Genomic DNA, 144,179 nt, shown 5'->3' on the forward strand with positions numbered 1-144,179 from the left:
GTCATCAGGAGTTGTATGGAGGAGAGAAACAGTGCCTAAAGATGATCAAAAAGAGATTATCCTTATAAAATCAGTCAAGTTGTACACGATCTATTGAAATTGCAGCATGATTCAATAGAAAACGGGGGAAATCTATTGTGTGCATGCTTCATATCTCTGCATAGAAAGAAAGGATGGATTGAAGGCGTTTCTAACACTTGCCATTGTTCAGACTAAAGTATGTCTCTGTGCCTCCTGGGGGTGGGTGGGTGTGTGTGTTTGGGAGAGATTTTTGCAGGGCATGATGCTGATTAAAGTAGACAGAGAGTTCTAGAGCATTCCACATAGATGAGTGTCACAGGCTATCAAAATAGCACCTGAAATTGTTTGGCTTGTCTCAAATGGTCAGGGTTGTCATGGTTACAAACATCAGGGCTTTGTTCCCTCCTCATGCTGAGAGTTCATAAGGACATTTCCCTGTGAATATATACATTGAGTCATGCTGCATGATCAGATTAAAACACCAGCTAATCTGACTCTTTACAACCCTGTTATCCATTCCATTAACAGTTTTTTTAAATTTTATATTCCAGCTAAACATTCCTCACTTCCTCAGTTCGATTCTTTCTAAGAATCTCTACCTATGCTTATTCTGTGAAATTCGATTGTTGTTCATGAAAACCTTTGCTTTGTCCTTAACTAAAAGAATGATTTTTTTTTTTATTTTATTTATTTATTTTTTTAAATGCACCTTTGGAAGCGCATAACTGTTTTAAGATCTTTCTGTTTGCTGCCACTTCTGGTCATAAGAGAAGACCAGTATCAGAAAATATAAGAAAATGGGGTCATTTGGTGTACACCCGATATAACTAAAAATTTAACAGAGGATGTAATGCAATAAAACAGTACTGCGGAGGGCAGAAAATTGGGACAGGGAAATGAAGCTGTGAAATAGGCAGTGCATTGAAAGGAGGAGAAAGAGAAAGCCAGATGTGGTGACTGTCCAGGGGTTTGTTGTGGTCTTGTAGTCTGCTAAAGTCATTGTTACATTCCGTATTCATAGGGTGCTGTCTGGGGTTGTGGTGGCAATTGTGTTTAGTCAGGCTAAAAAAATAAATAAAAAAACAGACAAGGCCACATACTGAAGTAAATGCAGAATGCTTTATATTTGTGCACTTAACTTCTGTCTGGACAGCTATGACGAAGCACATAAACACCCTGAAATGTAGTGATTCTCCCAGTCCCACACAGTGGTCACATATAAATGTGCTCTAATTTTTTCCAGTGCCAGCAAGTGTGAAAGTTGTTTGAGTTCAACACTTATGAAAGTTTTTTTTTTTTCTTCCTCCCACATATAAGCATCCTATAAGCATCCTATAAGCAATGAAGCATCCTATAAGCAATGCTTCAAATGAACCTGGTGCTTCATTTACAAAATAGACTTAGACATGGCTTGAGTTTATATCTGATTTCGAGAATTCAAATTTTTTAATTTCCTCAACAGATTCACACTATTTCTTTTCCCTGTGAAAGTCATGCAGTCGTCACAGTGAACCTGTCTCCATGGTAACAATACAATGTGTGGTTTTGCCTCAAACTAAAAAGAATATACAGAAGATACAGTGTATTCACTGTCTGTGAGCAGTGACACCGGTTGATATTTTGAGTTCTATGTGGGATTCATGTCTCAGTCCTGGTTAGTGTAGAGGCACTCTGAAATAAGAATATGTGGAGTCATCAAGTTATTTACTCTTAAATAGTGATTATTTGCATTTAAAATGTCCAGAAGCACTGAATTTTTGTAGCATCTTGAAAACAAAGCATCAATGAATTCCCTAATTTAGTTATAGAGAGTGATGTATAATCTGGTGCTAAAACACTCAGATGGTTCACTTGTAACCTGAACTACAGAGTATTATTTGTTGTGATTTAGGCTGGTAAACACTGACAGCTGTTTTTTTGTCGAGAAAGATGTCGCTGGTGAAGGGGATGCAGGTGAAACAGTAGAAATTCCAGCTGAATGATAGATTCTGTACATGAGTAGCTACTTCTCAAAGTGTGTAATTAGCTATAAAAGCACTTTCAGTTTAGTAGATTTTAGTTTCATCCCACGCTCATTTCTCTCTAGTGCCAAAAATCGAAAAAGTGTTTATGCTTAATAGTAGCATAATCACATAAACCAAGTAGAACATCAGCTGCATAGATGTAGAATGTAATGAGGAATGTCCTATTTTTGTGGCATACCAAAGGTTATTGTGAGCTTCCCTGTTCCGAACCTTGCATTATGATCAAGGGTGATTTGGTATTTTAAAAAAAAAAAAAAGACAAATAAAGGAGAAGGGAAATTTACTAGAACTTTGATTTTATTCATCAGGACCACTTAAATGAGAATGTGTTTATGTGGTCAGGTTTACAGAATACATTTCTTAATGTTGCATACAATTTGATATATTGTTGATTGTGTGAGACTTGCTTTGTGTGCTGTTCTGGAGTATGCTTGTAGAGAAAAAGCACACGATTTTGAACAACTGTATGAATGTGTTGATTAACTGCAGTATTTACATTTTATTTATCTCTATAGGGAAGGTGATAAATAAAAAGTGAATAAAAGGGGAAAAAAAATCATGTGCATGGCAAGATGTTAATTTGTGCCTGAAATGGATCAGCTTGTTTCTATGGCAACATTTCTCATTGGAAAGCAAATGGCAGGTAAAGTATAAGGAATACCCAAGAAGACCTTCCCTTGTTTTACAGTTTCCAGAACCATACTAACATGGTGTTGTTTCATCCCGTGACTTGCACTGACAGCACCTCCTTATCTGCTGTACACCAACAAGCTCAAATACGCTCCAGAAAAAAAGAACTATTCGCATAGCTGTCAGTGCAGAGATTGTGCAGCCTGTAATGTTCAAACAAAAAGACAAGATCAGAATCCCTGAAGTAAGATTAACAGCGCACAGTTTTTGTACATGTGCATCTACTAGTTACGAGCATAATTTTATGAAGCATTATATAAAAATGATAAAGATTTCACTGTTATGATAACAGTACAAATCTGATTTGGTTTGAGTCATATCCAAAGAGTATTGAAACATGGTAAACCCAATATCTCCTGAGGACGTACTTGTTTGTTTACATGGCAGGCAGGAATCAGCTTGACTAGACAAATTAACTGCACATTAAATGTTATTAATATAATGTAAGATAGTTACTTAACTAATTAATGAACAACTGCCATTCTTTTTTTTGGAGCAACATTTATTTTCTCCAAGTGAGCTGATTACAAAGAAAACTAAAAATAATGACACAAATACTAATGTTATATGGGACAAGTAAAAAACAAACAAAAAAACTCAATGCACTGTTAAAGTAAATGTAATTCCACAGCTGTCAGTTTATCCTTTTTGCTAAGATTCTGTTGTTCATTCAGCGAATGGCTTGTTAAATATTTTAGTTCTTAGGCTCCTAGTCTTTCTCTGCATGATTAAGAGACTAGGAGATCAAATTCCTGTTTCACTTACATGACCTGGTTCTTTTCTATCCTTCTGAGAAGAAGCTACAGCAGACCTACATGCCTGAACCTGCAGGAAACGTTAATAAACATTAATATACAATAAAATATAATTATTACTTCAGTAAACAGAACAAATTTGTGTTAAGACTTTAAAGACCGTGAAAAACAGCTATAAACATTTCTTATGTGATGTGACATAATTCTATGTATACACTATATGACAACAAGTATATGGACACCTGATGCAGGTCTTCTCCAAACTACTGCCACAAAGTGTGAAGCACATAATTGCATAGAATATCTTTGTGTGCTGTAACATTGCAAGTGCTCCAACATGAAAACTTGGTGAGCTCCATGAAGGTTTGCCCTGGTTGCTGTGGAAGAACTTTACTATCCAGCACAGAGCTGAACACCTTGGGATAAACTTTAACAATAACATTTGCACCCCAGACACCAAACATCAATATCTAAACTCATGAATGTGTTTGTGGCTGAAGGAACAAAAATTCCCACAGTCACACTCCAAAATCTAGTGGATAAAAATTCTAGAAGAGTGAAAAATATTGTAACGTATATTCAACAAGTACATGTGGGTATGATTGCTCTGATGCCCACATTCCTTTGGCAGTGTTTTTTTTTTTATATACACAAGATAATATAGTAAAACATAAAAGACTTTTAGAATGATTTAAAGAATTAGAATAGATAGTTTCAGAAAAAAAATCTGGGGTTATGTTTTTGAGAGAAAGAAATGCAGAGCCTTCTCTGCCAAAAAGATTTTCATTGTCACTGCAAATGGGACAAATGTACGCCAGTGTTCTGATATTCATGTAAGGTAAAGCATGTAGTACCTTTAATACATTAGCCAGTCAAATACCTTGGAGGCAGTCAAATAGAAATTGTAATTTTAGCTAAAAAATACTCACACACAACTTATATGCTTATCAAATACCACGATACAAAAATGTACTACTAACGCCGAACTAGTAAAATTTGACTCCTAATTAAGACATTCTCTAGGCTCCAGGTTCCATGCAATGCAAAAACACCACAGCACTTTAACAAAGCAAAAAAAACCTAATCAGAGCCAACCAATGCATAGCAAACTAAAACAGAAAAAACATCACCATCCTCTTGAAAATATATTCAATATGTGCAGTGAATACTTGGCCTGCAAATTAATATGGGACATTAATAAGGTTCAGAACATGTACAACAAATCTGTATCTTGAAGCTAGCTATTAGTAGGATTAGGTGTCATTAGTTGGATTTAGCTAAAGTATTCTTATGTTCCTTTGAGTTAATTTATCAACAGCAAACAAAACCTACGGTGCAAATGAGGCAGAGGTTTCGTTTTTATTTTGGGTACTTTCACTTTCACAAAAATTTCACTAATGCAAATGTCTTTCCATGCCATGCAATGCCAATAAAATGCCTTTATTTGTTACCAGACCTTTTGTGTCTAAAGGTAATTGTCGGTTATAAGGTTAACACAATGCAGCGATTTGGTCTTTGTACGTGTGTATTAAAGTTGAAACAAGACTTCAACTCCATGCAACAAGTACAGACTTAAAATGTGCATGTGCACACACACACCTCTGTAATACTGCAGCTGTGTTAGACTAAAACGCTCTCCTAGTGTGAAAACACATCCAACTGGCTAAATCACACGTACATTGTCACTTCCCTTGGGTAGGAGCCAAAACATCACAGTTATCTTGAGGCAACCACTGAAGAGAGACCGAGTAGATAGGCAGAGAGAGAGAGAGAGAGAGAGAGGGGGGGGGGGGGGGGGGGGGGTGTTCAGTATGTACAATATCATAGCCTGGACATTTTTATAAATGCAAGGATTATGGAAGAGTGCTATTAACATTTTGCCAGAAGTGCATGGTTGAATCTTAGGAAACATATATGGAAAAGGTTCCTGGGTGAAAAGGTTCTATGTTTGGAAAAACATGGTGTTTCATAAAAAACACGAGTGAAGCATGGTTGTGGTAGCATCTTCTTGTCAAACAGGATGAGCCTAAAATAATTCCAGACATTTGGACTGGAGTGAAACTTTTTAACAGAACAATGACCCTAAGGATATTACTTAAAAATATGTTTAACCCCAGGCTTTAGTCTGAGCTCAATCTGAGAGAGTGAGTGAAAGTGTAAATTTTAATGAAGTGCATCGCAAAAAAAGAAGGTATTTGTTCTGGTCAGTAGATGGCACCAAAGCACTAGCCTTTACTTCGGTTTTCAGGTAAAATATAAATACATTAATTTTATTTACCAACTAGGAGTGACTTGTCAGGTCAGGACAATCCAAATGCGAACAAGATATAGATTGTTAAGTAAGAATAATGTAGCACAAAATATGCGTCATTTAAATACAAAAGAACATACCGATGCAACTGTTTGAGGAGTTTGGGTGTGGTACATGTGCACGGTGTGATTCAGCAGTGATACTGAGCTGAAATGATGTCTTTGTTGAAGTCTATAGTACTTTGACAGAGTACAATTATTTAGTAAAATCGATAATCATACATGACTGGTTTATTTTATTTATCATAAACCTTTATACTGGTAAATGTATTCTTCAAAAAGAGCAGTATATTTATTGTTTGTATAAGTTTTAAGGACTGTGGTGACAGCTGAGCTAGCAGCAGAGCAGAACAGAGCTGGGTGCTACTCTTGTTCTCCACAATAATCTCCAGAGTTTAGAGAGTTTTAGCCCCTGTTAGATCACAACAGCTGTTTCACCTCCTGTCTGTTTGCAGCTAGTTGCCCTTAAATATGAGACAGATGGGCATATGGTCAACTGCAAGCATTAGTTTTTAGGCAACAAAATGATTACTTACACAAAGAGATATAATACTTAATATAACACTTTATTGTGTATATATATATATATATATATATATATATATATATATATATATATATATATATATATATATATATATATATATATCCAAAAGCTAGCTAGAAATTATTTACATTGGAACCAGCTCTCACCTAAACTTCATCCATGGATTTTAATAAAAGTATGTGCATTATAAGCAGATTAAAACAAATATATATATATAAAAGTGTTGAGTAATACATTCATACTGCGATGCATCTTAAGACAATGGCAGTGGTAAAGCTTTACATTAATAAACAGAAGGTTGTCCCTTTGAGAGCTTTGTTTGGATTGTATTTATGCCTCATTTGATAGTCACATGACTAGAGATCTATATATAAATAATGTAATAAGGCCTCATATCAGTAATATTCTAAGCTCAAAAACAAAAGGATATACAATGCAGATATATAGGTGTAAAATAGTCTGTGTCCTCAGTGAATATGTAACATAGAACAATTTGGATGTCGAATTATCTAGTATTATATTATCTTGTAATGTTGTTGTAGTTCAATCCAGGTTACACTCATAGTCATCGGGGAATAGAAAACATTTAGAATTCCAAAAGTGTAGGCTGGATACATGTAGTATGCCTGGCTGAAGGTCACCTGTCATTACAAGCCCTGATTTAACCTTTCCCTCATATGGCTACATATGATCTTGCTCCAAACCCTACTCTGCTAGCTGCTCAGCTAGCCTGCACTAATACAATGAGCTATTCTTTTTTCTGTCACATGACCCCAAGGATCTTGAAAGAATTCTCTTCATATGATCATTTCTACTATAATATCTTAATAAGTCCAGAGAGTATAAACTCACTGCCTAAGTCTCTGTCTTAGAAATTTCCCAAATGCCTGAGATCTGTATTTTGGGTGTAACAATAATTCCAGAAGGAGGAATGTCGGTTATGGCAAGCTGGGCCTCAATTTTAGCCAGCTAATTACATCATTCAGAGCAGACAGCTGCAAAAGCCATCTCCTGCTCCCTGCTTTCTGAGAGAATAATATAAAGACCACATATTAAGACCAGTACATTGTCAATGGAACAGCTGTCTGTCAGCAGCAATTTTTGGAAATAAATACATGATATATTTGATCATAAAATAAAATTATAAAAATGATTAAAACAATTTTTGGAAGCTGTGCAGCTGTAGAACTTTGTTCCATTGTGATGCTTAGTCATTTCAGTGAACTCCTAAATTCATTGTCTAAGCCCTCGTGCAATGAATTATTGGCATTTTAAATTGTAATTTAGGGAACATACAAACCAATTAAGTCATAAACAAATGAATAAAAAAAAACCCAGAACAAATCATTCAAGAAGATTCAAGATTCTTCACTAACAAGTCACATTGTTTGCATGTATATTCAATCCAGCTCTTTGTGTGAATTCTTATGACAAGACAATAGCTGCAAAACAAAAATGCATCTAAAACACCACTTACCAATTGTGAGAAAGTTTAACATTAATGGCAGTAAACACATTCATTCATTCAATAATTCATTTTCTCCCGCTTATCCGTAATTCGGGTCGCGGGGGCAGCAGTCTAAGCAGGCCCCCGCCTTCGACTGCTGCCCAATCCTCACAGCACCGTCCCTTACGGTCCCTCCTGCAGGTGGTGAGCCCACGGGAAGGGCAGTAAACACATGATATCTGAAATGACAGAAGAAAAAAACAACCTGCAAACATTTAACTTATTCAAGAGAAACTGAAATGACCTGTTTTTGCAACCCATAGAAGAAATAGGGTAAAATATGAAGTGAACAGTATTCAAGGTGATTTTTGTGGCCATTACATACAAGCATTGTACAGATTGGTTATATGCTTCTCTCACAAAATGTTTGTTTCTTTCTAGCTTTTTTTTTCCCCCAGACTAGTCTTTCTTGAACCAGAAACACTGCTCAATGTATGTGTGAAAATTACAATCTTCTATGAAAAAGCAGTTGTTTCAGCAATAAATGCATGTGTGCATGCATGGTTTATATCTACTGAGCTGCTCAGAGAATTCCACTACGAATGCTGAGTGGTATGTACGACACACCACTTCAAACTAGCAAACAATAAACCAGATAAAAATAAGTCAATGCTGGTACTCTGCGCACACAAAACTGTATTCTTAATGCAGTAACCAGGGACAAGTCAAGCCGAGGCATTGCATAACAATGGCACTATTATTAAAATGAAGAAGCTCACCAAGTGTAAAATACTGAAGGAGAAAGAGATTTAGAGCATTGTTATATTGCTAGCTTCAATCCATCAATGTCAACTCATAGTATATTCTATTATAATGCATCTTTAACAAATCAAATTAAGTCATTAGTTTTGTATGGTCATTTTTTGCCATAAAAAATTCAGTCACTATATTAGCAATACGATCTAACCGACAATCTGAATGAATTCTGCACCATGCCCTCGATCTCAGTTAAATTGCACATACTCTTGATTGGTGCTATTTGCCAGGTGCCAGAGAGTGAAGGTCAGAGCCCAATACAAACGTAACTGAGCTTATCTACTCCAAACAGCCGCGTGACCCCTGACAGTAGGACTGTAGCTTACATACACGTTTACATACACGTTTCACCAAGTGTTAGTTCTGGCATTGTACAGGAAGCTGATCTGGATTTACGCTTGGATTCTATCTGGAATGTTTTCATTATGTTACACTGCTACTTTAAATGTTTTTGTTAAACTAAATTCAATAAGCAGATATGCACATATGTGCAAATATTCACTCTGGGGCATTTGCTCATACAAGGTCATAAACGTTATAATTTACGTATAAAGGGGGAAGCAGGAAAAGTTCCCTCTCTGTGCACATACTCATATAAAGGAGATTAGTCACAAGGGTTCACTGTGGACGTGCTGATCTTATCATCTCACTGTAAGTCACAAACGTTTGACTACGTCCTCAATTCCAGACATTTCGAACAACGTCGTGTTGTGCTGGAAGACATAGTTAATGTTAAGATAAGCTATCTTCTAGGACAACACAACTTAACACAGGACACAATTTACGTATAAAACACATGATTCTCTGAGTAATGATTCATAAGGACATGAAAAGTAGTCAGACATTTTTCATACTCATAGCCCTTCCTGTACTGTGTTACACAATATTCTAACAAATAATTTGATCACTTAATCATCAAGATTTTAGATGTAAACAAATTACAGTAGCTAATATTTATACATGTTGAGATATGCGATTGCTGTTGATATATGCGCTTTGCAATGCAAAGGCATTTTAGTGTCCACTGATAGCAAGTTGTCTGGAAGTTGCGTAGCTTTCCATATCTAGAGTGAATGTCACATTTGCAGGGCAGAAAACAAAAGGCCCTTCCTCCTCTATCAGTTGTTTTATCCCTTCATCTTGTCATCCACTACGCCCTTCCTTCATCAGCTGAGCCTGACCACCTACTCATATGCATAAACACATTCATTATTCGCTCTATTAATAATTTCTTCCTCATTTTCTGTGCTCCAAAAGCCTCAGAGGTTTTGAACACTGTAGGAGTTGTTGTACCTGTATGACAAGAAACCCTGGATAGTGGTATATCATATCTAGATACAATTAAAGCTAAAATTCTGATTGAATCATATGTTATTTTAATCTCAAAAATCTTTGGAGTGTAACAAAAAAATAAATAAAGAACTGACTTTGTGATTTCAATACTTTCGGAGGGACTGTAGCAAGTTAGTTGAGGTTGTGTTTGACTTTCAGTAAAAATCATTGAAGGCTGGTCAGATTCATATTCTGATTTAGCAAATGTGCAAAACCGGAGATTTCCACAGAGACATTACAAAGAAACTGGAGCAGAGTTGAAACAAGGGTGTGTCAAAGTGAATGAAATGCTTTTGGAATGTCCAACAAATTTGTATTTTTTATTTTAAATACACACAGGATTGTTTATTAAAGAAACATTCCCATATGTTAAACTTATATATATATATGTACTTACACACCTTTCTGATTTCCTTTTTTTTTTTTGCATGTTTTTCACACTTAAAGGTTTCAGATCATCAAACTAATTTACATTTTAGTAAAAGATAACACAAATAAACAACATGCAGTTTTTAAATAAAGGTTTTTTTGTATTTAGGAAAAATAAAAACCAAAAGTACATGGCCCTGTGTGAAAAAGTTTTTAAAACTGTGGTTTATCCCACCTGAGTTGAATTTCTCTGGCCACACCCAGGCCTGATTGCTGCCACACCTGTTCTCAATTAAAAAATCTCTTAAATAGGACCTGCCTGACAAAGTAAAGTAGACCAGAAGATCCTCAAAAGCTAGACATTATGCCGAGATTCAAAGAAATTCAGAAAATAAAGAAAGTAATTGAGCTCTATCAGTCTGGAAAAGGTTATAAAGCCATTTCTAAAGCTTTGGGGCTCCAGTGAACCACAGTGAGAGCCATTATTCACAAATGGCAAAAACATGGAACAGTGGAGAACCTTCCCAGGAGTGGCCAACCGACCAAAATTACCCCAAAATCATACCAACAGTAAAATATGGTGGTGGTAGTGTGATGGTCTGGGGCTGTTTTGCTGCTTCAGGACCTGGAAGACTTACTGTGATAAATGGAACCATGAATTTAGCTGTTTACCGAAAAATCCTAAAGGAGAATATCCGGCCATCTGTTTTTGGGCTCAAGCTGAAGTGAACTTGGGTTCTGCAGCAGGACATTGATCCAAAACACAACAGCAAGTCCACCTCTAAATGGCTGAAGAAAAACAAAATGAAGACTTTGGAGTGGCCTAGTCAAAGTCCTTACCTGAATCCTATTGAGATGCTGTGGCATGACTTTAACAAGTCGGTTCATGTTTTAAACCATCCAATGTGGCTGAATTACAACAATTCTGCATAGATGAGTGAACCAAAAATCCTCCACAGCGCTGTTACAGACTCATTGCCAGTTTTCGCAAACGCTTGATTGCAGTTGTTGCTGCTAAGGGCGGCCCAACCAGTTATTAGTTTTAAGGGGCAAACACTTTTTTACACAGAGCCATGTAGTTTTGGATTTTGTTTTCCCTCAATAATAAAAACCTTCATTTAAAAACTGCATGTTGTGTTCACTTGTGTTATCTTTTACTAATATTTAAATTAGTTGAATGATCTGAAACATTAAAGTGTGACAACTTTTTCACACCACTGTGTGTGTGTGTGTGTATATATGTTGTAGTTTTGTTCTAGTTAAACAAACGTCCAAATAATACAGTCAGTTCTTTTTCCGTTTCACATGTAGAATTCATCTTTTGGAAGTAGTGTGTAATTGTGGTGACATGAGTTTCCAGCCTGTTCTCAGACTACAGACAAGCAATGTCTTAGCATCAAGTGATTGTGTTTGAATGGGAAAATCCCGAGATTTCTTTGGCAAACATAATAGATCCTCAATCTCCAGTGCTAGGAAACATTTTCAAACAGTAACAGCACACACTGTAGCAACAGTGCAGTGTATTCCTGTCGGTTCACTAGCATGAAGAAGTGAAAACCACACAGGAAATCCAAAGACTTAACATGTATGGTGCTGAGCACATTACCAAAAACATTAAATAGGAACTGAACTACAGTCAAAAAGAGTCAAATAACTAAACCCTAGTCTTCTCGCTACTATTAGCCCTGTGTCCTGTGACTAAACGTTTTTGAGTAATACATGCTAACTCTGAATTGTTCCTCCTTTTACTCCCATCAACAAGAATGCACAATACAATACTGTACAATTATTACTAAACAAGACAGGAGGCAACCTGCACATGATTCGTGCTCATAACATTGGAAATCTTGGCTACATGTTTATCTTAGCAGCAACCAAAGCTTAATTTGCAAAAACAAATGGAAGTTGCATACTACATTTCAAAATGCATACTACAGCAATATTTTTAAATCTATACAAAGCTACTAGTACTAGCAGGACAACAACAAATGAAACCTGATAGATATCACTAAGTCCATTAGACAAGAAATCTTTAACGGTGCAATCAGTTCAGGGGGTTAGATGTACTTTATATGTACTTGCTTGGTCAACATTTTTGTATCCAAAGAGATTGCAATCCAAGCAAAAGTACGGTGGCAGTCGTAAGATCTCATAATATTAAATAATTTTACAAATTATACTTATTTACCAATCAAAATCACCACCACCATGTGCTTACCTAAAGTTAACAATTATTATTTTATACATTTACATTTAGCAGACGCCCTTGTCCAGAGCAAAGTACAAAAGTGCTTTGAGTCTCTAGAAATGAATAAATCTACACTGGTACGCTAAATTACAACTTAGGATAAATCAGACTACAACTCTGTTGAATGCCTTTTGCTTCCTCATCAGGATTAAGAGGAGTAAAGAGAGAGTAAAGAGCAGTGTGTGTATGCACCAAATAGTACACATTTAGATAATGGCTATCAGTAAGCACTTAACAGTTGATGGTAAACATCTTTCTTTATATTGATGGTAAAAGAAGAATCTTTTTGTGCAGCATTCAAAGTAGCCACATCAGCAGTGCACTGATTGTTCCATTAGCAAAGCAGTCATTTGTGTTCAGATATAAATAATCTAAACCCCTTTTTCCTAATTGTTAACATACACATTCAGTCATGATGTGATGATAAAGCAGTATGAGTGTATGTGAAAGGAAAAGAGAAAGAGTATTAAGGAGCTTTGGATCTAACAGGAAGCTGCTTAAGATGTATGGATTTACAGGAAGTGAATGTGCTATTCTAGTGCTGTATAGATCGCATTTGGTGCAGAGTGAAGATCAGACAGGCATAGATAGGCCACCTCTCAGCTCTATTCTCATCCCTGTCTTTCTGTTCCCTCCTTTAACCAGAGAACAGCAGGCTTAAAATAACACATGCCAATCCCACTGTTACATCAGCAGCTCACCATACCCTTATTTACCCACCCTGTCACACATGCCATATATAGGCAACGGTCTTTTTCCCCCTCATGCAACCTATGAAAAGCACTGCATAATTTCCAAACTTCTTTAAATATATAATGCAAAATGAGTTAGTACTCCTCATACAGAGCATGAATCATACTGGAAAACAGAACAGTTTCAACCTGTATATAGGTAAAATTCAATGAAAATCAGTGGCAGAGGAAATAACATTTAGAAAACTGAAGATAAAAAAATATATATAGCTGAAATCATAATGTATGCATAAGCATAATTGAATACAGTCTGATCTCAGTATGCATCTGTCAACACATCTGTGTTCAATACGAGCGCAGAGTGGGAGCACTACCTTTTATGGTATCCGACCTCGCTGACAATTTATAAATCCTCCAAATCGCATAGGCAACTGGGCTTGGGGGAAAGGTAAGGGGAACACCACTTCCAGTTTATAAAAAGATATAACAGCTCCAATACTGTGGTAAATGTGCAACATTTACTAGAATGTAAATATCCCTTACCCGTGAGAACTTAATCAACCAGAAATTTAGTTTCAATAAACAGATTGTGAGTGATTACTCTAAATTCTCAATTCTAGGTATTTTGTTATTGCTTAAAAACAAATCATAAGTATTGCATTTTTATATAGTCAGATAAGCAGCATATTTGAAAAACGATGTACATAATAGAAGCCTCTGCAGCATGCCCAGTCATGCACAGTAGAAAAAGAAAAAGCAAAATCAATACAAGAGTGGGAAGAATATAATTCCTCTCATTTAAAATTTATTGTAACAAAAAAAAACAAAAAACAATATTCAAATGCACAGTCATACTTTGAACGAAATTAAAGATGGTTATTATACAAAGGGCAGTAAACCTTAATAAACAAGTTATTAGTCCATCTTTTAACTTAACACAACCTATGTTCACATTAACTATGAGAGACTGTAATAAAGGAAATAATAGGAGCACAGAGCTAAAGTCTCGTTCGTGCTTCAAGCAGTTAACCTTACCCCTGTAATTTACCTCCTTTAGAGGAGACTGAAGGAAAAAATATTATAAAATAGATCATTTTATTAGTCTCATTGTAGCATGAAAGACTATTATAACTTGAATATTTAGAAGCTGCTTAGTAAAAGCAGCTATCTAGCAGGTATATTCTATACCCGTGGTTTGGTAGCAAAGGTGAGGTAACCCGTGTGTCCAGCCATCTCTCTAGGCGGTGTGGTAGTCTTGCAGGTCACTGAAGAATAGCTAGGATTTGCTGTAGGTGGAACTTCCACTGGAGCAGGATCAGATGTTAGCTTGGTAACTGTTCCGCCCTCCTCTGGGCCAAAGTCTGGTAAGGTAAGAGTGACAGAGCGGACATCGTGTACCCTTTGCAGAACCTCCAGAGTACAGATCTCCTCAAAGCCATGATCCAGCAGAGACTCACATGTCCTCTGGACCTGCTCGATACATGGTGAGAATGAGCACAAACGTCCCCCTGCACAGAAAGAAAAGACAAATGGAGTCTGCATTATAATCTCAAAGAAATCTTTGAGACCCAAAAACACCACATCTACATCTAATCTATACCAGACTTTGTATTTAAATTAATATCTGAACACACTCACTGATGCTACTCAATATCGCATTGACCAGTTATCCAGTTGCAAAGGCAATGCCTCTGATGAGATAAACTTCATATATCTTAAAAAAAAAAAAAAAAAAAAAAAATATATATATATATATATATATATATATATATATATATATATATATATATAAAGATAAAAATCTTAAGCATAAATTATCCCTTTAACTGTAACATTTTTACATGCCTTCTATTAAAAAAACCTTCTTGACTTGTAAGTTATCTCTTCCAAAATGAGTTGCACTCTCATTACACTGTCTCAGCTAGAGACAATTCTAAACAGACCCCAAAAGGTGTGTCTCCAAGGCTATGTGCAGATGAGACATTTGCAAAACCATATGAACAACAAAGGAAAAGGATTATATTTAGACAGAACAAAATAAAAACACATCATGCAAAAAATTCCACATCACTACCAGTCATCAAACATTTTAAGATGCCAAAACTGCTCTTCAAACCATGTGTGAAATGCAAATAAAAAAACATGGAGCAAAAGAAAAAAAACAATAATTTCCCATCTCTTCTATTTAGACCAATTGGGTAAATGTGTATATATGTGTGCGCATGTGTGTATTTTATATATTATATTCTCTCTCTCTCTCTCATATATATATATATATATATATATATATATATATGGGCACTTTTTCAGTGCAATAAGGCATTATGTCCTTAGTAGCCTGGACACAGAAACTCATCCAAAGGGAATGTGTGTGTGTACATGTGGCGAATATTCTACATGTTACTCAACCGATTGTGTGGCAGGGAGAGCTTTAGTTTGCTGAAAGACTTTATGGATAAAGTCAAAAACTAAATAGTTTGGATTTGAAAAATAAAGTAATAAAGAAACTAAACAGAGAGAGATGCACAGAAAGAGAATCCAAGTCTGCCCGAAATGTTCCACAGACAAATAAGGCCATTTGCTGCAAACCAAGGCATAAACACACACTCGTGGTTTCTTGGCAACAGCAGCCTCAGAGAGAGGAAAGTCATGGCAGCGTGGGAGTCCTCCATGCTCTCCAAGCACTAAATACAAGTAGGCCATGAGCCAAACGATGACAGGAATTATACAGAAAGAGAAGGATGTAGAGAGAAAATCACAGTAAGATTTTAAACAGCAGGGGTCTGATATCCAGTACCTCCTTACATGCATCTTTTTTGTAAATGTGACCTGAGGCCACACAAAACTCAGTCAACCACTTTGCATATGATAACCTGCACCATGCACACTGCTCAGCATTACTCAATAAGAAGAATTCATAGCAGAGTGATATTAGAAGGTCTCTGAACATATACTGTAGCTCTCTCTGTAAGGAATCTCATTCACACAGCCTAGCCTCTCTGTAGTCTTGAAACCGCTCCCTTTATGGACAAAAGCTCGCCAGTGTGCGTTTGTGAATGTGTACAAGAGTGTGAGTGGATGAGAACAACAGAGAGATTTAAAGATAGAGACAGATTATTTTGACATAACTGCATGCAAGCATTTAAACAAAGACTAACACAACAAACATAAAACAAATTTATATGTTTTAGTCCCTAAACAATGAGAACCAGTGATCTTAATAACCCAAAGGAAATTTGCAGAACTTTGTGGTTAAATGAATAAACTTTTGATGTAATAACTTTTAAATGTATGAAAGGGTCTTTCAATAAATGAAATTTCATTTACTATAATGCAGACATAAGCCATTCTGCTTGGCAAAATAAAAGAACATTATGTTTGAAGACAATGTTAAGCTGAAATGTATACCCTTATTCACTTAGTTCAAAAGTACAATGAAGCCTCGAATAATAAAATGCAGTATAACGCAGATGAGCTACTGACTAGTCCAGGCTTGTTTGCTGAACATAAAGTCATTCATCTGAAGGAACACGCCTGCATGCTTCAGCTGTTTGGCCAAAGTCACCAACATACAACACAGAGTACAGTAATAAAATTTAACTGTGCATAACACAAAACATTGCCTATACAAACAGTATTTTTAACAATCAAGAAAGACAGGCAAAAAAAACAAGATAAAAACATTAGCAGGAGTGCATTGCTAGACGGGAGAGACGTGATGTTTTCTCAGATGGTTTCTTCCTATGTATTCCGCTGTATTGCCATAACAGTGATGAGCACATAAAATTTGGAAACTCATACAAAGTTAGAACATAAAGATACACAAAAGCTTAACCAGATACAACATAAATAATAGCATTAGACTTGTTCCTGTCTGAACTGTGTAGCCAGATATAGTTGTTTTGTTGTATGCATGTGAGCTTTAGTCTAAACTCAGAAACAAGTGTTATTCCAACATGGATGAATTTCCATACAGTTATGAATAAATGATTCACCGACAAATGACTGTTACCAGACAGTACTTCCTCAGCAGGAGGACAAAAATAGCAATGCATTTAGACACATAAGAACACTTAAAACCCTTAACAGAAGCATGTAGCATGGGGCAGGAAAACCAGAGAATCATACATCTGGTTTATTGGACACAGACACCATTTTCTCCAATTAAACAGTGGAAATTGTCAATTACTTCTTCGGACAATATCAGTGACCTTTTTTATATTTGTGATCTTTTGTGTGGGCATAATCCTAGCTTTTACCTGCATGCCTTTCAAAAACAATGGTACACAGCAACTAATACTCACCCCTGCGTTTGAATGCTTTCTTGGCATGTATAATGGCCTCCCACGGTGATGGGATGTCCAGAAATACTGCATCGGCTACACCCACAACTCCAAAGCCATCTTTACACACATCCTGGTTTCGGACAGTCACTAGATGGCCCACCTTGTGATCTGTGAACTCTTGTGCAGCCTTTTCTGCCCGCTGGGCATGAAATTCAACCGTGTGCAGGTGGCCATTGGGTGCGATGGTGCGAAGAATGGCATGGGACAGTGAGCCACTCCCAGTACCTGTCTCACATTTACATGCAAAAAAAGAAAAGAAAAAGAAAAAACATTTAGACATGTACATACACTTACCGGTGTCAAACAGAAGACATTAAGGCCAGTAAGGCAAGACAAGAGATTTTCCAATACATTATGTTAAGCACAGGCAGTGAAATAAAACTGAAGAGGCCAGTGTATGCCATGTGCATTTCTGATCTCAATTAGACAAGGCTCTTCAAATACCAGGCTTTTTGCTGGATTTTTTTCATATTGTCCTATGCTTAAAAACATGCACTCATTGTAAAAAACAAACAAACAAACGAATTCTGAATTTACATATAAATTTGGTCAGTTCACCTAACAAAGATCATGAAGTAAACCAGAAGAAAATACAGATATGTAAACCATGCTCCACAAAGGCATCATCTGACCATCTAATACAACAAGAAGGCAGTTAACTTTCACAATTTGTCCAAAAGTATGTCGGCAGCTGATCACATCCATATGTGAACCTTCCTTAAATTGTTGCCACAATGTTGTAACCACACAACTCACTAAAATGTATTTATGTTCTGTAGCACAATTCTCTTCACTAATGGTCATCTACCATGTGAGCTCCATGAAGACATGGTTTGCCACGTTTGGACTGGAAGAACTTCAGTGCTGCACAAATCCCACTAAACACATTGGGATAAATTGGAATGATGATCAGGCCTCTTTGCCCAACATCACTGACCTCACTATTACTCTTGAGGCTGAATGAGTAAAAATCACCACAGCCACACATCTACATTTTGTGAAAAGCCTTTCCAGAATACCACAGGTTATTGTAACAGCAAACAATGTTTTAGCCATATAGTGCAAATTAAGAGAATATAGCAGATAAGAATAAAGTTACAAACACATGCAAGTTTACACCTACATATTTACACACAAGCACAGATAGACAGAGGCACTGTACATGCCAACTCCTTCTGTCCACAGGGTTCCATCACCATAGCTTTTGTTTTCCAACAACAATGCAGTCAATGTCTGGTTCACAGGGTGGTATTTAAATGTAAGAGGAGAGCTGAATTCACAATCATGGTAAGAAGAGGAGAAGGGCAAAGGGATCAGAGTGATCAAGAAGGAAAATTTGATCAAATTATTAGATACTTATGTTTAGCAGAAGGGTTTGTACTGTAAGAACGGACTAAACATCAAAGCAGAATAGAAGCACATTATGCAATATATTGATGCTAGTAGTAAACACAATCACAGAACCCATTCAAAGAGCACGAGAGACTCTGCGCTGCCCTTCATTTCAGCATTATTTAAGAATCATTCAGAACGAGAATACCACAAAGTTGAACAATCCAGCTAGTGAGGTGGCTGCAGAGTACTGCATGTGCTCTGGAGCCATTAAATAGATCCATTCAGACTACAAGTTGCTCCCACTTAGTGAATAAGCAAACAGATGGAAAGAAAAACACCACGCAAGCACAAAAAGAAGTCAGAGAAGGAAAAACAGAACATAAACATAAAAAGAGATGCAAAATGTTATGGAAAAATACTAGGAAGAATAATCATTTCCAGACAAAATAAATAAAAAAAAAAAGTTATAAAATGCTTTTGCTTATAACCAGAGTAAATGTTGCAGTCTGCAGTTGCGTCATAGAGCTTTTTTCAAATAAACTACAAAAGGAACTAAAGAAGGAGTGCCTAAAGAAAGGTGTCACTATGACGTAAATCCTTGTATTATACCAGGGCCATAAAAAATATAAGGGGTGTGGACTGGTTCTGTACGTTGACAAACTTTTTAGTAGAAATAATAGGTTTTAAAGGGAAGGGTGGGATGTGCAAGCAGACATGCCACATCAACATTAAACTGGTTAGAAACTGACAGATTTGATGCTTTTAATGTGGAGGCACATTAGCTTTCTAAATGCATAAACTTTTGTTTATAAAAGTAAAATTTACAGAAAGTCATCAACACTGCTTAGCAATAACAAAAACAATGATGCATGTAAAATAAGCTCTACACATACATTTTAATAAACACCAAATCAAAGTCTAAGCCGTCATTTCATGGAACCTTTATGGTTATATAACATCTGTCAATCAATGCACACTGAAACACTGAGTCACAAGGTGACCTTCTTTCTTCTTAAAGCACACATTCCTAAATCTGCATAACCCTTGATAAGTAGTGCAAGGTTACTCAATTCAATCACAAAGTCACTTTCAGTAAAGTTAGTTTAATTTATCACACATAAGGCAACTATTTGAACATGCACCAAACTCACTGTACCTAAAATGACTGTGCAGACATTTTGACTCACACTTGAATTTTTTAAATGCATGCTCAAGACATAAACTTGCATTACAATTCTCATACATCTAAAAACTAAAGAAAACTGCAAAACAAAAAATAGCAAGTTGTGAAAAAAATGCAAAACATATACTACCTAGTAAGCCTACACCAGAATGAACAGCGATTTAACAAGCTTAACATTACTCGCATGGTAGAATTTAGTACTGTAAAAACAGTGACATTGTATTAGACATTGACATTAGATTTATTTTTCCTTGCCATATAAACATTCACTAAATGGGCTTTTAGCCCAATAAGTCGAATGAACAGAAATAACTTTTGGGGATTTGAGGGACAAAAAATCTAAATAAAAGCATGTGTTTAATAAAGGATTACATTTGCATACACTTTAATTTGTAATTCTTATAAAAATAAATAATAACTTGAGTTCAGCCTCAGCTGTCTCACCTGATTCACACACAACAGAGCCGGGTTTGAGGTCCAGCATCAGGGTGATGTTGGCGATGTCTGTTGTGTAAAGGATCTGGGTTCTGTGGGGCAAATTCACAGTCCATAGCTCTGGAGTGGGATGCAGTACATACACCCATCCACCCTTACTGCATGTTACTTTAGAGCCAAACCTTCGACCGATTAAATCAGTGGAATGGCGAATGGCTCCATAGCGGGTCTGTGTTTGAGCACCAGACTCCACTTTGATGGGCATCATAGAATCATGTCCAAGAAAGATGATGACCACATCTCCTTCTTGAATAAGGTCCGAGTACTCCACAAAACTCATGGGAAAGTTGTTATTAGCTGCAATATAGTAGAAAAAGGTTGTGGTTGTTGGAGAGTTCTGGACATAACAATAACCATAATCATCCACAAGGCTAGACAAAAGTTAATCTGTTTATTTATAGACCAAGAGTAATCACTTAAAAATATTTTTGTCCATGAATATGTTGAAATTATTCGTAATAGTCTATTCTCCTTATATCATAGCATTCCTCTGAATATATTGGAGTTTCTATTCAATCAGATCTAAGCCGTCATATCACGTGTTACCAAAATCAAAGCTATCTGTCTGCTGTCAGCCTTCAGAATCAGCACCTGTGGGCTCTTGCAACATATAATTCATGCTGCTTGAAGCTGTTGCTTAAAGCGATCAAATTGTAATGTCGACAATTTTCACATCCTTTGATTGGATGTTCAGAGAGCGCATTAGCCTCAGCTAGCAAAACGCATCTGCAGCAAACTGCACAAGCTCAACTATATTCATGTGGCTAACAACTAATATTTTGTGGTATTTTTCTCAGAATTCAAATGTTGAACCTTGAATAAATCCATGATAAAACTAGGCATGGTATTTATTCTTCAACCCGACTAACTTTACAGAAAGCTAAACATCGTTCACTCTGACTCACATACGGTACCAGGTTTATGATCCTGAGAGCTCTGCATCAATGCATTCTCCAGTATTTTAAATCGGATGAAGGTTTTTTTTTTTATAATTGGCTATAAATTAATTAATTGTAAGTACATGTACATATTTATGAATTAATTGATGCTACCTGGCTACAATGTAAAGCCAATTGATCAACAGTTACATGGTTTTTACATTTTAGACTATCTGTATTGTAATTTTAAATCTGCTAGACATGGGGACACATTACATACAATATTTCCAAAAGTATTCGCTCGTCTGCCTTCAAATCCAAATGAACTTGAGTAACATCCGATTCTTAATCCATGGGGTTTAATATGATGTTGGCCCACCCTTTGCAGCTATAACAGCTTCAACACTTCTGGGAAGGCTTTCCACAAGGTTTAGGAGTGTGTTAATGTAATGTCATTCTTCCAGAAGCACATTTGTGAGTTCAGACACTGATGTTGGACGAGAAGGCCTGGATCGCAGTCTCTGCTCTAATTCATCCCAAAGGTGTTCTATCGGGTTTGAGGTCAGGACTCTGTGCAGCCCAGTCAAGTTCTTCTACACCAAACTAACTTATTCATGTCTTTATAGACCTTGCTTTGTGCACTGGCGCACAGTCATGTTGGAACAGGTACGAGTCCTCAAACTGTTCTCACAAAATGTCTTGGTAAACTGACGCATTAACAGTTTCTTTCACTGAAACTACATGGGCCGAACCCAACTCCCGAAAAACAACCCCACATCATAATCCCCTCCTCCACCAAACTTTACACTTGGCACAATGCAGTCAGACAAGTACGGTTTTCCTGGCAACCGCCAAAACCAGACTAGTCTATCGGATTTTCAGACAGTGAAAAATAAATCTTCACTCCAGAGAACACGTCTCCACTGTTCTAGAGTCAGGTGGCTGCGTGCTTTACACTTCTGCATTCAATGCTTTGCATTGCATTTGGTGATGTAAGGCTTGGATGCAGCTGTTGGATGCAGCTGACCATAGAAACCATTCCCACTCTCTGTTCTTTAGCTAATCTGAAGGCCACACAAAGTTTGGAGGTCTGTAGCTATTGACTCTGCAGAAAGTTGGTGACCTCTGTGCACTATGTCTCAGCATCCGCTGACCCGCTCTGTGATTTTCCGTGCTCTAACACTTCGTGGCCGAGTTGCTGTTGTTCCCAATCGCTTACACTTTGTTATTATACCACTAACAGTTGACTGTGGAATATTTAGTAGAGAAAAAATTTCACAACTGGACTTGTAGCACAGGTGGCATCCCATCACCGTACCATGCTGGAATTCACTCGAGCTCCTGAGAACACATTCTTTCACAAATATTTGTAGAAGCGGTTTACATGCGCAGGTGCTTGATTTTATACACCTGTTGCCATTGAAGTGATTGGAACACCTGAATTCAATGATTTGGATGGATGAGTAAATACGCTTGTCAATATAGTGTGTATAGTGCAGAAAACGGGCGAGGGTAAATAAGGTACAGCTGACCAGCTAACCAGAATACCTAGAACTAATGAAATGGTTTAACATTAATAAATCTCACATTTTACATAAATAAAATCTCGGCTAAAAAAGTAAGCTAACTAACGTGCGTTATACTAACACCCAATTGGACAAAACAGAAACGATGGCTTGACTAAGAGAACGCTGCAGAGCTGATAGATGTATTACTGGAAGCTCTGGTCTGGTCTGTGTAACTTGGAGACACAGTTACTTCATGCCAGCTGCAGTCATGTGTAAAACATACATAAATATGCACATTTTCTTTTTCCACAGCATGTAGCCTCAGCTAACTAGAGCATCATTTACTGCCTTCTGTATCTTCGCTAGCCACGTTAGCGAACAGTAGTATCAGATTTACATTAGTAAAGACAAGATTTACATAACAATTACAACTTTTATAAAACAGGTAAACAAGAATCCTGTCAAAAACACTTACCGTTATTGAAAAGGTTAAGGTTTATGTTGTGTGTCAGCAAACTCGGTCTACACACGTGTTGGTGAAGCAACACTGTATTACTAATATCGTGTCGCACACAGATGACGTAATGAGAGCTGACGGGTTTTGTGACCTTCTTCTGTTAAGCACTATATAGTTGCAAATAAAGCAGTTTCTGATGATTGAAGTTTAAATCACAATGCCGACTACTATCTGTATTAATAGAATACAATACATATTTAAATACACCGTACAGTCATAAAGACGTAAAGGTTTATTGCTGCCGCTAAACACTAAAAGCTGCGTCCTCAGGCTCACATTTTTCTAGTCCAATGAATGGATTACAAATATTAACCAATAGGAGCCGCTCTTGCACACTATATAATAAACGCGCAATCGCGAACTTCAGCTGGAGTAGAGCCGTGCAGCACACAGTACAGACGGGGGAAACGAGAGAGAGAGATTTGTGCTCAAATACGTTCTCTTTCAGTAGTTATCCACAGGTAAGCTTATGTATTTTATTGTATTTTCGTTATTTATTTATTTTTATAACAGAAACGGGTAACCCTATCTTGCAAGTCCACATGATAATTCTGAGATCAGACTGAGTGCACCAAGCTCTTTACTCTTTCCATTGCAACATGAAGGTCTTGGTTTTTGCTGGACACTGTTGTATTCTTTGAGAAGAGATTTTCCATGCGCGACTGAGACTCGGATGTGTAGTTACAATGCCTTGTTTGGTTTGTTTCTTTTTATGCGGAAATACTCAATTTTTTCCCCCCCACCCTCGTTCTCCCACCCTAAGCTTTACATTGAACTTGTTTTAACACTACACACATTCATTAATAATCGTGCAGGTATTCATTAATTTTTTTTGCGTGCCTGTAGCTCCTACAGGGTTCATGTTGCCTTTGCTTGGTAAGAGGCACTTGCTCTGTGTTCATTTCTCACCGTATCTCACTGCTTTCATTGGATTTCTTTTTTTTTTTTGGATTGTGGGCAAAATTGAGTTAACAAATCACTATATTCTCGTATTTTGCATTTAATATTTACAGCGGCAAGTGGTCGGCTATTATGTTTGAACAATTGTATTTTTCCGTTTGTGTGGAAACGCTAACTAGTTTTTATATGGGCTCCGCTCTTCTGCGCATTTAGGGACCTTCTGTCATGCCTTTTGGAAATACACACAACCAGCTGAAGATGAAGTACTCTTGTGAAGCAGAGTATCCCGACCTGACCAAGCACAACAACCACATGGCCAAAGTGCTCACTTCTGCTCTGTATGAGCGCCTGCGCAGCAAAAGCACACCGAGTGGCTTCACGCTGGATGATGTGATTCAGACTGGAGTCGATAACCCAGGTAAAGCTGCTTAAAAGTCTTTAACCCGAACACAAAGCCGAAACCATCTGCTCCAAAGCATCACAACGCACTAAACGAAAGCTCAAAACTCTCCATAAGAGCCCAGGATGACCTCCAGCTCTTCATGGTTAGATTGGGTGCGTTGTGATGGGGGAAGTTCCTGATTATGGAAACCAGTTTCCTGCGTTGTCAAATCTAAACCGGTGTTACAGTAACCTGATTATCCTGGTGGCATTAGGGACACTGCAGAGTTTTAGAACTTGATCCAGGATTATACAAACTAGCTTTAGGTGGTAAATACAAATCGATGCTGTTGTATAATTTGTAGAACAGAATAACAGTATAAATCCATCATATACTATAAAACACCTTGCTAAATTAAAGTGAGGAAAGGCCTTTTTTTTGCTTTCCAAAATCATTAGTATTGCTAAAGTCAATAAATAGGAGTCTGTTTTGTGTAGCAATAAAACAATGGCCACTCCTGCCATTGAGGAATTCTCTGCTGAAGATGAGTACCCAGACCTCAGCCAGCACAACAACCATATGTCTAAAGTTCCTACTTTGGAAATGTACAAGAAGCTTCGTGGGCGTTCCACTTCCAGCGGTTTCACCATAGATAAAGTCATTCAGACTGGTGTAGATAATCCTGGTAAAAGAACACTCAGACTAGAATAAATATTCTGTTCTTGCAATAAGATTTGAATCAAGTTCAGGACTGAAAAAACTCTAGTCAAGTCTTTTGCAGTGAAAGCTTAAATTAGATCAAAAAAAAGATTTAGTCGCAAATGTATTGCATGTTAACCCTTGTGTACTCTTGTTTCTTTATTGACACTTGTTTATTTGCATGTAAAGCTGACTTGCCATGTGTGCATTCTAGGTCACCCCTTCATTATGACTGTGGGCTGTGTGGCGGGAGATGAAGAGACCTACGAGGTGTTTAAGGAGCTGCTAGACCCCATCATTCAGGACCGTCATGGTGGATACAAACCCACTGATAAACACAAAACTGATCTGAACCCAGCCAACCTCAAGGTACTTCTATGACTTGTAATGTGCCAGCTACTGCAGTGTGTGCACGCTAGTGATGGCTCGATCATTTGAACAAGTATTTAATGTTTTAGGAAGAACATGAATTCTCTGTGATCTGTTCATTTTCTTTGGAATGTGCATGAGCAAAGCATTCCAAAATCTCCTTAGGTTATGTACAGGAAACAGATTTTGTAGTTCATTGCACAAGTCCTTCACTTAAAAACAACAAAAATTGACTCCCATAGATGCACCACAATGCAAAAGCATTTTGTGTATATAATTTGCAACAATGTCAAGATTCATAATACAACCATTATGGGAGTTATGTGAGAAGAACTAATGGGATGGACCAGAAGATACGAGATGAGCCGCTCATTGTTTTTTTTGTTTTTTTGTCCATAGCTGCATTGCCATTATAGGAACTGTAGTCAAAGTGTGTATGTAGCTTATCGAAAATTAAACATTTATTTCAAATTAAAGGAACAAAATGATCCAATTGATTTTGATGAATGAGATTCAAAGAACCAAGTCACTAAAATGATCTGCTGCTCCCATCACTAGTGCCCTCTTTATTTAAAGACTTTACCTTTTGATTTATGCTTCTATTCACTTAACTATTTTTTTTATTTTTTATTTATTTATTTTTAATTTTTTTTAAAAAGGGTGGGGATGATCTGGATCCCAACTATGTGCTGAGTTCTCGTGTGCGAACAGGCAGGAGCATCCGTGGCTTTTGCCTGCCACCACACTGCAGTCGTGGTGAGAGAAGAGCAGTCGAAAAACTCTCAGTGGAAGGTAAAGTTTTACTGCACAGTATAGCTCCATCTAGTGGAGGTCTTGAGTAATTAGTTTTTGATCTAGTTTCAGTTTGAATAACTATAAAACTAATTTGTATGGTGCGAACTTGCTTGTACATTAGGGTATGGGGGTGTAAAGATGATTAGATAACCTTTTTAAGCAGTCATCACAAATTGGTAAGAATTTTAGGGTTAGAAATAGTGAAATAGTGGAATTAATCAAAGTGCATTTTAGAGTTTTACTTCACTCATTCTATTGATAATGGCTATCTGAAGTTGCCACTTAAAGAATTAGTATATATGAAACACTTTCATGGGCAAGACACAATTTAAGTGGGAAATCTAATTCATCTGGGTCTGTTCAAACATCTTATTTTCAAAACTGCCACAACAAGCAATATCTAATCTGATTTATTACTACCACAGAGGTTACTAATTGCATTTGCTTTATTTATTTGAACTTGTGATTGCAGAGGTCTTTGGTTGAATTATTTATTTTGCAATTCTTCTAATTTCATATGATTTGGCTCTATTCTTTTTGTAGCTTTAGGTGCCCTGGGTGGAGATCTGAAAGGGAAATATTATGCGCTAAAAAATATGACTGAAGAAGAACAGCAGCAGCTGATTGATGACCACTTCCTGTTTGACAAGCCTGTTTCACCCCTGCTGTTGGCCTCTGGAATGGCTCGTGATTGGCCAGATGCCAGGGGTATATGGTAAGTGCATTTAGGCTGAGTTGCTATCACATCTGAAGGTAGTATTGTCAAAACAAACACACAAAGCATGTTTTTATAAACATATCTGCCTCCACTTTATATATAAACTGAAGAATATGACCATGTGTGGTAGCAGTTTAAAAGTTTCTTGGGAAAAAAAAGAGAACCTAAATTGTTAACTTGTGCATCTGTTAGTCATAAGCTTGAGTATGTACAGTTTAGACTAGTGAGTTAATTCTTTGCATAATCAGTGTGCCACAAAATGCTATTTGCATGTAATACAACTTTTATTTATTATTCCATTTACTGATCACGTTTAATGTTTTTCAGGCACAATGACAACAAGACATTCCTTGTGTGGGTGAATGAGGAGGATCACTTGCGTGTCATCTCCATGCAGAAAGGTGGCAACATGAAGGAAGTGTTTAACCGTTTCTGCACAGGCCTCACCAAAGTAATCAATTCAAGAGTGAAATTCCATACAGTTAAAGTAGTTAAGGAGTAATTGAGTCTAGTAAACGTTCCTGTAAATAACTGCTGCTTACTGACTTGTACCCTTTCAGATTGAGGAGCTGTTCAAAAACAAGGGCCATTCATTCATGTGGAATGAGCATTTGGGCTACGTCCTCACCTGCCCATCCAACCTGGGTACAGGGCTGCGTGCAGGTGTGCACGTCAAACTTCCCCATCTGAGTAAGCACAAAAAGTTTGAGGAGGCACTGAAGAGGTTACGCCTGCAGAAGCGTGGAACAGGTAAGAAAATGTGACAGAATGTCTGAAGCACCCAGTGGTGCCCTCTGTAGGCTATTGTAGTGAACAGGAGGCTGATGGCTCTGGCACTAAGACAAATGTGTTCAACATGACAGGTGGTGTGGACACTGCTGCAGTGGGGGGTGTGTTTGACATCTCTAATGCTGACCGGCTGGGCTTCTCTGAGGTGGAACTTGTTCAGATGGTGGTAGATGGTGTCAAGCTGTTGATCGAGATGGAGAAGAAACTGGAGAAGGGTCAATCTATTGATGACCTCATACCTGCTCAAAAGTAAATCTAGCAACTGGCTTCTACCTCACTCATCCAAGATGGTCCTTTTCATCCCCCAACCACAGCCCACTCCTGAGATGAAGTAAAAATGTATTTTATTTAAGACTCCTGTAATATGGTGATGAGAATTAAACATTCTACCAGTTCACATGTCTTATCTTCTCTTAAATATGAATAGCTGTGAAAGCCTCAAATAATGCACCTACTGTGTTCTCTGGAATTGTTTTAAAATCAAACACAATTCTATATTTTAACTTGAATACTGATTTTAGGCTCCCCTTAACACAACCAAAACATTGTTCTGCCCTTTTCAATACAGTGTAAAAATAAATATTCTAAATAACTTTTTTAAATTTGGTTAGTTCACTTAAACATCAAACATCATGGAGTAAACCAGAAGAAAAGCCAGATATGTAAAGCATGCTCCACAAAGGCAACATTTGACCATCTAATACGACAAGGAGCCAGTCAACCTTTCACAATTTGTCAAAGTATGTGGGCAGCTCCTCACATCCATATGTGAACCTTCTTTAAATTGTTGCCACAACGTTGTAACCACACAATAGCAAACAATGTTTTAGCCATATAGTGCAAATGAAAAGAATATAGCAGACTAGAATAAAGTTACAATCACATGTTCCATCACCATAGCTTTTGTTGCAATGCAGTCAAGGTTTGGTTCCCCAGGTGGTATTTAAATGTAGAGCTGAATTCACAATCATGGTAAGAGGAGAAGGGCAAAGGGCTCTGAGTGATCAAGAAGGAAAATTTGATAAAATTTAGATACTTATTTTTAGCAGAAGGGTTTGTACTGTAAGAACTGATTAAACATCAAAGCAGAATAGAAGCACATTATTATCCAATATATTGAGGCTAGTAGTGAACACAATCACAACCCATTCAAAGCATGCGAGAGACTCTTCTCTGCCCTCTCTTTCAGCATTACTCAAGAATCATTCAGAACGAGAATACCACAAAGTTGAACAATCCAGCTAGTGAGGTGGTTGCAGAGTACTTAGAGGGTATGTGCGTGCTCTGGAGCCATTAATTAGATCCATTCAGACTACAAGTTGCTCCAGCAAACAGTTGGAAAGAAAAACACCACACAAACACAAAGAAGTAAGAGAAAGAAAAACAATGTTATGGAAAAATACTTGGGTAAAAAAAAATTTTCTGGACATTTTTTTTTTACATTATTTTGCTTATAACCAGAGTGAATGTTGCTGTCTGCATTTGCATCATAAAGGCCTTTGTAGATAAGTTACTTAAGGAACTAAAAATAAATTTTATATAATCTGTGTACAAACAGCCTGAGCGCTTATAGTATCTGTGTGTGGAGATATTTCTATAATTTAATTTTAATATAAAGAACATGCACACAGTAGTTTTTAATTCTGCTAATATTTTATTTATTTGAATATTGTTTTAATTGTATTTTTACACTTTTTTCCCCTCTTTTTTTTCTATTTTATTTTCCAGATATTTTATTGTAATATGTATTGTTCATGATTTTGGATTGATGTGTAATTTGTCTAATTGTTATGTAAGCCTTTTCGGACATACAATTTATTATCCCACACATGGTGCACTGACAACAACCTGCTGCTTAACACCAAGAAGACAAATGAGCCCATCGTAGACTTTAGGTAGGAGAAAGGTGGCGCACACACACATCCATCCATAACAATGGAGTAGTAGTAGACCATGTCACCAGCTTCAAATTTCCTTGGGACCCACATCTCTAAAAACCTCTCCTGGCATCCCTGTGAACTTCTAATGTTGCACCACAGAAAGCATCCTGACAAGCTGTATTACAGTCTTGTATGGAAACTGCTCTGTGCCAGATTGGAAACGCTGCAGAAGGTGCCCAAACACATTGTGGGAACTTCACTCCCAAAGACTGTTTGTTAACATTAACAGAAAACACTGTAAGGAAAGCTTATATCATAAAGGACTTCTCTCACTCTGCCTATAGACTCGAGTACCCTCTGGAACTAGACAAGCAGGTTCAGAAACTGCTTTTTCCCAGCTGAATTTGGCACCCCGGTAGAACCATCAACCTGAAAACCTCATTATCATGTGACCCCAACCAGGACCCACAGAACTGAAGATCATACCCAAGCCAGCATGTCCATGTGGGTCCCACATAGGTTTTATCTGGGTTATATGGGCATCTCATGGGCATGGGGTCAGAGTGGGCACTTTGATGGGCTGAATGTGGGCCCCAGCTTAGTCAGGGTTGTGGGCCCCAGTTAGGTTGACCATTTTGTTAATTCAAGGGTCCTGTATGGGCCACATTTGGGCTATATTTAGTTATATTTGTCAAAAGAAATTCAGATTCTATCATTCAGTTGATGATGAATTCAATTATTGTTTTTTGCGTGTTTTATAAAACAAATAGATTAACAGAAATTATATATATTAACAATAACATAGTATGACCTTTAGTTAAAACAAAAAAACAGAGTCTCCCATTGGCTCCTGTGTCTCCCGCCTTCTCATTCTGAAGAAACGGTCATCACTCACTACACTGGAGCACCTGACCTGACCTGGATAACCTGACATCTCTATCACAGTAACAAATTAGGTTTTGTTTTAAATTATTCACACTTTACTGTTGCTTTTATTTATTGTATACTTCTGAAAGATTTCTGGTAACTTTAATTACCACAAATCAAGGTAAGTGTGGAGAGTGAACTGGTTTACCTCAGAGATAAACACCTGTGGAAAACTGAACATTCTTAACGATTTGCAGATAACTAGGAAATTGTCCACTACAATGTGGAAATAACAACTTTTCAAACTATTTTCACCCGTGTTTTCTCCATATAGTGTCCTCATGATAACAGGAGGGTGAAACAGTAAAAGCACTGTGGACCACTCTTACTCTTTCACTACCATGTGTATATACAATACACAGAGAAAAGCTCTGAGGAGATACTTGTCAATACTTAACATTATTTTAATGTGATTTAGGTGAAATAGGTAGAGGTGATAATAAAAAGTCCATATTTATATAATTTCTGAACATGAATAAAAAATATTATACATTATAATTACGTTAAAGATAATAAACGTAATTTTGCTCCGTTCAGAAAGTCAGTCAGACTCCTCATTAAGTCGAGTCGAACACTTGCTGCGTTAAGGCTTTATGAAGACAAAACATCGTTATAAGTAAGTAGCTTAAACTAATGTTACAGCGGTCAGTTCATATTCACGGTCCAAAGTGAACCAGTACGAATTTAATAATCGATCTGTGTTAAATTTCCCCACTAATTATTCTAAACATTAATCACAACAAAGCCTGAAATTCACCATATTGATGGATTTCACTTTTTCATAGTATTGTGTAATTTTAACATCATTTACTCAGATCAGTTAACAGTTTGGGCAAATGGGGGATTAGAAGGTGCTTATTATTGTGACTTTCTTATGCTCATGTAACTTGCATGCTTTATACATACAAATAATGGGTTATGCCCTGTTTGATGTGGTAGCATGCTCTACTTTATATTAATTTTTTTGCTTTACAGGTAGCCTGAAGCAGAACCCATTGCTGAAAACTGTCAGTAAGAAAGAGCTGGAGACAGCGCTCTGAAATGGTTTACAAATGCACAGAGAACTGGAAGTGTAAGTCATATAACTTATAGCTAGGGCTGCACAATTAATAATATTTTATCCCAATCATTGTTTTTGCCTCTGTTCAATTAAGGGAATACTTCACCTTGAAATAAAAAAAAATCTTATAAATTACTGATCCTCAAGGCATCCTATACAGTGGCTGAGAGAGCTCAACATGCTGCCACTTAAGAAAACACATGCAAATAGAAAAAAACAACAGCAAATTAAAAAAACACGTTATCAGTTTGACAACACATGTGCTGCAAACCCCCACAATGCAACCAAGTACAGAAACACACTGCAAATCTTTACAACACAACCAAATAGCACAGATCACACAATAAATGTTTCAAGGGGACCACAACGAGTGACAAACCCAGGACTGCTTATTGTTCAATGTCTATTCGTCAGTGGTGTTGTCGATGACCTGAAAGGTGAGTTGTTTGTTTATTTTATCATTGTTTTTTTATGATTCCTTGGCCTTTTGCATATTATTATCCTAAATTATCTGATGAAATACACAATTAACTGTAAAACGTTATTATTATGCAAAGCCAAGAAATCATGATCAGGATGTTAAAATAAACAAAAAACTCCCCTTTCAGATCATCAAGAACACCACTGATGAATAGACACTGAACAAGCAGTCCCGGGGTCGTCACTTGTTGGGGTCCCCATGAAACATTTATTTTGTGGTCTGTGCTATTTGCAGTGCAAATTAATTGGTTATTTGCAGGACGTTTCTGTATTTAGTTGCGTTGTGAGGATTTGCAGCACATGTTGTTTAACTGATGATGTTTTCTTAATTTGCTGGTGTTTTATCTATTTGCATATGTTTTCTTCAGTTGCAGTGCGTTGAACTTTCTGGGCCACCGTGATCCTAGGTGTGACATCTTTCAGCTGATCAGAATCATTGTTCTAATCCCTAGCTTTTGGCAATGGCCAAATATTTGTTTAAGAGTCAAGTTCAGACACAAGGTTGATATTTTAATTGTTACAGTTCATAAGTTTTGGATTCCTGGTCCCCTGGCATGAGTTATTACTGTGCGAGGCAGAGGTGGGAACAAATCACTGATGAGATTCTAGGATATTTCTTAATTATATTAATGCATGTTTTTTAGATGCTGCTGTGAATGGTAGTATTTTAAAATGTACTAAATTCCCTTTTCTGTCTTCTATTTATTTACTGTTTTGTAGGTGTGCAGCTGAGGAATCTGCATAGACCCACCAGTGAACTATTTTACTCAGTAAATCTGTTATTTCTGTTTCTTGTTTACTTGAATTAATTTGAATTAAATGTGATTTACACATTCTGAGATGAAGTCAATTATTTTTCATAGTTCAAATACTCAACCATTTAAACAAAGAGCAGCACATAAAATCAACTAATATTAGTTCTTTGTTTGGTCAGGCACAGTTTTACATTGTAACTGAGGTTTGAAATGGTTTGTCAGTGGATTTTCCATAGTAACACATTAAGTTCACCCACAGAAATCAATGATAAAATTAATAAATGGGACCCAAATCTCACCCACTGTGGTCCCACAACAACCCCATAAAGGGGCCATTTGTGGGTTGACCCATGATTGAGTCATGTGGGCCCCATAAGGGTCCTTTTTGTAGCCCACTTTGGCCCCATTCTTAACACCTATTTGGGACCCAAATGAGCCCATATAAAGAGCACCTATAAGGGTCCCACTAGAGCCCACCATGGACCCATCAGTGGCCCCTCTGGGCTAACATACATGGGGCCCATGTGGAGCAGATGGACAAATTTTGCTGGGTCCCATTTGGGTTGCCCATGTAGGACCCAAGTGACAGCCCATCAAAAACCCACATGGGGCCCACATGAAAATGTTGGCTGGGACACTGCATAACAGTGGTGGGAGCAGTCAAAATAGATGTAAAGACGCTTCATAAAGGCGTTTCCGTTATAAAAAGACAAAAAACAAAATGACACACATTTTTTTTTTACAAATCTCAGTGCATTTTCAATCTTGTTCCACATTCAACGGATTTTGCCTTCACTTTTCTCAAAATCTCCAGAGTAAAATTAATTTAAAATTAATAGAGTAATAGACAGGGACACTGTAAATAAGAATAATTTAAAAGATTGAGCAAACCTATAAAGAAAAATGTTTTATGAGTGTTTGAATGTGGAACATGATTGAAAATGCAGTGAGGTTTGGAGTAAGTTTGCCTTCAATTTTCTCAAAAACTCCACAGTAAAATGAGTTGAAATTTGAAATAAGAATATAATAGACAGGGAGACTCTAAATAAGAAATATTTGAAAGATTGAGCAAACCTAAAAAAAAAAAAAGATTTATGAGTGTTTGAATATGGTGATTCAAATGCTCTGATTTTGATGTATTTTGACTGCTCCTACCACCCATACCGTAAGTGTACGATTAGACGCGCAAAACAAAGAAAAGTGCGGCTGCTTAACCGTGTATTTTCAAGATGCCGACTGTTTTAACCGCATTGATACCACTGTACTCGTTGTATACACGCACCTTTCTGTGTACTGTTTATTTATGTTCATATTATTCATTTATTCATTTATACTATTCATTCATCTGCCACTATTTATATCTACATCCCCTGGCAAAAAGTATGGAATCAGCCCTCTCAGAAGATGTTCATTCAAATGTTTAATTGTGTAGAAAAAAAACAAGCACATATATGCCACAAAACAATTTTCACTCAACAATCCAAACTTCTGGCTGTATAAAACACTTTGGCATATATGTGCTTGTTTTGTTGTATATCATAGCCTTACCAACCTGTACATATGTAAATATTTTACACTGCTACAAATGCACTTCTGGTTAAATGCTAACTATATTTCATTGCCTTGTACCGTTACTTGTGCAACGACAATAAAGTTGAATCAAGTCTATATAGACCATTACAACGATATTGAGAAACTGTATTTATTCTTGCGATTTTAAATACCAAAATTAAAACTGCTACTCTGTTGTTTGGTGGTTACATGCTCTCAGACCAGGAACTCACTTGCTGTCGGAAAAATAACGTGGTTAGATTTCCGAAAAACACAACATGACGCTTAGATTGCAGCAGTGAAGTGAGCAGCTCGAGGATATCTACTTTTATCTAAAACCAACAACACGTGATGAATTACAATTTTATATCAATTAGAAAAAATACGACACGTTAACTAGAATTTAATTACAGGCACCTTCTTGTTTATTCGTGACCAGATGGAGCAATTAAACACTCACACTTCCATCTCATCTCATCTCATCTCATCTCATCTCATCTCATCTCATCTCATCTCATCTCATCCTCTCGCCATCATAGACTGTTATTTTCCTCGTTTCCAAATCACTGTTCTTAAGGTATGATCTCCAGATCTTATTTAAAGTTGTAGTACATCATTTATAACCTTAAATTTCACTTCGCTTCCAAAATGTGATTTATTATTAGAATAGACATACATACATAGTATAGTCTTACCGCCTAATGCAACGCGCACTAATAACCCCCCAGGTTACCATAGCAACGGCCCGAATAGAGGACGCTTTAAGCAGCGTGTGACGCTCCAACCCGATAAACGTCGTCCACGTTGTATGAAAAACTCATTCCAGCGTTTCTACTAAGGAAGGAACTTGTTGGAATTCACACTCCGTAAATTCTTTATCGCTACTCTCGAATAGACACTCGATCTTAACCGGATCATAATACACTTCTGGATACAGTACTTCAGGTACACGATTAATGTTCAGAGTGAAAAGTTGGTGCCCTCAATGTCTGATTTAAGGGGTCCAGTAATTACACATTAACCTTTATCAGATCTTTATAATAATATAATAATCACTTTAATGATCGTTATTAATAACGTGTAATTACTGGACCCTTAAAGCATTGCTGATGGCGCTGTTTTTAGATTTTTATATTTACAAATCTTAAAAACAGCGCCATCAGAAATGCTTTAGGTCCTAACGAGGTTCCTAAACTTAGGTCTAAACATGCACAGAATCATCGCAACGCATTTGTTATTGTTTACTTTATTGTAATAGTCAATCATTTTATATATATATATATATATATATATATATATATATATATATATATATATATATATATATATATATATATATATATATTTATTTATTTATTTATTTATTTATTTATTTTTATTATTATTATTTTTTTCTTCATTATTGAATCTCCACAGGTTCACTCTCTGTAAAAGACTTACTGCTAAACCGACTCCTTCGAGTGAAGACTTAAACAACACTGAAAATGGGCAACGTGTAAGTATATACAATATACAAAACACTATACAAAAACTGTCATTGTATTGTAAAAATTGGCCTTGGTCACTGTAGCGGTGATTTAGCAACGAGCGAGCGAGTTAGCAACTAATGTTTCTTTGCTTTCTTCTCAGAAGAATTCACATGTTGAACTGTAATTTTTATTCTGCAAAGTAAATATAGATAACAGTCCAAATGACCCACATGATTAAACTATGCATTGTTTTCCGTGAAGTTATATTTTTTCCAACCTGACTAACTTCACAGAAAGTGTATCTCGATCACTCTGACTCACATACTGTACCAGATTCACAGTTCTGAAAGCTCTGCGTCAATGCTTTCTCCAGTATATTTTAAAGATTTTGTGCATTCATGACTATAAAGCAGGGCTGCAACTAACAATTATTTTTATAATCAATTATTCAGATTATAAATTACCCAGCATGAGTAAATTTGTATAAATAAATATTCTTATATTCTTATATTCTTATAAATTTGTATAAATAAATATTCTAATTTATTTAATTTTGTATAGAAATGAAATGATATATGCATAAATTAAATATACAAACATTGAAAACAAGCATTTGAATGTAGTAAAGCCGCAGTAAATCATGTTTGAAAACAAATAACTTTTTTACTGTTGTAGCAGACAAATGCAGCAAAATAACATCGGTGTACAAATGCATAAGCATTCGCTCCAAACCACAACAGTGATTAAAAAGGTGATCATTTACTGCTGCTGTTATTTGCTGCTTTTAGATTTAGTGTTTAGATTTAGCTGCTGTTATCTTGCCCTCACGCTAACACATAACTTTAGTAGCCCAACATATCGATAACAGCATTCGTTGACAACAAATTTCATTAATGATTATTATCATCAAATTTATCGGTTAGTTGTTGCAGCCCTCGTTTTAAGTAACTTTAATATTTACAAATTAATTGTTGCTCTTTGGCTTCGTTAATGACTTTGAGTGTCCATTAGAGATGCGTGAATCCGAATTCATCCAGATTAAATAACTCAAGATTCAAGAATACATCTCTACATTTACTCGGATCACTCGAGTCCTTGATTATCTTGCTATTAACACCAACATATATAGATAGAAGTTGTAAACGACACTGTTTAGTTGTTCTTAGTTGTTGTTAGCAAGTAATTGTAGCATGAAACTGACTGAGTTTTTAGGAAACTTCTTGCATAGTCAGAAACACAAGTGACCATGTTTCGTGGGCTCTATACGTGTCCCAAACCATGGGATTTAGCGATTTATCTGAGGGCCTTGAGTAAAATTCATGAGCCCACGAATTCGGTGAATTGTAATGATTCAGTGAATTGTAATGATTCGGTGAGTTCCCTCTAGTGAAATTCCATGGCAAAGGCAGGCAGAATCCCACTGGGGCAAGTGACTTAAGGATCCGTTCACTGAGTGATTTAAAAGGTAAACGGATTTGGATTTTCCATCTCTAGTGTACATGGGCAGGAAACCAAACACCTCACACATTATATACCTTCTGGGTTTTTATTTCGCATTTATTTTTATATTTCTTCTTGAAACGTTTATGTTTAAGACTTAATCTCTGATGTTCATTTAGCCCACTGTTTCTCGCTGCTTTTGTGGGATTTCTTTTTTAGTCTATGTAGCCAAACTGAACAAATTTTTGAAAAATAAACAATAGGCTATATTCTATTAATGTGCATTTAATTCAACAAAACCAAGTTCTTTTTGGACAATTGTATTTTTCGGTTTGTGTGGAAACACAAATGGGCTCCGCTCTTTGACCTTGCCTTTTCTCATTGCTCTCCAAAAGCATTAAAGTATTGTTCATGTAAAAGAAAATGTTCACAAATCACAGATCTATGTTAATGTTTTGTGTTTGTGTAGCAATCAACAAATGGCCACTCCTGCCATTGAGGAATTCTCTGCTGAAGATGAGTACCCAGACCTCAGCCAGCACAACAACCATATGTCTAAAGTTCTTACTTTGGAAATGTACAAGAAGCTTCGTGGGCGTTCCACTTCCAGCGGTTTCACCATAGATAAAGTCATTCAGACTGGTGTAGATAATCCTGGTAAAAGAACACTCAGACTAGAATAAATATGCTGATCTTGCAATAAAATAAAAAACAGAGTTCAGGACTGAAAAAACAAGTCTTTTGCAGTGAAAGCTTAAATTAGTTCAAGAAAAAAAATTTTTTGTCCCAAATAATGTATTGCATGTTAACCCTTGTGTACTCTAGTTTCTTTATTGACACTTGTCTATTTGCATGTAAAGCTGACTTGCCATGTCTGCATTCTAGGTCACCCCTTCATTATGACTGTGGGCTGTGTGGCGGGAGATGAGGAGACCTACGAGGTGTTTAAGGAGCTGCTAGACCCCATCATTCAGGACCGTCATGGTGGATACAAACCCACTGATAAACACAAAACTGATCTGAACCCAGCCAACCTCAAGGTACTGTTATGACTTGTAATGTGCCAGCTACTGCAAGGTTTACAATAGTTCATGAACGATTTGTTCATTTTGAACAAGTCTTAATGTGACTCAGAAGAACATGCATGAGCAAAGCATTAAAAAATCTCCATTTATTATGTACAGGAAACAGAATGAAGTAGTTAATTTTATGAGTCCTATGGTCCGACTCGTTCTTTCTTTTATCATTTGACTCCTATAGATGCTACACAATGCAATAGATCAGATTTTTTTTTTGTTTGAATCTTGACATTATTGTTACAATAATTATGGTAGTCACATGACAAAAGAACTAACCACATAGAGAAGAAGATATGGGGGATGAGCTACTCATTCTGTTATCATAATTTGTATAGTTAAAGTTCTTGTATGTAGACATGTTGGGGGATCTGCTTATTGAACATTTTAAATTTTAATTTATTTCTGATCAAAGGAACAAAATGATCTAATTGACTCAAAAAAGATTTGTTTATTTTGATGAAAGAGATTCAAAGAATTACTTCACGATCCGATCCTCCCATCAATAGTGCTCTCTTGATTTAAAGACTTTACCTTTTGATTTATGCTTCTATTCACTTGTTAACAATTTTTACTAAAGGGTGGGGATGATCTGGATCCCAACTATGTGCTGAGTTCTCGTGTGCGAACAGGCAGGAGCATCCGTGGCTTTTGCCTGCCACCACACTGCAGTCGTGGTGAGAGAAGAGCAGTCGAAAAACTCTCAGTGGAAGGTAAAGTTTCTCGGTTATTTAAATATTGTTTATTTAAAACCAATTCGTATCTGTTGCGCACTTGCTTGTACATTAGGGGATGGGGGGTGCAAGATAAGATTTTTTTTCTCAGCCTGTGATTGCAGAGGGCTTTTGGTTGAATTTTCTATTTATTGTGATTTTATTCCATGTTTTGTAATTTTATGTGTAGGGTTAATTTATCAGGTGGTGATAATTGCTAGAACTAAATTTATCTGATTTGGATCAAAACGTTTTGCTTATACTAAAGAACTGAATTGTTTTTTCTTCTTCATTGGTTTTGTAGCTTTAGGTGCCCTGGGTGGAGATCTAAAAGGGAAATATTATGCTCTGAATAATATGACCGAAGAAGAACAGCAGCAGCTGATTTATGACCACTTCCTGTTTGACAAGCCTGTTTCACCCCTGCTGTTGGCCTCTGGAATGGCTCGTGATTGGCCAGATGCCAGGGGTATATGGTAAGTGCATTTAGGCTGAGTTGCTATCACATCTGAAGGTAGTATTGTCAAAACAAACACACAAAGCATGTTTTATAAACTTTTCAGACCGCACTTTATATATAATTCTATATTTATATACCAAGCATGTACAGTTTAGACTAGTGTGTTTATTCTTTGCGTAATAAGTGGGCCACAAAATGCTATTTGCATGTAATCCAACTTTAATTCTTTTTTAATTCCTTTAATCATTAAGGTGATGGGAAGCAGATACTAATAAATGGTTACAATAAGTATTTGAAAATTGTCACTAGGTGATTGATAATATTGATATTTTTTAGCTAGTGGTAATACCAGTTCTAGTTAATATTTCTGGATATTAATGGTTCAATAAAAAATACTCGGGTATCACTTTAGAAACTTAAATGTCACTACCATGAATGTGAACTGTTCAGAGAACTTGGTATTCACACTACATTAATGACAAAAATGAAGCCAGTCTCTTTTGATGACTAGAAATTTCTATGAAAGTTGGTTTGTAGATCTTGGGGCCAGGTGATTCCATTTACTGATCATGCTTAATGTTTTTCAGGCACAATGACAACAAGACATTCCTTGTGTGGGTGAATGAGGAGGATCATTTGCGTGTCATCTCCATGCAGAAAGGTGGCAACATGAAGGAAGTGTTTAACCGTTTCTGCACAGGCCTCACCAAAGTAATCAATTCAAGAATCAAGAATGAAATTCCATACAGTTAAAGTAGTTAAGGAGTAATTAAGTCTAGTAAACTGTCCTGTAAATAACTACTGCTTACTGACTTGTACCTTTTCAGATTGAGGAGCTGTTCAAAAACAAGGGCCATTCATTCATGTGGAATAAGCATTTGGGCTACGTCCTCACCTGCCCATCCAACCTGGGTACAGGGCTGCGTGCAGGTGTGCACGTCAAACTCCCCCATCTGAGTAAGCAGAAAGGGTTTGGGAAGGTGCTGAAGAGGTTACGCCTGCAGAAGCGTGGAACAGGTAAGAAAATGTGACAGAATGTCTGAAGCACCCAGTGCTGCCCCCTGTAGGCTATTGTAGTGAACAGGAGGCTGATGGCTCTGGCACTAAGACAAATGTGTTCAACATGACAGGTGGTGTGGACACTGCTGCAGTGGGGGGTGTGTTTGACATCTCTAATGCTGACCGGCTGGGCTTCTCTGAGGTGGAACTTGTTCAGATGGTGGTAGATGGAGTCAAGCTGTTGATCGAGATGGAGAAAAAACTGGAGAAGGGTCAATCCATTGATGAACTCATGCCTGTTCAGAAGTAAATCCAGCAATAGTCTTCTACCTCACTCATCCAAGATGGTCTTTTTTATCTCCCTACCACATCCCACTCCTGAGATTAAGTAAAAAAAAATTATTTTATTTAAGACTCCTGTAATATGGTGATAAAAATTAAACATTCTACCAGTTCACATTTGTCTGCTGTCTTGTCTTAAATATTAATAGCTGTTTATGCCTCAAATAAATGCACTTACTGTGTTCTTTGGATTTGTGTTTAAAATTAAACACAAAGTTATAATCTAATTTCATTATTACGTGAATGCTGATTCAAGGCTCCCTTAACACAAACAAAACCTTGTTTTCTGCCCTTTCAATACAGTGTAAAAACAAAAAAAAAACAAAAAAAAAAAACAATGACTATAATTTTAGTCAGTTCACATAACAAAGAGGTGGAAGTAAACCAGAAGAAAATACAGACATATCCCTCACCTAAACCCCCTGAATAATTTGGGATAAATTGGAATGATGATCAGGCTTCTTTGTAGAACATCAGTTCTTGACCTCACTATTACTTTCGAGGCTGAATGAGCAAAAATCACCACAGCAACACATCTACATTTTGTAAAAAGCCTTCCCAGAATACTACAGGTTATCGTAACAGCAAACAACGTTTAGCCATATAGTGCAAATTAAGAGAATATAGCAGATTAGAATAAAATTACAAACACATGCAAGTTTACACCTACATATTTAAACACGCACAGATAGACAGAGGCACTAAATAGAATAGAATAGAATAGAATAGAATAGAATAGAATAGAATAGAATAGCCATTATTTCTCACATATACATTACAGGACAGTGAAACACTTTTCTTCACATATCTCAACTTGTTTAGAAGTGAATACTGCGCCCCTAAAGTACATAGGGTTCAGGGCCTTGCTCAAGGGCCCACCTGTACAGGCCAACTGACCGAGGGCACCTTGGAGCACAAAAAGGCAGTGGCCATACCTGGAGTAAATTCCAGGAAGGAAGGGGCCACAGAAAGGGCCTAAAGATCTCCTACTCTTTTAAAAAAGCAAATAGCCAACAATAATGCTGTCTTGATAGAGAAATGCCTCCAAGATGCCTGTCAGAGGCTCGAAGGGGGCCTCAGAGGAAGCCCAAAAAACGATGGCCAGGCACACTAGGTCGCACCGGGGGCCTTAGCCTTCGGGTGCCGCAAAGAAAATGCATCGCAAGAGGGTCTCTGCCCAGATACTGCTCTGCTAAGGGCGTGTGATATGCCGAAAATAGTGGGTGCATAGACTTTAAGGGTGGACTGAGCCAACCCTTTCATGAACTGTCATTGGAGAAAATCCAGCACTGAGCTAACTGGGCAGTGGACAGGATTCAGCTGGGGGTGATTGCACCATGAGCAGAACAAACACCAATCTGTGGGGAATGGCTCTGGAGTGGAGAAGGGTCTCTACCACCTCGGTGGAGAGGCCAGAACCTTGGAGCTGTGCCCCCTCAGGGGCCATGGCCACCTTAGAGCAAACTCCATCCTGGCAAACTCCAGAACTCCTGGAAGCAGCTCGACAGGGGTGGCTGGAGGAGTAAGGGAGAACCAGAGGGAACAGTGCGATGTCTCTTGAGATGTGAACAGGCGTGCTGAATCTCTCACAAATCTGCTCCACCACGAGAGGGTCATTCGCCATTTCCCGGGTCTCAACGCCTGCCTCAACAGGGTGTCTTCTTTTTTGTTCAACCGACCCGTGATGTGAGCTGCTCTCACTGAGAGGAGCTTCCCCTGGGCCCACAGGAGGATCTGGTGCGCCAGCCTGTACAGGGAGTGTGAGCGCAGACCTCTTTGATGGTTGATGTAAGAAACCACCGAGGTGCTGTCCGTACGAATCAGCACCTGGTGATCTCTGAGGTCGGGGAGAAAATGCTTCAACATTAGAAGCACGGCCAGCATCTCTAGGCAATCAATGTGCTAAGGTAGATGGGGCCCTTCCCATAGACCTATGGCGGAGCGACCACTCATGGCCGCTCCTTACCCCATGAGGAATGCATCCATCAATAGCATTACGAGACGACTGGGAACTTCCAACAAGGGGCACTGAGACAGGAACTCTCCAAACATCTCTCCAAACATCTAAGGCACATAAGCTGGCTATGTCCTGAAGCACATTCAGTGGCAGGGTTAACGGACCAGGTCCCTAAGGGGGCCGGGGCAGGGCAGGCACCAGATACTGCAGTGCCCCTTCACAGCAGGATTCCCAGAATGTCCTATGTCAGGACTTAATGCAGTTAATGCAGCAGTTCAGCCTGATACACCTTACATGACCGCCATGGTGTGCAGGGATGCAGTGGCTTGACCTGCCGAGGCGTAAGCCTTACCCACGAACGATGACGTATTATGCAGGGTTTATGTGGTTAATATCTGGGTCTTGAGAGAGGAGGCAATCGGGAGAGGGATAGCTCGCAAGCGTCTCTTCAACGCGTGGCATCGCTCCATACCTGTGTACTTTCCACCCCATGATGTGTAAATACAACGTCAAAGGGGCTGAAGGGGCTTTGCCCATGACCATGACACCTCAGTGTGCAGGTCTGGAAAAAATGGGAGACCCCAACATGGAGGTTGCGACCCGATGTCAGAGATCGCTCGTCCAACTTACTGGCAAAGGCGCAGGGCACAACCCCCAAAAATGCTTACTGGCTTATTATCATTATTATTATCATTATAATTTTTTATTTTATTATCATTAATTTTATTTTTATTTTTTTTACCACGAGGAGTGAGAGCACCCCCCTCGAGGAGCGATCATACAGAAATCGGAGCAGAATGTGTGCGGCACAATAAGCATGGCGCAATATGATCATAGTTCATATGAGAATCTGTGCCAAAAGTGCGCAGAATGCGCGCAGTCAGATCCCTCGGAAACCTACCTAGCTCCGCCCCAACTCCATAGCTCCTCAAGCTCAGAGGAGGAGAGGCAAAGCTAATGCTTTCATCGCAGGGGGAAGAAACCACCGAGAAGCGTGCTTCCAAGCCTGTGAGCGAGTGCTGGACCAAGCAGGTAAGGTTAGAGAAAGGGACAAGCCCGTTTTGAAACCCTCTGCGAAGTCTTATTTGCGAGCCCTGGCAACTGCCGCACCGCTTCGTCTCAGCGAGAGAGGGGCAGAACCGCAAGGACCGCAATCTCTCTCCTCGGCGAGTGCCGCTCGGGAGTGGAGCAATGGCATTGATATGCAGCCGGCTCGCTCGAAACCCGACTTAGCATGCTCCACTCCCAGGAAAAAAAAAAAAAAAAAAAAAAAAAAAAAAAAAAAAAAATATATATATATATATATATATATATATATATATATATATATATATATATATATATATATATATATATATTTTTTTTTTTTTTTCTTTTCTGACGAACAATTGACAGGCAATTCAACACACACACAGAGCGCTTCGTAAACAAACAGAAGCTGGCACTTGCCTCACTCCATGTGCATTTTATGCTTCCTGGTCATGACATCAACCCGCCAGTGACGACCAGCGTCAATTTTTTTTTTTAACTGATTACACACATTATTTCAGAGCATGAACACTCAGGCACGTTCCCAAAGCGTTTTGACGTGGCTAGAGTTCCTGAAAGGGAACCGTTGGCTTTGGAAGAGCTTTCAGTGAATAATAGATATATTTTTATGTGAAACATACTGTTTGTATGTCAAAAAAAACTGTGATATAGTTAAGTCAAGTCAAGAAGCTTTTATTGTCATTTCAACCATATATAGCTGATGCAGTATACAGTGAAATGAAACAACATCCCTCCAGGACCCAGGTGCTACATAAAACAACATAAAACAACAGTCACAGAAACAGAAAAACACAGGGCCAAGAACTAGTAGGAAAATCCTTGCCACATAAAGTGCATGTGTGCAACCTGGTGCAAACAGTGCAAGACAACACAAGACAGTGCAAGACAACACAAGACATTGCAAGACAACACAGGACAGTGCAAGACAACACAGGACAGTGCAAGACAATACATAATACACAAAACACAAAATAGCTCTGCCAGTAAACCTGACGTAACAAAATAAGGTGAACAGTAGCAGAAAAATGTAAACAGAATATTGGGCAAAAGAACAAACAGCAGCAATCCCGGAATATGTGCAAAAACGGCATGTATACATTTTGCGGTAATGATAAGTGTAAGTGGTACTGAGTCATGATTGTGCAAAGTGTATGATGTGTGAAGTCCGGTTTGTACAGATCAGTCACACAAAGTGAATATTAGTGTGTGTTGAGTCCGGTTTGTACTGATCAGTCACACAGTTGTGTGTATGTGTGCGCGTGTGTGTGTCTGGATGTGTCGGCCCGAATGCTTCGGAACTGCTTCCCTGATGGTAGGAGAGTAAAAAGTGACGGGTGTGTGTGGTCGTCCACAATGCTGTTTGCTTTGCGGATGCAGCGTGTTGTGTAAATGTCAATGATAGAGGGGAGAGAGACTCCGATGATCTTTTCAGGTGTCCTCACTATCATCTGTAGGGTCTTGTGATCCGAGACGGTGCAGTTCCCAAACCAGGCAGTGATGCAGCTGCTCAGGATGCTCTCAATGGTCCCTCTTTAGAACCTGGTCAGGATGGGGGGGCTTTCCACAGCCTTCTCAGGAAGTAGAGACGTTGCTGGGCTTTTTTGGTGATGGAGCTGGTGTTAAGTGACCAGGTAAGGTTATCCGCCAGGTGAACACCAAGGAATTTGGTGCTCTTGACGATCTCCACTTAGGATCCATCGATGTTCAGTGGAGAATGGTCCCTCTGTGTTCTCCTGAAGTCAACAACTATCTCTTTAGTTTTGTCCACGTTCAGAGACAGGTTGTTGGCTCCACACCAGGCTGTTAACCGTTGCACCTCCTCTCTGTATGCTGACTTGTTGTTCTTGTTGATGAGACCCACCACGGTCGTGTCATCGGCGAACTTGATGATATAATTCGAGCTGTGCGTTGCTACACAGTCGAGAGTCAGCAGAGTGAACAGCAATGGACTGAGCACACAGCCCTGAGGGGCTCAGCTTCTCAATCAGGTGCTGAGGGACGATCGTTTTAAATGCTGAACTGAAGTCTATGAACAGCATCCTTACATAAGAGTCCTTGTTGTCTAGGTGGTTAAGGGCCAGATGAAGGGTTGTGGAGATACCATCGTCCATGGAGCAGTTAGGACGATATGCGAACTGCATGGGGTCCAGTGCGGGTGGAAGCTGGGTCTTGATGTGTCTCATGACAAGCCTCTCGAAGCACTTCATCACAATGGGTGTGAGTGCAACGGGACGATAGTCATTGAGGCAGGAGACAGTAGACTTCTTCGGCACGTGGATTTTGGTCGTCGTCTTGAGGCATGTAGGAACAGTGGCGCTGCTCAGGGAGATGTTGAAGATGTCGGTGAAGACATCCGCTAGCTGTTGTGCACATTCCATGAGCACTCTACCAGGAATGTTGTCTGGTCCAGCAGACTTTCGTGGGTTAACTCTGCATAGAGTTTTCCTCACTTCAGCTGTGGTTAGACAGAGCACCTGGTCATTGGGAGGAGGGATGGTCTTCCTCGTCACTTGTTCTGCACCTCGAACCGGGCGTAGAAGTCGTTCAGCACATCTGGGAGGGAGGCGTCACGGTCACAAGCAGGTGATGTTGTCTCGTAAGCAGGTGATGTTGTCTTGTAAGCAGGTGATGTTGTCTTGTAATGCATGAGTTGTACATCTTGTAATGTTGTAATCTTGTAATGTTGTGTTGATGCATGATATAGATACCCTTTTTATGAGAAACATACTGTTTGTATGTCTACGCATTGTGTTATTGTATGGGTAATTTGGATGTCTTTTTCTTTCCCTTTTTTGGGGGGATATAGATACCTTTTTACAAGGAACATACTGTTTGTATGTCAAAAGATACTGTGACATAGATACCCTTTTAATGAGCAATATACAGTTTGTATGTCTAAGCATTGTGTTATTGTATGAGTATTACATAAATGCTCTACTGTGTGAGATTGTACCAGTAAAACAAGCTAATAAGTTGCCGGTACCCGTCTGGAGAATACCATGACTTATGCAGTATTCAACACAACTGTCGCAATAAGCTGGTGGCAGTTGGCTTAAAAGACGGTCTACGTCCGAGTCACACACAAGCTTATAACCATTTTGGCCCTCAAAAGTTCTCAGCATACCCTCTCTTGATACTTGTCTTGAAGTGTCTGCAGCGCAGCGGAGCTTTGGGCTTGGATGAAGTGAGTAGACAGCTGAGGGAAAAGGCACAAATGGAGCTGTATAATGTGTAATTTGTCTAATTGTTATGTAAACCTTTTCGTACATACAATATATTATTCAGTGCATGGTGCACTGACAACAACCTGCTGCTCAACACCAAAAAGACAAATGAGCTCAACGTAGACTTCAGGTAGGAGAAATTACAAAAGACTGGTGGTCACCAGCTTTAAATTCCTGGGGATCCACATCTCCGAGGACCTCACCTGGACAAAAACCAGCTCCAGCACTGTCAAGAAGGCTCACACAATGGACTTCTCTCACCCTGCCTGTAGACTCTACAGGAGCCTCTGGACCCAGACAAGCAGGTTCACAGCTGCTTCCATGCTGAACTCTGCACCCCGGTAGAACCATCAACCTCCACCCCTCAGTACAGAAACTACGCGTAGGCTACGCTACTACAGAACTTTACTCTGTTCAGTACATGTACTCATTAAATGTGATAAACTGTAATACTGTGCACATGTTGCACATACTGTATATCTGTGGTCCCCAACCTTTTTTTGCACCATGGACCGGATTAATGTCAGACAATATTTTCAAGGACCGGTTTAATATCAGACAATATTTTCACGGACCGGCCATTAAGGTGTGGCAGATATAAAATAAACAAAATAAAATGATAAGACCGGTGTTACACCAGATTCTTTGACCATCGTATGTTGTGACCATAGATGGCGCTGTTGCTAAAATGCAGCTTAAAATAGATAGAGAAGTTCGTCTAGAGAAGTTCGCTACGCAAACAGCTTAAATACAAACATCGGCGTCCACTGTTCATTAAATGTTGTTTATTCTAGTGATGCCTAACCCTCCCTCTTTCTCTTATATCCTGAAAAGTGAACTGTAACAGACTTACCGCAGGGTCACCATATTTCATAAGGCACAAATACAGGTTATCAAAATCCGTTACCTCCCTCTATTTCACATGCAATTACTTCAATGTTCTCCATATTCACTGTAGTGATGCCTAACCTTCTATGTATTATGTCCTGAAAAATATTTGGGTCTTATGTCAACAGTAACAAACTTACAGCAGGGTCACCAAATTTGATAAGGCATTATTACAGGTTATCAGAATCTGTTACCTTCCTCTATTTCACTTAATTTCACTTCTATTTCATTTAATAATTAATGTTCAAAAACTCTTAAAACATCTTTACTGTATAGTCTTTGAGATTATACAGTAAAATGTAAAGGCAAAATCACCTTTATATTACCTTCCTTTAAATGTTTGCTAATTTATTTAATTGTACTCAGAGTGGCCCTGACTATCACTGAATTAACGTTCAGGTCATTCTACTGTACAATTTTTAAGAAACATAAACATCAGTGCATTTAAATTGCCATATTCAAGCACTCATAAAACATTTTCATTTATAGGTTTGCTCAACTATTCAAATAATTAATATTTAGAGTCTATTAGCTTATTGATTTTTAAGTCATTTCACAGTACAGTTTTTCAGAAAAGTAAAGGCATAATCACTCCTAACATCAGTGCATTTTTAATCATGTCCCATATTCAAACATTCATAAAACATGTTCTTTTAGAGGTTTGCAAAATGTTTTAAATAATTATTTTTTAGAGTAAGCCTTTCTATTATTCTATTTAATTTCAAGTCATTTTACTGTACAGTTTTTGAGAGAAGTAAAGGCAAACTCACTCTAAACCTCAGTACATTTTAAATTATGTTTCTCCATACTACTCTGTCCTCCACATCTGCCTCTTTCAAACCAATTACCTGGATGTCTTCCTTTACCACATCCATGAACCTACTTTTTAGCCTTCCTCTTTTCCTCCTTCCTGGTGGCTCCATCCTCAGCATTTTTCTCCCAATATACCTCATGTATCTCCTCTGCACATGTCCAAATTCTTTCCAGCACATTCCTCCACCTCTCCAGGCTCCTTTCAACCTGCTCCCTACTCTCACCACAAATCACAATATCATCCGCAAACATCAAAGTCCATGGAGACTCCTGTCTAACATCATCTGTCAACCTGTCCATCACCACTGCAAACAGAAAAGGGTTCAGAACCGATCCTTGATGCAGTACAACCTCCACCTTGAACCAGTCTGTCGTACCTACTGCACACTTCACTGCTGTCACACAAGTCCTCACACATGGCCTGCATTACCCTCACATACTTCTCTGACACACCTGACTGCCTCATACAATATCACAACTCCTCTCTCGGCACTTTGTCATATGCTTTCTCTAAATCCACAAACACACGCTGCAACTATTTCTGACCTTCTCTATACTTCATCAACACTCTCAAAGCAAATAATGCGTCTGTGGTGCTCTTACTCGGCATGAAACCATACTGTTGCTCACAGATGGTCACCTCTTCTTTCAGCCTGGCTTCCACTACTCTTTCCCATAACTTCATAGTGTGACTGATCAACTTAATTCCCTTGTATTTACTGCAGGCCTGCACATCTCCCCTATGCTTAAGGATCGGTACCAGCACACTTCTTCTCCATTTCTCAGGCTTCTTCTCACCTTCCAAAATCCAGTTAAAATCCTCTTAATTGCTGCTCTCACTTCCTTCTTACTAATTCTATCCACTTCCTGCTTCAACATCTCTACACCATACAACTTATTCTCTCTTTCATTTTCCTCATTCATTAGCTGCTCAAAATACTCCCTCCAACTTTTCAACACCCTCTCCTCACTAGTGAACACATTTCCATCTCCATCCTTTATTGCTCTAACTTGCAGTACATCCTTCCCAGCTCGGTTTCTCTGCCTGGCCAATCGGTATAAATCCTTTTCTCCTTCCTTAGTGTCCAACTTCTCATACAGCTCCTCATATGCCTTTTCCGTAGCTTTAGCCACATCCCTCTTTACCTGCTGCTCCATAAACTTGTACTCCTGCCTACTTTTCTCTTCTCTCTGCCGATCCCAATTCTGTTTTGCTAACCTCTTTCTCCTTATGCTGTTCTGCACTTCCTCATTCCACCACCACGTCTGTTTGTCTTCCTTTCTATTTCTAGATGTTATGACAAGTACCTTTCTAGCTGTCTCCCTTATCACTTCTGCAGTAGTTGCCCAATCATCCAGCACCTCCTCACCACCGAGCCCGTGTCTGACCTCTTCCCTGAATCTCACACTACAGTCTGTCTCCTTCAGTTTCCACCATCTTTTTCTTCTTTCAGTCATCACTCTCCTCCTTCTTCTTCACCTCCAAACCCATCCTACAGACCACCCTCCGATGCTGTCTAGCTACACTGTCCCCTGCCAATACAGTCTCCAATCTTCTTCAGGTTGCATCTCCTACATAGAACTCCTTTCTCCACTCTTATACGTCACCCTATGATTCCCCTTCTTCTTAAAATTTGTATTCACCACTGCCATTTCCATCCTTTTAGCAAAATCTACCACCATCTGCCCTTCCACATTACTCTTCTTAAAGCCATACCTACCCATCACCTCCTCATCACCTCTGTTTCCTTCACCTACATGGCCATTGAAGTCTGCCACAATCACAATCATTCATTCCTAGGTACACCTTCTACCCCTTCATCTAATTCACACCAGAATCTTTCCTTCTCCTCCATCTCACAACCCACTTTTGGAGCATAAGCACTGATGACATTTATCATCACCTCTTCAATGTCCAGCTTCACGTTCATCATCCTATCAGAAACTCTCTTCACCTTCACTACACTCTTACTAAACTCTAACTTCAGAAACACCCCTACACCATTTCTCTTTCCATCCACACTATGAAACAACAGTTTAAACCCACCTCCAATGTTCATGGCCTTACTTCCTTGGTCTCCTAAACACACAACATATCTACCTTTCATATCAGCTAACTCTCTCCCTTTACCAGTCATAGTACCAACATTTAAAGTACCAACCGTAACCTCCACTCTCCTCCACTTCTCCTTTTCCTGCCGTCTCTGTAGACGTCTTAATCCTCTCCTTCTTTTCCTTTAGCCAACAGTAGCCCAATTTCTACCGGTACCCTGTTGGCTAACTATACCTGTGGTGGTCGTTGGTAACTCGGGCTTTGACCGATCCAGTATGAATTTCTGATTCGTGATCCGCATATTTGTTTTGGCAGGTTTTACGCTGGATGCCCTTCCTAACCCTCCCCATTAATGGGACCGACACTAAGAGTACACTGAATTGTGCAACCCTAATGGCTGGGTTAATCATGTTTCATATTCAAACACTCATAAAACATTTCCTTTCTTATTTTTTTTTTGGATACGTTTTATTTGGTGTCCCTGTCAATTATTTAATTACATTTCAAGTCATTTTACTGTACAGTTTTTGAGAAAAGTAAAGGCAAAATCACTCTAAACCTCAGTCATTTCCAATCATGTTTCATATTCAAACACTCCTAAAACATTTAAAAGTTTATAGGTTTGCTCATTCTTTTAAATAATAATACAATTTTTTTTTTTTTTTTTTTAGAGTGATTTTGCCTTTACTTTTCTCATAATTTGTGTAATGACTTGAAAATCAATAAACTAATAGAAACTATGTGTAACAAAACGTGTGAAAAAATGATGTATGCGATAAGGTATGATGAAAGAACTAATTTTGTAACGCGTGGTGTTATAGTTTCACTGTTCTTATCCTGCACGCGATCGTGGCTTTTCGTGGCTTTGTTCTGCCGATCGGTTTCTCACCACTGCAGTTCAGACACCGACAAGGAGCTCGAGACATCACCTGGTTTATAGATCGGGACATCACCTGGTTCAACACTTGGCTCGGGACATCACTTGGTTTATTGATCATCGGAAGGTGACACTCATACATTATCAACAGTGGATTAAATACTGCATCTCTCTCTCTTTCTCTCTCTCTCTCTCTCTCTCTCTCTCTCTCTCTCTCTCTCTCTCTCTCACAAATCCATAATAGACTGTTATTTTCCTCTTTTCCAAATCACTGTTCTCGCTGTATTGTCTCCAGATCTTATTTAAAGTTGTAGTACATCATTTATAAACTTACATTTTCTTTAAAAATGTTTCCTTAAAACTTCCTACAGTTAAACAGGATTCGGTTAGAAATGTGATTTATTATTAGAATAGACATACATACATAGTATAGTCTTACCGCCTAATGCAACGCGCACTAATAACCTCCCAGGTTACCATAGCAACGGCCCGAATAGAGGACGCTTTAAGCAGCGTGTGACGCTCCAACCCGATAAACGTCGTCCACGTTGTATGAAAAACTCATTCCAGCGTTTCTACTAAGGAAGGAACTTGTTGGAATTCACACTCCGTAAATTCTTTATCGCTACTCTCGAATAGACACTCGATCTTAACCGGATCATAATACACTTCTGGATACAGTACTTCAGGTACACGATTAATGTTCAGAGTGAAAAGTTGGTGCCTCAATGTCTGATTTAAGGGGTCCAGTAATTACAATCGTTAATAATAACGTGTAATTACTGGACCCCTTAATTAAAGCATTGCTAATGTGTGTGTGTGTGTGTGTGTGTGTGTGTGTGTGTGTGTGTGTGTGTGTGTGTGTGTGTGTGTGTGTGTGTGTGTGTGTTTGTGTGTGTGTGTGTGTGTATTTGTATTTGTATTTGTATTTTTCTTATTGAATCTCCACAGGTTCACCCTCTGTTTACTCTGTGAACCAAATACATCGAGTGAAGACTTAAACAACACTAAAAATGGGCAACGTGTAAGTATTTACAATATACAAAAACTGTCATTGTATTGTAAAAATTATCTCTAAATAAAACTTAATTTGAAATATTTGTTTTTTACTTCAGCATGGTCACTGTAGCGGTGATTCAGGAACGTGTAGCTAGTGAGCAACTAATGTTTGTTCACATTTTTTTTTTTCAGAAGAATTCACATGTTAAACTGTAAATTTATCCTGCAAATTAAATATAGACACCAGTCCCAATAATCCACATGATTAAACTATCAATTGTTATAAGTGTAGTTATATTTTCTCCAACCTGAATACAGAAAACAAATACAGAAAACAAATCGTCGATCACTCTGACTCAGATTTGGTTCCGGATTCACGATCCTGAGAGCTCTGCATCAATGCATTCTCCAGTATTTTTTAAGCTTTTTTGTATTATTGGCTGTAAAGTAACTAATTGTTAGTAATTTTAAGTATTTATGAATTAATTGATGCTATTTGGATTCACTGTAAAAACTACAGATGAACGGTTAATACATTTCCGGGTCCATAAGCAGGAAAAATCAGATATTTTATACCTACTGGGTTTTTAGTTAGCGTTTATTTTTATGTTTTTGTCATTTCTTCGCAAAAACTCAGATGATTTATTAATGTTTAAAACTTGATCTGTGATGATCATTTATCCCACTGTATCTCGCTGCTTTTGTGGGATTTCTTTTTTAATCAATGAAAAAAAATCTGTTTTAACAAATGACTAATAGGCTATATTTTAGTAATGTGCATATAATTTTTTATAGCAGCAAATGTTAAAAAAAAAAAAAAATTCTTGTTTGGACAATAGTATTTTTCGGGTTTGTGTGGAAACGCTAACAGGTTTTTGTATGGGCTCCGCTCTGTGACCTCTCTGTACTTTGAACTTGCTGAATTAAAAAAAAAAATCACCTTTTCTGATTGCTCTCCAAAAGCATTAAAGTATTGTTCATGTAAAAGAAAATGTTCACAAATCACAGATCTATGTTAATGTTTTGTGTTTGTGTAGCAATCAACAAATGGCCACTCCTGCCATTGTGGAATTCTCTGCTGAAGATGAGTACCCAGACCTCAGCCAGCACAACAACCATATGTCTAAAGTTCTTACTTTGGAAATGTACAAGAAGCTTCGTGGGCGTTCCACTTCCAGCGGTTTCACCATAGATAAAGTCATTCAGACTGGTGTAGATAATCCTGGTAAAAGAACACTCAGACTAGAATAAATATGCTGATCTTGCAATAAAATTTGAAACAGAGTTTAAGACTGAAAAAACTCTGTAGTCAAGTCTTTTGCAGTGAAAGCTTAAATTAAATCAAGAAAAAGATTTTTAGTTACAAATAATGTATTGCATGTTAACCCTTGTGTACTCTCGTTTCTTTATTGACACTTGTTTATTTGCATGTAAAGCTGACTTGCCATGTGTGCATTCTAGGTCACCCCTTCATTATGACTGTGGGCTGTGTGGCGGGAGATGAGGAGACCTACGAGGTGTTTAAGGAGCTGCTAGACCCCATCATTCAGGACCGTCATGGTGGATACAAACCCACTGATAAACACAAAACTGATCTGAACCCAGCCAACCTCAAGGTACTGTAATGTGCCAGCTTCCGAAATGTGTGCACTCTAGGGATGGGTGGGTCGTTAATGAACCATTTGTTCATTTTAAACGAGTCTTTGTAATGTGACTCAGAAGAACGAGTATAATTTTCTACTAGACGTGCATGAGCAAAGCATCATAAAATCTTTGTAGGTTATGTACAGGAAACAGAATTAAGTAGTTTATTTCATGAATCCTCTGGTTCAAGTTGTTCATTGTTTTATCACAAGACTTAACTCAGAATCTTGACAATATTGTAACAATCGTTATGGGAATCACATGACAAAAGAACCAATGGTCCAGAAAATATGAAAGGTGAGCTACTCTTCTGTTTATTATTATTTGTCCTTAGCTGTATTGTAATATTTAATTATTGAAATTATTGTCAGTCTTTGTGTATTTAGACGTGTTGGGGGATCTGCTTAATGAAAATGCAACATTTTATTTATTTCTGATCCAAGGGACATGATCTAAATTACATTTAAATGAACAAATATTCAAATATCCAAGTCACTAAAATGATACGATCTTCCCATCTATAGTGCTCTCTCGAGTTAAAGACTTTACCTTTTGAGTTGTGGTTGTATTCACTTGTTAACAATTTTTTCTAAAGGGTGGGGATGATCTGGATCCCAACTATGTGCTGAGTTCTCGTGTGCGAACAGGCAGAAGCATCCGTGGCTTTTGCCTGCCACCACACTGCAGTCGTGGTGAGAGAAGAGCAGTCGAAAAACTCTCAGTGGAAGGTAAAGTTTTGAAGTATGGCTCCATCTAGAGGAGGTTTTTAGAACAATTAGTTTTAATCTAGTTTAAGTAATTTAAATAATTGTGGGTTTTTTTCATTCTTATTTGCTGCACATTTGCTTGTAGGGGATGGGTATAGGGGTGCAAAATATGATTACAGAACTTTGAGGTTAAAGCAAATTTGTAAGAATTAAATGTGAGATAGTGGAACTAATCCAAGAGCATTTTAAAGTTTTACCTCACTCGTTCTTTCCACAATGACTATCTGAATTAGCGACTCATAGTATGTATGCAACACTTTCATACGCATTGCACAATTATGTCAGACATCTTATTTTCAAAACTGGCAAGGGTGAACTAGTCTTACCTCATTTCTACCCCAGAGGTTAGTGGTTGATTTATTTTATTTTATTTTTTAATGTTTTCCATTTATTTTTGTGATTTTGTGTGTAGGGATGTCAAGTGGTGATAAATGCTAGAACTAAATTAATTTGATTTGGCTCTAATTATTTAATCGTCTATTTATTCTATCTTTTTATCTATTTGTTTTTTAGCTTTAGGTGCCCTGGATGGAGATCTAAAAGGGAAATATTATGCTCTGAATAATATGACTGAAGAAGAACAGCAGCAGCTGATTGATGACCACTTCCTGTTTGACAAGCCTGTTTCACCCCTGCTGTTGGCCTCTGAAATGGCTCGTGATTGGCCAGATGCCAGGGGTATATGGTAAGTGCATTTAGGCTGAGTTGCTATCACATCTGAAGGTATTATTTTCAAAACAAACACACACAAAACATGTTTTATAAACATATCTGCCTCCACTTTGTATTTAATTCTATATGTTTGTACTGAGTATGTACAGTTTAGACTAGTGTGTTCATTCTTTGTTTAATCAGTGGGCCACAACATGCTATTTGCATCTAATCCAACTTTATTTATTATTTAATTATTTTAACTAGTAGACTGATGGGAAGCAGATACTCTTATTAAATTATTACAATAAGTATTTGGATTTTGCCACTAGGTGTTTTTTTAGCTAGTGGTAATACTAGTTCTAGTTTATATTTCTGGATATTAATGGTTCAATAAAAAATACTCGGGTATCACTTCAGAAACTTAAACATCACTACCATGAATGTGAACTGTTCAGAGAACTTGGTATTCACACTACATTAATGATCAAAATAAAGCCAGTCGCTTTTGATGACTTTAGAAATTTCTATGAAAGTTGGTTTGTAGATCTTGGGGCCAGGTGATTCCATTTACTGATCATGCTTAATGTTTTTCAGGCACAATAACAACAAGACATTCCTTGTGTGGGTGAATGAGGAGGATCACTTGCGTGTCATCTCCATGCAGAAAGGTGGCAACATGAAGGAAGTGTTTAACCGTTTCTGCACAGGCCTCACCAAAGTAATCAATTCAAGAGTGAAATTCCATACAGTTAAAGTAGTTAAGGAGTAATTGAGTCTAGTAAACGTTCCTGTAAATAACTGCTGCTTACTGACTTGTACCCTTTCAGATTGAGGAGCTGTTCAAAAACAAGGGCCATTCATTCATGTGGAATGAGCATTTGGGCTACGTCCTCACCTGCCCATCCAACCTGGGTACAGGGCTGCGTGCAGGTGTGCACGTCAAACTTCCCCATCTGAGTAAGCACAAAAAGTTTGAGGAGGTGCTGAAGAAGTTACGCCTGCAGAAGCGTGGAACAGGTAAGAAAATGTGACAGAATGTCTGAAGCACCCAGTGCTGCCCCCTGTAGGCTATTGTAGTGAACAGGAGGCTGATGGCTCTGGCACTAAGACAAATGTGTTCAACATGACAGGTGGTGTGGACACTGCTGCAGTGGGGGGGGTGTTTGACATCTCTAATGCTGACCGACTGGGCTTCTCTGAGGTGGAACTTGTTCAGATGGTGGTAGATGGTGTCAAGCTGTTGATCGAGATGGAGAAGCATTTGGAGAGGGGTCAAGCCATTAATGAACTCATACCTGTTCAGAAGTAATAGTCTTCTACCTCACTCATCCAAGATCCAAGATCCTTTTCATCCCCCTGTGACATCCCACTCCTGAGATGAAGTAAACATTTATTTTATTTAAGACTCCTGTAACATGGTGATAAAAATTAAACATTCTACCAGTTCACATCTGTCTGCTGCTTGTCTTAAATATAAATAGCTGTTTAAGCCTCAAATAAATGCACTTACTGTGTTCTCTGGAATTGTGTTTAAAATTCTAAATTTGTTTTTACTTTAATGATGATTTAAGGCTCCCTTAACAACCAAAACCTGGTGTTCTTTTCATTCATGGTTAACCATTTACAGGTGTTTGGTCAGGGATCTAAACATTTTCAAAACAGTGTAATTTTAGCACTGTTGTGCAATTCCCTCTGTAAAATCTCACCTTCTGGTTGCCCTTTCTACATTACCATAACCACATCAGGCTAAATCATGTATATTTACAACTATTGTAGAGGCACTTTTAAAGACAGTTGACCCTGCAAATAAAGTACATGTACAGCTGTTTTAATATAATCCATATATGATCTTTAACCACAAGCAAATACAAGTAGCCCTTCAAAATATTAGAGCTCTTATGAGTATGAGAATGGCAACAATGAACTAAAAGAAAAAGGTGCATTATTTACATTTGGCTGATGGGCATAAAATAAATAAAACTTGTTTTACTTCAGTCTCGCAGCATTCACACAGTGAAAGTGAATTCGAACTGTGTCGCCGGAACACATTCAAGTACCAGCACGGAACCTTGATAAACTCTGAGGTGCAAAATAACTGGTAAATTTATAAGCATTTTGTCTCTTTTGAAAGAGTTTTACATAGCCTTTACACACAGTTTGCTCAAAACACCAAATATCTATAGCATTGCAACACTGTCTGAAGAAGAATAGAATCTCTGGTTTTACACATTCAGGCCACATCTGGACAAGTGTCTAGGGTGTCTTGGCCTGCACATTTTTAACCACAACACTCAAATCAAATTCTTTCACAGAGTGTTTAGCAACTTGTGACACAAATTATTGCTTTTAGCAATGTTAAAGTCTATACATTTGAAATACATTGAGTAAGTGGTTCATTAAAAAAAAAAAAAAACATACATTTGCAATCTGCTACGCTTGATTGTACAGATGTTTGTTTCTCTATATAAGATGTAACACTTTCATTGTCTTCTACATGAATAGATTACAGACATTCAAAGCTTGAGCTCACTGGCAACTTTGGAAGCAATGTTTTTGAAAGCGATGGATGTCCCGGATATCCTTTTAAAGCGGACACCGTTAAGTGAGAGGCGGGGCAGTTTGCAGACCTCCATCTCCCACTGGACAAGGCTGTTCGCATGTCCATCGCCATGGACACAGAGAAGAAGGAAGTGTTCACGCTGTTCATAGTCGCAGTTGTTGGCGTCCAGAACTTTGCGGATCTCGTTCATGATGGCGGCTGGCTCCATGCTGCTGGTGGTGTTCATACTCCAGGTGAAACGGAGAGAGCGGGGTTTCCCGTCTTTTCCATCTTTCCCTTCATCTTTTTGCTGATCCCCAGGTACATGGCGACTGTGATAAAAAAATAAAAAAAACCCAACAACAACAATGTAAGAAGGGAATATGCAAAGAAAAAGGGTGAGAAAAAAAAAAAGGACAAATGATTGGTCTGGTTTGGGGTGTTTGATATGGTAAAAAAATATTTGTAATACATTGAAATTTTTATAAATACAATATAATCATAACATTTGGAATTTTCTGTCTTTACGGGAAATGAAGAGAGTAAATCTACAGCATGGTAAATTAAACATGCATATTGCACTAGAACAACCACAGCAACTGTTTAAGCATGCAAAAAAAATAAAAATCACAACAATACATAAAAGCCACATGCAATAGAATAAACAAAAACGAGACTGTACTAGTTTCCAGATGAGTAAGAATCTCACATGCCACAGTAATGACCATTTAATCATGATGTGGTAACAATATGCTGCTATGGGTCAGGTTAAACACAATTGACATGAATGAACCAAGTGGAGGGTAGAGGATCTCAGAAACTCCTCACCTTGTGCCCTCAAATCTCCCGCTTCTCTCAAACTCGATTGATTCTCTGGTATTTGTGTAAAAGCAGAAAAAAAGAAAAGAAGAACAGCACATTTGAGCCAAGTGTTACAGCTTGGGTTGAAGCAAGAAAAAAAAATAAAAAATCAGAAAATGAAGGAGTTTAAAAAAGTAGAAAATTCAAATGTACCAAAGTGATAGAGATGATCGAATCGGACATTAATGACAATAGCATTTTCATAAGCGATCACGTTTTTTCATGCTAAGAAAGATGCCTCATCTAATTGGAATGCCTGGAGGAACTCATTTACATATACACTATGTGGCCAAAAGTATGTGACTTAAAATATGTTACACACCCAACTAACAGGTGCATCAAATATTAAGTATTAAGCCATGTAAGCTCCATCTGTCAAAATGAACTGCAAGTGCTATTATTATAAAATGGAACAGCAGCAGCTCATCTACAAAGCAGCAAACCAGCAAACTTACAGAGTGCTGCAGAGGACTGACATTCTTACCCACATTGCCCATGGAAGCAACTTCAGCACAAGAACTGTGCTTTGTGATCTCTGTTTCCATGGTCAAACAGCTCATCACAAGCATAATAACCAGTGGTGGATGAAGTACACAAACCATGTACTTGAGTTAAAGTTGAAATAAAGTAGGTAAAATATTACTCCAGTAAAAGTAAAAATGCTGCCTTTAACCTTTTAATTGAGGTTAAGTATTTGCCTTGAAATGTACTTAAGTATCCAAAGTAATAAGATCTATTATGGCTGAAATGTTCCTATTATCATGTTTGTCACAAGGCTTTTTTTTAAAATGATATTAATGAGTCAAACACTGATTGATATCTATGACAATTACCATGAGCCCAAAATCACCTTCTCGGCCACTTAAAAAAAAAAACCACAAATACGGCCATAAGGGTTGAGATAAGTTAGAGTCAGAGGTTTTTTCCATTATTTATTGCTCTCAAAATGTTCTGTTTGCTGTTGAACTAAAGCTGAACTGTATGTTGGTGCTACAGTAGATACCACCAAGTGGCAAACAAAACAAGTTTAAAACACAGCACATGCTCTACCCTGCTTGGTGGTTTGCTACGTGCTTTACCAGTTACGCTTTTATCCACTCATAAATAAATAGAAATGACTGATTTAGCAAAATGAAGTTGAGTAAAAAGTAGGATAGTTTACTTTAAAATGTTTTGATGTTGAAGTAAAACCACCACTGATGATAACACCATATTGCAATATTAGAATAATATCAGATGGAGTGTTGTGCATGTAGCATGTTGCCACTGGACTCTGGAGCAGTGTTCTTTGCAGTGAGGAATTATACATTACTATCTACTAATGAATAAACCTGGGTTTGAAAGAGGCCAATGAACTGACTGGACTGTGTAATGCAAACAGTAAGAGTGAAGCAGGAATAATGGGCCGCAGCTGTTTTTCAGGTTTTGGGTCAGTTTAAGGTTTGATTGATTGCTAGTTTAAATGCCTCAGTTTATAAAGACATTTTAGACAATTGTATGCATCAACCTAATGGCAACTGTGTGGAGGAACAGTTTCCTGTTCCAGCATGATTGTGCTTCTGTGGACAAAGCAAAAATACACCAATTGTGCATTAATTATTTAATTGAAGTAAATTAAGTTTGGGGGGCTGATTATAGCAATAAAGAAACTTTATATTAATGCCCACAGATAATGGTAAGGCGTCTGCATACTTTTGGCCATGTAGGGCATATAACATGTTTATGTTTTACATAATGTAAGAGTGTGTAAATTCTCTCTCTCTCTCTCTTTCTCTCTCTCTCTCTCTCTCTCTCTCTCTCTCAAAAACACAGCAAAAAACTCAAATATAAAACTCTTCTGCATATGCAACAAAAAAAGAAAAGATTTTTAAATGATACAAGAAACATTTAAAAAGAATAGTAAGCAATTGCTGTATGAAAGTAGCATTTGCAAAGCCAGGTTTACAGAAAGTGAAAGATGAAGAGAATGATGGGCCAGGAGGAAGGATAGTGTGAGAGAGAAAGAGCTCAGACTTACTAAGAGGCTTTGGTGCAGGGTTGGAGGGGGCAGACAGGGTGGGGGGCACAGCGGGAGCCCCTGTCCCTGATTTAGCAGCACACTGCCGCTTGTTCGGGTCAAAAGTGACCCTGAGGTAGAAAAACAGAGTGGGGGGAAAGAAAATACAACCAGTGAGGAAAAAAAAGAAAAAGAGCAGAAGTCATAGAAGAAAGAAGAATTCAAAAGAGACAAAAGTTGGGGGAGAAAGGGGGCAGACTGAAATAGGCAGAAGAAACATCATAGAAGAGCTCATTTCGTCAGTGCTGAAGGATATTCACACCTGTTTAAAAACTGTGAATCCAATCTAATAAAAAAAAAAATTCATCCCAATTAAGAGTCCAAACAAAAGACCATGGTAGTGAAACTGCTTAACATAAGCTACAAGAAAAGAACAAAATCAAACATAATATTTGTGAGAAGACAAATGGATGAGTGATTAAATTAAACAGAGGATGATATCAGAGAAAAACTATCCTGAGGCTCTGATTTGCTGTAAGCACTAAGTGACTTGGTACTAATGCAAAAAAAAAAAAAAAAAAAACATTCTGGGACCACATACTGATAATTATTAATATTAGTTATAGTCACTTTGGATAGATGGTCTACATCTAAATAAACATGTATGTGTCATTTGGAAAACTCTGGTCCCTGACTCAGTAATAAACTCCCATTGAACATAAATTAGCTTTACTCGTATGTGAACACACTTGCTAAGAAAATGCTATTTGAAATCTAAAAATTACAAATCACATGTCACTGGCCCAAAAATGTCTCGTTCTAAAATGGCTTAGGGTCTCAAATTGGTAATGATAGCTAAAATTATTTCTTTTGATGATGCTTACAAAAATAAAAGGTTGCCTTTTCTTTTTTCAGTAGTCAAACACACACAGAAATAAGTGCCATTTTTTCAGGGAATCCAGTTTGGCGATAAATCAGCCACAGGCTAAAGGGTGTTTTATAGTAATTAACTTCAGGAGCTTCAAGAACCTAATTATTACTATATACACATTTACCGACCACTTTATTAGGAACACCGGTTTAACCATTTATTCATTCCCAATTTAGCTTCTGTAAGGTGCTAAAAAAAAAATAAAAAATCACAATTTAGCACATGATCACTACATTTTAGTTTTGAAGGTGTCCCTGTTATGACTACCATGGCTCTTAATCATTTAATAGCAACAGGGGCAAAACAATAACAAAAAAATGGCTAGCTCACATAATTGCAACTTTTATGATCTATCACCATTCCATGAATGGATCATGCTCCAACTTATTATCAGAGCATGGGTTTGCAGAAAAACAGATTTACACATTATGTTGCCATGGAAACATGAGCTGAATACACCAGGTAGCCCCCATTAAGCAAATAGACTTGATTAGTTGCAATTCGTAGCAAGGAATTTTAAAATGTGTCATATTAGCATGCAGAGAACTCTTTAAGGCATGCTTAATCAAATACAGAGATAAATGCAATCACAGCAATCGAAGAAAATCACTAGGCACTACATGTTAGTATTCCAGCTCGTATTAGTTATTTAACCCCAACAGACTTGAAGTCCTACCTTTTGGAAAATCTGAATGACATGTTTCTAAAATACAAAAAAGATGACAAAACAAAGGAGGAAACATTACAAAGATGGGCTAAATGAAAAAAAAAAGGAAAAAAAAAAACTGAAGAACCTGCAATCGGACATTTAGAATCATTAAGATTATTTTAAAAAACCTTTTTCATTTTCATGTCTCTTCTCTTTAATGAAGCATATTTAATACACATTTCAGCAATAAGAATGACGTTTTTTATAAATATATATGCAGTTTATGCTATGAGAGTTCAGGTGTTTGTGTATTGTGTGTGTGTGTGTTTACCTGCGTGTGAGTTTAGAGGTGAGTTTGGTGAGCAGGTTGTTTGTGTTGGCGCGGCTGCGAGGCTGAGTGGGTGAGGTCGGCGGCCCGTTGTATGTGGCAGTGCGACGTTCCCGCACCTGCCCATGAAAAGTGCTGCGACTTGAGGTGCCTCGTGGGAATCTGAGTTTATCAGAAGTTGCAGCATTGCTGATGCTGTGAGTGGAGGCACCGGGTTGGTCAGGAGACAAAGACGCACTGCAGAAAGACAGGAAGGAACATTGAGAATTGCATTGTCCTCTTGTCTCTTTTTGTCTACAACATCCTGTAAATTACACAAGGTTGTATATTCAAGCAAGGCCCTTTCTTTGACATTTTTGAAAGTTTCGCCGCCAACAAAGCAAATTACTTACAATGCAATGAAAATACCTTCTAAAAAGGTATGAGATGATAGTGCAAAGACTTTAATATCATTAGATGTTCAAGCAGCCCAAATGAAAGGAGGCTGTGGGCTTTGCTTTTGACATATGGTCATTTGACTTAAATCATTCTGATTTACTGATTTATTTGTATTTTTATATTAGACATATTATTTTATACTTAGTAATGAGATTACTACACAGACACTTTTTTTCTCTGCATACTATTAGTCATTCATGAACGATGGGTAATTCATGTGAAAACTGCATAGACTTTGTACAGAAGAAAGAAATGAATAGCTTGTCTTAACTCCCTTGTCTTCTGGTGAAAGCCCCACAGAATTAGTGTGTTCATTAGTCTTCTATTTCCTACCAAAACTTTGCACAAGTAGACATGTTGGGGAAATTTGGATATTGAAACCATAACATCAGAATTTTATTCTGCTCAAATGAATTAAATGACTGGAATATAAAATTCATAATTTTTTGCTAGTGCTGCACAAATAATCGTATGGCAATCGCAATCAGCTTGTGTGTTTATATCTTGCGATTTAATGAAATAAATGAGTGCATGTGTGGACACACTTTTTAACGAAACAAAAAAGACCAGAACACGTGTGGCGTGTGTGGTCACGTGACTTTCCCGGTATGCAGCGCGGAGACCATGTGAAGAAGGTGGATGCCACGCATACTAACACTGAACTGGTAGCCAAAAAAAAACGCTACATTTGTTATTTCGCTATTTGATTACCAACACGGGGCAGAGAGATGTATTGTGCATTATTAGCTAAATTAAAGTTGTAACTGTACATCACATGGCAATATGACCAATCTGTATCAGATTTTACTGTTTCCGGATTGGAAGAAAGAGGACAAAAGGCGATGGTTCAACAGACAGCGCTTCCTTTTATTTTTCGTCCGTCCGTTATTTTACAGACTTTAAAGGCCCTGGGTAGATTAAGTTCACATGGCAGCACATAGAGGCTGAAATCTGATTGGACAAAAAAAAAACAAAAAACATCCACATACACGAAGCAGTGCAGCCAAGAGAAACGCTATGGAATGAAGAGAATAAACTGTTGAATAGACTTTGAATTTCGCCTCACAGGGACAGCTAGCTGGCCCAGTATAGCGTCAGCATTTTTCCGTCCTCTGCTTGTTTGGTCAGAGGGAAACTTTACAGCCAAGTTTGACTGGCAAAAAATGTCTTAAGCACGCTGCATACATTAATACATCCGTGTTAGACTTTTTTATGCCTACGGCGGAAGAGAAATTCCGCCGTAGGCGGAAGCTAGCTAGCTAGCTTGTCTCAGCCCAGGAAAGGGTTTGTTTGCCACTTCCAGACAAATGCTGTATGTATGTATATATATATATATATACAGTGGGGAAAATAAGTATTTGAACACTCTGCTATTTTGCAAGTTCTCCCACTTAGAAATCATGAAGGGGGCTGAAATTGTCATCGTAGGTGCATGTCCACTGTGAGAGACATAATCTAAAAAAAAAAATTCAGAAATCACAATGTATGATTTTTTAACTATTTATTTGTATGATACAGCTGCAAATAAGTATTTGAACACCTGAGAAAGTCAATGTTAATATTTGGTACAGTAGCCTTTGTTTGCAATTACAGAGGTCAAACGTTTCCTGTAGTTTTTCACCAGGTTTGCACACACTGCAGGAGGGATTTTGGCCCACTCCTCCACACAGATCTTCTCTAGATCAGTCAAGTTTCTGGCCTGTCGCTGAGAAACACGGAGTTTGAGCACCCTCCAAAGATTCTCTATTGGGTTTAGGTCTGAAAACTGGCTAGGCCATGCCAGAACCTTGATATGCTTCTTACAGAGCCACTCCTTGGTTATCCTGGCTGTGTGCTTCGGGTCATTGTCATGTTGGAAGACCCAGCCTTGACCCATCTTCAATGCTCTAACTGAGGGAAGGAGGTTGTTCCCCAAAATCTCGCAATACATGGCCCCGGTCATCCTCTCCTTAATACAGTGCAGTCGCCCTGTCCCATGTGCAGAAAAACACCCCCAAAGCATGATGCTACCACCCCCATGCTTCACAGTAGGGATGGTGTTCTTGGGATGGTACTCATCATTCTTCTTCCTCCAAACACGTTTAGTGGAATTATGACCCTAAAGTTCTATTTTGGTCTCATCTGACCACATGACTTTCTCCCATGTCTCCTCTGGATCATCCAAATGGTCACTGGCAAACTTAAGACGTGCCTGGACATGTGCTGGTTTAAGCAGGGGAACCTTCCGTGCCATGCATGATTTCAAACCATGACGTCTTAGTGTATTACCAACAGTAACCTTGGAAACGGTGGTCCTAGCACTTTTCAGGTCATTGACCAGCTCCTCCCGTGTAGTTCTGGGCTGATTTCTCACCTTCCTTAGGATCATTGAGACCCCACGAGGTGAGATCTTGCATGGAGCCCCAGTCCGAGGGAGACTGACAGTCATGTTTAGCTTCTTCCATTTTCTAATGATTGCTCCAACAGTGGACCTTTTTTCACCAAGCTGCTTGGCAATTTCCCCGTAGCCCTTTCCAGCCTTGTGGAGGTGTATAATTTTATCTCTAGTGTCTTTGGACAGCTCCTTGGTCTTGGCCATGTTAGTAGTTGGATTCTTACTGATTGTATGGGGTGGACAGGTGTCTTTATGCAGCTAACGACCTCAAACAGGTGCATCTAATTTAGGATAATAAATGTAGTGGAGGTGGACATTTAAACAGGTCTTTGAGGGTCAGAATTCTAGCTGATAGGCAGGTGTTCAAATACTTATTTGCAGCTGTATCATACAAATAAATAGTTTCAAAATCATATATTGTGATTTCTGGATTTTTTTTTTTTAGATTATGTCTCTCACAGTGGACATGCACCTACGATGACAATTTCAGACCCCTCCATGATTTCTAAGTGGGAGAACTTGCAAAATAGGAGGGTGTTCAAATACTTATTTTCCTCACTGTATATATATATATATATATATATATATATATATACACACACATATACACACACACACACACACACACACACACACACACACACACACACACACACACACACACATATACAGTGGGTACGGAAAGTATTCAGACCCCCTTAAATTTTTCACTCTTTGTTATATTGCAGCCATTTGCTAAAATCATTTAGGTTCATTCTTCTTCCTCATGAATGTACACACAGCTCCCCATACTGACAGAAAAACACAGAATTGTTGACATTGTTGCAGATTTATTAAAAAAGAAAAACTGAAATATCACATGGTCCAAAGTATTCAGACCCTTTGCTCAGTATTTAGTAGAAGCCCCCTTTTGATCTAATACAGCCAGGAGTCTTTTTGGGAAAGATGCAACAAGTCTTTCACACCTGGATTTGGGGATCCTCTGCCTTTCCTCCTTGCAGGTCCTCTCCAGTTCTGTCAGGTTGGATGGTAAACGTTGGTGGACAGCCATTTTTAGGTCTCTCCAGAGATGCTCAATTGGGTTTAAGTCAGGGCTCTGGCTGGGCCATTCAAGAACAGTCACGGAGTTGTTGTGAAGCCACTCCTTCGTTATTTTAGCTGTGTGCTTAGGGTCATTGTCTTGTTGGAAGGTAAACCTTCGGCCCAGTCTGAGGTCCAGAGCACTCTGGAGAAGGTTTTTGTCCAGGATATCCCTGTACTTGGCCGCATTCATCTTTCCCTCGATTGCAACCAGTCGTCCTGTCCCTGCAGCTGAAAAACACCCCCACAGCATGATGCTGCCACCACCATGCTTCACTGTTGGGACTGTATTGGACAGGTGATGAGCAGTGCCTGGTTTTCTCCACACATACTGCTTAGAATTAAAGTCAAAAAGTTCTATTTTGGTCTCATCAGACCAGAGAATCTTATTTCTCACCATCTTGGAGTCCTTCAGGTGTTTTTTAGCAAACTCCATGAGGGCTTTCATGTGTCTTACACTGAGGAGAGGCTTCCGTCGGGCCACTCTGCCATAAAGCCCCGACTGGTGGAGGGCTGCAGTGATGGTTGACTTTCTACAACTTTCTCCCATCTCCTGACTGCATCTCTGGAGCTCAGCCACAGTGATCTTTGGGTTCTTCTTTACCTCTCTCACCAAGGCTCTTCTCCCCCAATAGCTCAGTTTGGCCGGACGGCCAGCTCTAGGAAGGGTTCTGGTCGTCCCAAATGTCTTCCATTTGAGGATTATGGAGGCCACTGTGCTCTTAGGAACCTTAAGTGCAGCAGAAATATTTTTGTAACCTTGGCCAGATCTGTGCCTTGCCACAGTTCTGTCTCTGAGCTCTTCAGGCAGTTCCTTTGACCTCATGATTCTCATTTGCTCTGACATGCATTGTGATCTGGAAGGTCTTATATAGACAGGTGTGTGGCTTTCCTAATCAAGTCCAATCAGTATAATCAAACACAGCTGGACTCAAATGAAGGTGTAGAACCATCTCAAGGATGATCAGAAGAAATGGAAAGCACCTGAGTTAAATATATGAGTGTCACAGCAAAGGGTCTGAATACTTAGGACCATGTGATATTTCAGTTTTTCTTTTTTAATAAATCTGCAACAATGTCAACAATTCTGTGTTTTTCTGTCAATATGGGGTGCTATGTGTACATTCATGAGGAAGAAGAATGAACTTAAATGATTTTAGCAAATGGCTGCAATATAACAAAGAGTGAAAAATTTAAGGGGGTCTGAATACTTTCCGTACCCACTGTATATATAAATAAATTGCAAAATTGCCTGAATTTAAGTATTTTAACATATACTGTATCTTAAACTTCAGCAGGAAAACAGGTAAATAATCTTAATTGTAGAGGGCAGTGGCAGGGCATTTCCTGTTAGTTTCAATAAATCTCATATTTGTAAAAATTACTTTTTTTTAATTGTTTTATTTAATTCAGCTGTACATTGGAGTTAAGTTGTTTTTTTAACATTAATGCAAATATTACATTTTGTAAAAAATAAATTCTTTTTGAAAACCTTTATATTTGTACAGTTCAGCATTATCACTAATCTGTGTGCAGTTTCCTTGATAACCAATCAAGTAGACTCATAATACCATTTATTATATCGCAATATTGACCACAATAATTGCAACATGACATTTTACACAAATCTTGCAGCAATCATTTTTTATGAAAATCAGGCAGTGAACTAATCAGAGCTTTGAATTACTATACACTATTACCTCTAGTGCTGCCACCTAGTGTGTAAGAAGTGGTAGAATTCACCTGAGCTTTTCCCACCCCATCAAATTCCACATTTAGTGTTGACACAATCGTGGAGATAGCTCAGCTATTCTGGCTAAGTGGAGCTGATTTATCAGTAATTTTAAATGCCAAAACCCCCAAGAGTCTTTGTCATAATATTGCAGACATAGGCAACTACATACATTTAGTTTTACTGTTGTATAGCTTGCCAAAATCTTTGTTGAAGCAATTAATCTCACTGCATTAGAAAGCTGGATGAAGGGGTCTCAATTCAGAGAGAGAGAGAGAGAGAGAGAGAGAGAGAGAGAGAGAGAGAGAGAGAGAGAGAGAGAGAGAGAGAGAGAGAGAGAGAGAGAGAGAGAGAGAGAGAGAGAGAGAGAGAGAGAGAGAGAGAGAGAGAGAGAGAGAGATCAAATACAAAATGGCTAATGAGGGTGTAATCTGATAAGCATAAGCTATTCATTATCTTTATTTATTTTTTTTTTAAAACCTCAATGACCAGACCTCAAAACACCCTGAACTCTGTTTGGAGAATTAGTGTTTTCCAGTTAAAGAGAAACTATACTTGTGTTTATGGAAGTGGTTAATTGGCCAGGTACACTACAAGGAGAAGCTTCATTGTTACTGTACCTGTTTTCTTTTCCATTTGGAACAACAGAGAGGCGATCGGTGTTGTTCCTGTCACTGCAAACATACGTGTTTCTCCGACCCATTCCTCCAGAGCCTCCAGAGTTATTCTGAGTAAAAACAAACGCAGCTTGCACATAATTAAAAAAATCTTAACAAATTATATTCATGCTGAAGAAATATGTGATTAACAAATCACAATAAAAAATTAGATTTAAACACAAACACTTACATTAGGAGTGAGAGAGTTGGCCGTCTTGCGGTCAGGTATGTCTGCTTTGTTAGGGTTATTTGCGTTGCCCAGTAATGGACTGGGTGGGCTGTGTGATGGAGCCTTACGGACTACAGCAGCTCCATCCTGCTTCGTGTTAACGTCTGCTGTGCTGGGAACGGCCCTCTTAACACTACTTAACCCAGCGTTTACAACAGCACCCACTGATAGAGACAGAGAGAAAGAAAAAAAGAGAGAGAGAGTGAGAGTAAGAGAGAAAGAGAAATTAAAGATCAAATGAAAAAAAATACTGAAAAAAGTTTTTATAATTTTCACGAAATAAAGAAACTCATCATCTTTGTATACTATTTGTATACTTTAGGTCGGTGACTAACAGAATACTAAATTTTAAACATTTATGTTTAATTGCTATTCAAATTAAGGTAAATTAAAAGTGTCTAAAAGAGCAGCACCTTGGTCACTGTAGCGTCGAGTTTTTTGATTGGACGAGACACTTCTCTGGACTTTCTGGTGAGCTGGAGACTGGCCATTCATCTCACTAGCAGGCCTATTTTTTCCCACAGTGAGATTGCTGCTGGTACTGGAGTCATTTCCCTCCTGCAAGAGAAAACCCCATAGAATATAAGATGAAATCTGCTCATCATGGACCTGGTATTTTTCACAATGATTTTGCATCAGTTTCTGTGGTGATGTCCAGAAACAGCTTTAGTGGGGCAGATCCTTACCTCATTAAGCTTCCTGCCCAGCAGTAAATAGGTGGCTGTGATATCATCATATTTCATCTTTGACAAAGACTCTTGAATCTCCTCCTTGGTAAAGCCCATGCCAACCATGACATCTACATTAGACAAATCAAAAGACAAAAGGTGACAAATCTGTGACAAAATAAATACACAAATATATATTTTTAAATACACAAAAAAAATCTTTTAAATGACCATTGCACACAAAAGGAAAGAAAAATGTAAGCAGAAACCAATTCTTCTGCATACCTATTCTCTTCGTATCAAAGATGTCAGCCTCCGGTTCAATGTAGGGTTTGAGTTCATCCTCCTCTGACCCAGAATTGATCCAACGATCCTTCATGATTTGCTACAACAAAGCAAGGTTCATTCCATGTCTAGTTATTACACATTTGGAAAAGTAAATGCACAATAGCAAATCTAAAATATGCATTTTCTTGCTTTTAGCTAAAAAAAAAAGGGGAAGGCTTGTCAAGAGAAAAATGCAAAGGAAAGGCTTGCTTTCCCTGTCATTGCAAGTTGTCTGATAGGCAGCAGTTTGCTTACAATATAACAACCATTCAATATAAAACTGTCAAAATAAAATAAAACAAATTGTCACGTCTGTTCTTAAATATGATAGCTACAAATAAAAGTTGACAAATATTGACAAACTCATTGTTGGAATCCGATGTAGGACAGTGCTTACGCCAGAGAAGTATGAAAGAAAATAATAGAATGTTTTTTGTCTTGCAACTAGTAAACGGCAAGGTGCAGACCAAGCCTTTTGTGTGCTTCCTCACTATTCACCACATTCACAGAGCATACAGAGTGCACACATACTGCAAACCGCTGCTGCATTATTCATTGTTCTATGGAAAAGGGGACTAGGTTGAGGAAAAAGAATGGCAGCAATATTAACCTCCAGTGTTCCTCTCTTAGCAGGGTTGAGCACGAGGAAACGTTTAAGGAGATTCTCGCAGTCTGTAGACATGTAGAAGGGAATTCGATATTTCCCCCTTAACACACGTTCACGTAGCTCCTGCAAAACACAAACATAAATTACACATTTTCTGAATTTCACAATGAATGCCACATTCTAAATAGATTTGGAATTACACAGAAATTCAGACCTTGAGGTTTTGTCCATCAAAAGGGAGTGATCCGCTAACCAGAGTGTAAAGTATGACCCCCAGACTCCAGACGTCCACTTCAGGCCCGTCGTATTTTTTTCCCTGAAAGAGTTCAGGAGCAGCATACGGGGGACTGCCGCAAAACGTGTCTAACTTATTCCCCATGGTGAACTGGTTACTAAAGCCAAAATCCGCTATCTTTATGTTCATATCGGCATCCAACAGCAGGTTCTCAGCCTAAAAAAAAACAAAATAAATATAGAGCATATGTAATTATAATATCTCACAAAAGTGAGTGCACCCCTCACATTTCAGCAACATTTTAATGTATCTTCTCAAGGGTCAATACTATAGAAAGGAAAAGTGGATATATTTTAGAGTAGTCAATATGCAGCTTGTATAGCAGTACTGATTTACTGTCCTCTAAAAATCACTCAACATACTGCCATTAATGTCAAAATAACTGGCAACAAAAGTGAGTACACCCTAAGTGAACAAGTCAAAACTGAGTCCAAAGTGTCAATATTTTGTGTGAGCACCACTGTTATGTAGCACTGCCTCAATCCTCATGGGCATGGAATTCACCAGAACTGCAAAGGTAGTTGCTGGGATCCTCTTTCACTCCTCCATAAATGACCACTGAGCTGCTTAATGTTAGACAAATGGCGCTTCTCCACCTTCCGCTTGAAGATGCCACACAGGTGCTCAATAGTGTTCAGGTCTGGAGACATACTTGGCCACTCAATCACCTTCACCTTCAGCGTCCTCAGCAGGGCAGTTTGCGGTGTGTCTGGGGTCATTATTATGTTGGAAAGCTGCCGTTCAGCCCAGTTTTTGAAGGAAGGACATCATGTTCTGCATCAGAATGTCACCGTACCTGTTGGAATCCATGTTTTCCTCAATTAACCGCAGCTCCCCAGTACCAGCAGCACTCATGCAGCCCCAGACCATGACGATACCACCATACTTGACTGTAGGCAAGACACTTTTCTTGGTTCTCCTCACCCGGGTATTGCCACACATACTGGACAGCATCTGAGCCGAACAAGTTTATCTAAGTCTCATCAGACCACAGGACCTGTTTACAGTAATTCATGCTCTTGGACAGATCATCTTCAGTAAACTGTTTGCAGGCTTTCTTGTGAGCCAGTTTCAAAAGAGGCTTCCTTTTCCTTTTGTTGAGCTTTTTTATGAGTTGCTCAGTAGCTCCTGGTTACATAACGCCAACATACTGTATAAGACTGTATAAAGGACATTACTCACAATCACACATTCCGGTGTTCATGTTAGTTCTCACACTCCGGTGTTTTGTATTGTTTTAAGATTTATGAAATCACACTCTTGATGTCACTCAAATGAGGATGGTTCCCCTTTTGAGTCTGGTTCCTCTCAAGGTTTCTTCATCATAACATCTAAGGGAGTTTTTCCATGCCACAGTCGCCCAGGCAGCTCATCAGGGACAAATACACACCATTCACCTTAATTCTTAAATTCTTTTAAGCTGCTTTTAGACAACATCTATTGTGGAAAGCGCTATAGAAATAAACTTCACTTGACTTGACTTTGAATGCTGGCAGCACTCATCCGTCTGTTTTTCTGAAGAAAGCTTCTGCACCTGATGCAAATCACGAGGGCTTGACTTCTTTTATGGACCTTTGTGAGGTCTGTTCTGTGTGGAACCCGTCTTGAAAAAACCTCTGTATGACCCTGGCAACTGTACTTTAACTCAGTTTCAGGGGGATGCTGAGATGTCTTTGTGGAGAGCAACAATTTTAATTCTCGAATCCTTAGAGAGTCTTTGCCATAAGATGCCATGTTGAACATCCAGTGGTCAGTATGAGATAATTGTACTTAAAGCACCAAATTTTAACTGCTCTACTACAAGATACACAAATATGTATGATCCTGTCAAGCAGGCAAAAACATGAACATGATCAATAGGACATGCGGCTTTGCATTGTTACATGGCGTACAGCTGTTATCGTTTAGGGTGTACTTACTTTAGCTGCCATTTTGACATTAATGGCTGTATGTAGTTATTTTCAGAGGACAGTAAATCTGTACTGCTGTACAGGCTGCACATTGACTATTCTAAAATATATCCAAGTTTTATTTCTACAGTATTGTCCCTTAAGAAGATATACTAAAATGTTTGCTAAAATGTGAGGGGTGTGCTCACTTTTGAGAGATACTGTATGTTTACTGTATAAATGAGGAACAATTCTACTGGATTACTGCTAAACAATAATCATATTATCATTATAATGATACAATAATAACAATGATCTTTTACAATGTGCTTCTCATGAATCCCATGCCCTAGTAATTCCTGTTAACTCAACTTGGACGCTATTATGTATAATAAATCATATGTATGTTACTAATAACCTCAGGAACGTGCCATGACCCTTTTATTAATCTCCTGCCATCATTTAAATAGCGGTCTACATGTAGCCAGAAGTACTCTTACTGTTCTCATGGATTATTCATTGCAGTCTTTAGTGAAGAAAGGATGACAGCATGTCAGCATGGCCAATCTAGATAATGAGTGAGCTCTCAACAGAACATGTTGTGCTTTCTCACATGCAGTACAGACACATAGCAAAAATACTTAAGGCATAAATTTGAGCATGCGCATGAACGCATGCTTACCTTCAGGTCTCTGTGAACAATGTGTTTCTGGTGGCAGTACTGCACAGCTGATACAATCTGAGAACAAAACATTTCATTAATTAGGCTTAAAATCTAGACGAATCAATAACTAAATAGGCTTCCATTTTACCCTCGCTTGGGAGGAAGGATTTTAACAAACATGAATAAAAAGACACACTTTGCTCTAAGAAGCACAAGAGGGAGAGATCATCTGCTTCCACAAACCAATATTTCATCCCGATGGAAACAAAATTGCTTGACTTTGATTGTATTTCGGTATCAGTGTAGCTACTACACGATCCTGTTTACTATTCTTTATCTTCATCTATAATCTGCAGCTACACAAACACATTCTGAACAGGAACCCACCTTTTGGAAAGGCTACATGCAACAAATATCTAGTCAAAGAACATATTTGTATTATTTTTTAAAAAGACCGGTGTCATGGTTGTTTCAGTCCATGTTGGTATTCTGTTTGAATGAGTAATCGGAATTTAGGAAAACTATCTAAAGCTAAACAGGTTAGGGACATTCTGAGTTACTTAGTTTGCCAGTCTGAAAAAAGTAATATCAAACCAAATACCACATAATGTGATATAGGAGAACTCAGATAGTCATCATTACTACCTTGAAATATCAGAGAAAAAAAGGTTGCCTCTACGTGGCAACTCCTCTCTCTGTGATCAGTCTCTATTGTGAGAATGTGAATGTAAAACAGATGTTAAGCACACTCCACCTGTCTAAATTTAGCTCTGGCCTCTTTCTCCTTCATCCTGCCATGAGTAACAAGGTAGTCAAAAACTTCACCTGCACACAAAACAAATAATACAAATGAAAATCAAACACAGCAAAGACTAATCTAAACTTTAAAACAAGACCTGACATAATAAATAGAGGTTGTGGCTGACCACCAAACAGATACACTCACCTCCACTGGCATACTCCATCACAAGAAACAGATTCCTCTCCGTCTCAATCACCTCAAACAGCTTTACTGCAGGTAACAGTAGATCAAATCAAATATCATATTTTACTCTTTTAAGATGAATTATTAAATAGTGAATGCTTAAATTTGGGAGATTCATTTTTCTAATTTGAACAGTAAAAAGTTTCAAAATGTTGAAAGGGTTAAATAATCTGTTGAACAATGCAGTTTTTCATAATGGCTGATTCAACTGAAATGTCTCTTTCCATCTGGAATTTTTCACTCCCTATGACTTTTTTAATTCTTCCAAAAATTCATGATGCATGGATTACTGCATGTTTATTTTCTGAAAATCATTATTAATCTCAGCTAATAATTTAAATTAAAGGTATGTGTATATATATACACACACATCCATACATGCATACACATTCTTTTGTTTAGAAATTTCATTTTAACATTTAGATTTACCTACTGCCTTTCTTTTTATACCTAACAATATGCTACATGTGATTAAATTTGCAACACTTTGCAAAAAAATTGTAATGCGATCCTTTTTCAGGTCATGTTGCCTAACACTAGTTTTAACGTAAGATTTTGTTGCATTCAAATTTTATTTCTTGTCAAAAAAACTATTTTCCATTTACAATTACTTCCTTTGTTTTGTTTCACAGTATATATCATTTAAATAAATAGAAAATCACAGGGGAACATTCCACTATGACAGCTTTGTCTTGCATTTTAAATTACATGAGTAGTGTAATAGAAAATGACCAAAAATTATTTTCAATGGAAAGAGGGGGAAAATTAAACCTATTTTCTCTCTAAAAAAAAAAAAAGGGTAGGCCAGTTTTTACAAACCTATTATTTCTGGTTTGTTCTGCATTTGTTTTGAGGTTTGCAAAAAAAAGTTGCACAATTCTATTTTTCCATTACCGCAAATTAACTATTTCTTTTGATAATGCTTTATTTCCCTTTCTTTTTTTTTTTTTAGAGCACAATAACGGTGCAGTATGCAAAAGCTCTGTTCTTAAATGATTTATCATAGTGCTTAAATGTATAAAACAAAAAAAAACAAAAAAAAGACTCAATCCTTACAAGGAGTAATTATATCTTGTCCATAAATAGCATAAACATTTTATTTTACTATATTACATAACTTTCAAAATGATCCCTTTGTTTATTCTTATTTTAACTTTTTGGGGAAAGTACTAAACTTATAACTACTGTATCACAAAGTATTTTATTTGGAGGAACACGTCAGTACTCTACACCATTAAAATGTGTGCGTTCATATTGTTTAGGTTTGTTAGGTATATGGTAGAGCTTGCAATTTTATAAATGGTTAGACAAGTGCTCCATTGTACATCCATCATTATGCTTGTTATACGCTGCACTAGAGACAGCACTAGTAAGAAAGTGTCTCTGAGGCAACATGTGCTCTTTCTCTCTGTCACAAAGATTCAGGACTTCAGAAAAAAGAAAAGCATTTAAAGCAGTCAACTGACAGCTAAGCTGACAGAAGGGATACACCGAGCTTCTTTGTGTATACATCTGCTCCAACGACTCATTATCTTGTGAACAAGTGTATAAATCAGAACAAATGTTTTTACTGATACTTACCTATATTTGGGTGGTTTAAAATCTTCATTATTCTAACTTCCCTGAAGAGCTGGTGAACAAACAAGACAGAAGATAGTGAACTATGAGTAAACAGAAAGAACAAGAGCTGCAGACAACATTTCACCAGCTTTAGCATGGAGATAGTGCTAAAGACGCTGAGCAAGTGTTAAGAGACACTGATCTGGGACAGATCACACATGCTGTCCTTGTGCAAGCAGTTCTGTGTGATCACTAACCTCAGAACAAACAAAGCTTATTTCAACATGGTACAAATGCATATTGTACCCTTAATAAGCTTTTACTAGTGAATACAAGTAAAACTTTAGTCTTCTGCAAGAGACAAAAAAAAAAAAAAAAAAACCCCACACAAACATTTATTTTGGGTAAGTATGGTACAGTAAAACCCTATTGTACAAGCAACTTGTAGTACGAGCAATCGAAGATATGAGCGACCTTGCTTGCAAAATTTTACCCCATTTTGCGAGCAAATTCCAAAGGCACGAGCAAACCCACGCTGCCAGTTCCCCGCTTTCGGCCGAGGGTAGCATCAGTGTTATATTTTTATTTCACTAGACATCTTGAAAAATGTCTCCCAAAAAAATCAGTGATGGTGCTGGGAAAAAAGAAAGTAAATAGAATTACCATTGAAACCAAGAAGGAAGTAGTCGAAAAGTACGAGCGTGGTGTGCGTACTCGTGTATGTGGGGTGTCTAGCTCTACCATAAGCACCTACCATTTACCGTACCGTACCGTACTGTATTTTTTATTAATTTATCTTTATTTTTATTACAGTATTTTATTATCTTATTATTAATGAGATAATTAATAATTACTATTATAACTTATTATTATGTCAATACAGTAATTTGCGGTGTAATTGTTTGTTAAAATAGGCTACAAATACTTTTTAAGTGCAAAAATAAGCGATCGAATGAGGTTGCGGAACGGATTAAATCGCCTTTAAATTCATCCTTATGGGGAAAATGAGTTCGAATAGACCCATGAGCAATTTCCACAAACAAATTATGCTCATCCAATGGGGTTTTACCGTATAGTAAAACAGCATTAACCAGCAGTTTACACAATAGAAAATACTAAATCACCCAAAGACAGAGAGGATGACAGCATCCATGACGGTTAGCTATGCGTTCAAGCTAAAAACAAGAAAGAATATTGATAGAAGAAAAATAATTACATTTGCTAAGACGTGTAAGACCTATTCTTTATTATTATCATCATCCGTAGTAATTTCACCACTTGATTTAAACCTAACCCTAGATATAATGCCAATCTGTATAAAGCACCTATTAAACCAATACATATAAATGTAAATTTTAACATAAACGTGCGTCTGTGAATCCATCTGGGGACTACAGGACTGGCAGTTAAAGTCAACAGGGCAGAGACGGGGTGGGGCAGAATGAAGTGGAAATGCCCACAAGGTCACTCGGTACATTCCTTGAACTGATTTAATATAAGGAAACTTTCTGCCAGGCCTTTACCTCACGGTCTGATTCAAAGACTCTCACTGCTTTATCTCGGCTCTCTGTGAAACTCCTATAAAGCAAGCCAGTGCAAAAAATAAAAACATGCGCAGAGTACTGCAGAGTATAGTTCAGATATAGTATGGGTTCTGTAATGATTTTAAACTAAAATCAAGAAAAAAAATCATTATTATGCCCAGTGGCAGATTTTTACATTAAAGATTAGCACAGACATAATAACCTACAATAGAAATTACTGTCGTGGTTTTCTAACATTCAAAAAGCATTTAGATACGATCTGATGACACAATGTGCGTTCTTTGGTCTTGAAAGCTATGTCTGCCAAGCCATCTTTCTCCATTTGCCCTCTATTTCTCTTCCTGATCCACATTCTTAACACCTACATGATTGCTAAAGAACACTGGAGCACGACAACTCACTTCAGTCAGGGGACGAGTGCAAAATGCACACCCACGCACAATTACACAACCATTTAGTGACATCGAAATTCTCACACATTCATACAGACACACACATGTGAGCTTTGGAACATAACAAATAACTCCGGAAAGCAAGGACACTGCCACAGCAATAACCAAGAGGAAAGAAGCAGAAGCAGCAGAGATATAAAAGTAGCAAAACGATTACAGAAGAGGTTCACTAGCAGTGCATCAGAGATAATATAAATTGAGAAATATTAAAATATGTATGTGGTGATGATGCATTATATTCATACATAATGTATGTATTTATTTATGTATGTATGTAAATTTGCATGAGTCAGAGCTTTCTCTATTGGCCTAGTACCAAAAGGCAGAAGAGACCGTATATACGTGGAATCCAAAACAGTAGTGTTGTGGAAAATCTAATGGTAACTGCAGTGCGCTTCTGTGCCCAGCTAATAATAGAGACAGGGTCCCTGAATCTATGTGTCAGAGAGAAGGAAAGTATGAGAGTGTTTCTACTCCATTCCTCTATAGATTGTTTTTTTAATTTTTTATTTCCTCTATGTTCATGGGCCTTTTTTAATCTCTCACCACCTACAGCATTGGCCCTTCTGTGGCTTTCCATATCTCCTCTTGAAAAAAGATTATCCTGCTGGCCCTCAGTATCACTTCACTCCTATCTGCCACCTATTTGTCCATCTGCCTTTGCTCTACCCTCGCTTAGATGCTGGCACCAGTTTGAGCCAACAGACAACAAGCATAATGCAGATTTTCTGCAGCTTGTTTAGATACGCTTTGCCAACACAGAGAAGACACCGAGAGGGAGAGTCATCAATGTTTAGCACTGCGAATAAAAATTCTGCTTGTACTAGTAAGCAGCACCAAGCTCAACCACAAATCAATGTCAGGAGCATATACAGTACTTTGCCAATCGGAACATTATCCAAATTGCTAGAACTAGGACTGCATTTTTTGTCATTATTCCTAGCATTAAGCATAAAGTAGTCTTTTAAAAGCCTTTATTTACTCTTTATTTACACTGCAATGAGTTTGTAAAAAAGTTCTACAATAAATGCTATTACAAAAAATTTCACTTTTTGACTTGATTTAATGATAAACTTATGCTTATACTCTGATCTGCACCAAATCAAAGCCCTATGGACATCATTTCCCACAGTCTAAAACAATGTTTCCGAGTCCACAGTGACCTCCCTTCCTGACATGGATGACATCATTTCCTTGAGAACAAGGATACAACCTGGTGGTTCAAGGCATGCGCAAGACCAAATAAGTACTTTTTTAAATAATAAGTAATAATGTCCATGTGTAAAAACCAAGCCATACTCAGAACAAACCTAAAATAGAGCTCACCTTTTGAAGGCTTGTTGGATTCAGTTGGGTCCTGTCAATAATTTTTACTGCCACCTGTATAAAAAAATTAATAAATTAAAAATAAATAAAAAAAAAGGATTAATTAATAAAAGATTCCCCTATTAAAATGTATGTTTTGAAAGGACTTATTGTACAGTAAGTTTTTAATATGGGGTAAGTTTTACTATTTTACTATATTTATCACTTAGAGATTAGAACTAGAAAAAATAAATCATTCACTTAAATTAGCTTGAGTGTTCAATAAAGTTACAGTTAATATTACACCTGTATTAATCTGGAACAAAAAAACTTGATATAAAATTGGCTACATCAAAACAAATAATTTTAGGGTGGAACTAAAATCTGCACGTACAAAACCTTTTGAAGTGAAAAGCTGTGTGACAGGAAGTACACAGCTGACCTCTCACCTCTCTGCCAGTGAGGATGTGGCGACCCAGTTTGACCTTGGCAAAGTTGCCTTTTCCAATGGTTTTCAGGAGCCGGTAATTTCCAATATGAGGATTTTGGTCTTCGAAGCCTGAACTACCTGAACTGCGGTTTCGGCCACCCGACCTTATAGAGCGAGAGGCCCCTTCCATTCGACCATGACCATTAGATGTGTGCTGGAAAAGCAAAATAGCTCATTACAACTTTGATTTGCATTAATTATATAAATACGAATAATGAAAATGCAGAATTGATAAACAATTCATGGATCAAGCTTGCCTAGTAAGATTTAAATGATGTCTGCAAACTTTTACAAAGTATGCACTTGGGCAGTTGCTACATATAAAAATAAGTCAGTTACAGAATTATTGGCACCCATAGTGAAGATTTTATTTTAAGGTTATAGGGGGAAAAAAATGTCTTTGTGGCTAATAAGTTAGAGTATGAGAGAAATGCCATAGACTGCCATGTATACTAACAAGGTCTCAATGGATTCTTGAAAGAAAAACACCACGGATCCACCATAGTGAAAGTTACGCTATTTTCTTACTTTAAGTGTTTGGTCTGATTGCCCATGGCCACTAGTTGCAGTAGTGTCTTGTGAACTCAAACGTAATATATGAGGTTAGATAAAATAAAGGCTTTTCTCTGGCATGCCTTTCAAATAGTCTATTGGTATGTAGGTGGCATTCAATTGTGCTATTACAGGCATGATGATGGAGGAAATACACCATGTTATGTATGTTTTCTTTTCATGCTGTAATAAACCCCAGCAGGGTATTTTGGCTGATGGTATTCTTAGTTCCTGACCTAGTGAACTAACATGAGGATGTGTTTTTGAAGTGACGCTCACCGGATAAGGCAAATGCAGTACACGTCCCAATGCTACCAACTTCAATCTTCAATTGTGATACTTGGACAAATTGATGCCTATAATATTTTTTGCATGTGGCCACAAACTGTGTCCTCTTCTAATGTCCTGCTTCATGAGGGTTATTTTGATAGTCTCTAAATCTTTTCATGGTGATGAATTACTATAGTTATTTGCATAATACAGCCTTCCGTAAAATCAACATGACATAGGATATTTTAATAACAACGAAAATGGCATACATTGTGTTTAGCATAGATTGTCACTTTTATGAAGGCACAAATTCCATTTTAGAGCTACGTGACCAGTTTTATATTACATTTAAATAATAAATTATTCATATTAAATTAATTATGAAATGGTTTGAAGAGCCAAAATTAGGATGAGCATAAAGCTCTGAAGTACTCAGAGATCTGAAACTCTTCGTACAAGATAAGTGACATTTTAACCTAATTCACTGCCTCTTGTGTATCTGTACTATCTGGAAAGACTGAGCTCAAATGTAAGGACTGCACAGGATTTCAGTATCCATGAAAATAGTTTTTTTTTTTTTTTTTTTTTTAATGGCAAGCATGTTAGCATTAAAAATATATATACTAAAACACATTGATACAAAAGACAGATAAAAAAAAACTAAAACAAGCACACTAATATTAAAAGAGGTAAACTAATTAGGACAAGGTACTCAAAAACGTATGTCGTAAAATAATGCTTCAACAAGACACTGATTGAGACCCTTTCTGTGTCTGAAGTAAACAGCGGCCTCCTTTTGACCGGGGGTTCACCGATACTCGGTTCGGGTGAGACCCATCAGACAGGTTTCATCAGTACTGTGAGTCAGTGCATTAACACCAACACTGACCAACACCTCCTATTATTATCTTTAGCTATATCTATGGTATCAGATTTGGATTTCCCCCTCTTTTAAAATATCAAACTCAGCTTGTGATGACGTGTATTTTTTAGCGTATCATTTTACTCAGGTGTGTTAGATGAGGTGCGGTGCTGTGGTCCTCTAGTACAGGAGTCTAAGACCCCTGTCGCATATGTAAACGCCTACAAGGTATTTTTCTTTTCATTTCAGTGTATATGCCTATAGGTTCAGAGCATTCCTAGGATTGTAAAGGTCTTATACGAACAATTATAATCAGCAGGTAGGAAAAAAATGCATTGGCCCTTAAAGACTCGATGGTTCTACGCACAGCACAATTCTATCCTGATGATCAAATTCAGTAATGTCCAAATCCCCTTACACGCATTACATCCACCCACGTACACGATATTCAACAATCCTGTGACACACACAGGACACAGTGTCTGTGTTGCGACATTTTCGAGGCATACACGTGAGGCTGGAGATGAATGGGTAGAGAAACTGCAGCAATAAGCATTCACCTGCAGTTCCTAGTCGTGACTCACCAAGCAGACAGATGACTACCCCCCTACCTTCTCTCACTCCAATGCGCATAAGCTCTCAGTCAAAGTGACAATGTATACCTCTAATACACCACAAAATAAAGAGACAGAACATAAAGATGGTGCATATCTCTCTCTCTCTCTCTCTCTCTCTCTCTCTCTTTCTTTCACACTGCTCAGGCACAGTGTTTTGTTTAAACATGTCCTGCACACATTAGGTTGATTAATAATCCACTCCCTGATGCTGCAGACCCCATGCTGGGGGTCCATCTGTCCATCCCCATACAAGAGATCAACTGTTTAATGACTGATTCTAAAGGCTAGACTTATGGCACAACACTAGCAAAAGAAAAAAACACAAACAACAATGCGTCTTGGTGAACCTTTTGGGACAGTTGTGCTACGATCTAGGCAAAGCTGAAGATGAAGAACCTGAGTACAAAAAGTTCCAGCTGGTCTTTTAGAGAATAGAGAATGAAGAGCAGAGAACAATCTCACACCCTGCTGGTGTCTCTGTGTTACCAGATTTATTTGCATGAATGACTGCAAATACAAATCAGACTACTTACATTTTCGGTTTTCCTCTCGTTGACGGATGGTAGTGCTGTTTTTGCTGACATCGTATCCCTGGACTATAGATTTCAGCCCCCAAAAATAACGGTCCTATTTAAGCCCGCGGAGGTTTTTTTTCTTCTTGTTTACCCTGAAATACCGCGACACTGTGTAGCGCTGTCTACACCATTACTGTGATACTGAAGCGCACACTCAGCGCAAACTTGTGAAAAACTTCACCCTGGAATAATGTCCAGGTTTACACACTGTGTTCCCGAGCTGGAAATGCTGCTGAGATCCCAAATCGATACCGAGCCATGAGCTAGATCAGAAAATCGGAAGTCCCAGCTATCAGTAGGTGTAACTACAAGCGCAGCGGATTGTCTGTGATTCACATTTCGGATGTCCGGCTGTTTCAGATGAGGAATGGAAAAGAAAAATTCCCCCCAGACACACACACAAGGCCCTGTCTATCGCAGCACAACCACGCTTTTCGTGTAAAACAAATAACTACATATAAACCCTGAACGCTTCTTTTTGTCTCGACAGGTCTGAATGAAGCGGTTAGTTGAGTCACGGGCCTGGGAATGAGGCTCTCTCTGACAGCTTCATTCCTCCGACCTCTGCCTGTCGCTTTCGGTTAAAGCTCCTTCCTTCCAAGATGGCCACCCAATGGCAAACAAGCCAGGATCTCAAATCCGGATTTTTTTCCCCCCCTACTCGTATTCTGACAAATCCCTCCCCGTTTATCTCTATCAGCTAACCGAGCTGTGAAATGTCCAATCATAAGACAGGATGCGAACACCATGTATATCTATGGCGAATAGCAGCTCCTCTTCTATCCTGGAGCAGGGAATGGGGGGCTTTGTGGAAATGCAGGCGTGGAAATGAGGAGGCGCTGTGAAGAACCACAGGAAAAGAAGAAACTGTTTTCTAGGCTTCATGTAGACTCCTTAGCCACTTTTTTTTTTTTCTTGTAAAGTTTTCTAGCATTCAGGGAGGGAGTGAAAGGACATGTTACACCATCTGACAGTGCAACTAAAGTACATCAGACATCATCATCATCATACTGATGCCAGTACCTTTTGTTAATTGTAAGTTGTTATAACTCAAATCCAGTTTAGATGACGGATCACAATGTACTCAATTTTCCTTCCAAATGTTTATTGAAATCAAGACTTTCTTACATGTTTGCAAGCAAAAGTCTGTTTGACCTTCAGACTTTGATGTAGACTTTTTTTTTTTTTTTTAGTAAACCGATTAAATATGATAACCAACTCATTGTCAGCTCATTTCTGTTTCATATGAAAATTTTAAGATTGATTATTTATATGATCTTTCCTTTGTGGCTTTTGGATGTGTCAAATAACATAGCCGGATTTGTTTCGTCATTTGTTTACAAATGCAATTAAATGGTCATACATTGTCTATTAGGATGTTGTTAATAATAATAATAATAATAATAATAATAAATAATAGTAATTAGCTGTCATTTACACAAGCCAAATGTATAATACCATACATTTAACACAAAATCCAATATGTAGGCTATATGTTAATGTTGATTTAATCCATTTCAGTGCTGATTTTACAGTGTATATTTTTTGTGATGTACAAAAATGGAAAGAAGGTATTAAAACAAAATTAAGATTTAAAATAATTAAAAAGTATCTTTAAGATGTGTGCACACCCTTTTTTTAAATTGGGTGTTTTATAACATTGCTCAGAATGAAACATATCATATTTAAGATCATGTTCAATAGTTATTATCATACACCTGAAATCAGTGAAGTGATTTTGTCAGGTATCAGTTATGATTATTAAAAACTTGTTAAAAACTTCTCAAAATATTATAAAACACTGTGAAGGTCATCATCAACAAGTGGAGAAAATAAGTGATTACTATCAATGTGGCATTGCTTGAAAATGTATACAGGACAAGATGTTATCTCATCATAACGACATAGTGTAACAGTAAAGAAGCTGCAGGAATATCTGGTAAGTACTTGCCACTGCATGTGATAATCTCTTTCACGAAACTAAATCAATCTAAAAACAAATGTATTATAGACTGATGATACAAAGGTAGAACTTTAGGCAAAAAATATATGATATATTTATTTGTTAAAAAACAAGCTTTTCACTTTTTTTCTTTAATTATTTAAATTTTTTTGATGGGACTGAGACTCAGAGGGACTGGCAGTCATGGATGGCTTCAAATTCTTATCTTATATTGGTACAAAACCTGCAGGCTTACTGTTAAACAGCTCAAGATAAAGAAACCTTTCATCATGATAATGACCCTAAGTGCAACCCTAAAACAAAACAAAAAATAGCTGTAGAAGATGATCAGTGTTTTGAATTGGCACAATCTGAGATTGATTCTCTCAGAATAGGAGAAACACTGGCCTTTTCTGCAAGAAAATGTAAATTCGCGTACTACCCATAGATGTGTAGACTTTAAATCCACGGTTCTTTTAAAATGAGGAAAGATTTGTAATAGATAAATACTGACACCTGTTGGCCACAATATGTATTTTTCTTTTTAGAAATCTATATTAATACTAATCTATACAGACCAGAGGTGACAAAAGTACACACATCCTTTACTTAAGTAAAAAGTAGTTATTACTTCTACCTGTTTTAGTGTCACGTTGGTAACTGAACCTCACATCATATTAAAATCAGGGCTGTCAAATTAAATATTTAATCGCACATTTCTATCTGTTCTAAATGTACCATATATTAATTCGTTTTTAATACTTTAAGCAACCTAGACATGTAGAAAAATGGATGCAACATAGAGCATGAAGATAAAAAATTATGTTTTAAAGTAATAATGGTGGTTTAAATTACGTAAATCATCAGGACACCAAACGGAACCTTTGCTATGTTTCCACACGGACAGTTAATGAGGTGATAAGGGGAGAAACTGCACCCCTTCAAATCAAAAAGCTTTTATCATAATCATACCGATTTATTGTATGGTTTTCGATTACATAATCAGAGACTATTTATATTCAGTGTGAATGTGGTTTATGTAAGACATTTCATGTCTATCTCCACATATTAAAAAATAAATAAAGTTTGACCAAAAGGAAACACTACTGCAGTTAGTTTTTCTTTAATTCTTTGTAATCAGACAGTTAACAGGCTGCAATTACAAACAAAATCTTTCAGACACCACAAATATCAGTATAAGTAACAAGAATGCATCCTTTATTTAATGATTAAAGACATTTAAACATCACAACCAACTGTGCATCTTAGGTGAATATATATATCCTTCAACCAAAGAAGGTCAAAGTCACAATTTCTTTAGTAGAGAGAAAATTAACAACAGTTTAGCATCAAGACAGTGAAAGCGCCATTTTAAAACATGCCTCAGTAATTTCTTAAGAAGAAATAATTTAAAAAAAAACCATAAAATGGTGAAAGATTAAAGCATGGAAAACTAAAGCAAGGGACTGAAAAGAGGGCTACTAGTATTATTCAGATTATTTTGTAAATTAAGCTAGCTGGATAATCAACACTGGTTGCCAAAGATTTCTTTAAATGGCATCAATGTCAAGGTCATCTTCCTCCTCAGTTTTCTTTGGTTGAACGGTCTCCACTTTCAGCTCCCGGGCAGAGGAAGAGTATACAACCTGGAGGGCAAGAAGGTGAAAACAGGGTAATTTAAAGCCCAGAAAATATGACCGAGGTTACTGTTTTGAAGGCTTTAAAGCATTTATGCATGATTGACTATAAAGACAAATTATAAGTTTTGTTTACTCTTGGGTGTTTAACTAATCCGTGTACCCTTGAGGTGCCAGTGGGCCCTCAGTGTTCATTATTCATAAAATATAACTTAACCTTACCTTGGGCACATTGCATTAAAGTTTAAACATCTCCAGCTAGCAATCTGCATTTGCACAATTAGTCAACAAGACTGTTCAAAAGCACCTTAGATAAAAATTGACATTTAAAAAGTTTAACTTCAGGTAGCTAAAAGCTACAATCCTTTTTTAATATTTATTTTTATTTAATTATTATATCATTATTTATAAAAAATATATGTTCAATATTCATTGTTATTTTTTTGCTTGTACATTTGCAGATTGCATATATATATATATATATATATATATATATATATATATATACATACATACACACATAAATAATAGTTACAGGTTGACCTTATTTACCTCTACATTCTCATCATCTGCCTCCTCTTCTTCACTTCCCTCACTTTCTTCTTCTGCCTCCTTCAGCCATTTGACAAAAGGAGCAGCCTTTGCATGGATCTCCTTTGCAAGCTCTTTAGAGACATATTTCTTGGACACCTTAAAGATAAAACCACATTGTAACACACTAGAAATTATATGGAAACTATGGTCAAGTAACGTCCTGCCTAGTAAAACATTTTAAAGAAATGTGACATTTATATTTTTATGTGCATACCTTTTCAGCCCAGGAGAGAATGACATCCTCCTCCAGCAGGTCTGCATCATACAAATCCTTCAGTATGATTGGAACTCTAGGCAGCAGCTGAGCTTGGTGAAGCTTCACCAAACACTCAAATCCACCCAGCAGGTATTTCTGAGCCTTCTTGTCATTATGGCAGAACTGTATTAGTAAAGAATGATTCAGAGAATCAGAAAAAGATGGACACAGCAAATGTCTGCAAATACACACACAATTAACATGGCTGCACCAACAACAACAAAAATTGCTAAGACAAACAAAATCATGAATTTTCTTTCCCTCACTTTGAAACTTGGCCACTAACGTCAAAAATGATCTTACACAAGAAGACTGAAGTCAGAGGTAAGTTTTTGCATATGCATATGTTTAATTGCATATGTGTTCCTCGCTCAAATAAGTTAGCTGTTAACCAAGGTAAAAATATAATCTAGTTTACAGTAAATTAATCCATAAAGTCAAAACAAGCCAACAAAAACCACAAACTGGTGCTAATAGACCCAAAGTTGAAATTGAAATGCTTCATATGTGGTGCGACACCTTGTATCTTTCAAGTAGTTAAAATCCTCAGTATCATGTGTGTTGCATTTTGTATCTTTAGGAAATATCAGCAAAATCAATGACTTAAAACTAGACTTCGGTTTTTTGTTCCATCTTTTTAATTTCATTACCAAAGTTAACAGAGACTTACACGTAGAAAGTGGCGTTTATATTTTTTTATCTGGTCTCTGATGTTTTCATTAAAGAGTAGTTCACTAAGGATGAGCGGGCCCATTGCTCTCACATCCAGACGCTCTGCCTCGGCCAGAATCTCCTTGTCTGCAGAGTTTATTGTGGCATTTTCTTTCTTTTGCTAAAAGTGGTGAAACAGAAAAATAAGTCAAAAAATACTTCAATACAATTCAGGAAGCTTTTTGTTTTAAAATTAACCTGTAATTTTTCAGTACTAATCCATAACCACTCTTATCCACTTACCTTGACAAAATTATAAAACATGTTGACTCTATCCTCTAGGGTCTTTTCCAGGTCATCTGAAAGTGTCAAGTTCTTAGCGTGGTCACTGATTTCCTCCATTCTCCGACGCTGGGCCTCCTCGGTGGTCTCCTCTGCCCAGTCCTCATCATCTTCATTACCATCCTAAACACAGGTAGTTTTTTAACTGAAGAGTCATTTTCATGCAAAGGTTTCCACACTGCAAGTAGTTTTTTCACTTTATTTCACCTGAAACTCAAGTAAAACATGCCATTTCTAATTCAACTGACCCTTTATGACCACCACTAAAAAAAAATAAAGGGATAAAAATGCTCTCACCACAGCATCTGGTGCATCAATATCATTATGGTTTCCAGAATCACCACTTCCTGAGCCATTTTCCTTGTCCTTCTTTCGGTTTTTCTTATCCTTCTCTTTCTTCACAGACCCACTATCACACTCTGCATTTATGGCGAGTTTTAAAGGAAAAAAAAAAAAAAAACAGGAAAGACAATCCTTATGAAATGCCAACACAACTGCATCATAGACCAGAAGACATGTTTTGGTGGCTACATAAACATGATTTCTTTCACATATTTTCAACAAATTAGAAATTATTTCTGGTAGTTTCTGCAGTTTCAGAATTTAAAATGAAGCTGTTCATTTTCATGCCAGTAGTAATACAGATAAATAAGCTCACCTGGTGGATTTTTAAGGATGAAAGTGCACAGTTTGTGGCGAGTGTCTAGCATTCCCCGATATCCGCAAGCCTTACAAGAATTTCCAATGGTTTGTTTCTTTAGATTAACATGCTAGAGGGAGAGAGAAAAAAAGGGAAATGAAAAACCCTACTAAGAACAATTTACATAATTTAGTATTTAAACTAATTTAGTTTGAGTCAAATTAGCACATCCAGTCTTACTAAGTCAGTCTCAGGATTATCACACTCTGGGCACAGCACAAACTTGCGTATGAATCCATCCAGCATGTCCTGTAGTTTGTTGGCCTCATGGGAGCCGTTTACTATGTAGCGGTCATTCTTTGTGTCAAACTGGGTCTGAGCCCCAAGCTCACAGCCAAAAAACTTGGTTGGATCTTAAAAAAAAAAAAAAAAAAGATAGATTGTGTTAAAAAATAAATTGGCATACACGTGTCAATAACTAACATCTAAAAAGAGCAAATCACAATATGCTACTAGAATGAATAACGTTCTGCATTACACTGATCCTAAACTGACTCCATTAAATGAAGATAATCGCTAAAAACATACATGTTGGAGGACGATTCAGTGCCTTTGCAACATCAACCATGTTGACAATGACCGTCTTGATTCCATTCCCTTTGCCCTCCACCTGGTCAAAAAAATTATTAATTATGAACAGAAATGAGCAAAAAAAGGCTCATCGCAAGTCAGAGACATACAAATCTAGCATGAAAAACATAAGGGAATAAAGTACCTTGGCAATCAGACGGGGCATCTTGTAGCGGTAGAACTGGTCCGACACATTGCGGTTGACGTTAACAGACATTTTGAGTGACCTGTAACACTATCAGCTAAGCTAAGATAAAAAGATCCTGAATGGGGATTTTTGGGTATCTTCTGTCTGGAGAAGACGGGATGACATAAACGACTGCAAGCTTGCTCGGTCTCTGACATGAAAAAGATTTTGCCACAGAGGCTGCAGGTTTCTTGCTCGTGGTCTAGGTTGACACCGCTTGCGTTCCAACAGCTGCGCAACAGCTCTGAAAAAGAAAAGAACACATTTAAATCAGCTAAACAGGAGCACACTGACAGTATTTACAGCAATTTGCCGGAAAAATTCATTTTCCAAAATTTGTTTGAGGTATTTTCGGTCATCACGTGACTGATTAAGCTACGCAAGTCATTGAAAATAAAACCGGCACAGTAATCCATGTTAAGAGTGTAAACGAGAAACACTTTAATCAAACCCGAGTTAAGTTTGGATTCGGTGACCAGTAACAGCCCTTGTGCTCTGTTCACTACTGAGCAATGATTGTACTGTTCAAAGGTCGTATTGATTTTGGGCAGCTGACAGATCTTTTGAAACTCTGAATATATGTGTGCTTTTTTGGGGGGGGGGGGGGGTGGTGTAAAGACACAAACCTAAGAGTTTACTTCTTACACCCAGGCTCTTAAATTGCACGGAGAGAAGAGAAAAAAAAAGGGAGTAACACATAAGAGTGATTGTGCATGCCAACTAGAAATTTGCTTTTTATTTCACTTGTTTTATTCTCGGGTCAAAAAGACTTTATATACACGTGAAGTAAATCTGTGTCAAGTTTTAATGCTCAGCAGATCAAATTGAGCACATTTAGTTTTAGTCTGGCTCCACTAAACCAAACTCAGGGATGATTTACAATAAAAACAGGGATTCTTCCATCCAGTTCAGTCCTCCCAGATGTGTTTTCTAGAAGAAGAAACAATTATCCGGTAACACTTTAATTGCGTTGACGCAGAACTAAGAATATTTACACCGTCCTGAGTCTCGCCCCCGTGACTACCTGCGCGTTCCACAATGTCCGCTTGTCCAGATATGCAAACATGGATAAAAAACAAGAACATCTCCGTTCTCGCCTTTCCCAGTCCGGAATCCGAACGCTTAGCTTCTTAAGGAATGAATAAACCGTCGACAAAGTCGACTCATTTTTCATCCTGGTGCAGAGTGCGTCATGGCTAAGCTAGGCTAAGCTAATTGAGCTGTACGTGCGCCACCGCGGTGCGCACGCAAGACGCCATTTTAAGCCTGGTTCTTCACGACATTCACACCCTTTATGCTAGCGGCTGGCTAAGATTATCGAGGACACAATTAAACGGGTACAAACCGAATAAATTCACGTTAGGAATAGTGAATGAGGCGTTTTTATTTCCAAAAAACCGCTTACCGTTTCCGTAAAATAAAGACATAAACACAACGCTAGTCGTCCAACGACGGAGTGAAGAGCTGATAGTCAAGCTGAAGTAGAGTTTTTGGGTCGTGATCCAAGAATGTAACTTGACACGGCTTTAAGAGAAAAGGCTCAGGGCAACACAGCAGGTATCCGAAAACGATACTGGAATCTGAGAATAAAATATATAAAAAAAAAACACGTTATATCGATTTTCAATCCATTAAAACAAGTTAAGTATTGCTAGAGATTTATCTGAAATAACCGGGATGACCTATTAGCTAGCTGGTTTATATAACCAGCTTGTTGGAAACAGGGAAAAAAAAAATTGATGTAAAATATTTTACATGTTCTGTCACGATAAAAGAGCAAATGATTAAAAATCAAATCAACTAAAGCTTAATTTTCATTTCGTTATATTGTTCCAATCTGCAGGTCTTACCTATCTAGAACCTTCTCGCGTCGCTATGCAGGGGCACAGAGCGCCTCGAAAACACAGCCGAGTCTCTATGACGAGTCAGTACTCCTCACATGACGAGTGAGCCCGCCCCTACAAGGCATCCATTGGACAAACTCCCACTGCCGTGACACAACCTGCATCCTGGGTGTACAGTTTAAATGTCAATCACAATCTATTCGCCTCCTCCCTCCTCAGCTTTCCCATTGAATTGCACAATCTACCTTATACATACAGTACGTTTCCTTCTTCTTCTTTCGGCTGCTCCCGTTAGGGGTCGCCACAGCGGATCATCTCCACACTACTCTGTCCTCTACATCTGCCTCTTTTAAACCAACTACCTACATGTCTGTCCTCACCACATCCATAAACTTCCATCTTGGCAATCCACTTTTCCTCTTTCCTGGCAGCTCCATTCTCAGCATTCACCTACCGATATATACCCTTATGTCCGTCCTCTGCACATGTACAAACCATCTTAATCTCACCTCCCTCACTTTATACTCTTTACACTCTATACTTCTCCATGTAGCTAGACAGCATCGGATGTGGTCTGTAGGATGGCTTTGGAGGTGAAAAAGAAGAGGAGGAGTGTGAAGACTAAAAAAAAGAATGAGATATAAACTGAAGGAGGAATACTTTGTGTGATATTCAGAGAAGAGGTCAGACAGGAGCTTGGTGGTGGTGAAGTTTATAGGCCTGTGGTAAGACCTGCAATGTTGTATGGTTTAGAGACAGTGGCATTGAGTAAAAGACAGGAGGTGGCGCTGGAGGTAGCAGAGCTGACGATGTTAAGGTTTTCGTTGGGAGTGGTGAGGATGGACAGGATTAGAAATGAGTTTATTAGAGGGACAGCGCATGTAGGACATTTTGGAGACAAAGTGAGCGAGGCGTGATTGAGATGGTTTGGACATGTGCAGAGGAGGGACATGGAGTGTATCGGTAGGAGAATGATGAGGATGGAGCCACCAGGAAGGAGGAAAAGAGGAGGATTATGGATGTGGTAAGGGGAAGACATGCAGGTAGTTGGTTTGAAAGAGGCAGATGTAGAAGACAGGGGGGTATGGAGACGGATGATCCACTGTGGCTACCACTAATGGGAGCAGTCGAAAAAAAAAGAAGACTGCAGTTTTTGTTAAATGCTGAAAAAATGTTATTTTTTGTGGACACAAAAAAAACTGCAGTTTTTCAGTATACATAGTAAGATATCAGGTAAAGGTACACTGTTAATAAAATAAAACTGCAGTATTACAGCAATACAACTAAAGTACTACTATTATACAACTACAGTATTACTGCAGTACAGCTGAACTACTTCCTAAAGTTACTAAACTAAAACTAAAGTGCAATTTCAATACTACTGAAGTGCAATAAAGAGATATAGAATATCGTAAAAATTTTGAACAGAATATTGAGAATATCAAGTTTTATTTTCACACAAGACTATATACAGTGGGTACGGAAAGTATTCAGACACCCTTAAATTTTTCACTCTGATATATTGCAGTCATTTGCTAAAATCATTTAAGTTTAAATTTTTCCCCTTCCTCATTAGGAACCTTAAGTGCAGCAGAAATTTTTTTGTAACCTTGGACAGATGTGTGCCTTGCCACAATTCTGTCTCTGAGCTCTTCAGGCAGTTTCTTTGAAATCATGATTCTCATTTGCTCTGACATGCATTGTGACCTGTAAGGTCTTATATAGACAGGTGTGTGGCTTTCCTAATCAAGTCCAATCAGTATAATTAAACACAGCTGGACTCAAGTATAGATAGCACCTAAGTTAAAAATATGAGTGTCACAGCAAAGGGTTTGAATACTTAGGACTTAGGATGTGATATTTCAGTTTTTCTTTTTTAATAAATCTGCAACAATGTCAACAAATCTGTGTTTTTCTGTCAATATGGGGTGCTATGTGTACATTAATAAGGAAAATAAATGAACTTAAATGATTTTAGCAAATGGCTGCAAGATAACAAAGAGTGAAAATTTAAGGGGGTCTGAATACTTTCCTTACCCACTGTATAATGACAGCACAATGCCACCGTAATAATCATAAAATACAACGCAACAATGAATGTGATTATCTTTATTATCTATTCCCTTTAAAATAAGCAGCTGAAAATTAGACCACATGTATTTGAAATTTGCAAACAATTCATATATTCACTTTATTATTCAGAGAAGTTAAATTTTTTGAAGACCTTGTCCTCATTGCTCAGCTTGGATCTAATGACTGCCTTGATCTCAAATGTGGAAACACTGAATTTCTTTTGGATGTAGTGTAAAAAAAAAAAATAAAAAAAAATAAAAATAAATAAATAAATAAATAAATAAATAAATAAATAGATAGATAAATAAATAAATGATAAAATCATGTGCGAAATAATGAAATTAATACATGTAAATATAAAATGAAATTTACATTAAAAATAAATAAATAAATAAATAAATAAATAAATAAATAAATATATATGTATATATATATATATATATATATATATATATATATATATATATATATATATATATATATATATATATATATATATATATAATATAAACATGGGCACAACTGGCTGCTTCAATTAAGAGACCTGTTTAAAAGATTGCTTTATTTCTTGGTCTTTTTTGAAAGACTTGTTTGGCCTACTTTTAATATGTTATATGGTGTTGAAGTATAGAAAAAGAAGCCATGTTGGTTCATTAGGCCTATTGACTGCATGCACAAGGGTGACAAAAAGCTCAGTGGGTAAGTTGTTGGTTTACCAATCAGCAGGTTCCCACAAGGTTGTGGGTTCAAATCCTGGTGTTGCCAAGGTGACATTTTTCTTTTTTCTTTTGAAATCTAATAATTTGTCTACTTTGTGACATTAATCTGTAAATCTTTTTGTTAATTAAAGAGACCTGTTTAAAAGATTGCTTTATTTCTTGGTCTTTTTTTTTTTTAAAGACTTGTTTGGCCTTTTTTTAAGATGAGTTACATGGTGTTAAAGTGTAGGAACAGAAGCCATGTTGGTTCAATGGGCCCATTGACTGCATGCACAAGGGTGACAAGATAGCTCAGTGGGTAAGGTGTTGGTTTACCAATCTGCAGTTACCCCCAAGGTTGTCGGTTCAAATCCTGGTGTTGCCAAGGTTACATTTTTCTTTCTTTTTTTTTTTTATCTATTAATTTGTCTACTTTTTGACATTAAACTGTAAATCTTTTTGTTAATAAAAGAGACCTGTTAAAAATATTGCTTTATTTCTTGGTCTTTTATGAAAGACTTGTTTGGTCTACTTTTAATATGAGTTTCTTGGTGTTATAGTATAAGAAAAGAAGCCACGTTGGTTCATTAGGCCTATTAAATGCATACTCAAGGGAGACAATATAGCTCAATGGGTAAGGTGTTGGTGTACCAATCAGCAGGTTCCCAAAAGTTTGTGGGTTTAAATCCTGCTGTTGCCAAGGTGAAATCTTTTTCTTTTTTTTTTGTTTTTTTTAAATCTAATAATTTGTTTACTTTGTGACAATAAACTGTAAATATTTTGTTAAGTAAAGAGACCTGTTTAAAAGATTGCTTTATGTTTTGGTCTTTTTTTTAAAGACTTGTTTGGCCTTTTTTTAATATGAGTTACATGTTGCCAAGGTAGAATTTTTCTTTTTTCTTTTGAAATCTAATAATTTGTCTCCTTTGTGACATTAAACTAAATCTATTTGTTAATTAAAGAGACCTGTTAAAAGATTGCTTTATTTCTTGGTCTTTTTTAAAAGACTTGCTTGGCCTACTTTTAATATGAGTTACATGGTGTTAAAGTATAGGAAAAAAAGCCATATCGGTTCATTGGGCCTATTGACTGCATACACAAGGATGACAATATAGCTTAATGGGTAAGGTGTTGGTTTACCAATCAGCAGATTCCCAAAAGGTTGTGGGTTCAAATGCTGCTGTTGCCAAGTTGGAATTTATTATTATTATTTTTTTAATCTAATAATTTGTTTACTTTGTGACATTAAACTGTAAATGTATTTATTAATTAAAGAGACCTGTTTAAAAGATTGCTTTATTTTTTTATCTTTTTTGGAAGACTTGTTTGGCCTACTTTTAATATGTTTTATGGTGTTGAAGTATAGGAAAAGAAGCCATGTTGGTTCATTAGGCCTATTGACTGGCTGCACAAAGTTGCCAAGATAGCTCAGTGGGTAAGGTGTTGGTTTACCAATCAGCAGGTTCCCACAAGGTTGTGGGTTCAAATCCTGGTGTCGCCAAGGTGCAATCTTTCTTTTTCTTTTAAAATCATATAGTTTGTCTATGTTGTGACATTAAACTGTAAATATATTTGTCAATTAAAGAGACCTGTTTAAAAGATTGCTTTTTTTCTTGGTCTTTTTTGAAAGTCTTGTTTGGCCTACTTTTAATATGAGTTACATGGTGTTGAAGTATATGAAAAGAAGCCATGTTGGTTCATTAGGCCTATTGACTGCATGCACAAGGGTGCCAAGAGAGCTCAGTGGGTAAGTCGTTGGTTTACCAATCAGCAGTTTCACACAAGGTTGTGGGTTCACATCCTGATGTCGCCAATGTAGATTTTTTTTTTCTTTTGAAATCTTATAGTTTGTCTACGTTGTGACATTAAACTGTACATATATTTGTTAATTAAAGAGACCTGTTTAAAAGATTCCTTTTTTTCTTGGTCTTTTTTGAAAGTCTTGTTTGGCCTACTTTTAATATGTTATATGGTGTTGAAGTATAGGAAAAGAAGCCATGTTGGTTCATTAGGCCTATTGACTGCATGCATAAGGGTGCCAAGATAGCTCAGTGGGTAAGGTGTTGGTTTACCAATCAACAGCTTCTCACAAGGTTGTGGGTTCAAATCTTGTTGTCGCCAAGGTACAATCTTTCTTTTTCTTTTAAAATCATATAGTTTGTCTACGTTGTGACATTAAACTGAACATACATTTGTTAAATAAAAAGACCTGTTTAAAAGATTGCTTTTGTTTCTTGGTCTTTTTTGAAAGTCTTGTTTGGCCTACTTTTAACATGAGTTACATGGTGTTGAAGTATATGAAAAGAAGACAATTTGGTTCATTAGGCCTATTAATTGCATGCAAACACGTGACAAGATAGCTCAGCGGGTAAGGCGTTGGTTTATCGATCAGCAGTTTCCCACAAGGTTGTGGGTTCAAATCCAGTTGTTGCGAAGGAAAATATATATATATTTTTTTGGAAATCTGATAGTTTGTCTCCTTTGTGACATTAAACTGTAAATATATTTGTCAATTAAAGAGACCTGTTTAAAAGATTGCTTTATTTTTTGGGCTTTTTTAGAAGACTTGTTTGGCCTACTTTTAATATGAGTTACATGGTGTTGAAGTATAGGAAAAGAAGCCATGTTGGTTCATTAGGCCTTTTGACTGCATGCATAAGTGTGCCAAGATAGCTCAGTGGGTAAGGCGTTGGTTTACCAATCAACAGCTTCCCACAAGGTTGTGGGTTCAAATCCTGGTGTCGCCAAGGTACAATCTTCCTTTTTCTTTTGAAATCTGATAGTTTGTCTCCTTTGTGACATTAAACTGTAAATATATTTGTCAATTAAAGAGACCTGTTTTAAAGATTGCTTTTTTTCTTGGTCTTTTTTGAAAGTCTTGTTTGGCCTACTTTTAATATGAGTTACATTGTGTTGAAGTATATGAAAAGAAGCCATGTTGGTTCATTAGGCCTATTGACTGCATGCACAAAGGTGCCAAGATAGCTCAGTGGGTAAGGCATTGGTTTACCAATCAGCAGGTTAGAACAAGGTTGTGGGTTCAAATCCTAGTGTCCCTAAGGAAATTTTTTGGGTTCCTTTTGAAATCTTATAGTTTGTCTACGTTGTGACATTAAACTGTACTTTTAATATGTTATATGGTGTTGAAGTATAGGAAAAGAAGCCATGTTGGTTCATTAGGCCTATTGACTGCATGCATAAGGGTGCCAAGTTAGCTCAGTGGGTAAGGCGTTGGTTTACCAATCAGCAGTTTCCCACAAGGTTGTGGGTTCAAATCATGATGTTGCCAAGGTAAATTTTTTCTTTTTCTTTTGAAATCTTATAGTTTGTCTACGTTGTGACATTAAACTGTACATATATTTGTTAATTAAAGAGACCTGTTTAAAAGATTGCTTTATTTCTTGGTATTTTTTGAACGTCTTGTTTGGCCTACTTTTAATATGAGTTACATGATGTTGAAGTATATGAAAAGAAGCCATGTTGGTTCATTAGTCCTATTGACTGTATGCACAAAGTTGCCAAGATAGCTCAGTGGGTAAGGCGTTGGTTTACCAATCAGCGGGTTTCCACAAGGTTGTGGGTTCAAATCCTGGTGTCCCCAAGGAAATTTCTTTCTTTTCCTTTTGAAATCTTATAGTTTGTCTACGTTGTGACATTAAACTGTAAATATATTTGTTAATTAAAGAGACCTGTTTAAAAGATTGCTTTATTTTTTGGTCTTTTTTAAAAGACTTGTTTGGCCTACTTTTAATATGTTATATGGTGTTGAAGTATAGGAAAAGAAGCCATGTTGGTTCATTAGGCCTATTGACTGCATGCTTAAGGGTGCCAAGTTAGCTCAGTGGGTAAGGCATTGGTTTACCAATCAACAGCTTCCCACAAAGTTGTGGGTTCAAATCATGATGTTGCCAAGGTAAATTTTTTCTTTTTCTTTTGAAATCTTATAGTTTGTCTACGTTGTGACATTAAACTGTACATATATTTGTTAATTAAAGAGACCTGTTTAAAAGATTGCTTAATTTCTTGGTCTTTTTTGAACGTCTTGTTTGGCCTACTTTTAATATGAGTTACATGATGTTGAAGTATATGAAAAGAAGCCATGTTGGTTCATTAGTCCTATTGACTGTATGCACAAAGTTGCCAAGATAGCTCAGTGGGTAAGGCGTTGGTTTACCAATCAGCGGGTTTCCACAAGGTTGTGGGTTCAAATCCTGGTGTCCCCAAGGACATTTTTTTCTTTTCCTTTTGAAATCTTATAGTTTGTCTACGTTGTGACATTAAACTGAAAATATATTTGTTAATTAAAGAGACCTGTTTAAAAGATTGCTTTATTTTTTGGTCTTTTTTGAAAGACTTGTTTGGCCTACTTTTAATATGTTATATGGTGTTGAAGTATAGGAAAAGAAGCCATGTTGGTTCATTAGGCCTATTGACTGCATACATAAGGGTGCCAAGTTAGCTCAGTGGGTAAGGCATTGGTTTACCAATCAACAGCTTCCCACAAGGTTGTGGGTTCAAATCCTGGTGTCGCCAAGGTAAATGTTTCTTTTTTTTTTTTAATCTTATAGTTTGTCTACGTTGTGACATTAAACTGTACAAACATTTGTTAATTAAAAAGACCTGTTTAAAAGATTGCTTTTTTTCTTGGTCTTTTTTGAAAGTCTTGTTTGGCCTATTTTTAATATGAGTTACATGGTGTTGAAGTATAGGAAATGAAGCCATGTTGGTTCATTAGGCCTATTAATTGCATGCAAACGCGTGACAAGATAGCTCAGTGGGTAAGGCTTTGGTTTATCGATCAGCAGTTTCCCACAAGGTTGTGGGTTCAAATCCAGTTGTTGCGAAGGAAAATATATATATATTTTTTTTGGAAATCTGATAGTTTGTCTCCTTTGTGACATTAAACTATAAATATATTTGTCAATTAAAGAGACCTGTTTAAAAGATTGCTTTATTTTTTGGTCTTTTTTAGAAGACTTGTTTGGCCTACTTTTAATATGAGTTACATGGTGTTGAAGTATAGGAAAAGAAGCCATGTTGGTTCATTAGGCCTTTTGACTGCATGCATAAGTGTGCCGAGATAGCTCAGTGGGTAAGGCGTTGGTTTACCAATCAACAGCTTCCCACAAGTTTGTGGGTTCAAATCCTGGTGTCGCCAAGGTACAATCTTCCTTTTTCTTTTGAAATCTTATAGTTTGTCTACGTTGTGACATTAAACTGTACATATATTTGTAATTAAAGAGACCAGTTTTAAAGATTGCTTTTTTTCTTGGTCTTTTTTGAAAGTCTTGTTTGGCCTACTTTTAATATGAGTTACATTGTGTTGAAGTATATGAAAAGAAGCCATGTTGGTTCATTAGGCTTTTTGACTGCATGCATAAGTGTGCCAAGATAGCTCAGTGGGTAAGGCGTTGGTTTACCAATCAACAGCCTCCCACAAGGTTGTGGGTTCAAATCCTGGTGTCGCCAAGGTACAATCTTCCTTTTTCTTTTGAAATCTTATAGTTTGTCTACGTTGTGACATTAAACTGTACATATATTTGTAATTAAAGAGACCTGTTTTAAAGATTGCTTTTTTTCTTGGTCTTTTTTGAAAGTCTTGTTTGGCCTACTTTTAATATGAGTTACATTGTGTTGAAGTATATGAAAAGAAGCCATGTTGGTTCATTAGGCCTATTGACTGCATGCACAAGGGTGCCAAGATAGCTGAGCGGGTAAGGCGTTGGTTAACCAATCAGCAGTTTCCCACAAGGTTGTGGGCTCAAATCCTGATGTTGCCAAGGTAAATTTTTTCTTTTTCTTTTGAAATCTTATAGTTTGTCTACGTTGTGACATTAAACTGTACATATATTTGTTAATTAAAGAGACCTGTTTAAAAGATTGCTTGATTTCTTGGTCTTTTTTAAAAGTCTTGTTTGGCCTACTTTTAATATGAGTTACATGATGTTGAAGTATATGAAAAGAAGCCATGTTGGTTCATTAGGCCTATTGACTGCATGCATAAAGGTGCCAAGATAGCTCAGTGGGTAAGGCGTTGGTTTACCAATCAGCAGTTTCCCACAAGGTTGTGGGTTCAAATCCTGATGTCGCCAATGTAGATTTTTTTTTTCTTTTGAAATCTTATAGTTTGTCTACGTTGTGACATTAAACTGTACATATATTTGTTAATTAAAGAGACCTGTTAAAAAGATTGCTTTTTTTCTTGGTTTTTTTTTTTTAAAGTCCTGTTTGGCCTACTTTTAATATGAGTTACATGGTGTTGAAGTATATGAAAAGAAGCCATGTTGGTTCATTAGGCCTATTGACTGCATGCACAAGGGTGCCAAGATAGCTCAGTGGGTAAGCCGTTGGTTTACCAATCAGCAGTTTCCCCCAAGGTTGGGGGTTCAAATCCTGATGTCGCCAATGTAGATTATTTTTTTCTTTTGAAATCTTATAGTTTGTCTACGTTGTGACATTAAACTGTACATACATTTGTTAAATAAAAAGACCTGTTTAAAAGATTGCTTTTTTTCTTGGTCTTTTTTGAAAGTCTTGTTTGGCCTACTTTTAATATGAGTTACATGGTGTTGAAGTATATGAAAAGAAGCCATGTTGGTTCATTAGTCCTATTGACTGCATTGCACAAGGGTGCCAAGATAGCTGAGTGGGTAAGTCGTTGGTTTACCAATCAGCAGTTTCCCACAAGGTTGTGGGTTCAAATCCTGATGTTGCCAAGGTAAATTTTTTCTTTTCCTTTTGAAATCTTATAGTTTGTCTACGTTGTGACATTAAACTGTACATATATTTGTTAATTAAAGAGACCTGTTTAAAAGATTGCTTTATTTCTTGGTCTTTTTTGAAAGTCTTGTTTGGCCTACTTTTAATATGAGTTACATGATGTTGAAGTATATGAAAAGAAGCCATGTTGGTTCATTAGGCCTATTGACTGCATGCACAAAGTTGCCAAGATAGCTCAGTGGGTAAGGCGTTGGTTTACCAATCAGCGGGTTCCCACAAAGTTGTGGGTTCAAATCCTGGTGTCCCCAAGGTAAATTTTTTCTTTTTCTTTTGAAATCTTATAGTTTGTCTACGTTGTGACATTAAACTGTACATATATTTGTTAATTAAAGAGACCTGTTTAAAAGATTGCTTTATTTCTTGGTCTTTTTTGAAAGTCTTGTTTGGCCCACTTTTAATATGAGTTACATGATGTTGAAGTATATGAAAAGAAGCCATGTTGGTTCATTAGGCCTATTGACTGCATGCACAAAGGTGCCAAGATAGCTCAGTGGGTAAGGTGTTGGTTTACCAATTAGCAGGTTCCCACAAGGTTGTGGGTTCAAATCCTTGTGTCCACAAGGAAATTTTTTTCTTCTCCTTTTGAAATCTTATAGTTTGTCTACGTTGTGACATTAAACTGTAAATATATTTGTCAATTAAAGAGACCTGTTTAAAAGATTGCTTTATTTTTTGGTCTTTTTTAGAAGACTTGTTTGGCCTACTTTTAATATGTTATATGGTGTTGAAGTATAGGAAAAGAAGCCATGTTGGTTCATTAGGCCTATTGACTGCATGCAGAAGGGTGCCAAGATAGCTCAGTGGGTAAGGCATTGGTTTACCAATCAACAGCTTCCCACAAGGTTGTGGGTTCAAATCCTGGTGTCGCCAAGGTACAATCTTTCTTTTTCTTTTAAAATCATATAGTTTGTCTACGTTGTGACATTTAATCTGTAAATATATTTGTTAATTAAAGAGACCTGTTTAAAAGATTGCTTTATTTTTTGGTCTTTTTTGAAAGACTTGTTTGGACTACTTTTAATATGTTATATGGTGTTGAAGTATAGGAAAAGAAGCTATGTTGGTTCATTAGGCCTATTGACTGCATGCACAAGAGCGCCAAGTTAGCTCAGTGGGTAAGGCGTTGGTTTACCAATCAACAACTTCCCAAAAGGTTGTGGGTTCAAATCCTGGTGTCGCCAAGGTACAATCTTTCTTTTTCTTTTAAAATCATATAGTTTGTCTATGTTGTGACATTAAACTGTACATACATTTGTTAAATAAAAAGACCTGTTTAAAAGATTGCTTTTTTTCTTGGTCTTTTTTAAAAGTCTTGTTTGGCCTACTTTTAATATGAGTTACATGGTGTTGAAGTATATGAAAAGAAGCCATGTTGGTTCATTAGGCCTATTGACTGCTTGCACAAGGGTGCCAAGAGAGCTCAGTGGGTAAGTCGTTGGTTTACCAATCAGCAGTTTCACACAAGGTTGTGGGTTCACATCCTGATGTCGCCAATGTAGATTTTTTTTTTCTTTTGAAATCTTATAGTTTGTCTGTGTTGTGACATTAAACTGTACATATATTTGTTAATTAAAGAGACCTGTTTAAAAGATTGCTTTTTTTCTTGGTCTTTTTTGAAAGTCTTGTTTGGCCTACTTTTAATATGAGTTACATGGTGTTGAAGTATATGAAAAGAAGCCATGTTGGTTCATTAGGCCTATTGACTGCATGCACGATCGTGCCAAGATAGCTCAGTGGGTAAGGCATTGGTTTACCAATCAGCAGGTTAGAACAAGGTTGTGGGTTCAAATCCTAGTGTCCCTAAGGAAATTTTTTCGTTTCCTTTTGAAATCTTATAGTTTGTCTACGTTGTGACATTAAACTGTAAATATATTTGTCAATTGAGGAGACCTGTTTAAAAGATTGCTTTATTTTTTGGTCTTTTTTAGAAGACTTGTTTGGCCTACTTTTAATATGTTATATGGTGTTGAAGTATAGGAAAAGAAGCCATGTTGGTTCATTAGGCCTATTGACTGCATGCATAAGGGTGCCAAGATAGCTCAGTGGGTAAGGTGATGGTTTACCAATCAACAGCTTCCCACAAGGTTGTGTGTTCAAATCCTGGTGTTGCCAAGGTACAATTTTTCTTTTTCTTTTGAAATCTTATAGTTTGTCTATGTTGTGACATTAAACTGTACATACACTTGTTAAATAAAAAGACCTGTTTACACGATTGCTTTTTTTCTTGGTCTTTTTTGAAAGTCTTGTTTGGCCTATTTTTAATATGAGTTACATGGTGTTGAAGGATAGGAAAAGAAGCTATGGTGGTTCATTAGGCCTATTGACTGCATGCAAAAGAGTGACCAGATAGCTCAGTGGGTAAGGCATTGGTTTATCAATTAGCAGTATCACACAAGGTTGTGGGTTCAAATCCTGGTGTCGCCAAGGTACAACTTTTCTTTTTCTTTTGAAATCTTATAGTTTGTCTACGTTGTGACATTAAACTGTACATACATTTGTTAATTAAAAAGACCTGTTTACAAGATTGCTTTATTTTTTGGTCTTTTTTGGAAGACTTGTTTGGCCTACTTTTAATATGTTATATGGTGTTGAAGTATAGGAAAAGAAGCCATGTTGGTTCATTAGGCCTATTGACTGCATGCATAAGGGTGCCAAGATAGCTCAGTGGGTAAGGCGTTGGTTTACCAATCAGCGGGTTTCCACAAGGTTGTGGGTTCAAATCCTGGTGTCCCCAAGGACATTTTTTTCTTTTCCTTTTGAAATCTTATAGTTTGTCTACGTTGTGACATTAAACTGTAAATATATTTGTTAATTAAAGAGACCTGTTTAAAAGATTGCTTTATTTTTTGGTCTTTTTTGAAAGACTTGTTTGGCCTACTTTTAATATGTTATATGGTGTTGAAGTATAGGAAAAGAAGCCATGTTGGTTCATTAGGCCTATTGACTGCATACATAAGGGTGCCAAGTTAGCTCAGTGGGTAAGGCATTGGTTTACCAATCAACAGCTTCCCACAAGGTTGTGGGTTCAAATCCTGGTGTCGCCAAGGTAAATTTTTCTTTTTTTTTTTAAATCTTATAGTTTGTCTACGTTGTGACATTAAACTGTACAAACATTTGTTAATTAAAAAGACCTGTTTAAAAGATTGCTTTTTTTCTTGGTCTTTTTTGAAAGTCTTGTTTGGCCTATTTTTAATGAGTTACATGGTGTTGAAGTATAGGAAATGAAGCCATGTTGGTTCATTAGGCCTATTAATTGGATGCAAACGGGTGACAAGATAGCTCAGTGGGTAAGGCGTTGGTTTATCGATCAGCAGTTTCCCACAAGGTTGTGGGTTCAAATCCAGTTGTTGCGAAGGAAAATATATATATATTTTTTTTGGAAATCTGATAGTTTGTCTCCTTTGTGACATTAAACTATAAATATATTTGTCAATTAAAGAGACCTGTTTAAAAGATTGCTTTATTTTTTGGTCTTTTTTAGAAGACTTGTTTGGCCTACTTTTAATATGAGTTACATGGTGTTGAAGTATAGGAAAAGAAGCCATGTTGGTTCATTAGGCCTTTTGACTGCATGCATAAGTGTGCCAAGATAGCTCAGTGGGTAAGGCGTTGGTTTACCAATCAACAGCTTCCCACAAGGTTGTGGGTTCAAATCCTGGTGTCGCCAAGGTACAATCTTCCTTTTTCTTTTGAAATCTTATAGTTTGTCTACGTTGTGACATTAAACTGTACATATATTTGTAATTAAAGAGACCTGTTTTAAAGATTGCTTTTTTTCTTGGTCTTTTTTGAAAGTCTTGTTTGGCCTACTTTTAATATGAGTTACATTGTGTTGAAGTATATGAAAAGAAGCCATGTTGGTTCATTAGGCCTATTGACTGCATGCACAAGGGTGCCAAGATAGCTGAGCGGGTAAGGCGTTGGTTAACCAATCAGCAGTTTCCCACAAGGTTGTGGGCTCAAATCCTGATGTTGCCAAGGTAAATTTTTTCTTTTTCTTTTGAAATCTTATAGTTTGTCTACGTTGTGACATTAAACTGTACATATATTTGTTAATTAAAGAGACCTGTTTAAAAGATTGCTTGATTTCTTGGTCTTTTTTGAAAGTCTTGTTTGGCCTACTTTTAATATGAGTTACATGATGTTGAAGTATATGAAAAGAAGCCATGTTGGTTCATTAGGCCTATTGACTGCATGCATAAAGGTGCCAAGATAGCTCAGTGGGTAAGGCGTTGGTTTACCAATCAGCAGTTTACCACAAGGTTGTGGGTTCAAATCCTGATGTCGCCAATGTAGATTTTTTTTTTCTTTTGAAATCTTATAGTTTGTCTACGTTGTGACATTAAACTGTACATATATTTGTTAATTAAAGAGACCTGTTAAAAAGATTGCTTTTTTTCTTGGTCTTTTTTGAAAGTCCTGTTTGGCCTACTTTTAATATGAGTTACATGGTGTTGAAGTATATGAAAAGAAGCCATGTTGGTTCATTAGGCCTATTGACTGCATGCACAAGGGTGCCAAGATAGCTCAGTGGGTAAGGCGTTGGTTTACCAATCAGCAGTTTCCCACAAGGTTGTGGGTTCAAATCCAGTTGTTGTGAAGCAAAATTTTTTTTTTTTTTTGGAAATCTAATAGTTTGTCTCCTTTGTGACATTAAACTGTAAATATATTTGTTAATTAAAGAGACCTGTTTAAAAGATTGCTTTATTTTTTGGTCTTTTTTGAAAGACTTGTTTGGCCTACTTTTAATATGTTATATGGTGTTGAAGTATAGGAAAAGAAGCTATGTTGGTTCATTAGGCCTATTGACTGCACGCACAAGAGCGCCAAGTTAGCTGAGTGGGTAAGGCATTGGTTTACCAATCAACAGCTTCCCAAAAGGTTGTGGGTTCAAATCCTGGTGTCGCCAAGGTACAATCTTTCTTTTTCTTTTAAAATCATATAGTTTGTCTATGTTGTGACATTAAACTGTACATACATTTGTTAAATAAAAAGACCTGTTTAAAAGATTGCTTTTTTTCTTGGTCTTTTTTAAAAGTCTTGTTTGGCCTACTTTTAATATGAGTTACATGGTGTTGAAGTATATGAAAAGAAGCCATGTTGGTTCATTAGGCCTATTGACTGCATGCACAAGGGTGCCAAGAGAGCTCAGTGGGTAAGTCGTTGGTTTACCAATCAGCAGTTTCACACAAGGTTGTGGGTTCACATCCTGATGTCTCCAATGTAGATTTTTTTTTTCTTTTGAAATCTTATAGTTTGTCTGCGTTGTGACATTAAACTGTACATATATTTGTTAATTAAAGAGACCTGTTTAAAAGATTGCTTTTTTTCTTGGTCTTTTTGAAAGTCTTGTTTGGCCTACTTTTAATATGAGTTACATGGTGTTGAAGTATATGAAAAGAAGCCATGTTGGTTCATTAGGCCTATTGACTGCATGCACAAGGGTGCCAAGATAGCTCAGTGGGTAAGGCATTGGTTTACCAATCAGCAGGTTAGAACAAGGTTGTGGGTTCAAATCCTAGTGTCCCTAAGGAAATTTTTTCGTTTCCTTTTGAAATCTTATAGTTTGTCTACGTTGTGACATTAAACTGTAAATATATTTGTCAATTGAGGAGACCTGTTTAAAAGATTGCTTTATTTTTTGGTCGTTTTTGAAAGACTTGTTTGGCATACTTTTAATATGTTTTATGGTGTTGAAGTATAGGAAAAGAAGCCATGTTGGTTCATTAGGCCTATTGACTGCATGCATAAGGGTGCCAAGATAGCTCAGTGGGTAAGGTGTTGGTTTACCAATCAACAGCTTCCCACAAGGTTGTGGGTTCAAATCCTGGTGTTGCCAAGGTACAATTTTTCTTTTTCTTTTGAAATCTTATAGTTTGTCTATGTTGTGACATTAAACTGTACATACACTTGTTAAATAAAAAGACCTGTTTACAAGATTGCTTTTTTTCTTGGTCTTTTTTGAAAGTCTTGTTTGGCCTATTTTTAATATGAGTTACATGGTGTTGAAGGATAGGAAAAGAAGCTATGGTGGTTCATTAGGCCTATTGACTGCATGCAAAAGAGTGACCAGATAGCTCAGTGGGTAAGGCATTGGTTTATCAATTAGCAGTGTCACACAAGGTTGTGGGTTCAAATCCAGTTGTTGCGAAGGAAAATAAATGTATTTTTTTTGGAAATCTAATAGTTTGTCTCCTTTGTGACATTAAACTGTAAATATATTTGTTTATTAAAGAGACCTGTTTAAAAGATTGCTTTATTTTTTGGTCTTTTTTGGAAGACTTGTTTGGCCTACTTTTAATATGTTATATGGTGTTCAAGTATAGGAAAAGAAGCCATGTTGGTTCATTAGGCCTATTGACTGCATGCATAAGGGTGCCAAGATAGCTCAGTGGGAAAGGCGTTGGTTTACCAATCAACAGCTTCCCACAAGGTTGTGGGTTAAAATCCTGGTGTCGCCAAGGTACAACTTTTCTTTTTCTTTTGAAATCTTATAGTTTGTCTACGTTGTGAAATTAAACTGTACATACATTTGTTAATTAAAAAGACCTGTTTACAAGATTGCTTTATTTTTTGGTCTTTTTTGGAAGACTTGTTTGGCCTACTTTTAATATGTTATATGGTGTTGAAGTATAGGAAAAGAAGCCATGTTGGTTCATTAGGCCTATTGACTGCATGCATAAGGGTGCCAAGATAGCTCAGTGGGTAAGGTGTTGGTTTAACAATCAACAGCTTCTCACAAGGTTGTGGGTTCAAATCTTGGTGTCGCCAAGGTACAATCTTTCTTTTTCTTTTAAAATCATATAGTTTGTCTACGTTGTGACATTAAACTGAACATACATTTGTTAAATAAAAAGACCTGTTTAAAAGATTGCTTTTTTTTCTTGGTCTTTTTTGAAAGTCTTGTTTGGCCTACTTTTAATATGAGTTACATGGTGTTGAAGTATATGAAAAGAAGACAATTTGGTTCATTAGGCCTATTGACTGCATGCACAATGGTGCCAAGATAGCTCAGTGGGTAAGGCGTTGGTTTACCAATCAGCGGGTTCCCACAAGGTTGTGGGTTTAAATCCTTGTGTTACCAAGGTAAATTTTTTTTTATCTTTTGAAATCTAATAGTTTGTCTACATTGTGACATTAAACTGTACATATATTTGTTAATTAAAGAGACCTGTTTAAAAGATTGCTTTAATTCTTGGTATTTTTTGAAAGTCTTGTTTGGCCTACTTTTAATATGAGTTACATGATGTTGAAGTATATGAAAAGAAGCCATGTTGGTTCAATAGGCCTATTGACTGCATGCACAAAGGTGCCAAGTTAGCTCAGTGGGTAACGTGTTGGTTTACCACTCAACAACTTTCCACAAGGTTGTGGGTTCAAATCCTGGTGTCGCCAAGGTAATTTTTTTCTTTTCCTTTTGAAATCTTATAGTTTGTCTACGTTGTGACATTAAACTGTAAATATATTTGTTAATTAAAGAGACCTGTTTAAAAGATTGCTTTATTTTTTGGTCTTTTTTGAAAGACTTGTTTGGCCTACTTTTAATATGTTATATGGTGTTGAAGTATAGGAAAAGAAGCCATGTTGGTTCATTAGGCCTATTGACTGCATGCATAAGGGTGCCAAGATAGCTCAGTGGGTAAGGCGTTGGTTTACCAATCAGCGGGTTTCCACAAGGTTGTGGGTTCAAATCCTGGTGTCCCCAAGGACATTTTTTTCTTTTCCTTTTGAAATCTTATAGTTTGTCTACGTTGTGACATTAAACTGTAAATATATTTGTTAATTAAAGAGACCTGTTTAAAAGATTGCTTTATTTTTTGGTCTTTTTTGAAAGACTTGTTTGGCCTACTTTTAATATGTTATATGGTGTTGAAGTATAGGAAAAGAAGCCATGTTGGTTCATTAGGCCTATTGACTGCATACATAAGGGTGCCAAGTTAGCTCAGTGGGTAAGGCATTGGTTTACCAATCAACAGCTTCCCACAAGGTTGTGGGTTCAAATAATGGTGTCGCCAAGGTAAATTTTTCTTTTTTTTTTTAAATCTTATAGTTTGTCTACGTTGTGACATTAAACTGTACAAACATTTGTTAATTAAAAAGACCTGTTTAAAAGATTGCTTTTTTTCTTGGTCTTTTTTGAAAGTCTTGTTTGGCCTATTTTTAATATGAGTTACATGGTGTTGAAGTATAGGAAATGAAGCCATGTTGGTTCATTAGGCCTATTAATTGGATGCAAACGCGTGACAAGATAGCTCAGTGGGTAAGGCGTTGGTTTATCGATCAGCAGTTTCCCACAAGGTTGTGGGTTCAAATCCAGTTGTTGCGAAGGAAAATATATATATATTTTTTTTGGAAATCTGATAGTTTGTCTCCTTTGTGACATTAAACTATAAATATATTTGTCAATTAAAGAGACCTGTTTAAAAGATTGCTTTATTTTTTGGTCTTTTTTAGAAGACTTGTTTGGACTACTTTTAATATGAGTTACATGGTGTTGAAGTATAGGAAAAGAAGCCATGTTGGTTCATTAGGCCTTTTGACTGCATGCATAAGTGTGCCAAGATAGCTCAGTGGGTAAGGCGTTGGTTTACCAATCAACAGCTTCCCACAAGGTTGTGGGTTCAAATCCTGGTGTCGCCAAGGTACAATCTTCCTTTTTCTTTTGAAATCTTATAGTTTGTCTACGTTGTGACATTAAACTGTACATATATTTGTAATTAAAGAGACCTGTTTTAAAGATTGCTTTTTTTCTTGGTCTTTTTTGAAAGTCTTGTTTGGCCTACTTTTAATATGAGTTACATTGTGTTGAAGTATATGAAAAGAAGCCATGTTGGTTCATTAGGCCTTTTGACTGCATGCATAAGTGTGCCAAGATAGCTCAGTGGGTAAGGCGTTGGTTTACCAATCAACAGCCTTCCACAAGGTTGTGGGTTCAAATCCTGGTGTCGCCAAGGTACAATCTTCCTTTTTCTTTTGAAATCTTATAGTTTGTCTACGTTGTGACATTAAACTGTACATATATTTGTAATTAAAGAGACCTGTTTTAAAGATTGCTTTTTTTCTTGGTCTTTTTTGAAAGTCTTGTTTGGCCTACTTTTAATATGAGTTACATTGTGTTGAAGTATATGAAAAGAAGCCATGTTGGTTCATTAGGCCTATTGACTGCATGCACAAGGGTGCCAAGATAGCTGAGCGGGTAAGGCGTTGGTTAACCAATCAGCAGTTTCCCACAAGGTTGTGGGCTCAAATCCTGATGTTGCCAAGGTAAATTTTTTCTTTTTCTTTTGAAATCTTATAGTTTGTCTACGTTGTGACATTAAACTGTACATATATTTGTTAATTAAAGAGACCTGTTTAAAAGATTGCTTGATTTCTTGGTCTTTTTTGAAAGTCTTGTTTGGCCTACTTTTAATATGAGTTACATGATGTTGAAGTATATGAAAAGAAGCCATGTTGGTTCATTAGGCCTATTGACTGCATGCATAAAGGTGCCAAGATAGCTCAGTGGGTAAGGCGTTGGTTTACCAATCAGCAGTTTACCACAAGGTTGTGGGTTCAAATCCTGATGTCGCCAATGTAGATTTTTTTTTTCTTTTGAAATCTTATAGTTTGTCTACGTTGTGACATTAAACTGTACATATATTTGTTAATTAAAGAGACCTGTTAAAAAGATTGCTTTTTTTCTTGGTCTTTTTTGAAAGTCCTGTTTGGCCTACTTTTAATATGAGTTACATGGTGTTGAAGTATATGAAAAGAAGCCATGTTGGTTCATTAGGCCTCTTGACTGCATGCACAAGGGTGCCAAGATAGCTCAGTGGGTAAGCCGTTGGTTTACCAATCAGCAGTTTCCCCCAAGGTTGGGTGTTCAAATCCTGATGTTGCCAATGTAGATTATTTTTTTCTTTTAAAATCTTATAGTTTGTCTACGTTGTGACATTAAACTGTACATACATTTGTTAAATAAAAAGACCTGTTTAAAAGATTGCTTTTTTCTTGGTCTTTTTTGAAAGTCTTGTTTGGCCTACTTTTAATATGAGTTACATGGTGTTGAAGTATATGAAAAGAAGCCATGTTGGTTCATTAGTCCTATTGACTGCATTGCACATGGGTGCCAAGATAGTTGAGTGGGTAAGTCGTTGGTTTACCAATCAGCAGTTTCCCACAAGGTTGTGGGTTCAAATCCTGATGTTGCCAAGGTAAATTTTTTCTTTTCCTTTTGAAATCTTATAGTTTGTCTACGTTGTGACATTAAACTGTACATATATTTGTTAATTAAAGAGACCTGTTTAAAAGATTGCTTTATTTCTTGGTCTTTTTTGAAAGTCTTGTTTGGCCTACTTTTAATATGAGTTACATGATGTTGAAGTATATGAAAAGAAGCCATGTTGGTTCATTAGGCCTATTGACTGCATGCACAAAGTTGCCAAGATAGCTCAGTGGGTAAGGCGTTGGTTTACCAATCAGCGGGTTCCCACAAAGTTGTGGGTTCAAATCCTGGTGTCCCCAAGGTAAATTTTTTCTTTTTCTTTTGAAATCTTATAGTTTGTCTACGTTGTGACATTAAACTGTACATATATTTGTTAATTAAAGAGACCTGTTTAAAAGATTGCTTTATTTCTTGGTCTTTTTTGAAAGTCTTGTTTGGCCCACTTTTAATATGAGTTACATGATGTTGAAGTATATGAAAAGAAGCCATGTTGGTTCATTAGGCCTATTGACTGCATGCACAAAGGTGCCAAGATAGCTCAGTGGGTAAGGTGTTGGTTTACCAATTAGCAGGTTCCCACAAGGTTGTGGGTTCAAATCCTTGTGTCCACAAGGAAATTTTTTTCTTCTCCTTTTGAAATCTTATAGTTTGTCTACGTTGTGACATTAAACTGTAAATATATTTGTCAATTAAAGAGACCTGTTTAAAAGATTGCTTTATTTTTTGGTCTTTTTTAGAAGACTTGTTTGGCCTACTTTTAATATGTTATATGGTGTTGAAGTATAGGAAAAGAAGCCATGTTGGTTCATTAGGCCTATTGACTGCATGCAGAAGGGTGCCAAGATAGCTCAGTGGGTAAGGCATTGGTTTACCAATCAACAGCTTCCCACAAGGTTGTGGGTTCAAATCCTGGTGTCGCCAAGGTACAATCTTTCTTTTTCTTTTAAAATCATATAGTTTGTCTACGTTGTGACATTTAATCTGTAAATATATTTGTTAATTAAAGAGACCTGTTTAAAAGATTGCTTTATTTTTTGATCTTTTTTGAAAGACTTGTTTGGACTACTTTTAATATGTTATATGGTGTTGAAGTATAGGAAAAGAAGCTATGTTGGTTCATTAGGCCTATTGACTGCATGCACAAGAGCGCCAAGTTAGCTCAGTGGGTAAGGCGTTGGTTTACCAATCAGCAGTTTCACACAAGGTTGTGGGTTCAAATCCTGGTGTCGCCAAGGTACAATCTTTCTTTTTCTTTTAAAATCATATAGTTTGTCTATGTTGTGACATTAAACTGTACATACATTTGTTAAATAAAAAGACCTGTTTAAAAGATTGCATTTTTTCTTGGTCTTTTTTAAAAGTCTTGTTTGGCCTACTTTTAATATGAGTTACATGGTGTTGAAGTATATGAATAGAAGCCATGTTGGTTCATTAGGCCTATTGACTGCTTGCACAAGGGTGCCAAGAGAGCTCAGTGGGTAAGTCGTTGGTTTACCAATCAGCAGTTTCACACAAGGTTGTGGGTTCACATCCTGATGTCGCCAATGTAGATTTTTTTTTTCTTTTGAAATCTTATAGTTTGTCTGCGTTGTGACATTAAACTGTACATATATTTGTTAATTAAAGAGACCTGTTTAAAAGATTGCTTTTTTTCTTGGTCTTTTTTGAAAGTCTTGTTTGGCCTACTTTTAATATGAGTTACATGGTGTTGAAGTATATGAAAAGAAGCCATGTTGGTTCATTAGGCCTATTGACTGCATGCACGAGGGTGCCAAGATAGCTCAGTGGGTAAGGCATTGGTTTACCAATCAGCAGGTTAGAACAAGGTTGTGGGTTCAAATCCTAGTGTCCCTAAGGAAATTTTTTCGTTTCCTTTTGAAATCTTATAGTTTGTCTACGTTGTGACATTAAACTGTAAATATATTTGTCAATTGAGGAGACCTGTTTAAAAGATTGCTTTATTTTTTGGTCTTTTTTAGAAGACTTGTTTGGCCTACTTTTAATATGTTATATGGTGTTGAAGTATAGGAAAAGAAGCCATGTTGGTTCATTAGGCCTATTGACTGCATGCATAAGGGTGCCAAGATAGCTCAGTGGGTAAGGTGTTGGTTTACCAATCAACAGCTTCCCACAAGGTTGTGTGTTCAAATCCTGGTGTTGCCAAGGTACAATTTTTCTTTTTCTTTTGAAATCTTATAGTTTGTCTATGTTGTGACATTAAACTGTACATACAATTGTTAAATAAAAAGACCTGTTTACAAGATTGCTTTTTTTCTTGGTCTTTTTTGAAAGTCTTGTTTGGCCTATTTTTAATATGAGTTACATGGTGTTGAAGGATAGGAAAGAGAAGCTATGGTGGTTCATTAGGCCTATTGACTGCATGCAAAAGAGTGACCAGATAGCTCAGTGGGTAAGGCATTGGTTTATCAATTAGCAGTGTCACACAAGGTTGTGGGTTTAAATCCTGGTGTCGCCAAGGTACAACTTTTCTTTTTCTTTTGAAATCTTATAGTTTGTCTACGTTGTGACATTAAACTGTACATAAATTTGTTAATTAAAAAGACCTGTTTACAAGATTGCTTTATTTTTTGGTCTTTTTTGGAAGACTTGTTTGGCCTACTTTTAATATGTTATATGGTGTTGAAGTATAGGAAAAGAAGCCATGTTGGTTCATTAGGCCTATTGACTGCATGCATAAGGGTGCCAAGATAGCTCAGTGGGTAAGGTGTTGATTTCCCAATCAACAGCTTCCCACAAGGTTGTGGGTTCAAATCCTGGTGTTGCCAAGGTACAATTTTTCTTTTTCTTTTGAAATCTTATAGTTTGTCTATGTTGTGACATTAAACTGTACATACACTTGTTAAAAAAAAAGACCTGTTTACACGATTGCTTTTTTTCTTGGTCTTTTTTGAAAGTCTTGTTTGGCCTATTTTTAATATGTTATATGGTGTTGAAGTATAGGAAAAGAAGCCATGTTGGTTCATTAGGCCTATTGACTGCATGCATAAGGTTGCCAAGATAGCTCAGTGGATAAGGTGTTGGTTTACCAATCAACAGCTTCCCACAAGGTTGTGGGTTCAAATCCTGGTGTCGCCAAGGTACAATCTTTCTTTTTCTTTTAAAATCATATAGTTTGTCTATGTTGTGACATTAAACTGTACATACATTTGTTAAATAAAAAGACCTGTTTAAAAGATTGCTTTTTTTTCTTGGTCTTTTTTGAAAGTCTTGTTTGGCCTACTTTTAACATGAGTTACATGGTGTTGAAGTATATGAAAAGAAGACAATTTGGTTCATTAGGCCTATTGACTGCATGCACAATGGTGCCAAGATAGCTCACTGGGTAAGGCGTTGGTTTACCAATCAGCAGGTTCCCACAAGGTTGTGGGTTCAAATCCTGGTATTACCAAGGTAAAAAAAATTTTATCTTTTGAAATCTAATAGTTTGTCTACATTGTGACATTAAACTGTACATATATTTGTTAATTAAAGAGACCTGTTTAAAAGATTGCTTTAATTCTTGGTATTTTTTGAAAGTCTTGTTTGGCCTACTTTTAATATGAGTTACATGATGTTGAAGTATATGAAAAGAAGCCATGTTGGTTCAATAGGCCTATTGACTGCATGCACAAAGGTGCCAAGTTAGCTCAGTGGGTAAGGTGTTGGTTTACCAATCAACAACTTTCCACAAGGTTGTGGGTTCAAATCCTGGTGTCGCCAAGGTAATTTTTTTCTTTTCCTTTTGAAATCTTATAGTTTGTCTACGTTGTGACATTGAACTGTAAATATATTTGTTAATTAAAGAGACCTGTTTAAAAGATTGCTTTATTTTTTGGTCTTTTTTGAAAGACTTGTTTGGCATACTTTTAATATGGTATATGGTGTTGAAGTATAGGAAAAGAAGCCATGTTGGTTCATTAGGCCTATTGACTGCATGCACAAGGGTGCCAAGATAGCTCAGTGGGTAAGGTGTTGGTTTACCAATCAGCAGGTTCCCACAAGGTTGTTGGTTCAAATCCTGATGTTGCCAATGTAGCTTTTTTTTTTCTTTTGAAATCTTATAGTTTGTCTACGTTGTGACATTAAACTGTACATACATTTGTTAAATAAAAAGACCTGTTTAAAAGATTGCTTTTTTTCTTGGTCTTTTTTGAAAGTCTTGTTTGGCCTACTTTTAATATGAGTTACATGGTGTTGAAGTATATGAAAAGAAGCCATGTTGGTTCATTAGTCCTATTGACTAAATTGCACAAGGGTGCCAAGATAGCTGAGTGGGTAAGTCGTTGGTTTACCAATCATCAGTTTCCCACAAGGTTGTGGGTTCAAATCCTGATGTTGCCAAGGTAAATTTTTTCTTTTTCTTTTGAAATCTTATAGTTTGTCTACGTTGTGACATTAAACTGTACATATATTTGTTTATTAAAGAGACCTGTTTAAAAGATTGCTTTATTTCTTGGTCTTTTTTGAAAGTCTTGTTTGGCCTACTTTTAATATGGGTTACATGATGATGAAGTATATGAAAAGAAGCCATGTTGGTTCATTAGGCCTATTGACTGCATACACAAATTTGCCAAGATACCTCAGTGGGTAAGGCGTTGGTTTACCAATCAGCGGGTTCCCACAAGGTTGTGGGTTCAAATCCTGGTGTCCCCAAGGAAATTTTTTTCTTTTCTTTTTGAAATCTTATAGTTTGTCTACGTTGTGACATTAAACTGTACATATATTTGTTTATTAAAGAGACCTGTTTAAAAGATTGCTTTATTTCTTGGTCTTTTTTGAAAGTCTTGTTTGGCCTACTTTTAATATGAGTTACATGATGTTGAAGTATATGAAAAGAAGCCATGTTGGTTCATCAGGCCTATTGACTGCATGCACAAAGTTGCCAAGATAGCTCAGTGGGTAAGGCGTTGGTTTACCAATCAGCGGGTTCCCACAAGGTTGTGGGTTCAAATCCTGGTGTCCCCAAGGAAATGTTTTTCTTTTCCTTTTGAAATCTAATCGTTTGTCTATGTTTTGACATTAAACTGTACATATATTTTTTAATTAAATAGACCTGTTTAAAAGATAGCTTTATTTTTTGGTCTTTTTTGAAAGACTTGTTTGGCCTACTTTTAATGTTATATGGTGTTGAAGTATATGAAAAGAAGCCATGTTGGTTCATTAGGCCTATTGACTGCATGCATAAGGGTGCCAAGTTAGCTCAGTGGGTAAGGCATTGGTTTACCAATCAACAGCTTCCAACAAGGTTGTGGGTTCAAATCCTGGTGTCGCCAAGGTAAATTTTTCTTTTTCTTTTGAAATATTATAGTTTGTCTACGTTGTGACATTAAACTGTACAAACATTTGTTAATTAAAAAGGCCTGTTTAAAAGATTGATTTTTTTCTTGGTCTTTTTTGAAAGTCTTGTTTGGCCTATTTTTAATATGTTATATGGTGTTGAAGTATAGGAAAAGAAGCCATGTTGGTTCATTAGGCCTATTGACTGCATGCATAAGGGTGCCAAGATAGCTCAGTGGGTAAGGTGTTGGTTTACCAATCAACAGCTTCCCAAAAGGTTGTGGGTTCAAATCCTGGTGTCGCCAAGGTACAATCTTTCTTTTTCTTCTGAAATCTTATAGTTTGTCTACGTTGTGACATTAAACTGTACATATATTTGTTAATTAAAGAGACCTGTTTTAAAGATTGCTTTTTTTCTTGGTCATTTTTGAAAGTCTTGTTTGGCCTACTTTTAATATGAGTTACATGATGTTGAAGTATATGAAAAGAAGCCATGTTGGTTCATTAGGCCTATTGACTGCATGCGAAAGAGTGAAAAGATAGCTCAGTGGGTAAGGCGTTGGTTTATCAATCAGCAGTTTCCCACAAGGTTGTGGATTCAAATCCAGTTGTTGTGAAGGAAAATGTATTTTTTTGGAAATCTTATAGTTTGTCTACGTTGTGACATTAAACTGTACATATATTTGTTAATTAAAGAGACCTGTTTAGAAGATTGCTTTATTTTTTGGATTTTTTTGAAAGACTTGTTTGGCCTACTTTTAATATGTTATATGGTGTTGAAGTATAGGAAAAGAAGCCATGTTGGTTCATTAGGCCTATTGACTGCATGCATAAGGGTGCCAAAATAGCTCAGTGGGTAAGGCGTTGGTTTACCAATCAACACCTTCCCACAAAGTTGTGGGTTCAAATCCTGGTGTCGCCAAGGTACAATCTTTCTTTTTCTTTTGAAATCTTATAGTTTGTCTACGTTGTGACATTAAACTGTACATACATTTGTTAATTAAAAAGACCTGTTTAAAAGATTGCTTTTTTTCTTGGTCTTTTTGAAAGTCTTGTTTGGCCTATTTTTAATATGAGTTACATTGTATTGAAGTATAGGAAAAGAAGCCATGTTGGTTCATTAGGCCTATTGACTGCATGCAAAAGAGTGACAAGATAGCTCAGTGGGTAAGGCGTTGGTTTATCAATCAGCAGTTTCCCACAAAGTTGTGGGTTCAAATCCAGTTGTTGCAAAGGAAAATATATATTTTTTTTTCGGAAATCTAATAGTTTTCTCCTTTGTGACATCAAACTGTAAATATATTTGTTAATTAAAGAGTCCTGTTTAAAAGATTGCTTTATTTTTTGGTCTTTTTTGAAAGACTTGTTTGGCCTACTTTTAATATGTTATATAGTGTTTAAGTATAGGAAAAGAAGCCATGTTGGTTCAGTTGGCCTATTGCGTGAATGCATAAGGGTGCCAAGATAGCTCATTGGGTAAGGCATTGGTTTATCAATCAGCAGTTTCCCACAAGGTTGTGGTTTCAAATCCTGGTGTTGCCAATGTATAATCTTCCTTTTTTTTTTTAATTCATATAGTTTGTCTACGTTGTGACATTAAACTGTACATACATTTGTTAAATAAAAACACCTATTTAAAAGATTGCTTTTCTTCTTGTTCTTTTTTGAAAGTCTTGTTTGGCCTACTTTTAATATGAGTTACATGGTGTTGAAGTATATAAAAAGAAGCCATCTTAGTTCATTAGGCCTATTGACTGCATGCACAAGGGTGCCAAGATAGCTCAGTGGGTAAGGTGTTGGTTTACCAATCAGCAGTTTCCCACAAGGTTGTGGGTTTAAATCCTGATGTCGCCAATGTAGATTTTTTTTTTCTTTTGAAATCATATAGTTTGTCTACGTTGTGACATTAAACTGTACATACATTTGTTAAATAAAAAGACCTGTTTTAAAGATTGCTTTTTTTCTTTGTCTTTTTTGAAAGTCTTGTTTGGCCTACTTTTAATATGAGTTACATGGTGTTGAAGTATATGAAAAGAAGCCATGTTGGTTCATTAGGCCTATTGACTGCATGTATAAGGGTGCTAAGATAGCTCAGTGGGTAAGGCGTTGGTTTACCAATCAACAGCTTCCCACAAGGTTGTGGGTTCAAATCCTGGTGTTGCAAAGGTAAATTTTTTCTTTTTCTTTTGAAATCATATAGTTTGTCTACGTTGTGACATTAAACTGTACATATATTTGTTAATTAAAGAGACCTGTTTAAAAGATTGCTTGATTTCTTGGTCTTTTTTGAAAGTCTTGTTTGGCCTACTTTTAATATGAGTTACATGATGTTGAAGTATATGAAAAGAAGCCATGTTGGTTCATTAGGCCTATTGACTGCATGCACAAAGTTGCCAAGATAGCTCAGTGGGTAAGGCGTTGGTTTACCAATCAGCGGGTTCCCACAAAGTTGTGGGTTCAAATCCTGGTGTCCCCAAGGTTAATTTTTTCTTTTTCTTTTGAAATCTTATAGTTTGTCTACGTTGTGACATTAAACTGTACATATATTTGTTAATTAAAGAGACCTGTTTAAAAGATTGCTTGATTTCTTGGTCTTTTTTGAAAGTCTTGTTTGGCCTACTTTTAATATGAGTTACATGATGTTGAAGTATATGAAAAGAAGCCATGTTGGTTCTAAAGGCCTATTGACTGCATGCACAAAGGTGCCAAGTTAGCTCAGTGGGTAAGGTGTTGGTTTACCAATCAACAACTTTCCACAAGGTTGTGGGTTCAAATCCTGGTGTCGCCAAGGTAATTTTTTTCTTTTCCTTTTGAAATCTTATAGTTTGTCTACGTTGTGACATTGAACTGTAAATATATTTGTTAATTAAAGAGACCTGTTTAAAAGATTGCTTTATTTTTTGGTCTTTTTTGAAAGACTTGTTTGGCATACTTTTAATATGGTATATGGTGTTGAAGTATAGGAAAAGAAGCCATGTTGGTTCATTAGGCCTATTGACTGCATGCACAAGGGTGCCAAGATAGCTTAGTGGGTAAGGTGTTGGTTTACCAATCAGCAGGTTCTCACAAGGTTCTGGGTTAAAATCCTGATGTTGCCAATGTAGCTCTTTTTTTTCTTTTGAAATCTTATAGTTTGTCTACATTGTGACATTAAACTGTACATACATTTGTTAAATAAAAAGACCTGTTTAAAAGATTGCTTTTTTTTCTTGGTCTTTTTTGAAAGTCTTGTTTGGCCTACTTTTAACATGAGTTACATGGTGTTGAAGTATATGAAAAGAAGACAATTTGGTTCATTAGGCCTATTGACTGCATGCACAATGGTGCCAAGATAGCTCAGTGGTTAAGGTGTTGGTTTACCAATCAGCAGGTTCCCACAAGGTTGTGGGGTCAAATCCTGGTGTTACCAAGGTAAATCTTTTTTTATCTTTTGAAATCTAATAGTTTGTCTACATTGTGACATTAAACTGTACATATATTTGTTAATTAAAGAGACCTGTTTAAAAGATTGCTTGATTTCTTGGTCTTTTTTGAAAGTCTTGTTTGGCCTACTTTTAATATGAGTTACATGATGTTGAAGTATATGAAAAGAAGCCATGTTGGTTCATTAGGCCTATAGACTGCATGCACAAAGGTGCCAAGATAGCTCAGTGGTTAAGGTGTTGGTTTACCAATCAGCAGTTTCCCACAAGGTTGTGGGTTCAAATCCTGATGTTGCCAATGTAGATTTTTTCTTTTTCTTTTGAAATCTTATAGTTTGTCTACGTTGTGACAATAAACTGTACATATATTTGTTAATTAAAGAGACCTGTTTAAAAGATTGCTTACATTTCTTGGTCTTTTTTGAAAGTCTTGTTTGGCCTACTTTTAATGAGTTACATGATGTTGAAGTATATGAAAAGAAGCCATGTTGGTTCATTAGGCCTATTGACGCCATGCACAAAGTTGCCAAGATAGCTCAGTGGGTAAGGCATTGGTTTACCAATCAGCAGGTTAGAACAAGGTTGTGGGTTCAAATCCTGGTGTCTCTAAGGAAATTTATTCTTTTCCTTTTGAAATCTTATAGTTTGTCTACGTTGTGACATTAAACTGTAAATATATTTGTCAATTGAGGAGACCTGTTTAAAAGATTGCTTTATTTTTTGGTCTTTTTTAGAAGACTTGTTTGGCCTACTTTTAATGTTATATGGTGTTGAAGTATAGGAAAAGAAGCCATGTTGGTTCATTAGGCCTATTGACTGCATGCATAAGGGTGCCAAGATAGCTCAGTGGATAAGGTGTTGGTTTCCCAATCAACAGCTTCCCACAAGGTTGTGGGTTCAAATCCTGGTGTCGCCAAGGTACAATCTTTCTTTTTCTTTTAAAATCATATAGTTTGTCTATGTTGTGACATTAAACTGTACATACATTTGTTAAATAAAAAGACCTGTTTAAAAGATTGCTTTTTTTTCTTGGTCTTTTTTGAAAGTCTTGTTTGGCCTACTTTTAACATGAGTTACATGGTGTTGAAGTATATGAAAAGAAGCCATGTTGGTTCAATAGGCCTATTGACTGCATGCACAAAGGTGCCAAGTTAGCTCAGTGGGTAAGTTGTTGGTTTACCAATCAACAACTTTCCACAAGGTTGTGGGTTCAAATCCTGGTGTCGCCAAGGTAATTTTTTTCTTTTCCTTTTGAAATCTTATAGTTTGTCTACGTTGTGACATTGAACTGTAAATATATTTGTTAATTAAAGAGACCTGTTTAAAAGATTGCTTTATTTTTTGGTCTTTTTTGAAAGACTTGTTTGGCATACTTTTAATATGGTATATGGTGTTGAAGTATAGGAAAAGAAGCCATGTTGGTTCATTAGGCCTATTGACTGCATGCACAAGGGAGCCAAGACAGCTTAGTGGGTAAGGTGTTGGTTTACCAATCAGCAGGTTCCCACAAGGTTGTGGGTTCAAATCCTGATGTTGCTAATGTAGCTTTTTTTTTTCTTTTGAAATCTTATAGTTTGTCTACGTTGTGACATTAAACTGTACATACATTTGTTAAATAAAAAGACCTGTTTAAAAGATTGCTTTTTTTCTTGGTCTTTTTTGAAAGTCTTGTTTGGCCTACTTTTAATATGAGTTACATGGTGTTGAAGTATATGAAAAGAAGCCATGTTGGTTCATTAGTCCTATTGACTAAATTGCACAAGGGTGCCAAGATAGCTGAGTGGGTAAGTCGTTGGTTTACCAATCATCAGTTTCCCACAAGGTTGTGGGTTCAAATCCTGATGTTGCCAAGGTAAATTTTTTCTTTTTCTTTTGAAATCTTATAGTTTGTCTACGTTGTGACATTAAACTGTACATATATTTGTTTATTAAAGAGACCTGTTTAAAAGATTGCTTTATTTCTTGGTCTTTTTTGAAAGTCTTGTTTGGCCTACTTTTAATATGGGTTACATGATGATGAAGTATATGAAAAGAAGCCATGTTGGTTCATTAGGCCTATTGACTGCATGCACAAAGTTGCCAAGATACCTCAGTGGGTAAGGCGTTGGTTTACTAATCAGCAGTTTCCCACAAGGTTGTGGGTTCAAATCCTGATGTCCCCAATGTAAATTTTTTCTTTTTTCTTTTGAAATCCTATAGTTTGTCTACGTTGTGACATTACACTGTACATATATTTGTTAATTAAAGAGACCTGTTTAAACGATTGCTTTATTTCTTGGTCTTTTTTGAAAGTCTTGTTTGGCCTACTTTTAATATGAGTTACATGATGTTGAAGTATATGAAAAGAAGCCATGTTGGTTCATTAGGCCTATTGACGCCATGCACAAAGGTGCCAAGATAGCTCAGTGGGTAAGGCATTGGTTTACCAATCAGCAGGTTAGAACAAGGTTGTGGGTTCAAATCCTGGTGTCTCTAAGGAAATTTATTCTTTTCCTTTTGAAATCTTATAGTTTGTCTACGTTGTGACATTAAACTGTAAATATATTTGTCAATTGAGGAGACCTGTTTAAAAGATTGCTTTATTTTTTGGTCTTTTTTAGAAGACTTGTTTGGCCTACTTTTAATGTTATATGGTGTTGAAGTATAGGAAAAGAAGCCATGTTGGTTCATTAGGCCTATTGACTGCATGCATAAGGGTGCCAAGATAGCTCAGTGGGTAAGGTGTTGATTTCCCAATCAACAGCTTCCCACAAGGTTGTGGGTTCAAATCCTGGTGTTGCCAAGGTACAATTTTTCTTTTTCTTTTGAAATCTTATAGTTTGTCTATGTTGTGACATTAAACTGTACATACACTTGTTAAAAAAAAAGACCTGTTTAAAAGATTGCTTTTTTTTCTTGGTCTTTTTTGAAAGTCTTGTTTGGCCTACTTTTAACATGAGTTACATGGTGTTGAAGTATATGAAAAGAAGACAATTTGGTTCATTAGGCCTATTGACTGCATGCACAATGGTGCCAAGATAGCTCACTGGGTAAGGCGTTGGTTTACCAATCAGCAGGTTCCCACAAGGTTGTGGGTTCAAATCCTGGTGTTACCAAGGTAAAAAAAATTTTATCTTTTGAAATCTAATAGTTTGTCTACATTGTGACATTAAACTGTACATATATTTGTTAATTAAAGAGACCTGTTTAAAAGATTGCTTTAATTCTTGGTATTTTTTGAAAGTCTTGTTTGGCCTACTTTTAATATGAGTTACATGATGTTGAAGTATATGAAAAGAAGCCATGTTGGTTCAATAGGCCTATTGACTGCATGCACAAAGGTGCCAAGTTAGCTCAGTGGGTAAGGTGTTGGTTTACCAATCAACAACTTTCCACAAGGTTGTGGGTTCAAATCCTGGTGTCGCCAAGGTAATTTTTTTCTTTTCCTTTTGAAATCTTATAGTTTGTCTACGTTGTGACATTGAACTGTAAATATATTTGTTAATTAAAGAGACCTGTTTAAAAGATTGCTTTATTTTTTGGTCTTTTTTGAAAGACTTGTTTGGCATACTTTTAATATGGTATATGGTGTTGAAGTATAGGAAAAGAAGCCATGTTGGTTCATTAGGCCTATTGACTGCATGCACAAGGGTGCCAAGATAGCTTAGTGGGTAAGGTGTTGGTTTACCAATCAGCAGGTTCCCACAAGGTTGTGGGTTCAAATCCTGATGTTGCCAATGTAGCTTTTTTTTTTCTTTTGAAATCTTATAGTTTGTCTACGTTGTGACATTAAACTGTACATACATTTGTTAAATAAAAAGACCTGTTTAAAAGATTGCTTTTTTTCTTGGTCTTTTTTGAAAGTCTTGTTTGGCCTACTTTTAATATGAGTTACATGGTGTTGAAGTATATGAAAAGAAGCCATGTTGGTTCATTAGTCCTATTGACTAAATTGCACAAGGGTGCCAAGATAGCTGAGTGGGTAAGTCGTTGGTTTACCAATCATCAGTTTCCCACAAGGTTGTGGGTTCAAATCCTGATGTTGCCAAGGTAAATCTTTTTCTTTTTCTTTTGAAATCTTATAGTTTGTCTACGTTGTGACATTAAACTGTACATATATTTGTTTATTAAAGAGACCTGTTTAAAAGATTGCTTTATTTCTTGGTCTTTTTTGAAAGTCTTGTTTGGCCTACTTTTAATATGGGTTACATGATGATGAAGTATATGAAAAGAAGCCATGTTGGTTCATTAGGCCTATTGACTGCATACACAAATTTGCCAAGATACCTCAGTGGGTAAGGCGTTGGTTTACCAATCAGCGGGTTCCCACAAGGTTGTGGGTTTAAATCCTGGTGTCCCCAAGGAAATTTTTTTCTTTTCTTTTTGAAATCTTATAGTTTGTCTACGTTGTGACATTAAACTGTACATATATTTGTTTATTAAAGAGACCTGTTTAAAAGATTGCTTTATTTCTTGGTCTTTTTTGAAAGTCTTGTTTGGCCTACTTTTAATATGAGTTACATGATGTTGAAGTATATGAAAAGAAGCCATGTTGGTTCATCAGGCCTATTGACTGCATGCACAAAGTTGCCAAGATAGCTCAGTGGGTAAGGCGTTGGTTTACCAATCAGCGGGTTCCCACAAGGTTGTGGGTTCAAATCCTGGTGTCCCCAAGGAAATGTTTTTCTTTTCCTTTTGAAATCTAATCGTTTGTCTATGTTTTGACATTAAACTGTACATATATTTTTTAATTAAATAGACCTGTTTAAAAGATAGCTTTATTTTTTGGTCTTTTTTGAAAGACTTGTTTGGCCTACTTTTAATATGTTATATGGTGTTGAAGTATATGAAAAGAATCCATGTTGGTTCATTAGGCCTATTGACTGCATGCATAAGGGTGCCAAGTTAGCTCAGTGGGTAAGGCATTGGTTTACCAATCAACAGCTTCCCACAAGGTTGTGGGTTCAAATCCTGGTGTCGCCAAGGTAAATTTTTCTTTTTCTTTTGAAATATTATAGTTTGTCTACGTTGTGACATTAAACTGTACAAACATTTGTTAATTAAAAAGGCCTGTTTAAAAGATTGATTTTTTTCTTGGTCTTTTTTGAAAGTCTTGTTTGGCCTATTTTTAATATGTTATATGGTGTTGAAGTATAGGAAAAGAAGCCATGTTGGTTCATTAGGCCTATTGACTGCATGCATAAGGGTGCCAAGATAGCTCAGTGGGTAAGGTGTTGGTTTACCAATCAACAGCTTCCCAAAAGGTTGTGGGTTCAAATCCTGGTGTCGCCAAGGTACAATCTTTCTTTTTCTTCTGAAATCTTATAGTTTGTCTACGTTGTGACATTAAACTGTACATATATTTGTTAATTAAAGAGACCTGTTTCAAAGATTGCTTTTTTTCTTGGTCATTTTTGAAAGTCTTGTTTGGCCTACTTTTAATATGAGTTACATGATGTTGAAGTATATGAAAAGAAGCCATGTTGGTTCATTAGGCCTATTGACTGTATGCGAAAGAGTGAAAAGATAGCTCAGTGGGTAAGGCGTTGGTTTATCAATCAGCAGTTTCCCACAAGGTTGTGGATTCAAAACCAGTTGTTGCGAAGGAAAATGTATTTTTTTGGAAATCTTATAGTTTGTCTACGTTGTGACATTAAACTGTACATATATTTGTTAATTAAAGAGACCTGTTTAGAAGATTGCTTTATTTTTTGGATTTTTTTGAAAGACTTGTTTGGCCTACTTTTAATATGTTATATGGTGTTGAAGTATAGGAAAAGAAGCCATGTTGGTTCATTAGGCCTATTGACTGCATGCATAAGGGTGCCAAAATAGCTCAGTGGGTAAGGCGTTGGTTTACCAATCAACACCTTCCCACAAAGTTGTGGGTTCAAATCCTGGTGTTGCCAAGGTACAATCTTTCTTTTTCTTTTGAAATCTTATAGTTTGTCTACGTTGTGACATTAAACTGTACATACATTTGTTAATTAAAAAGACCTGTTTAAAAGATTGCTTTTTTTCTTGGTCTTTTTGAAAGTCTTGTTTGGCCTATTTTTAATATGAGTTACATTGTATTGAAGTATAGGAAAAGAAGCCATGTTGGTTCATTAGGCCTATTGACTGCATGCAAAAGAGTGACAAGATAGCTCAGTGGGTAAGGCGTTGGTTTATCAATCAGCAGTTTCCCACAAAGTTGTGGGTTCAAATCCAGTTGTTGCAAAGGAAAATATATATATTTTTTTCGGAAATCTAATAGTTTTCTCCTTTGTGACATCAAACTGTAAATATATTTGTTAATTAAAGAGTCCTGTTTAAAAGATTGCTTTATTTTTTGGTCTTTTTTGAAAGACTTGTTTGGCCTACTTTTAATATGTTATATAGTGTTTAAGTATAGGAAAAGAAGCCATGTTGGTTCAGTTGGCCTATTGCGTGCATGCATAAGGGTGCCAAGATAGCTCATTGGGTAAGGCATTGGTTTATCAATCAGCAGTTTCCCACAAGGTTGTGGTTTCAAATCCTGGTGTTGCCAATGTATAATCTTTCTTTTTTTTTTTAATTCATATAGTTTGTCTACGTTGTGACATTAAACTGTACATACATTTGTTAAATAAAAACACCTATTTAAAAGATTGCTTTTCTTCTTGTTCTTTTTTGAAAGTCTTGTTTGGCCTACTTTTAATATGAGTTACATGGTGTTGAAGTATATAAAAAGAAGCCATCTTAGTTCATTAGGCCTATTGACTGCATGCACAAGGGTGCCAAGATAGCTCAGTGGGTAAGGCGTTGGTTTACCAATCAGCGGGTTCCCACAAAGTTGTGGGTTCAAATCCTGGTGTCCCCAAGGTTAATTTTTTCTTTTTCTTTTGAAATCTTATAGTTTGTCTACGTTGTGACATTAAACTGTACATATATTTGTTAATTAAAGAGACCTGTTTAAAAGATTGCTTGATTTCTTGGTCTTTTTTGAAAGTCTTGTTTGGCCTACTTTTAATATGAGTTACATGATGTTGAAGTATATGAAAAGAAGCCATGTTGGTTCATTAGGCCTATTGACTGCATGCACAAAGTTGCCAAGATAGCTCAGTGGGTAAGGCGTTGGTTTACCAATCAGCGGGTTCCCACAAAGTTGTGGGTTCAAATCCTGGTGTCCCCAAGGTAAATTTTTTCTTTTTCTTTTGAAATCTTATAGTTTGTCTACGTTGTGACATTAAACTGTACATATATTTGTTAATTAAAGAGACCTGTTTAAAAGATTGCTTGATTTCTTGGTCTTTTTTGAAAGTCTTGTTTGGCCTACTTTTAATATGAGTTACATGATGTTGAAGTATATGAAAAGAAGCCATGTTGGTTCTAAAGGCCTATTGACTGCATGCACAAAGGTGCCAAGTTAGCTCAGTGGGTAAGGTGTTGGTTTACCAATCAACAACTTTCCACAAGGTTGTGGGTTCAAATCCTGGTGTCGCCAAGGTAATTTTTTTCTTTTCCTTTTGAAATCTTATAGTTTGTCTACGTTGTGACATTGAACTGTAAATATATTTGTTAATTAAAGAGACCGTTTAAAAGATTGCTTTATTTTTTGGTCTTTTTTGAAAGACTTGTTTGGCATACTTTTAATATGGTATATGGTGTTGAAGTATAGGAAAAGAAGCCATGTTGGTTCATTAGGCCTATTGACTGCATGCACAAGGGTGCCAAGATAGCTTAGTGGGTAAGGTGTTGTTTTACCAATCAGCAGGTTCCCACAAGGTTCTGTGTTAAAATCCTGATGTTGCCAATGTAGCTCTTTTTTTTCTTTTGAAATCTTATAGTTTGTCTACATTGTGACATTAAACTGTACATACATTTGTTAAATAAAAAGACCTGTTTAAAAGATTGCTTTTTTTTCTTGGTCTTTTTTGAAAGTCTTGTTTGGCCTACTTTTAACATGAGTTACATGGTGTTGAAGTATATGAAAAGAAGACAATTTGGTTCATTAGGCCTATTGACTGCATGCACAATGGTGCCAAGATAGCTCAGTGGTTAAGGTGTTGGTTTACCAATCAGCAGGTTCCCACAAGGTTGTGGGGTCAAATCCTGGTGTTACCAAGGTAAATCTTTTTTTATCTTTTGAAATCTAATAGTTTGTCTACATTGTGACATTAAACTGTACATATATTTGTTAATTAAAGAGACCTGTTTAAAAGATTGCTTGATTTCTTGGTCTTTTTTGAAAGTCTTGTTTGGCCTACTTTTAATATGAGTTACATGATGTTGAAGTATATGAAAAGAAGCCATGTTGGTTCATTAGGCCTATAGACTGCATGCACAAAGGTGCCAAGATAGCTCAGTGGTTAAGTCGTTGGTTTACCAATCAGCAGTTTCCCACAAGGTTGTGGGTTCAAATCCTGATGTTGCCAATGTAGATTTTTTATTTTTCTTTTGAAATCTTATAGTTTGTCTACGTTGTGACAATAAACTGTACATATATTTGTTAATTAAAGAGACCTGTTTAAAAGATTGCTTACATTTCTTGGTCTTTTTTGAAAGTCTTGTTTGGCCTACTTTTAATATGAGTTACATGATGTTGAAGTATATGAAAAGAAGCCATGTTGGTTCATTAGGCCTATTGACTGCATGCACAAAGGTGCCAAGATAGCTCAGTGGGTAAGGCGTTGGTTTACCAATCAGCGGGTTCCCACAAAGTTGTGGGTTCAAATCCTGGTGTCCCCAAGGTTAATTTTTTCTTTTTCTTTTGAAATCTTATAGTTTGTCTACGTTGTGACATTAAACTGTACATATATTTGTTAATTAAAGAGACCTGTTTAAAAGATTGCTTTATTTCTTGGTCTTTTTTGAAAGTCTTGTTTGGCCTACTTTTAATATGAGTTACATGATGTTGAAGTATATGAAAAGAAGCCATGTTGGTTCATTAGGCCTATTGACTGCATGCACAAAGGTGCCAAGATAGCTCAGTGGGTAAGGCCTTGGTTTACCAATCAGCAGTTTCCCACAAGGTTGTGGGTTCAAATCCTGATGTTGCCAATGTAGATTTTTTTTTTCTTTTGAAATCTTATAGTTTGTCTACGTTGTGACATTAAACTGTACATATATTTGTTAATTAAAGAGACCTGTTAAAAAGATTGCTTTTTTTCTTGGTCTTTTTTGAAAGTCCTGTTTGGCCTACTTTTAATATGAGTTACATGGTGTTGAAGTATATGAAAAGAAGCCATGTTGGTTCATTAGGCCTATTGACTGCATGCACAAGGGTGCCAAGATAGCTCAGTGGGTAAGGTGTTGGTTTATCAATCAGCAGTTTCCCACAAGGTTGGGGGTTCAAATCCTGATGTCGCCAATGTAGATTATTTTTTTCTTTTGAAATCTTATAGTTTGTCTACGTTGTGACATTAAACTGTACATACATTTGTTAAATAAAAAGACCTGTTTAAAAGATTGCTTTTTTTCTTGGTCTTTTTTGAAAGTCTTGTTTGGCCTACTTTCAATATGAGTTACATGGTGTTGAAGTATATGAAAAGAAGCCATGTTGGTTCATTAGTCCTATTGACTGCATTGCACAAGGTGGCCAAGATAGCTGAGTGGGTAAGTCGTTGGTTTACCAATCAGCAGTTTCCCACAAGGTTGTGGGTACAAATCCTGATGTTGCCAAGGTAAATTTTTTCTTTTTCTTTTGAAATCTTATAGTTTGTCTACGTTGTGACATTAAACTGTACATATATTTGTTAATTAAAGAGACCTGTTTAAAAGATTGCTTGATTTCTTGGTCTTTTTTGAAAGTCTTGTTTGGCCTACTTTTAATATGAGTTACATGATGTTGAAGTATATGAAAAGAAGCCATGTTGGTTCATTAGGCCTATTGACTGCATGCACAAAGTTGCCAAGATAGCTCAGTGGGTAAGGCGTTGGTTTACCAATCAGCGGATTCCCACAAAGTTGTGGGTTCAAATCCTGGTGTCCCCAAGGTTAATTTTTTCTTTTTCTTTTGAAATCTTATAGTTTGTCTACGTTGTGACATTAAACTGTACATATATTTGTTAATTAAAGAGACCTGTTTAAAAGATTGCTTGATTTCTTGGTCTTTTTTGAAAGTCTTGTTTGGCCTACTTTTAATATGAGTTACATGATGTTGAAGTATATGAAAAGAAGCCATGTTGGGTTATAATTCCTATTGACTGCATGCACAAGGGTGCCAAGATAGCTCAGTGGGTAAGGCGTTGGTTTACCAATCAGCAGTTTCCCACAAGGTTCTGGATTCAAATCCTGATGTCGCCAATGTAGATTTTTTTTTCTTTTGAAATCTTATAGTTTGTCTACGTTGTGACATTAAACTGTACATATATTTGTTAATTAAAGAGACCTGTTAAAAAGATTGCTTTTTTTCTTGGTCTTTTTTGAAAGTCCTGTTTGGCCTACTTTTAATATGAGTTACATGGTGTTGAAGTATATGAAAAGAAGCCATGTTGGTTCATTAGGCCTATTGACTGCATGCTCAAGGGTGCCAAGATAGCTCAGTGGGTAAGCCGTTGGTTTACCAATCAGCAGTTTCCCACAAGGTTGGGGGTTCAAATCCTGGTGTCCCCAAGGTAAATTTTTTCTTTTTCTTTTGAAATCTTATAGTTTGTCTACGTTGTGACATTAAACTGTAAATATATTTGTCAATTAAAGAGACCTGTTTAAAAGTTTGCTTTATTTTTTGGTCTTTTTTAGAAGACTTGTTTGGCCTACTTTTAATATGTTATATGGTGTTGAAGTATAGGAAAAGAAGCCATGTTGGTTCATTAGGCCTATTGACTGCATGCAGGAGGGTGCCAAGATAGCTCAGTGGGTAAGGCGTTGGTTTACCAATCAGCAGTTTCCCACAAGGTTGTGGGTTCAAATCCAGTTGTTGTGAAGCAAATTTTTTTTTTTTTTTTGGAAATCTAATAGTTTGTCTCCTTTGTGACATTAAACTGTAAATATATTTGTTAATTAAAGAGACCTGTTTAAAAGATTGCTTTATTTTTTGGTCTTTTTTGAAAGACTTGTTTGGCCTACTTTTAATATGTTATATGGTGTTGAAGTATAGGAAAAGAAGCTATGTTGGTTCATTAGGCCTATTGACTGCATGCACAAGAGCGCCAAGTTAGCTCAGTGGGTAAGGCGTTGGTTTACCAATCAACAGCTTCCCAAAAGGTTGTTGGTTCAAATCCTGGTGTCGCCAAGGTACAATCTTTCTTTTTCTTTTAAAATCATATAGTTTGTCTATGTTGTGACATTAAACTGTACATACATTTGTTAAATAAAAAGACCTGTTTAAAAGATTGCTTTTTTTCTTAGTCTTTTTTAAAAGTCTTGTTTGGCCTACTTTTAATATGAGTTACATGGTGTTGAAGTATATGAAAAGAAGCCATGTTGGTTCATTAGGCCTATTGACTGCATGCACAAGGGTCCCAAGAGAGCTCAGTGGGTAAGTCGTTGGTTTACCAATCAGCAGTTTCACACAAGGTTGTGGGTTCACATCCTGATGTCGCCAATGTAGATTTTTTTTTTCTTTTGAAATCTTATAGTTTGTCTGCGTTGTGACATTAAACTGTACATATATTTGTTAATTAAAGAGACCTGTTTAAAAGATTGCTTTTTTTCTTGGTCTTTTTTGAAAGTCTTGTTTGGCCTACTTTTAATATGAGTTACATGGTGTTGAAGTATATGAAAAGAAGCCATGTTGGTTCATTAGGCCTATTGACTGCATGCACAAGGGTGCCAAGATAGCTCAGTGGGTAAGGCGTTGGTTTACCAATCAGCAGTTTCCCACAAGGTTGTGGGTTCAAATCCTGATGTCCTTAATGTAAATTTTTTCTTTTTTCTTTTGAAATCTTATAGTTTGTCTACGTTGTGACATTACACTGTACATATATTTGTTAATTAAAGAGACCTGTTTAAAAGATTGCTTTATTTCTTGGTCTTTTTTGAAAGTCTTGTTTGGCCTACTTTTAATATGAGTTACATGATGTTGAAGTATATGAAAAGAAGCCATGTTGGTTCATTAGGCCTATTGACTGCATGCACAAAGGTGCCAAGATAGCTCAGTGGGTAAGGCATTGGTTTACCAATCAGCAGGTTAGAACAAGGTTGTGGGTTCAAATCCTGGTGTCCCTAAGGAAATTTTTTCTTTTCCTTTTGAAATCTTATAGTTTGTCTACGTTGTGACATTAAACTGTAAATATATTTGTCAATTGAGGAGACCTGTTTAAAAGATTGCTTTATTTTTTGGTCTTTTTTAGAAGACTTGTTTGGCCTACTTTTAATATGTTATATGGTGTTGAAGTATAGGAAAAGAAGCCATGTTGGTTCATTAGGCCTATTGACTGCATGGATAAGGGTGCCAAGATAGCTCAGTGGGTAAGGTGTTGATTTTCCAATCAACAACTTTCCACAAGGTTGTGGGTTCAAATCCTGGTGTTGCCAAGGTAATTTTTTTCTTTTCCTTTTGAAATCTTAAAGTTTGTCTACGTTGTGACATTGAACTGTAAATATATTTGTTAATTAAAGAGACCTGTTTAAAAGATTGCTTTATTTTTTGGTCTTTTTTGAAAGACTTGTTTGGCATACTTTTAATATGGTATATGGTGTTGAAGTATAGGAAAAGAAGCCATGTTGGTTCATTAGGCCTATTGACTGCATGCACAAGGGTGCCAAGATAGCTTAGTGGGTAAGGTGTTGGTTTACCAATCAGCAGGTTCCCACAAGGTTGTGGGGTCAAATCCTGGTGTTACCAAGGTAAATCTTTTTTTATCTTTTGAAATCTAATAGTTTGTCTACATTGTGACATTAAACTGTACATATATTTGTTAATTAAAGAGACCTGTTTAAAAGATTGCTTTAATTCTTGGTCTTTTTTGAAAGTCTTGTTTGGCCTACTTTTAATATGAGTTACATGATGTTGAAGTATATGAAAAGAAGCCATGTTGGTTCAATAGGCCTATTGACTGCATGCACAAAGGTGCCACGTTAGCTCAGCTGGTAAGGTGTTGCTTTACCAATCAAAAACTTCCCACAAGGTTGTGGATTAAAATCCTGTTGTCGCCAAGGTAATTTTTTTCTTTTCCTTTTGAAATCTTAAAGTTTGTCTACGTTGTGACATTGAACTGTAAATATATTTGTTAATTAAAGAGACCTGTTTAAAAGATTGCTTTATTTTTTGGTCTTTTTTGAAAGACTTGTTTGGCCTACTTTTAATATGGTATATGGTGTTGAAGTATAGGAAAAGAAGCCATGTTGGTTCATTAGGCCTATTGACTGCATGCATGAAGGTGCCACGATAGCTCAGTGGGTAAGGCGTTGGTTTACCAATCAACACCTTCCCACAAGGTCGTGGGTTCAAATCCTGGTGTCGCCAAGGTACAATCTTTCTTTTTCTTTTGAAGTCTTATAGTTTGTCTACGTTGTGACATTAAACTGTACATATATTTGTTAATTAAAGAGACCTGTTTTAAAGATTGCTTTTTTTCTTGGTCTTTTTTGAAAGTCTTGTTTGGCCTACTTTTAATATGAGTTACATTGTGTTGAAGTATATGAAAAGAAGCCATGTTGGTTCATTAGGCCTATTGACTGGATGCACAAAGGTGCCAATATAGCTGAGCGGGTAAGGCGTTGGTTAACCAATCAGCAGTTTCCCATAAGTTTGTGGGCTCAAATCCTGATGTTGCCAAGGTAAATTTTTTCTTTTTCTTTTGAAATCTTATAGTTTGTCTACGTTGTGACATTAAACTGTACATATATTTGTTAATTAAAGAGACCTGTTAAAAAGATTGCTTTTTTTCTTGGTCTTTTTTTAAAGTCCTGTTTGGCCTACTTTTAATATGAGTTACATGGTGTTGAAGTATATGAAAAGAAGCCATGTTGGTTCATTAGGCCTATTGACTGCATGCACAAGGGTGCCAAGATAGCTCAGTGGGTAAGGCGTTGGTTTACCAATCAGCAGTTTCCCACAAGGTTGGAGGTTCAAATCCTGATGTTGCCAATGTAGATTATTTTTTTCTTTTGAAATCTTATAGTTTGTCTACGTTGTGACATTAAACTGTACATACATTTGTTAAATAAAAAGACCTGTTTAAAAGATTGCTTTTTTTCTTGGTCTTTTTTGAAAGTCTTGTTTGACCTACTTTTAATATGAGTTACATGGTGTTGAAGTATATGAAAAGAAGCCATGTTGGTTCATTAGTCCTATTGACTGAATTGCACAAGGGTGCCAAGATAGCTGAGTGGGTAAGTTGTTGTTTTACCAATCAGCAGTTTCCCACAAGGTTGTGGGTTCAAATCCTGATGTTGCCAAGGTAAATTTTTTCTTTTTCTTTTGAAATCTTATAGTTTGTCTACGTTGTGACATTAAACTGTACAAATATTTGTTAATTAAAGAGACCTGTTTAAAAGATTGCTTTATTTCTTGGTCTTTTTTGAAAGTCTTGTTTGGCCTACTTTTAATATGAGTTACATGATGTTGAAGTATATGAAAAGAAGCCATGTTGGTTCATTAGGCCTATTGACTGCATGCGCAAAGTTGCCAATATAGCTCAGTGGGTAAGGCGTTGGTTTACCAATCAGCAGTTTCCCACAAGGTTGTGGGTTTAAATCCTGATGTTGCCAAGGTAAATTTTTTCTTTTTCTTTTGAAATCTTATAGTTTGTCTACGTTGTGACATTAAACTGTACATATATTTGTTTATTAAAGAGACCTGTTTAAAAGATTGCTTTATTTCTTGGTCTTTTTTGAAAGTCTTGTTTGGCCTACTTTTAATATGAGTTACATGATGTTGAAGTATATGAAAAGAAGCCATGTTGGTTCATTAGGCCTATTGACTGCATGCACAAAGATGCCAAGATAGCTCAGTGGGTAAGGCGTTGGTTTACCAATCAGCGGGTTCCCACAAGGTTGTGGGTTCAAATCCTGGTGTCCCCAAGGAATTTTTTTCTTTTCCTTTTGAAATCTAATAGTTTGTCTACGTTGTGACATTAAACTGTACATATATTTGTTAATTAAATAGACCTGTTTAAAAGATTGCTTTATTTTTTGGTCTTTTTTGAAAGACTTGTTTGGCCTACTTTTAATATGTTATATGGTGTTGAAGTATAGGAAAAGAAGCCATGTTGGTTCATTAGGCCTATTGACTGCATGCATAAGGGTGCCAAGTTAGCTCAGTGGGTAAGGCATTGGTTTACCAATCAACAGCTTACCACAAGGTTGTGGGTTCAAATCCTGGTGTCGCCAAGGTAAATTTTTCTTTTTCTTTTGAAATATTATAGTTTATCTACGTTGTGACATTAAACTGTACAAACATTTGTTAATTAAAAAGGCCTGTTTAAAAGATTGCTTTTTTTCTTGGTCTTTTTTGAAAGTCTTGTTTGGCCTATTTTTAATATGTTATATGGTGTTGAAGTATAGGAAAAGAAGCCATGTTGGTTCATTAGGCCTATTGACTGCATGCATAAGGGTGCCAAGATAGCTCAGTGGGTAAGGTGTTGGTTTACCAATCAACAGCTTCCCACAAGGTTGTGGGTTCAAATCCTGGTGTCGCCAAGGTACAATCTTTCTTTTTCTTTTGAAATCTTATAGTTTGTCTACGTTGTGACATTAAACTGTACATATATTTGTTAATTAAAGAGACCTGTTTTAAAGATTGCTTTTTTTCTTGGTCATTTTTGAAAGTCTTGTTTGGCCTACTTTTAATATGAGTTACATGATGTTGAAGTATATGAAAAGAAGACATGTTGGTTCATTAGGCCTATTGACTGCATGCACAAAGGTGCCAAGATAGCTCAGTGGGTAAGGTGTTGGTTTACCAATCAGCAGTTTCCCACAAGGTAGTGGGTTTAAATCCTGAAGTTGCCAATGTAGATTTTTTTTTTCTTTTGAAATCTTATAGTTTGTCTACGTTGTGACATTAAACTGTACATATATTTGTTATTTAAAGAGACCTGTTAAAAAGATTGCTTTTTTTCTTGGTATTTTTTGAAAGTCCTGTTTGGCCTACTTTTAATATGAGTTACATGGTGTTGAAGTATATGAAAAGAAGCCATGTTGGTTCATTAGGCCTATTGACTGCATGCGAAAGAGTGACAAGATAGCTCAGTGGGTAAGGTGTTGGTTTATCAATCAGCAGTTTCCCACAAGGTTGTGGATTAAAATCCAGTTGTTGCGAAGGAAAATGTATTTTTTTGGAAATCTTATAGTTTGTCTACGTTGTGACATTAAACTGTACATATATTTGTTAATTAAAGAGACCTGTTTAGAAGATTGCTTTATTTTTTGGTCTTTTTTGAAAGACTTGTTTGGCCTACTTTTAATATGTTATATGGTGTTGAAGTATAGGAAAAGAAGCCATGTTGGTTCATTAGGCCTATTGACTGCATGCATAAGGGTGCCAAGATAGCTCAGTGGGTAAGGCGTTGGTTTACCAATCAACACCTTCCCACAAAGTTGTGGGTTCAAATCCTGGTGTCGCCAAGGTACAATCTTTCTTTTTCCTTTGAAATCTTATAGTTTGTCTACGTTGTGACATTAAACTGTACATACATTTGTTAATTAAAAAGACCTGTTTAAAAGATTGCTTTTTTTCTTGGTCTTTTTGAAAGTCTTGTTTGGCCTATTTTTAATATGAGTTACATTGTATTGAAGTATAGGAAAAGAAGCCATGTTGGTTCATTAGGCCTATTGACTGCATGCAAAAGAGTGACAAGATAGCTCAGTGGGTAAGGCGTTGGTTTATCAATCAGCAGTTTCCCACAAGGTTGTGGGTTCAAATCCAGTTGTTGCAAAGGAAAATATTTTTTTTTTTTTCGGAAATCTAATAGTTTTCTCCTTTGTGACATCAAACTGTAATTATATTTGTTATTTAAAGAGTCCTGTTTAAAAGATTGCTTTATTTTTTGGTCTTTTTTGAAAGACTTGTTTGGCCTACTTTTAATATGTTATATGGTGTTTAAGTATAGGAAAAGAAGCCATGTTGGTTCATTTGGCCTATTGAGTGCATGCATAAGGGTGCCAAGATAGCTCATTGGGTAAGGCATTGGTTTATCAATCAGCAGTTTCCCACAAGGTTGTGGTTTCAAATCCTGGTGTTGCCAATGTATAATCTTTCTTTTTCTTTTAAATTCATATAGTTTGTCTACGTTGTGACATTAAACTGTACATACATTTGTTAAATAAAAACACCTGTTTAAAAGATTGCTTTTCTTCTTGTTCTTTTTTGAAAGTCTTGTTTGGCCTACTTTTAATATGAGTTACATGGTGTTGAAGTATATAAAAAGAAGCCATCTTAGTTCATTAGGCCTATTGACTGCATGCACAAGGGTGCCAAGATAGCTCAGTGGGTAAGGCGTTGGTTTACCAATCAGCAGTTTCCCACAAGGTTGTGGGTTTAAATCCTGATGTCGCCAATGTAGATTTTTTTTTTTCTTTTGAAATCATATAGTTTGTCTACGTTGTGACATTAAACTGTACATACATTTGTTAAATAAAAAGACCTGTTTAAAAGATTGCTTTTTTTCTTGGTCTTTTTTGAAAGTCTTGTTTGGCCTACTTTTAATATGAGTTACATGGTGTTGAAGTATAGGAAAAGAAGCCATGTTGGTTCATTAGGCCTATTGACTGCTTGTATAATGGTGCTAAGATAGCTCAGTGGGTAAGGCGTTGGTTTACCAATCAACAGCTTCCCACAAGGTTGTGGGTTCAAATCCTGGTGTCGCCAAGGTACAATCTTTCTTTTTCTTTTAAAATCATATAGTTTGTCTACGTTGTGACATTAAACTGTACATATATTTGTTAATTAAAGAGACCTGTTTAAAAGATTGCTTTTTTTCTTGGTCTTTTTTGAAAGTCTTGTTTGGCCTACTTTTAATGAGTTACATGGTGTTGAAGTATATGAAAAGAAGCCATGTTGGTTCATTAGGCATATTGACTGCATGTACAAGGGTGCCAAGATAGCTCAGTGGGTAAGGCGTTGGTTTACCAATCAGCAGTTTCCCACAAGGTTGTGGGTTCAAGTCCTGATGTTGCAAAGGTAAATTTTTTCTTTTTCTTTTGAAATCTTATAGTTTGTCTACGTTGTGACATTAAACTGTACATATATTTGTTAATTAAAGAGACTTGTTTAAAAGATTGCTTTAATTCTTGGTCTTTTTTGAAAGTCCTGTTTGGCCTACTTTTAATATGAGTTACATGGTGTTGAAGTATATGAAAAGAAGCCATGTTGGTTCATTAGGCCTATTGACTGCATGCGAAAGAGTGACAAGATAGCTCAGTGGGTAAGGCGTTGGTTTATCAATCAGCAGTTTCCCACAAGGTTGTGGATTCAAATCCAGTTGTTGCGAAGGAAAATGTATTTTTTTGGAAATCTTATAGTTTGTCTACGTTGTGACATTAAACTGTACATATATTTGTTCATTAAAGAGACCTGTTTAGAAGATTGCTTTATTTTTTGGTCTTTTTTGAAAGACTTGTTTGGCCTACTTTTAATATGTTATATGGTGTTGAAGTATAGGAAAAGAAGCCATGTTGGTTCATTAGGCCTATTGACTGCATGCATAAGGGTGCCAAGATAGCTCAGTGGGTAAGGCGTTGGTTTACCAATCAACACCTTCCCACAAAGTTGTGGGTTCAAATCCTGGTGTCGCCAAGGTACAATCTTTCTTTTTCCTTTGAAATCTTATAGTTTGTCTACGTTGTGACATTAAACTGTACATACATTTGTTAATTAAAAAGACCTGTTTAAAAGATTGCTTTTTTTCTTGGTCTTTTTGAAAGTCTTGTTTGGCCTATTTTTAATATGAGTTACATTGTATTGAAGTATAGGAAAAGAAGCCATGTTGGTTCATTAGGCCTATTGACTGCATGCAAAAGAGTGACAAGATAGCTCAGTGGGTAAGGCGTTGGTTTATCAATCAGCAGTTTCCCACAAGGTTGTGGGTTCAAATCCAGTTGTTGCAAAGGAAAATATATTTTTTTTTTTCGGAAATCTAATAGTTTTCTCCTTTGTGACATCAAACTGTAAATATATTTGTTATTTAAAGAGTCCTGTTTAAAAGATTGCTTTATTTTTTGGTCTTTTTTGAAAGACTTGTTTGGCCTACTTTTAATATGTTATATGGTGTTTAAGTATAGGAAAAGAAGCCATGTTGGTTCATTTGGCCTATTGAGTGCATGCATAAGGGTGCCAAGATAGCTCATTGGGTAAGGAATTGGTTTATCAATCAGCAGTTTCCCACAAGGTTGTGGTTTCAAATCCTGATGTTGCCAATGTAGCTCTTTTTTTTCTTTTGAAATCTTATAGTTTGTCTACGTTGTGACATTAAACTGTACATACATTTGTTAAATAAAAAGACCTGTTTAAAAGATTGCTTTTTTTTCTTGGTCTTTTTTGAAAGTCTTGTTTGGCCTACTTTTAACATGAGTTACATGGTGTTGAAGTATATGAAAAGAAGACAATTTGGTTCATTAGGCCTATTGACTGCATGCACAATGGTGCCAAGATAGCTCAGTGGGTAAGGTGTTGGTTTACCAATCAGCAGGTTCCCACAAGGTTGTGGGGTCAAATTCTGGTGTTACCAAGGTAAATCTTTTTTTATCTTTTGAAATCTAATAGTTTGTCTACATTGTGACATTAAACTGTACATATATTTGTTAATTAAAGAGACTTGTTTAAAAGATTGCTTTAATTCTTGGTCTTTTTTGAAAGTCTTGTTTGGCCTACTTTTAATATGAGTTACATGATGTTGAAGTATATGAAAATAAGCCATGTTGGTTCAATAGGCCTATTGACTGCATGCATAAAGGTGCCACGTTAGCTCAGTGGGTAAGGTGTTGCTTTACCAATCAAAAACTTCCCACAAGGTTGTGGGTTCAAATCCTGGTGTCGCCAAGGTAATTTTTTTCTTTTCCTTTTGAAATCTTAAAGTTTGTCTACGTTGTGACATTGAACTGTAAATATATTTGTTAATTAAAGAGACCTGTTTAAAAGATTGCTTTATTTTTTGGTCTTTTTTGAAAAACTTGTTTGGCCTACTTTTAATATGGTATATGGTGTTGAAGTATAGGAAAAGAAGCCATGTTGGTTCATTAGGCCTATTGACTGCATGCATGAAGGTGCCAAGATAGCTCAGTGGGTAAGGCGTTGGTTTACCAATCAACAGCTTCCCACAAGGTCGTGGGTTCAAATCCTGGTGTCGCCAAGGTACAATCTTTCTTTTTCTTTTGAAGTCTTATAGTTTGTCTACGTTGTGACATTAAACTGTACATATATTTGTTAATTAAAGAGACCTGTTTTAAAGATTGCTTTTTTTCTTGGTCTTTTTTGAAAGTCTTGTTTGGCCTACTTTTAATATGAGTTACATTGTGTTGAAGTATATGAAAAGAAGCCATGTTGGTTCATTAGGCCTATTGACTGGGTGCACAAAGGTGCCAAGATAGCTGAGCGGGTAAGGCGTTGGTTAACCAATCAGCAGTTTCCCACAAGTTTGTGGGCTCAAATCCTGATGTTGCCAAGGTAAATTTTTTCTTTTTCTTTTGAAATCTTATAGTTTGTCTACGTTGTGACATTAAACTGTACATATATTTGTTAATTAAAGAGACCTGTTTCTGGGAGCGTCCTAGGTTCTTCCGCCCTGATGGCCTGCACCCCAGCAGAGTTGGAGCAGCAGTGCTATCAGATAACATCTCTAGGATACTACACACCATCTGACTGGTAAGACATCAAGAAATCTTCAACTATAAGAACACGCATACTACAGACCAAATAGTTACAAGTTCACACACAGCCCAGTTTATAGAAACCGTATCTATTCCTCGTGTAGTAAAACCAAGAATTACATACACAAGATCCAGAAATAATCTTATTGCAGTTAAAACTGAAAAATGCCAGATAAACAAACACAACAAAGTTCTAAAGTTCGGTCTTTTAAACATTAGATCACTTGCACCCAAAGCACTGATTGTAAATGAGATGATCACAGATAATAATCTCGATGCACTCTGTCTCACTGAGACCTGGATTAAACCAGGTGATTATATGGGTCTAAACGAGTCGACACCGTCAGGATATGTTTATAAGCATGAGCCCCGTCAGACTGGTCGTGGGGGGGGTGTAGGAACCATTTATAGTGCTTCTCTTAATGTTAGTCAGAGATTAGGATTCAGCTTTAAATCATTTGAAGTGCTCGTTCTTAAAATTGCACTTTCAGAGATGCATAGAAAACTCGCTCTGGTCACCGTGTACAGACCCCCAGGACCCTACGCTGATTTTCTTCATGAGTTTGCTTGTTTTCTCTCAGACCTCCTGATCAGCTTTGATAAAGTGCTGCTTGTAGGAGATTTTAATATTCATGTAGATGATGAAAACGATGCCCTAGGATTATCATTTGTCGATTTACTAAACTCTTTTGGAGTTAAACAAAACGTCACCAGACCAACCCACCGTTTTAACCACACACTAGACTTAATAATATCCCACGGAGCAGACGTCACTGATATAGATATTTTACCCCAGAGTGATGACATCACAGACCATTATCTCCTACTGTACACACTACCGGTAGAGCAGATTAACCGTGTTTCACCACGTTATCGACCTGGTAGGACTATTATTCCAACCACTAAGGACAGATTCATAAATAACCTGCCTGATTTATCTCAGTTTCACATTAAACCCATAAATGCTGATCATCTTGATGAGATGGCGAACAACATAGACCTTATCCTCACTAGCACTTTAGACACTGTTGCCCCCATCCGGTTAAAAAAGGTTCGAGAACAAGCACCTGCACCTTGGTATAATAGTCATACGCATGCCCTAAAGAGAACAACACGTAATCTGGAGAGAAAATGGAGGAAAACTAAATTGGAGGTATTTAGAATTGCGTATAAAGACAGTATGCTTAGCTACAGACAGGCGCTAAAAGCTGCTAGAGCTAAACACCTGAGCAAACTCATAGAAAATAACAAAAACAATCCCAGGTTCCTTTTCAGTACAGTCGCTAAATTAACAACAAATCAGGGATCTGAAAAATGTGTTCCATCACAGTTTAGTAGTGAAGACTTTATGAATTTCTTCACTGAAAAAATAGATAACATTCGAAAAACAATTGTGGCAGTTCAACCTCTGACAGCATCTCCCGACACAATCGTACTTACAACCCCACAACTACACTGTTTTACATGTATAGGACAGGAAGAGCTGTATGATGCTATTATGAAAGCTAAATCAACAACATGTCAGTTAGATCCAATTCCCACTAAACTACTGAAGGAAGTGTTATATACAGCTGGTGAGCCTCTTTTAAATATTATTAACTCCTCACTATCGTTAGGTCATGTCCCTAAATCCCTCAAGTTAGCAGTTATTAAGCCCCTCATTAAAAAACCTAATCTGGATCCAAACACGCTATCGAATTACAGACCAATTTCAAATCTCCCATTTATGTCTAAGATTTTAGAAAAGATTGTCGCTGCCCAGTTATGTAACCACTTGCAGGAGAACAATATCTTTGAAGAGTTTCAGTCAGGTTTTAGGCCCCATCATAGCACAGAAACTGCTCTAGTTAAAATCACTAACGACCTGTTTTTAGCTTCAGACCAAGGCTACATCTCCCTATTAGTTTTACTAGATCTTAGTGCTGCGTTCGACACTATAGATCATGATCTTCTCCTCGATCGCTTACAGAATTACATCGGTATTCAGGGACAGGCATTAAGCTGGTTTAAATCCTACCTGTCCAATCGTTACCATTTCGTAGATTTAAATGGAGAGCTATCCAGGATAATGCTAGTAAATTATGGCGTGCCACAAGGGTCAGTTCTGGGACCCCTGCTTTTTACAATATACATGCTTCCATTAGGAAATATTATTAGAAGGCATGGAATTAGCTTCCATTGTTATGCTGATGATACCCAGCTATATATTTCATCCAAACCAGGCGATACAGCTCAATTAGCTCGCATAACTGAGTGTGTTGAAGAAATAAGAGATTGGATGACCCATAACTTTCTGCTATTAAATCCTGATAAAACGGAGATTTTGCTCATCGGCCCAAAAAATAGTACACAGAAGCTCCAGCATCTCAGCCTGCATTTAGACGGTTGTTCTGTAACTACTAGTTCAACGGTAAAAGACCTGGGAGTTATTTTAGACAGCAACTTATCTTTTAAAAATCACATCAATCAAGTTACAAAAACAGCCTTCTTTCACCTTAGAAATATTTCTAAGCTAAGAAATATGTTATCTATATCTGATGCAGAGAAGCTCGTCCATGCGTTTATGACCTCTAGAATAGACTACTGT

The 144,179-nt window shown here is 36.9% G+C and overlaps 6 protein-coding genes and 1 long non-coding RNA gene across 17 annotated transcripts in view; 4 read left to right on the top strand and 3 right to left on the bottom strand.

Moving 5' to 3' along the window:
- Window positions 1-2,601, top strand: part of bag5 (BCL2 associated athanogene 5) — a 15,885-nt gene extending 13,284 nt beyond the window's left edge. For all 3 annotated transcript variants that reach the window (XM_083539299.1, XM_083539300.1, XM_083539301.1), the window contains exon 5: window positions 1-2,601. This exon is cut by the window's left edge and continues 1,222 nt beyond it. The gene's annotated coding sequence lies outside the window, so the exon portion shown is untranslated.
- An 11,416-nt stretch (window positions 2,602-14,017) lies between these two features.
- On the bottom strand, window positions 14,018-23,781 carry trmt61a (tRNA methyltransferase 61A). Its single transcript, XM_083539315.1, has 4 exons — window positions 23,472-23,781; window positions 20,560-20,907; window positions 17,556-17,822; window positions 14,018-14,759 (listed from the first exon to the last, which is right to left on the bottom strand). Exons 2-4 carry the CDS (start codon window positions 20,888-20,890, stop codon window positions 14,434-14,436), a joined length of 924 nt encoding a protein of 307 aa, XP_083395441.1. The 5' UTR covers window positions 20,891-20,907; window positions 23,472-23,781; the 3' UTR covers window positions 14,018-14,433.
- Window positions 23,782-23,829: 48 nt separating this feature from the next.
- ckba (creatine kinase, brain a) lies at window positions 23,830-57,757 on the top strand. 3 transcript variants are annotated; one of them, XM_083539304.1, is made up of 9 exons: window positions 23,830-23,974; window positions 24,627-24,831; window positions 38,613-38,767; window positions 39,384-39,516; window positions 39,821-39,992; window positions 40,564-40,687; window positions 40,804-40,993; window positions 41,107-41,322; window positions 57,585-57,757. In XM_083539304.1, exons 2-8 carry the CDS (start codon window positions 24,639-24,641, stop codon window positions 41,283-41,285), a joined length of 1,146 nt encoding a protein of 381 aa, XP_083395430.1. In that variant the 5' UTR covers window positions 23,830-23,974; window positions 24,627-24,638; the 3' UTR covers window positions 41,286-41,322; window positions 57,585-57,757. The 3 variants fall into 3 exon arrangements, with proteins under 3 accessions (XP_083395430.1, XP_083395429.1, XP_083395428.1); XM_083539303.1 differs by lacking the exon at window positions 57,585-57,757 and having other exon boundaries at window positions 41,107-41,508; XM_083539302.1 differs by lacking the exons at window positions 38,613-38,767; window positions 39,384-39,516; window positions 39,821-39,992; ... (2 more) ...; window positions 41,107-41,322; window positions 57,585-57,757 and adding exons at window positions 25,709-25,863; window positions 26,523-26,655; window positions 27,202-27,373; ... (1 more) ...; window positions 27,937-28,126; window positions 28,240-28,560 and having other exon boundaries at window positions 23,831-23,974.
- LOC310724892 lies at window positions 35,570-38,412 on the top strand. The gene is made up of 3 exons (XR_014533194.1): window positions 35,570-35,763; window positions 36,235-36,313; window positions 38,197-38,412. It is a non-coding gene; the product is annotated as an uncharacterized lncRNA (long non-coding RNA).
- On the top strand, window positions 54,619-57,691 carry LOC310724884 (creatine kinase, testis isozyme). Its single transcript, XM_083539313.1, has 6 exons — window positions 54,619-54,794; window positions 55,418-55,550; window positions 56,103-56,274; window positions 56,838-56,961; window positions 57,071-57,260; window positions 57,374-57,691. The coding sequence occupies exons 1-6, from the start codon at window positions 54,654-54,656 to the stop codon at window positions 57,550-57,552; spliced, it is 939 nt and encodes a 312-aa protein (XP_083395439.1). The 5' UTR covers window positions 54,619-54,653; the 3' UTR covers window positions 57,553-57,691.
- Window positions 57,758-58,057: 300 nt separating the features above from the next.
- mark3a (MAP/microtubule affinity-regulating kinase 3a) lies at window positions 58,058-84,497 on the bottom strand. 7 transcript variants are annotated; one of them, XM_083539284.1, is made up of 19 exons: window positions 83,680-84,351; window positions 80,805-80,999; window positions 80,377-80,430; window positions 77,076-77,124; window positions 75,456-75,521; window positions 75,264-75,334; window positions 74,528-74,584; window positions 71,876-72,112; window positions 71,665-71,784; window positions 71,013-71,112; window positions 70,746-70,858; window positions 70,473-70,617; window positions 70,021-70,223; window positions 69,792-69,898; window positions 63,551-63,784; window positions 63,247-63,273; window positions 61,661-61,770; window positions 59,611-59,655; window positions 58,058-59,114 (listed from the first exon to the last, which is right to left on the bottom strand). In XM_083539284.1, the coding sequence occupies exons 1-19, from the start codon at window positions 83,728-83,730 to the stop codon at window positions 59,026-59,028; spliced, it is 2,073 nt and encodes a 690-aa protein (XP_083395410.1). In that variant the 5' UTR covers window positions 83,731-84,351; the 3' UTR covers window positions 58,058-59,025. The 7 variants fall into 7 exon arrangements, with proteins under 7 accessions (XP_083395410.1, XP_083395411.1, XP_083395406.1 ...); XM_083539285.1 differs by lacking the exon at window positions 63,247-63,273 and having other exon boundaries at window positions 83,680-84,358; XM_083539280.1 differs by lacking the exon at window positions 61,661-61,770.
- Window positions 84,498-86,770: 2,273 nt separating this feature from the next.
- On the bottom strand, window positions 86,771-92,905 carry LOC310725603 (eukaryotic translation initiation factor 5-like). Its single transcript, XM_083540589.1, has 13 exons — window positions 92,690-92,905; window positions 92,451-92,609; window positions 92,006-92,180; window positions 90,559-90,844; window positions 90,372-90,453; window positions 90,024-90,196; window positions 89,802-89,913; window positions 89,441-89,562; window positions 89,105-89,266; window positions 88,821-88,982; window positions 88,109-88,273; window positions 87,853-87,990; window positions 86,771-87,309 (listed from the first exon to the last, which is right to left on the bottom strand). The coding sequence occupies exons 4-13, from the start codon at window positions 90,628-90,630 to the stop codon at window positions 87,214-87,216; spliced, it is 1,284 nt and encodes a 427-aa protein (XP_083396715.1). The 5' UTR covers window positions 90,631-90,844; window positions 92,006-92,180; window positions 92,451-92,609; window positions 92,690-92,905; the 3' UTR covers window positions 86,771-87,213.
- Between the last annotated feature and the right edge of the window lie 51,274 nt (window positions 92,906-144,179).

The sequence above is a fragment of the Silurus aristotelis genome, assembly GCF_946808225.1.
Source record: "Silurus aristotelis genome assembly, chromosome: 4".
Lineage (NCBI taxonomy): Eukaryota > Metazoa > Chordata > Actinopteri > Siluriformes > Siluridae > Silurus > Silurus aristotelis.

Coding starts and splice junctions, on each gene's coding strand:
- trmt61a (XM_083539315.1), bottom strand. CDS start 20,890: ATGAGTTTTGTGGAGTACTCGGACCTTATTCAAGAAGGAGATGTGGTC. Junction 17,823..20,559: donor CTCTGTTGTGTGTGAATCAG/GTGAGACAGCTG, acceptor AATGTGAGACAG/GTACTGGGAGTGGCTCACTG. Junction 14,760..17,555: donor GAAAGCATTCAAACGCAGGG/GTGAGTATTAGT, acceptor CTTTCTGTGCAG/GGGGACGTTTGTGCTCATTC.
- ckba (XM_083539304.1), top strand. CDS start 24,639: ATGCCTTTTGGAAATACACACAACCAGCTGAAGATGAAGTACTCTTGT. Junction 38,768..39,383: donor TGAACCCAGCCAACCTCAAG/GTACTGTTATGA, acceptor TTTTTACTAAAG/GGTGGGGATGATCTGGATCC. Junction 40,994..41,106: donor CCTGCAGAAGCGTGGAACAG/GTAAGAAAATGT, acceptor TCAACATGACAG/GTGGTGTGGACACTGCTGCA.
- LOC310724884 (XM_083539313.1), top strand. CDS start 54,654: ATGACTGTGGGCTGTGTGGCGGGAGATGAGGAGACCTACGAGGTGTTT. Junction 54,795..55,417: donor TGAACCCAGCCAACCTCAAG/GTACTGTAATGT, acceptor TTTTTTCTAAAG/GGTGGGGATGATCTGGATCC. Junction 55,551..56,102: donor CGAAAAACTCTCAGTGGAAG/GTAAAGTTTTGA, acceptor TTTGTTTTTTAG/CTTTAGGTGCCCTGGATGGA.
- mark3a (XM_083539280.1), bottom strand. CDS start 83,730: ATGTCAGCAAAAACAGCACTACCATCCGTCAACGAGAGGAAAACCGAA. Junction 70,224..70,472: donor TCGACGCTACAGTGACCAAG/GTGCTGCTCTTT, acceptor TGTCTCTATCAG/TGGGTGCTGTTGTAAACGCT. Junction 69,899..70,020: donor CCAACTCTCTCACTCCTAAT/GTAAGTGTTTGT, acceptor GTTTTTACTCAG/AATAACTCTGGAGGCTCTGG.
- LOC310725603 (XM_083540589.1), bottom strand. CDS start 90,630: ATGTCTGTTAACGTCAACCGCAATGTGTCGGACCAGTTCTACCGCTAC. Junction 89,914..90,023: donor ATAATCCTGAGACTGACTTA/GTAAGACTGGAT, acceptor CTCTCCCTCTAG/CATGTTAATCTAAAGAAACA. Junction 88,983..89,104: donor TGTTTTATAATTTTGTCAAG/GTAAGTGGATAA, acceptor CACCACTTTTAG/CAAAAGAAAGAAAATGCCAC.